This window comes from Watersipora subatra, chromosome 1, assembly GCF_963576615.1.
Source record: "Watersipora subatra chromosome 1, tzWatSuba1.1, whole genome shotgun sequence".
NCBI lineage: Eukaryota > Metazoa > Bryozoa > Gymnolaemata > Cheilostomatida > Watersiporidae > Watersipora > Watersipora subatra.
Window position 1 is genome coordinate 74,661,457 of NC_088708.1, and position 130,929 is coordinate 74,792,385.

General features: G+C 37.4%; 5 protein-coding genes and 1 pseudogene across 7 annotated transcripts in view; 3 read left to right on the forward strand and 3 right to left on the reverse strand.

Moving 5' to 3' along the window:
* The window catches only part of LOC137385970 (phosphoribosyl pyrophosphate synthase-associated protein 1-like), a 7,412-nt gene extending 2,357 nt beyond the window's left edge, over positions 1-5,055 (reverse strand). Inside the window, exons 1-6 of the mRNA XM_068072604.1 lie at positions 4,934-5,055; positions 4,604-4,656; positions 2,790-2,856; positions 2,275-2,447; positions 1,206-1,321; positions 1-214 (exon numbers count right to left, since the gene is read on the reverse strand). The exon at positions 1-214 is cut by the window's left edge and continues 24 nt beyond it. Coding sequence (XP_067928705.1) covers positions 1-214; positions 1,206-1,321; positions 2,275-2,447; positions 2,790-2,856; positions 4,604-4,656; positions 4,934-5,010 — 700 coding nt within the window. The 5' untranslated portion in view covers positions 5,011-5,055. The remainder of the gene's footprint in view (positions 215-1,205; positions 1,322-2,274; positions 2,448-2,789; positions 2,857-4,603; positions 4,657-4,933) is intronic.
* A 5,723-nt stretch (positions 5,056-10,778) lies between these two features.
* LOC137391495 (uncharacterized) lies at positions 10,779-12,861 on the forward strand (annotated as a pseudogene).
* Positions 12,862-17,808: 4,947 nt separating this feature from the next.
* Positions 17,809-30,484, forward strand: LOC137409782 (dual specificity mitogen-activated protein kinase kinase 4-like). The gene is made up of 12 exons (XM_068095590.1): positions 17,809-18,031; positions 19,240-19,450; positions 19,998-20,064; positions 20,856-20,969; positions 21,127-21,246; positions 21,727-21,846; positions 23,290-23,341; positions 25,014-25,141; positions 25,406-25,483; positions 28,900-29,045; positions 29,355-29,400; positions 29,951-30,484. Exons 1-12 carry the CDS (start codon positions 18,016-18,018, stop codon positions 30,053-30,055), a joined length of 1,203 nt encoding a protein of 400 aa, XP_067951691.1. The 5' UTR covers positions 17,809-18,015; the 3' UTR covers positions 30,056-30,484.
* Positions 30,485-30,566: 82 nt separating this feature from the next.
* LOC137409751 (bone morphogenetic protein 1-like) lies at positions 30,567-70,845 on the reverse strand. Of its 3 annotated transcripts, XM_068095588.1 has the most exons (18): positions 70,794-70,845; positions 45,429-45,483; positions 45,024-45,103; positions 44,669-44,759; positions 44,099-44,219; positions 42,960-43,227; positions 40,890-41,013; positions 40,408-40,521; positions 39,679-39,906; positions 38,270-38,335; positions 37,227-37,346; positions 36,841-36,991; positions 35,103-35,230; positions 32,915-33,052; positions 32,468-32,649; positions 32,208-32,355; positions 30,983-31,243; positions 30,567-30,695 (listed from the first exon to the last, which is right to left on the reverse strand). In XM_068095588.1, the coding sequence occupies exons 2-18, from the start codon at positions 45,472-45,474 to the stop codon at positions 30,601-30,603; spliced, it is 2,361 nt and encodes a 786-aa protein (XP_067951689.1). In that variant the 5' UTR covers positions 45,475-45,483; positions 70,794-70,845; the 3' UTR covers positions 30,567-30,600. The 3 variants fall into 3 exon arrangements, 2 of the variants coding, with proteins under 2 accessions (XP_067951689.1, XP_067951690.1); XR_010980942.1 differs by lacking the exon at positions 30,567-30,695 and having other exon boundaries at positions 31,103-31,243; positions 32,617-32,649; XM_068095589.1 differs by lacking the exons at positions 44,669-44,759; positions 70,794-70,845 and having other exon boundaries at positions 45,429-45,465.
* A 198-nt stretch (positions 70,846-71,043) lies between these two features.
* On the forward strand, positions 71,044-106,712 carry LOC137387502 (E3 ubiquitin-protein ligase MARCHF8-like). The gene is made up of 7 exons (XM_068073979.1): positions 71,044-71,180; positions 88,188-88,294; positions 97,456-97,639; positions 102,969-103,197; positions 103,347-103,540; positions 104,758-104,893; positions 105,270-106,712. Exons 3-7 carry the CDS (start codon positions 97,496-97,498, stop codon positions 105,527-105,529), a joined length of 963 nt encoding a protein of 320 aa, XP_067930080.1. The 5' UTR covers positions 71,044-71,180; positions 88,188-88,294; positions 97,456-97,495; the 3' UTR covers positions 105,530-106,712.
* A 16,702-nt stretch (positions 106,713-123,414) lies between these two features.
* Positions 123,415-124,762, reverse strand: LOC137385521 (uncharacterized). The gene is made up of 3 exons (XM_068071995.1): positions 124,723-124,762; positions 124,215-124,335; positions 123,415-124,038 (listed from the first exon to the last, which is right to left on the reverse strand). Exons 1-3 carry the CDS (start codon positions 124,747-124,749, stop codon positions 123,629-123,631), a joined length of 558 nt encoding a protein of 185 aa, XP_067928096.1. The 5' UTR covers positions 124,750-124,762; the 3' UTR covers positions 123,415-123,628.
* Positions 124,763-130,929: the final 6,167 nt, after the last annotated feature.

A 130,929-nucleotide genomic window follows, 5' to 3' on the forward strand; every position in this document is an offset into this window, starting at 1 on the left:
TTGTAATTCTTGAATCCTTGGTAGAATGGGATCCTTCAGTTTGTGATTCGACGAGTGGAGGGCTAGTGCGACCATCATCCGTGTCTTGCTCGGCAAGCTTTTCCTCGCCGTGTACGACAGCCAGGGGCAGCTGAAGACGCTCCGAATAAGATGATGCACGTTTCATCGAGTTTGGATTTTTGGCAACAATTACTGAATTTCTGTAGTCTGGAATCTACAGAAAGCCAGCAAGCATATGCACTGGATGTTAAACTGATAGTTTACTGAACGGAATTGATAAAAAATATCAGAAGTAATACCAGAAGGATGAATGACAAAGGATAAAGATAATGATTATTCGTACCATCAGAAGAAGAGGAGAAATAAAAAACCAATAAGCCCAGATGTTTACAAGGAATAAAATTGACAATAATATTTGTGTCTTGAATTACCTACATATATATTGTAGGACTAGATAAATGCTCGGCGTTGCACGGGTAGTAAAAAGGTTTTAGCACAGAAAATTTATTTTTTATACACATAAACAACTTTTAACAATCTAACTTTTAAATTAAGGAGTTTGTTTATTTCTGTGTGCTATAAGTTTAATTAAATTTATGCTATATATATATATACATATTTATAGCATTTGAGGAAGTCTGGGCACATAATTTTTCTTTAGTACGCTGGCAGTCATGTGCGCTACTGAAGATTGGTAAGTGCAATAAGTATGTTCACAATTATTCCATAGTATGGCTGCGTGACGTAATGGTTAGCGCGCCTGTCTTCGAAACTGTTGTTTCCGAGTTCAATTCCAGTGTGAAGTAGTTTTTGTCATTCCTAACGAAATGTTCCAAACCGACTACCAAATGCTTAGATTAATATTTATATGTATAAATCTAAATATTTGTTGGTCTGTTGTGTGTCCAGTCATAGCGATAACATACGCGCGTCGCCAGTGTTAGGAACGAAAAAACAAGCTTCCCGCTGAAATTAATCTTGAAAACACAAGTTTTGCAAACAGGCGCGCTACTACGCCACGCGACCATCTTGCCATACTATGGAATAATCACGGACATACTTATTACACCTGCTAATCTTTAATGGCGTATGGGACTGCCAGTGCGCTAGACAAAAATACATGCCCAGACTTCCCCAAAAGCTATAAATATATAGCATAAACTTTACCCTTTCAGGAGATAAAGAAGTGAAAGAGTGCTGCGTACCGAGTCCCTTATGTATTGGATAAGGTAAGACGAGGCTCTGAGGTTATCTACTGGGAAACTGTAAAATCCTTGAATCTCCTTGTGGCGCAGGTCCATGGTGATCATCTGGGTAAAGCCTATGATAGTATGAAAAGTCGCTACAGCCTGTGAAAAGCAAGAGCTTACGCTAAATTAGTGCTGATGACATCCTTTTTGGACTGAGCTGGATACAAGACTCGGTGTGCATGACCAGATAAGTGCATGACCAGATAAGAGAGTAATAGAAATGAGACAAACAGCTGATTCATCTGACTTTGCTGAAGCTAAGCATGTTGTTGGATAGATGTTTGGCTAAGAAACAACAAGGAAATCCCTAGACCTTGTGACCATTTGGGGCCTCTAGTCAGAGTAGTTCCGTAAACAAATAAATTAATGGTCCAAAAAGGTGATGACTGTAAATAAATTCCAGCAATCGGTAATTCTGAGGAAGCGTTGCACATATACACACAACATATCATATATGTTTTCATGATGCTCATGATGCAGATTTGGAGTTGCGCACACGTTGAGTTATCGTATGATATGGGTTTCAATGGAAATTAGCATGATGCGGATTAACGCTGGCGCTTTGTTAAAAAACGTGAGAAATTCTACGCATAGATCAATAATTAGTGACGCAGTCTTGTCACGCTTAGCAATATTCGAAACATGAGCATTCTATTAACAAATTGAAATAGCTACAAAGTGTGAAGGTGCACATCACTCGCAAGCATGAAACATTCAATAAAGATTGGTGAGTAACACAACTCGCTTGACTTTCTGATTTTTGCTTTTTCCATCTTGCGGAGGACTAACTTGCGTATCAGAGTATCGGAAGCAGAGTATCGGAAGCAGAGTATCGGAAGCAGAGTATCGGAAGCAGAGTATCGGAAGCAGAGTATCGGAAGCAGAGTATCGGAAGCAGAGTATCGGAAGCAGAGTATCGGAAGCAGAGTATCGGAAGCAGAGTATCGGAAGCAGAGTATCGGAAGCAGAGTATCGGAAGCAGAGTAATTAAAAGACTGCATCCCAAAATGTCTGCCATACTCACCAGCCTTGATAATCATATCTGCGAGCAACCTGGACACAACAGAACCTCTTTTTCTCATTTTGCTTTGCTTGCAGTAGGGGAGGTAAGGAACAACCCCGACAATGTTTCTAGCACAAGACGTCTTGCATGCATAGCCCAAAATCAATAACTCCATTATATCATCATTCACATTCCTAAAATGTACAAGAAAACTGAAGGCAACTGTCACCTCAACCAGACCTCCACCACCTATTATAACGGAGTGGAATACAATTTAGCGAACACCAGTCATAGAGCCTACTGCATCACATTAACTCATTACAGAGTTGCTGTCGTTTGACGACAGCAACTCATAATAATACGGAAAATTATTTGACAGATAATTTAACGATGGTGAAAAACTCGTAGCATACTAATGAATAATATACAGTATGTACAGTTGGGCAGTGTTAAAAAGGCAGCTGCATGATTTGATTGTCAAGCCCTTCCTTGTCATGAAATAAGCTAATTATATAAAAATATAAGTTAGAGCGTACTTGGTACCAGTCTGTATGATATATACATCACGAGCTCGTACTGTCTGCTTTATCTCCACTTGTGTCTCTGCAACAGAAATGACTCCATATTGTGTATAAACATACTCTTTGTGAATGAACGGTGCTCCAAAACTGTCTGTGTGCGGTTGAATGTTAGATATTACCAAAATTCACATTAGGCCTACAGTTATTTGGTATCGAAAGGTTCACCATTTCTTACTCTGCTGTGTTATAGGTGAAAAATATGTGGAAATGTGGTTACAAGCTCTTAAAATCTCAAAAATGAACAGTTAATCGCAGCCATCACGAAAACGCTGTAGTTTGGAATCTCTTTATTTCGATGACGTACGCAACAGTGTGGTTCTTGTTTTGACACGTGATGTTATCATGTGAAATTAAATGCCAATAAAAGGCTCAATATAAAACGTCTCGTAGCACTAGTTTATGACAAACACTTTGGGTTCTACTGGAAAGCCTGTAGCAAATATAGATGCTAGCTACTTTACAATTTCGTTTCAGTTTGGTCTAATCATCTAGTCGTAATCTGATCATGTGACCCATACTTCCTACCAAATGGTGCGAACAATTTCTGCAGCATTTTTCCACTATTACAGGTGACCAACACGCTCGTCATGTTTATCAGAAGATGATATGCACTCCTTCGAGCTAAGGTTAACGAATTAAATGAATTTTTATGGTAGGTTTTGAGACATCAGTGCTCAAAGTGACAGCATTACAATGGTGATTAAATAGACGTGTAAGGACAATAGACATGGTTTTATTGAACGCATGAAGTATATTTGTGAAAATATTTCGATGAATGAGGTTGCATGAAAGTGTAAACAGAAGCCATCGTGTTCAACTATGTCCCATTTGAGCCATTTTGGAATGGGATTCCAATCTACAGCGTTTTCGTTATGGCTGCGATTAACTGTTTTTTTTAGCTTTTAAGAGCTTGTAATCACATTTCCACATATTTTGCACCTACAACACAGCAGAGTAAGACATGGTGAATCTTATGATACTAAATAACACTTACATACAAAATGCTAACCTAATAAAACGGTAAATAATGAAGAAGCTGGATATGGACAGGAATGGTTGGCAAGAGCTAAGAATAGAGATGGTTGGAGATGTTTGATCAAACCAAAATGAGGACAGTCATTATCGCATCCACAGACTGCTATGATGATGAAAACGGCAAATATTTGCTAGTTGAATTCAACATTTTATAGACTCCTGAAAGCTTAAACAAAACATATATTGAGATGTTTTTAATACAATTTGTTTGAAAAATAACAGACAAGACAGCAACAAACTTGCCTGCTGAACAAATGAGACTAAATTCTAGAGAGACCTGAATGATTATTTCAAGTTCAACTCCTTATAGAAACAGACAATCATGCTTATCAGGATTTAACAGGGGATTTAACAGGGGATTTAACAGGAGATTTAACAGGGGAGGGCCGAGTCTAACAGTATCCTTACTGCCAGAGACGGTCTTCTGTCCATGGAAAACCGGGAAGCAAAGAAAGAAAATATTTTTTCAATTGGGGCAACCGGTAGTGATATTTTACATTAAGGATTAACAAAGTAATACAGGTAAAAGAAAATCCTTGTAAGATGCTTATCAATGTGATCAAAGATTCAGCTAAACTCTGCAATAAATTTCATAAATATTGCACTGACTGGGTAGGTACAACTTGGCAAACCATTAGCTGTGATAACAAAGGGTACAACATGCTGCCTTTGGGAAACTAAAATTGAAGCGTTTAATCAGAACAAGAGATGAAAGCGAGACATGTTAAACTCACCCCTGCTCGTATTGTGAAGAACTGAACATTTTGCAGCTGGAATATCCAGACGACTAAAAATATTAACAAAGATCTATATGCTAGTAACCGGAAAAATCAACCTGTTTGCAGGAAACATCAAGCGAATGCCGTTAGCGAAACATAATATCATTTCATCATGCACTCGATTGTATGTGGCATGCTATCAACAATGCAGTAATATATCAATGTGATAACCATCTTAGCATAATGCTTTTGTCCGAGTTTTTTTAGATTTTGCATTGTCTGTCAAAACTTACAAAAAATACAGTTTTGATTGATAATAAGAGCCAGCTAAATCATGCTACCTACTCGCATATGAGTTTGTTTAGCTCAGGGTGAGAGTTCCCAAATAGGATTACCATGGGAGCTTTTCGACTGGAGTCCATGGCTGAGAAAGGAGACGACTCCCACAAAGATATAACTTGTATCGCCTACAAGACAAGTCATTTCAGCTACAGTCTAGATACGTAATGTAAATAACAGAGTAGGAATGGTAAACATAAATTCACAACTGAATAGTCATTAAAACTCCACCAAAAATAAGATAGTTGTTTGAAATATCCTGTAGATACTGCTTAAATTTTTAATACTGTAATTAAACGAGCTGAACTCTCATGACCCAATGAGAGATATCGTAAGGTGAGTGACCCTGAATGTACTGAGCTGGCATGTGCAGCCATACTCATAAGGTTCAATTTGGTAGTTGTTTGTTTTAGCCCGCTAGTTAAATAAGGCCTGGGAGAAAGATAATAGAGTGCAATAATAGAGCATAAAAACTCAGGCAGATTACCATACTTTTCGGACTATAAACCGCACCCCTATATAAGCCACATCTGCTTTATTTTCCAAAAAACGATAATAAAACAATACATAGGCCGCACCTTTGTATAGGCTGCAGAACTCAGGACGGCGCTTTTTAACACGGCACCAACTTTGCTGTTTAAAATGGAACAGTGCCTAACGGCACTGTTTCGTATTAACCGACGCTTTTTAACCTAGCGCCTAACGGAACAGTACCATTAGGCATTGTTTCGTATTTTCTTTCACCGCTAGAGGCGCACTAACCGGAGATTCTGGTTAATGCGCCCTAGCGGTGAACGAAAAAGCCACAGAATAGCCGCACCTTTACATAAGCCGCATGGCTCAAATCGTCAGAAAAAAATAGCGGCTAATAGTCCGAAAAGTATGGTACCTAATGCAGTGAATTAGGTATCTGCCCGAGGTATCTACCTGAGTTTAGTCTAATAAACAAGAATATGTCATTCTTATTACAACAACATTAACTCAAACAATGTCTTAGGTTGTGGATATCCCTAATAGTAGGCATATTTACAAGTTCAATTTCTTTTTCAGTCTCTTTCATTTGGGAAATATTTGTTTATTCGTTGTAATACTCAGTATTGCTGCGGGATCAAAAGGTGTTGACTCCATACACTGTTGGTTTTTAATTTCGTAACACCGGGCCTTTTTTGTAAACAATATGATAACACGAAGGTCAATAAGTAGTGAGAGTTTTGTCACAACTTATGTTCTATTTTATCTAGCCATTTAATACTTTCTAGACTTTAATAAATGGGAGTTGAAATCACATACCCAACAATTTAACATTTGAGTAATTCAAATTTTTGATATTATTTATATTCAAAATGGATGCAAAGCTGAAAACATGCTCACTCATAGAGACAAGAGCTGTTATAAGATTTTTGACAGCTAAATGTGTAAAAATAGGTATTATACACAGTAGAATGAAAGAACAACATGCGGCTGAACGGTATGGGTGGGTTGATGAACGCAAAAATGAGCAAGAAGATATTACCGATGAGCCAAATGGTAGACCATTGAATGGTTGAACTCAACACACATCAGGTGAGATGGAAAAGCTAATTAACTCTGATAGGTGACTCACTATAGATGATGCTGGTGAGACCATGACTCACTACAAGAACATGCAAGTGAGACCATGGACATTTCATACGGAATTACACACAACATTGTCTATGAAAAGAAAGCCTTCAACCAAGTCGGCGCACGGTGGGTACCCAATAGGCTGAGCGTTGACCACAAAGCGCATTGCGCTATGGCTGCCATAGAGTGCATGAAAACACTCCAACTAGAAAAAGATACTATTCTATCCAGAATTGTAGCGACAGATGAAACCTCGGTGTATCATTATGAACTGGAATCAAAACAACAATCACTAGAGTAAAAGCATACAACTTCTCCTGTCAAGAAGAAACTGAAGTTCCACGACATCATAAAAATTAATGCTCTCAGCATTCTGAAATGGAAAGGAACATGTAACTTTAGATTTCAAAAGCCAAAGTAACAATGTTAACCCTGAAAACTACTGTGAGCTCTCAGCTGTGGTGAAGCAAAATATAAGGAACAAGAGAAGAGGCCTCCAGGCTAAAAGTGTCGAGTTCCGCTAACACAATGCTAGTCCAAACACCGCTGCTGCAGAATGACCAGCATTAGAAAAACTAAGCTAGGCAGTGCCAGCACATCCTCCTCAGAGTCCAGATCTGGTACCAAGTGATTTGTAACTTTTCAGACCATCACAGAACCACATGCAAACATTTCATTTCTTATGCAGATGTCATTGAAGCTGCGTGTAAACGGTTAAGAACCCAGCTACCAGAATTTTATCTGCAGGTATTGAGAACCTTGTAGAAAAGTACAAGTGTATAAAAAAAGGGGAGCATGTTGAAATGTGAAAAAGATGTAAAGCTCCACTTTATTGTAACAAAATATTATGACAAAGATCCCTCTACTTATTGACTGACCCTCGTTATTCAGCTTTACTCTAATTAGCGCCAAAATTTGTAATAATCACTATGATTGAAGCTGCCAACAAATACTTTTTCGTTTTGCCTGCTGAACAAGATTATGAGTTTTGTAAATTAGACAATTTTGTAAGTCCATTTGCAATTCATATGTCAAATTGAGACAGAATATTTTGCAACAGAAAATTCCAAATTGCTTCTTTAATAATTGGTTACCCAAAATAGTACATTAGAGATGAAAATGATCATTGTAGAGACTTTTTGCGATAGCGTGTGGCTTTCTCATTACGCTTATTAATTTAAAATATATGACTTCTATACAGACTTTTATTACTTCTTATATATAAGATGTATTAATGCGAGTATTAACATTCTTAACAATTAAGACTTTGTTGAGAAGTCTTAATTGCTGAATTGTACTGATTTTTCGATTACTTTAACAATATGTAAGCAAGACGATACGATGAGAGGACTGGTATCAACCGGTTGATGATCCCTTAAATTGATATGCGGTAACAACGATAGCACCATTTTACATGATTGTGCAAACTAGTTGACCAACTCAGCCATTTAGAAAGTACACAGCATTAACTTTGCGCTGAAAGATTCTGTTGTGAGAATCTCACCGAAATTGTAAAGAAATTAATTGGTATCTAACAATTGGCAATGATTGTCAAAAATAATGCATGCTAAGTTGAGTACAACGTTTATTACCAGTTGTTAAAGCAATTGAATTAAAATATTTTTCAATGACTGTTCTTTCTTAATGCCAAAAGTGACATTCTTCAAACAACAGGCACCACTCAGTTCACTGAGTCTAGATATGTACATGTACATAGCTAAACTGTAGGCCTACATTTAAAATTATCAAAGCAATTTAATAATAAACCTAACATATATTTTTGGCGCTAATGCATTTCTTGACTGATTTCCAGCACATGCCTCAACAAAATTAGTAATTTTTACAACTATCAATTTCAAAACATCAATGAATTGGAAAAAGAAATCCTTAGAGTAGGCCTACAATTCCTTGTCAATCACTAAATATGAAAAGCCATTTCTGACTTTCGTCTCCGATGATCCATTGTTGCTCGTGAACTCTCATAACCTTTGTAAGCAATACAAGGCATGCGTATTAGGGTAATCTGTTCGGTGACTTCATCATCAACAAGATCACATGAATTGAACTTTTTAAAACTTTCATTAGGAAAACCAAGCACATATTTTTATGGATCTTCTGTTGCCATGGTAAAATACAATTTAGTTTAATTCTTGTGGCTCCTTTGAAGTGTAATAAGGAGGCTGCTCTTGACTCACTTGATTTTCACCAGGACCTGCAGCATCGACGACACGTACATATAAGAGTCCCTCACAACCGAGCAGCATTTTATGTGCACTCTCAGTATTACAGTGCTGTCAGAAATTATGAGACCACCCAATAATTCTCGCCTTTGTTCAACTTTGCACCTCTGCTGGCACCATATTAATTCATTCATTTGCCACATATTGTACATCATTAGATGCAGAAATTTCTCCTTGTTCTAGTAAAGTAAATCAGGAGTCTTTCATTCTTCTTTTACAGCATTGGTGATAGAATTAGTGTCATCAAGTTATTAATGTCACCAAATATTAATGGTAACCCCAGCAAATTGACAACCCCAACGGCCCTTTTCAGGGCCACCATCTATTTACAAGAGTTGTTCAAATTATATTTCAGGAATATCAAAAGCTGGACGAGCTGAAAATTCAATAGAAATAGATAAGCAAATTTTCGTTTTTTTATTTATATCAGTTGCATATGCCTTTCGATTGAGATAAAAAATAAGTATGGATTGTTATGTGATGGAAATTTGCTTCATATTAATCAGTAGAAAATTCCGCATCTAATGGTATATGGTTTATGATAGTTTTTTGTAAAACTAAGTCAGTAAATCATTGCTACCACCAATTGTCTCTTAAAATGTGAGGGGGTCTCATAATTTCTGACGGCACTGTAACACTCAAAACTTGCAATGTAAATGAAATATCTTTTGATTTCAATATTTTGCATATACTACTCCAAAATGAACTATCATTTTGTTTTGATACGAGCTTTCATATAGCCATTTGACAAACAGCATTCAACTTATAAGGGTTCCTCATCCGTTATAAATATTTACAACTTCTTTGCCCACTTGACCTTATGCAGCCTGCCCATTAAAAATATTCAGGTTACCTTAAGGTACAACTAATATTCTAATTTGTCTTAATAAATCAATTATTTAGGTTGAAATATCTTGTCTTTGTGTGCACTGTCTTTCTGTGGCGTTAATTTAACTATTTATTAGTCTGTGAGTAATGAACACCTTGACCAAACTACCGACACAGCGATGAGAACAAATTGTAATGCATAGATCTCAGACAAAAAAGGTCAACTGTAAGCAAATTATTTTCAGTTAGCAATGCATGATGCAAGCTATCTTAAGAATTCACAAAAAGTTAACTAGCGCCACCATAAATATTGGTTTGCAAAATAGAGTTAATCAAAGAATTCATACGCAATTGTTTGGGATCAATTTCTGTAAGTTCAGCAAAAAGTCAACAAAAAAGTTAAATTATTCTTAGGCTAGTTTTGGCTATTCTGCAGTCAGATAGATGCCTTTTAAATAAAATTTAAAGGCTAAAGAAAATTAAACACAACTTAGCTACTGAGCTTAACTGTTTGTGAAGATTTACATCAAGTTTTCTCTAATGAGCCTTTGCAAACAAACACCTAAAACATGACTATTACAATTACGAGTAGGAATTTTTTGTGTAAATGGTATTGGGATCAGAACATGAACAAATCGCAAAGCAAATTAATACATGAAGCAAACAAATATGTCAGGGGGAAATAAACAAAATTATATACTATATAGAGCATTAGCATGAAAAGTGTAAAACAATACATATGTGAAAAGTACCTGCAATATTAGAGTATGTCAAAATATCGAAATTTATGAACAAATGGACCCGGCACTCTGTTTTTATTGCATTCTTGTTTTCTTTAACCAATTTTGAAATTTTTTGTGTAGAGAAGAGCGACCTGTATGGTTGAAAATGACGGCTATTAAGAACATAGAAAAATATCTTTGTTATTATGAAAACAAAGATCAGGGTATTTACTTTTATTTTGGAGGAAGATATTGATTTTGCGGAGGCTGGTGTAAATCCTAGTAGGCCCAACGCGGCGAGAATGCTTGTGAGTGCATGTGCAGATGGGGTAGAAATCCGACTTACATCTCGGTTCCTCTTAAATTGCTGTGAATGGCACAGTCGATGCCGTATGGTGAAGCATCAGAGCTTGCACAGTTAAATCTTATTTTATTTCAAATCAAAAATTAATTAAATAAATGAGACAACGCCGAAATATCACTTCAACAAATACTTCAACAAAGTTCACCTTAGCTCATGTCCATGCAATCTTAGTGTGGATAAATTCATGAATAACTAACAATATGAATCCAAGGGTTATGACTCAAAACACCCAAAGGAGATTTTACTAATCAATGATATGCCAGAAGATCATGAGGACTTCCTTATGTTCACCAGAAAGCATTTCCTTATACTATCTCAATGATATTATCCAGATAAAAACACCACCAATCAAGTTTTGACCTGTCAAACCACTATGATGTCACTGAACTAAGCACTCTGTGCTATTGAAGAAAGTTATCACAAGAAATGAGATGACAAGTCAATTGTTGTCAAGGAAGGTAAGATCTACACATAAAGGTCAAAAGAAATAATCACTTGTCAACACCACGAGTCTGTTGCTGCAAATTGACATCCGGGATATAAGGAAGAATGGATCAGCAACTTACGACATGAATATAGCACAGAGCCGACTTTCATTCACCAGGGTGTACAATTCGGCAACAACCAGCAATCACTATATATCACAGTATTCGACACGGGTACTGTTTTCATACAAGGAAAACTAGCTATATCTTATTCTTTCGGAAACATGGCTAGACTCATATCACTCTTGCCCAAAAAGAAGAAAACGGATTCAAGGAAAAAACTCACAGCACTTGAAAATGCAATGAAGCTCTTCCCCAAAACAATATACCACAGGGAGGAGCCTGTAATGTGAGCACTGACATTTGAAACATACCAACATTCAAATAACAACATGATATGGAGCGAAGCTACACATGACGATACCATGACCCCCACAACCCTAGAAAAGGGGGATACGTCTAACCAACAGTTCCAAAGCCAGCCTATCACAATCGGTATAAACATGAACTTTCACGCAACATAGCACTGCTCTTGATTCAAAAGTTAAAACAAAAACTTCTCTCCATGGAATCTGTTCACCGGAAAAGTCAGAGAGAAATGGAAACGTGTATCGAAAAAATGGAAAAAGAAAACAAAGAGCTGCGACATACTGTTGGACCAAAGATAAGCTACCTGATACAAAAACCCCAGCAGATAACCGAAGACAGCCCAACACACAACTCAACCACTTCAACTCAGTCCACCAGTCAATAATGCTGTTGAACATCAGGATACACATGGTGATGAAAAAGAATGGACAACTGTAACACACGGCAAGCACCCAAAAATGAAAACCTCGCAATTCACTAAAGCTCAATTGAATGCAGGAAAATCAGGAAGCATCCAATTCCAGATAGAGAAAATTGTCATCATAGAGAACATCACCAACACTGATCAAGCCAACTCAGATGACAAAGTGAGGAGAGATATTGGTAAGCACATAGACAAAGTAATAATTGACAGGATAACACACTACCCCCACAAGAGAAATAAACTGATGGTTCAAGTAGCCACCGAAGGTATGAAGAAATTGATCATAGAACAATGGAGGTCAGGGGAAATATTTGGTTCTTCTAGCATCAGACTCCCACCAAACAAGTCAACAATACTGTAGGCGTAGCAAAGAGACTTCCACTAGATATGGATGATGATGATCTCAAGAATGATCTAGACATGTTGTTTTCAGACACAACACTCATCAGGATAACCAAAGGTCCCACCAAACAAAGGCTCAGAACAGCAAAGATATTCTTCCAAACTCCAGAAGATCTAACAAAAGCAATCGAGGAAGGTATCAAATTAGCCAGTCAGAGCCAATATGTCAGAGTTGAGGCCCGGGAATGGAGGCCCCATGTCAGATACTGTACAAATTGCTGGCGTTTTGGACACTCGTCAACCCAATGTGATAGAGAAAAAGCCTGTCCACACTGTGGAGAAGACAGCAATGTCAGCTCTCATTTAATTTGCACCGAACAACCCACTTGTAAAAACTGTAAAGGCAACCATAGCTCTGATCAGAAAAACAAACGCAAGAAGTTCAAAAGGAGACTGGCTAAAATCACTCAACGACACCAAGAGCTTCAAAATGGCGTTTGTTGTTTATCAACTCAACATCAATGGCATGTCAAACAATACTGTAATGGCTTTAGATAAGTATATCTGGAATAAAGATTTTGACATAGTTTGCCTTTCTGAAACAAAAATAGCTGAACTTCCACATCGTAGTCTACGAAACATGAAATGCATTCTTAGACCCAACCCAGTTAGCACTAAACAATGTGGAGTGGCATTGCTGGTGAAGAATGACATCCATGTCACTAGATACACAGAACTGGAGCCATTAAATGCAGACATGATAGTCACTATATGCCAGATTGTAGGCCTTTGCTACTTTATTTGGTCTGTGAATGCTCTGCCTGGTGGAACTGAGGAACTACAAGAAATTCTAGCAACCACCCAGAACATCATTAACCAGGTACTATACATGAAGATAAATGGTCCTATGTTACTTGGTGACTTAAATGCCCATCATGGATCATGGGGAGATCATAAACAGAACCGAATGGGAGTTACATTAATAGACTTCATCAAAAGATTAAACCTGGAGGTTGTTTACAAACACGACAAACCCACCTTCCTTTGCAACAATTGATCATGCTTCATTGACCTATTTGTTGCTACCGGAAACATTGCCAGACATTGCAGGAATGACGAGTTTACTGACGACACAGTTGAACTATTCACCGGCGCTCCCCAGAGAGGGCATGTCCCAGTAATCACCATACTTGATAGACAAAAACCTACAGCCATACCAACCAAATACTATAGATGGAATGAGGCAGACTGGTATTGGTTCAGCTGCACAGTGGAAACAATGTGCAAGAAAAGCATGTCAGACTTTTGTACATCATTTGATCCTGAGAACATCTGGAAGACCCTTAAGAGTATATTACTCACGTGTAAAGAGCCCTCTGTTCCAATGGCAGTATCTAACACCCATAATAAACCTTACTTGAACAAAAAACTTCCTGAGCTGTCAACGCAACTCAGGGAGGCAAGAAGACAGTTCAAATATAGATCTACATATGAAAATGGAGATAAACTAGAGCAAATCAAAACACAATTCAAAGCAACACTATCTGCAGCACAGCAAAGTTACCTTGAATCAAAATCTATGAAACTCAATGACCACAATGGAGAAAACTTCTGGAAGGAATTCAAGTCCTTGTTCTATAAACAGGGAGAGAAACTTGTAGGAGATATCATCAACACAAATGGAGAGATCAGTGAAGACGACGCAGGCAAGGCAGCACACGTGTATGTTCAACAAAATATTTGGAGGGTCAAGTAACTTTTCTTCTCAGACGCCACCAACATTGACCCAAAAATCTGCCATACCGTCATACAACAACCAGTTCCAACAGCTGAGTCAACCCATCACAATTCATGAGATAACACAAGCTCTTACCAAACTAAAAACTTCTGGAAAAGCTCTGACTTTGATGGAATTCATCCGGAAATGCTAAAACAGGGAAAGAACTTCTCTTTGATTGCCCTGCTCTGCTTATTTAACAAGGTTGTCTCCGCCCATCAATGGCCACGGAATTCATCAAATCTTGTTATTTTCTTAAGAAAACCTGGGAAGCCAGACTATGAGGATGTCAGCTAATACAGACCTATCACAATAGGTTCTCACATTGGGAAGATGCCAGAGGATAATGGAATGACGCCTCAGATTACTTGTTGAAATCTGGTCACTTATACCTAACTCCCAGTTTGGATTCAGGCAGGAAAGACGCACATTGATGTATTCACTCAACCTTCTGACTGAAACCACTCACTACACAAAGAACAAATTATGTACAGCTGCACTGTTCTTAGACCTTCAAAAGGCTTATGACACAGTTAATCCCCAACATATGTTTTACCGTCTGCAAAAATTAGGACTGAGAGGTAACTACTTCCATGTCATTGACTCCTTTTTCTCCAAACGAGAAATCAACCTCAAAATCAACAACTATATCCACCCAGCATCCAAATGTCAGATAGGCCTTCCACAAGGGAGTGTGCTATCCCCACTTCTCTTCATCATTTACATAAGAGACATGATGTCAAACATAGCTGGTACAGGGTTACAATATACTGATGATTGCACTGTCCTGATGACTGGAAGAGACTTGACAGAACTTCAGACGAAAATTGAGAACAACTGCCAACAGATACAAACTTGGATGGGTCGTTGGAATCTACTCATCAACTGCCAGAAAACAGATATTGTAGTATTCAAAAGAGATATCACATCCCCAATTATAAATACTAACATCATAAAAATTTCTAACTCCTCCTTGGTATAACCATAGATGAAAACCTGACCTTTGAGAAACAATACAGCATGAGTACCAAACGCCTCACTCAACGTATAGATATGCTGAAACCCTTCATCTATGCTGGACTGTACCCAGAAACCTCACGAAGAATCCTCGCACAAGTTTTCATGCCAAAAGCACTCTACGGTGCCTCTCTATGTGATCACAAGACTAAGATCTCCTTACATGGTCCTATTAAACTGCTCCTCAGAGCTCACTACAACCCTCCCAGCAAATCACTACATTGACTGGCGAACATCCAACCTATAAGCCTTCTATACACCAAAGAGCGATTACAACTTACCAGAGGACTGGTAAAAACTAATAACCTATCCATGCTCTCACACACCTCGTAGTACATTCACCCTTAAACTCACGTCCGACATAAGGAAACTGGTCCATTAAACAACTAAACTTACAGAATTGAAACCACAAAATCTTTCAAGAAGCAAGATCAACGACTGCATTCAGAATGAATGGATACGGCAATGGAATGCGCAGCTCAAGAATGGTATGTGCTCAAATGGCCTACTCCCTACGAGGACTCCAAAACATTTGTTCCATCACCCACTGCTATTGGATGGCTACAGAAAGGCTGTTGGGGCACTGTGTGACCTTCTAACTGGTCATAGCAGGCTTTTTTCCTTCCAATACAGGTTAAATCTAACATACACCCCAATATGCACCTTTTTAATAAAAGAACAAACAGCGAATCACTACCTGAACCTCTGTGCAGACTATGATGTCGCCAGAGCACATATTAACCCCTTGACAGTAAACTGGGAATCAGTCATCTCGTTCCTTAATCTCACGAAAAGACCGATGTTCTAACAATACTCAATCCAGATGACAGCCAAGGCCAGGCTATAACAAGGCTATACCTACACTGGGGAGTAGCTGGCAACGCTAAAGCCTATAGTTACAAACTGATGCTTGAGGTTCGGTTTTGCGGCGACTAGGGCCGACTGATGTTAATGGAATGGAAACCCGAGCCGCAGACAGATTTGTGAACTCTCCCGGATTTTGTTGGACCCTCCTGGAATTGAGATTACCTTCCCGCAAAAATATAATCTCCCGGATTTATGTTTTGTGCTCTAGAATAAAATACCAAGCCTTTTTTATCAGTCGCTATGGCATTAACGCGATGCGCATAATCTAATGATAACGGAAGACTCACTGTATCGCCAAAGACACATTCTTATGGCTTCGTGCATAGAATTATCATTCGGTAATTTTTTGCAAAGCAAAGTTTTGGGATGCTATGGCATTAGAGTGTTACCCCTTACTGACGACTTTAACGAGGGACATCCTCTGCATAGCTCACAGTAATGCAGCAACAAAACGCGTTTTTTCTATGCCTAAAAAATACATGTAGCGGCTAGGGCTGACCTAAATATATGTTCTGAAACAGCGAATGCTCTGACAGCCACCAAAATAAACTTTTCTACCTGCTGCTTTGAAACAGAGTTGAAAGCTGACCTACTCAATAGTCTTAAAAAGTCAGCCAAAACCTACAACTTGAAACATCAAGGAGCAGCAGCTACCTCATCTCAAACATCTCAAACCAGAGCAGACTCAAATGTAGAGATGATATAGCATCCCTGTATAATTACCAAATTTATTTACAGTAAAATTTTGAGAGTTTTGTGTTTACATTATGTTCATCCCTATGGATATAATACGTTTTTTGCAGAACTGAAAAATAGAACATTAAGTTCGTAAAGTTGCCCGTGATTTGTTTTTATATTTTTGTAATTCACTTAAGCATAATTTTAGAGCTGAAATACAATGTTAATCTGCCTAGGTTCCATTTAAAAACTTTTTCGCTAGCGCAAGGCTTTAGAGGCTAATTTCTCCCTCATTTGCATAGCACCAGGTTGACAGGTCTGGCTGCAGAGACCAAATCTCAGAGGACACAGCACAATCACTCATGGAATATAAACCTCAAAAATTGCCAATCTACTTTTAATCAATTTCAATCAACTCATACAATCTTTATTTCCAAGTATCATTCTATATATATTATTATATTATCGTCACAATATTATATCATTATAACACTGTAAAAATCTGTACAGGAACAATTACACTGGCTACACTGTAGATTGTATTTATACACTGTCAAATATTATCCTTTCATCTTGACCCGCAAAAAAGGGCATTTTTCTGTTTAGTTAATGTATTATTTTTAATCATTAAACAGTTTAATAATCAACAACAATCAATTAATCAATCAATTTATCATCAAAATATCTCATTTGGCTTTCGCTAATACTGAAATAATATACATCATTTTATTTCCAAATGATATGTTACTTATATAAAAAAAAATAGAAAGTGACTATTAAGTAACAATCTTAACTAATGAATTTTCTACTTTATACGTTTAACTATGTTGTAATAAATCTAAGTAGCATTGATAATTTCTGCCATTTAAAATAATTTATACACATTATTGTTACGAGCGCGGCAGGCTGTGCACGAAAACATGACATAGCGTGCAGTCCAATTTTATCTTTGTAAGGATCAGTACGCACTTTGCCGTCCGCAAACCAGCTAAAAAAGGATCAATACAACAATGGTCTGGCTCGTAGAGTCGTAGACTAATATCCGTAGACTAAGTCTGTGATGCGCGAGTTAATTTTACGACATTGAGAGTAACGCTCTCTTGAACTGTTACCGCACGAACCAATAGCGTGTGTTGTTTGGCTCGATTTTAAACGCACGATCATGTGACCTACATGACGTAGGGGATATTCCCAATGCAGAAATGCTGAAGCGAATGACTCACCGTTTACGCATTGCACTACTTGCACGCTGATCATTGCTCATCAATAGACGGTTACTTTTAAACACCAGCGGCTGCGCCATACATGAGTCATCAAATGGGCTTCTTATAACCCTGAGATACCTTGTAAGCGGCTTCAAAAAGAAATTCAAGATGGCGACAAGCCAGGGTGTGTCCTAGTTTCTTTGAACATTTTACCACTATATATCATTAATTTATTAATTAACATTATCGAAACAGCATTAATGTTAGGCTGATTGTTTTTTATTCATCAAGAAACCATTTTTAGTGTTGTGGTAGTTGTTGCTATGTATATTGTGTTAAGCCGTCACATGAAGAGTAGGAAAAGTAATCTTACCCCATGCTCATTGTCTTTGACAGCCATCATATACTCAGTTTGTTGTCGTGCACTTATGCAGACAGGAGTCGTACTTATGATTTTTACATACCGATATGCAAAAGTAACAATCTAATTTTACTGATGCCGAAGATGTTATGACACCCATATTTCTGGTAATCAAGTCTCTTCTCTGTCTGTTAAGAACTTTTGCTTTCTGATCAAATGTACGTTTTTAATAGTGTTAAAATACCTTTAACTGTAATTGAGTTATGCCTCAGTATAAATATGACAATATGTAATCAAAAGCATAATAATTAATATTTTCCTCAAGTCTGAATACCTCAGTTTTTTTGGTAAAAATAATAAATATAATCAACTAATTGCATATTCAATTTTTAGTTTATTTAAATGTTTTTAAGACCAAATTCCTTGTGCACATAAAAAATCAACGTTTGGTTGATATTAACATGGTTTGCAAGAAATCATGACCTAACTAGGTTTATTTCAGCTATTGGTTGTCAGCTATTATTTAGACATTGGTTGGCCTCCAAGGCTTTACTATCTATTTTTTATTAGTTTATAAAAGCTGGATCCTAGTTTATAAGTCGTTTTATTCACTATATAAGCAAATATGCTCATAGTTGTTTGATGCCACTAAAGTTGGGGGCTGAAGTATTCTAATATAATCAAACCAAAATGTAACAAATGTTGGCTGTGATTTTTTGTTGTTTCACCTTAGCTTGTTAATTGCTTTGTTTTGTCTCCATCTCGCCAAGTTTCATGAAACTAATAGCAGCTTCTGAATAGCGAGAAAATAAACTGGTTAAAATCAATGAACTGTTTGTTGGGCCAAGATTGTAGTTACACTAATTCTAGTTAACATATGTTTTTTTCTGCTGAATGGTTTTTCCACTTGCTCACAAAAACATCAGACTGTTAGTTTCACAGAAGTTTTGCGAGGAGCTCCATAGTACATCTTGTGATAATGAAATGCAATTAACTGTTTTTATGTGCTAGTTCGGTTTTGCTATTAACAGGAAAACGAAACCGTTTGAAGTTAAACTTTGGAAGCGGCTCTCCCGGAGCCAATGCTGATTCAGAGGGCAGACAACCCTTTCCTTTTAGGAGCCCCCTCAGTGCAGCCAGTAGAACAGCGAGTGGTGATAGTGCTGCCAGTAGCATCAGCAGTGTTCACGATGGTGTCACCCCTTCCTCCTTTTTTTCCGAAGTTGGATACCCTACTCAAATGTATGTATGCAGAAATTGAAATATGTTAAGTTGTTTGTTTAATAACCTCGTATCTCATGCTACATGCATGCAGTTGGCAAACTGTCAACTTGTATCTGCATGAAATTTATGGAAAATTCACTACCATGAATTTAAATGTGTGTATGATCTTCTCATCAAAACGTTATTGTACTCTAGCTATTATACCCGACATAACATTAATTACCTTCAGGCTATTTATGTTGATAATTGACAATTTTGCCAATCATCAAAATGAAATTGCAATCATGTGTATTCCATTTAAAAGTCGGACACTGCTTGAGAGCATATGACATTGACACAACGTATTTGTTAGCACTATTATAATTAATGTCTTTAATATACTTTTAGTCTACTTTTTAATCTTTAGTATTTTTGCTTTCTTGATCTTTACATGGCTATTAAAACCATTGTTCTAAATGATTATATTTAAAATAGTATTCAAGAACTGACTTCAGTATGAGTTACTCTTTAAACAGTGGATATGCGATGAAAGAGCTGAACGGTAGCCATTTTGTTTGTATTTTAGTGAGAAACTATATATGCGAACCAAGAGCATAGAAGCTACTGGCAAATTAAAAATCTCTCCAGATCAGGTAAATCTGTTGAATGTCAGTTTGTTTATAACATTTTGCATGCAAGTTTACAAGAAGTTTTCCCGATTTCCTGCAAAGCACAGCAGTTGAAATAGAGAATGCGAAGGTTTGATGTCTAATCGAGATGGGTCAAGCGTTTACTTATGATTGTACTGAACTCTGTGGGGTTTCATGTCTAACATCTGTGTTATCTAAAACAATGTAGAAAATTAATTCTTCTTGAAAACGTATTTTCACGTTAATACATTTCGTAATCTTACTGCGCTAGGGCACACAGACAGTTGATATTTATTTACCCATTGTGTTAAAGCAACGGAGCTTATAGTTTTCTTGCTATGTTTAATTTTGACAAGCAAATCAAAACCTTTGGTTTTCAAAACCTTTTCTTGGTAATGTAACCGTTTACAGAAAACCAGTGTATGTTTGACAGTGCAAAATCTTGGCTTGCAATACTTTCATTGAACTTCTGTTCATTTTAAACATGTCAGCGTAGTTTTTAAAATTAAGTTATCACTTCAGCATGTGGAAAATTTCAAGTAAAAATATTTTTAGTCCTTTGGCTTTGATTAAAATGCATGTTATGGCGTCCATTGTTTTATCTTTGTAAACATTTTGGTTTTTACTAACTTGTATGAGATTTATATGTGATCTCCGGACTGCATGCCGGAGATTATTGTCATGTTTTCATCAAATAATCTCACACACTTTTCCACTTACCGTTACACATACATGTATAATATTTGCATACTAATTGTACACATACACTTTTCAACTGGCCTCGTCTGTCCTAGATATACGATTTCACTGCGGAAGACCTTGAGGATATCGGAGAGATTGGCCGAGGAAACTTTGGCACTGTCAACAAAATGCTACATGACAAGAGCCATAAGGTCATGGCAGTGAAGGTGTGTTGAATTCTGCTTGTTTGGATGCTACGTGTTCGGATGGCAGCGCTTATCACATGTTCATTGGCCAGTTTAACTGCTGATTAGTCAACAAATGCTTTGGTTGTGACCGGACTTCCTGTCTGACGTTCTAGAGCTAACGTATTTTATTATTCAGAGAATTCGCTCTACAGTTGACGAGAAAGAACAAAAGCAGCTGCTCATGGACTTAGATGTGGTCATGAGGTCCAACGAGTGTCCGTACATTGTGAAGTTTTTTGGTGCTCTATTTAAAGAGGTAGGAAAATACGTTGATTGCTGCTGTGATCTTTTACGATGCTGATGTTTGTTTATATTGTGTGTCAAGACCACCCAGTAGGTCTGCGAGTGCCCAAGAGATTCTGTTCGAAAGGCTGGATACTGTCTCCTTTTCTGTGTAACTAATCATACTTCAAAGAGAGCTCTTTTTCTGGGTTTCATGGACCCAGCGGAATACCTGCGTTTATCAACTCTGTACAACATGTACAGAGTCCACAAGTCTGTACAGAGCCCAAAAGTCTGTACAGCACACGACTAGCTTTGCTACTACTGTGCCTATTCCATTGCTATAACCTGTTGAGGGCATACTATTACTGTCATGCAACCATTTTACATCCAATTTATGCATAATCCTTATGGGCTACTCGCAGTATAATTTCATCATTATTAGAGGAATGAAATTCATTTTCTCTGATGAGTAGCTGATAGCTAATTAATTCATCTTGTTTTTTTTGTGCAGGGAGACTGCTGGATTTGCATGGAGCTAATGGACATATCTTTAGACAAATTTTACAAGTTTGTATACAAAACCTTGAAGACCACAATCCCAGAGCCGATGCTTGGCAAAATCTCTGTGACAGTAAGTACTTTACTCTTCCAGCCTATTCTAAATACTCATTGTTTTTGTGTTGATTTCTCAGCCCCCTCTCAGTCCTGTTGGTAGGCCATGCACGTGAACTACATGTATGTTCCACACAGTTAAAGTTTATGTGTTTTCCGTACGAGTGAATGTTCTAAACTAGTTTACCATGTCAGTTTAGCTCTTTGATGTTGGTTATTTCCACCCAGTCAAGCCTCTAGTTATAATTGCCATGTTCCAATATGGGAAAGAAAATTCCTGCAAGCATCTGGCTCTGTGCCTGAGGTAATTTCTAACATGACTGTTGACATATCACAGTTTTGCAAGTGAAAGTGAAAAGGTTGTGGTGAAAATTGAAAGGGAGAACATGAAATATAAAAATGATATTAATCTATTATAGGCTAACCTATTTTAAACTGTGCTTGCTTTAAGTTGGAGTAAGTTACGAGGCAGATCTCTATCCTCACCTTCACTTTTGAGCTGCCACATTGCCGCACCTAGCCGCGCATCTGCTTGCATGTTTGTTTCTAAAATAAATAATGAAAATATATTTTTGATTTTTTATTATTACTTTATTACGTTATTTTTAATAATTTAATTATTTGCATTTAGTTTTTACGAAGCTATCTTAAGGTTTATGGAATTAATGATTACAGTGTATTCTTATAAAAACATTTTCTCCTACATATGATGGCTTCAACGTTTGAAGCTAATCTGAAAATGAACTTTGTATGTAGAGGTTCGACTTTATCAGCTTGTCATCATGGTTTGCACGTCATTGCCTTCTGTATTTTGATCATTGTATTTGGATTACTCTGAGCTGTATAAACAGTGATTTTCTTTTATTCCGTGTTACTGGTGATAGCAATAGTCATGAATAAATAGCTTTTACATTGTCTAGTCAGTGGGTCAAGTGAGACCTTACTCATGGGAAATATTTGAATTGAGAGAAATCTGGCTAAAAGCTCATGCCCTGCGTAAAGAACAATGGATGTTCACTATTATGCGTACACTGACTCTTGTATATGAGGTGAAAGTCTAGTTAAGCCTGGTTCGGAAAATTGTGATGACAAGCTACTTGAATGAGTGTACTTGTTATGTGGTAAATTGTAAGAGATTGTCTTCTCTTCCTGCTCATTTATAATTCGATGTGTAATTTGTTAATGTACAGGCATTAAATGTGGTTTTAAACATGCAAATTTTGCACTGTAGCTACCATTTATTCTTGTTGTAGACTGTGAATCCTGCACTGTAGCTACCATTTATTCTTGTAGACTGTGAATCCTGCACTGTAGCTACCATATATTCTTGTTGTAGACTGTGAATCCTGCACTGTAGCTACCATATATTCTTGTAGACTGTGAATCCTGCACTGTAGCTACCATATATTCTTGTTGTAGACTGTGAATCCTGCACTGTAGCTACCATATATTCTTGTTGTAGACTGTGAATGCGCTAGACTATTTAAAGGATCAGCTCAACATTATACACAGAGGTAACTAATATACATTTGCCTTTATATACTGCTGCCTTTTGCCATAGTAAATAGCCTCAGTCAACCTTGATTTCTGGAGTTAGGTACTTCACATTCAGATTGGATTCGGATGTGTTATGTTGGAAAAAGCTCCATTTTTTTATTCCAAAAACCTTTTGGAGAAATAATAGCAGTTTTACATGATACTAATTTCTAATGCACCAATAATGAATATAAATTCAGAATGTTAGTCTAATTATCATAACATATAACTGTTTTCAAAACTATATCAATTAATTATAATTCCCCCACAACATTTCTTCGCATCAAATATAAATTTTTTTTTAAATATCTGCATTTACCGGAGTCTATGAAAGTCTATTTAGGAAATGTAGATAACTGAGCAGTATGTATACTACGGTATGTATACTACAGTATGCATACTACAGCATGTATACTACAGTATGTATACTACAGTATGTATACTACAGTATGTATACTACAGTATGTATACTACAGTATGTATACTACAGTATGTATACTACAGTATGTATACTACAGTATGTATTCTACAGTATGTATACTACAGTATGTGTAGTACAGTATGTATACTACAGTATGTATACTACAGTATGTATATTACAGTATGTGTAGTACAGTATGTATACTACAGTATGTATACTACAGTATGTATACTACAGTATGTATTCTACAGTATGTGTAGTACAGTATGTATAGTACAGTATGTATACTACAGTATGATGCAGTGTTGAAGATGTGACAGAGACAGTCTACATTTTTTATGACAATTTTATTTTAATCCAGAGTAGTTTCTCATAAAACGATCTTTAGTTGTGTCTCATGCTTGCGGATGAGCAGTAGCGCAACTATGACAAACCTGAATGATTGTCTTCATTACTAGCTAGACAACCATCAATTCTGCTAGCAGAAAATTCTATGATTGACAATGTGTTTTTACAGCGTCATTTTTATACAAGTTGGTAGAAATTTGTGGAAAATGGATTTAAATTAGTTTAAAAAACAAATCTAACAAGTATAATTTTGAGTGCTTTTTGTAGTACAGTCAGTAGTATACCATCTACTGACTGTAGTATACCATCTACTGACTGTAGTATGTTATACTACTGACTGTAGTATGTTATACTACTGACTGTAGTATGTTATACTACCGACTGTAGTATGTTATACCTTCTACTGACTGTAGTATGTTATACTACTGACTGTAGTATGTTATACCATCTACTGACTGTAGTATGTTATACCATCTACCGACTGTAGTATGTTATACCATCTACTGACTAGTATGTTATACCATCTTCCGACTGTAGTATGTTATACCATCTACCGACTGTAGTATGTTATACCATCTACCGACTGTAGTATGTTATACCATCTACTGACTAGTATGTTATACCATCTTCCGACTGTAGTATGTTATACCATCTACCGACTGTAGTATGTTATACCATCTACCGACTGTAGTATGTTATACCATCTACTGACTAGTATGTTATACCATCTTCCGACTGTAGTATGTTATACCATCTACCGACTGTAGTATGTTATACCATCTACCGACTGTAGTATGTTATACCATCTACTGACTGTAGTATGTTATACCATCTACCGATTGTAGTGCATGGTTTGTAATGTGTTAAATTATTTTTTTCAGATGTTAAGCCATCCAACATATTATTAGATAAGAAAGGCCACATTAAATTATGTGACTTTGGTATCAGTGGCCAACTAGTAGACTCCATAGCCAAGACTCAGGATGCTGGCTGCCGACCATATATGGCTGTAAGTACTTTATAATCACAGGAAGACAGTGTTCATTCCCTGTCACAATACTGTGTAGTTGTTGCTGTTTTCAAAGAACTTGAGATCCTTTCATAGTGATGCATAGTTCTCTTGTTGGCAGTGGTTTAGTTTTTTAACCATGTTCAACTGATGTAGTGCCATGGCGCTTTGTACAAGGTCATCTTCTGTCTATAACTTGTGCTACCGCTGATTAAACCTGATAAATAGGAGTAACGCAAAGTTAATTTATCACTCTTATTGTAGCCTGAAAGAATAGATCCAAATCATTCTACAAAAGGATATGATGTGAGGTCTGATGTATGGAGCTTAGGCATAACGCTGGTGAGTTCTGATCCTACCCTGTAAAGAGTCGTACTGTTGTTCAATTCATAAGCTTGTCAGTCTCAAACTGAGGTTATAGCTTCTTTTTGCAGAAGATTGATATCAGCAAGTTGAACTGCTTGGTATGCCCTCTCCGTTATATTGTCAAACCTTGTCTTACGCCTTAACGAAAAGATTTTTTAAATCATGGTGTAAAATTTGCTGAAATATTTGTTTTAACATACCAAGTAATTTTTAAAAAACAATGTTTTGTAAATAAGTACATATGTACGCAGTGACCCTTCACTTAATTTGATTCAAAAGAATTAAACAATGCTTCATTCTTTATTTAGTTTTAAAGTTGTGGAACACAAGAAGGCTAGTACTAGTGGTAATAGTGATCAATGAAGAAAACGATTTTTTTCATTAAAACAATAAATAATAGCAAAAAAATAAGCGAATACCTGAAAACAATTCTTTAACTCTTGCGCTACCGTTAGCCGATGTATCGGCTTTTGCGGTAATATTATTACTGACTGTAAGCCGATGTATCGGCTAATAAATAGGGTTTCACTTTTCTTTTCATTACGAAGCCCACACATTAGCCAGACCAATCAAATTTTGTCTCTAATGAAGCAATCCATTGTTTATTTGACGTCGTCACCCTGTTTGCACATGTGCTCGTCCATGAAAGAGCCGCCATCGTTGTAGAAAACGATCGTCATTCTCTTGATTAATAGTATTTTTCGGTGTTGTTTTGATACTAAATAAAAAATTTGCAAACAAAAGCATTGTTTGCAATAATTAAATGCAGAAGCTTCGTGTTTTTAACGATAAAAGTTGTCCATAAAAATGGCAGACAACGATAGAATGACGTCATGAAAAAACAAAGGATAGCTTCATCGGCTTAGCAATTCCATCTCTAATTATTTTTCAAAACGGAAAAACCAGATCGTTATGAATTCCAAAAATAAGCGCTCAATGAACCCAAACAAAGCGTCAGACATTTTGCGCGAGTGGGATTCACTAAACAATTTTATATTTATCTTGTAGAGAATTTTGTTCTGAATCAGTTGTAAAACAGTACAAAAATTACAGTAAAACAGTATCTGTTTCAATTCTCGAAATATTGCTTGAATAATAGCGGTATATCAATTTTTCGAAAATCCGTTCGAGATAATTTGGGCAGAATAAGCGTTCGGTCAGAATTGAATGCGGTAGCAAGAGTTAAAAGAAGTTTTTAAAGCCCCCTAGGAGTTATTATGAGTAAGAAAGTAGCAGTGATGTGATGAAAAGAAAGACTGAAACTAGTAAACGTAGAAAGTTTGAATCCTTGATTTGAGTTTGTGATACTTGAAGATGGCAGTGTAAAAAAAGCAATAAAAAGACAAAAAGCATGTTAAGTTAGCTTTGTATTTTTATCAGCAGCCCCCTGAATGCCCTTTGCATCAGCAATGAAGAGCACCAAAAGGGTAAAAATAGACCTCATGTGTAGATTGCTACTTTGTTTAGTTTCTTATAATTCAGGTTTTTTACATTCAGTTTTCAATTATTTCTATGTAATGCACTTATTTTAATACTATATATAATTATTTAAAGTATTTATAATTGTTTTTGGAGCTATGGAACAAATAAAATATATCAGTACATTCAAAGCAAATATCGGAATAGGTTAACTTAATATGTCAAGGTTTGACTGTATAGAGCTAATGACTATGTTGTTGATGTGTACCCTAGGACACTTATATTTCGCTAGTATTTAGTTTCGTGAGTAGCTCGCAGACTAAAATTTCGGAGCAACTTAATTTCGCAGCTCTGATGAGTGCGAAAATATGGTGTTGTGAAAATAAATGCAGTGGAACAAACATAATTAGATTTCTCAGGTTCAGTTCACCGATAAAAGAAAATTCAATTTGCGACTAGTTTGTAATCGTGAACCGCAGGTAGAATGGTGTAGGCAAGGTCGATAATGCAATTTGATCGCTTGCTGCCATTTGTTTCTTGGACTATCAACAGGCCGTTTTTACTGGGGCAGCTAGCTGGCCGGCTGAGCCGCCCCAACTTTTTGGGAATTTTTTACGGTAAGTGCAGTCCAACTCGGATAACTCGCCCTCAGATAAAATGTAACATTTCATCTCAAACACAAGGTCAACTCAAACGGATTTGTTTGGTCAGTTCCAACGCAATGATAAATTCCTTCAGATAACTCGACCTCAACATCATTTATTCGAAAAGTTATTTGCCCAACGGCCATGGACGCGGTTTTTATCGCTGTGGAATATCACTTCATTCCAAGCCATATAGAGACAAACATCAATTTCTAGTAGTTCTTAGGCATCATTATTATCATCATCAGAGGCAAAATATTTTTTTAACGACTTTTATAAAGGTTTGCAAAAGATTAAGTTTTATGAAACACCCGATTGGCCATGTCCCATTAAAAACGTAAAAGCCTCCGAATGAACTTAAAATAAAATCCGCAAAATTGATCTTCGTTAAAACGCTCAAAAGAAAAAGATGTCTTTTTCTGAGCATTTAAACTGCAGTCATGTTTTGCCTATTTTAATTTAAAAACGTATCATCAGTCAGATCACTTAAAACAAAACAAATCTCAAAAAATGAAAAGTTATTGAAGAGGTGTCAGTGGTGAATCCAAACCTTTCCAGAGCCATGCTGCTTGTGTAGTACTGCGAGTGTCAGTGCATGTGTCTTATTTTCTTTCAACACACGGTGCTCACTGCATTGATTGATGTCCCCAGCAAACGATAATCTACTAATTCGTGTGCATTGACATCAAATTCCTATCATTATAAATCATTCTTAATGGAAAAATAATCATAATTAATTGCAAAATAATAACGTAATAAATTTTGATAGTCAAATTATTTTGTTGGTTTATATTTTAACGATGCTATAGTGGTCGTTAAAAACGTTAAAATAAATGTCGTTATAAAATTCCATTCTACAGTATCAATGAACAAAGCTATTTAGTTTCGCTTTTTCGCTCGTTTGTTATGATAGTTTAGTTTCGCACATGAAACTTTCGCGAGAGGATGACACCGCGAAAACGCGAAAGTTAGATGCCGCGAATACATAAGTGTCCTAGGGTAGATTTAGCATACATGTGTGGCTGGCTGTATTGTTATAAAGGGAATATCACACGAGTGGCTGGCTGTATTGTTATAAAGGGAATATCACACGAGTTCAAATTGTAAATCCGTCAGCATCCTTAAAATACCAAATCTATTTTTGGAAGCTTCAAGACCGCATATTATTGCATGACAAATGTGTCAAAAGGGGTGAATAAGCATTAAGAGTGTAGCGGGTATACAGTTGACATCAGAAATGCATTTGTGATAGCAATTCTTAATTACACCAGATACTCAGCAGTTGAACTTCTGGATCTGTCTTATGTCATGTATCTGTGGTATTTACAGTTTGAGGTGGCAACAGGACGATTTCCATACAGAAAATGGAATAGTGTGTTTGATCAGCTGACCCAGGTGGTCCAGGGTGATGCTCCCCAACTTGATATGGCTGACAGCACATTCTCTCCAGACTTGGTCACCTTTGTTAACAAATGGTGAGTCGTGGGGTGACAGTGGTATGCTTAAGATGTAACTTAGTTGGCACCATCTCCTTATAGTTTCCATTGTCTGTGTGTCAAACACAGTTCCATAGTTCAATTGCATTCCTGTCCTAACCCTGATAAAGTAATCATGACTACGTGTTTTTCTAAAGCCTGATAGTCAAAGTCTGCAAGGCAAATTAATTCATATCATAGACATTTTATAATCTTCTAGGCTATCTCCACAAGTGAGATCACAAGCTTTAACATGTATGCCTGAAATCACATCTATATAAGTGCTGGACACACATTCTCCTTTTGTAGTTTAACTAAAGATCAGGCTTTGAGACCCAAATACAAAGAACTGTTGGTAGGTGATTCACTTTACACCTTTATCTTGTACCATAAATAACCTGGTGTCTATATTGAGGTAATACAGCCGATGCAGATCGGTGCTCAATTAGTAGTATAATTTCTTGAGCTTGTAGCGCTCTTGTCAATTTGTCTCTCATTTTTTACCCATCTCAAGAAAATTTGCCATATAATTGATGCCATAACATGCTATGCGGTTGATTTACATATGGCAAGCTTATCTGCTAGGCTCGGATCTCAAGTAGCTTAGTCAAGTGGCAGGTAAAACCTACTGCAGTTTCTAGGACAGACGATGTTCAGTGAATATTTATAGTAGTAGCTGCTACTAATTGAAAGCCATTTAAAAAGTTAGGAAAGCAAGCAAGTCGAGAAAGCATACATAAAAGGAATGACAACAGTGCTTCACTATCAATCTTTAGACATGCTTCGGCGCTCTGTCATGGGAGTTGCGAACCTCTTGTGTTCAGGCCTTCAAAAAAAGCTATGAAGTATAACTCTTTATTTCTAATCACAAGAATTGTAGCTTCAGCGCTTTTCCCGTTTTGCAGGAGATGCCATTTATAAGCAAGCAAACAGAATGGGATGTGGCTGAGTATGTGAACAGCGTTATGAACCAGATACCGGAGGACTTTCTGAGTGAACCGACAACCTAGTTGGTACGCTTCTAAACCACCTCTTCATATCAGCAGTTTACCAGGCCTTCATGCTCGCACAGTGTGAGAAATATTGTGCACATCGCTACTGTCTGATACCGAACTGCAAGCGTTGCTTGATGGCTCCGACAGGCCCTTGGTGAGCGAGAGCACCCTTGCATTGCTCGCTCTCTCATTCTTAGATATTATGAGCATGTAATATGGACTCACCTGCGGGTGAAGTCATGCATAAGTGTGAAGAGCTAGCGTCTCTGTCTATAAAATATCTTGTGCCCTCTATGCACTATCTAATGCTTAGTAGGAACCCAAATAGAGATTTGTATATTTGATGGTCTTTTCTTTTGCTAAATTCTTTATTTTAATTTTAGATATTTATATTTTAAATTGAGCTAATGAAAATATTTTAGAAGAATAAAAAGTTTGCCTGTATTTGCAGCATTATTGCAACTGATTCATAGCGTTGCCAATCAGATATAAATACATTTATTTATAATCGGATACAACGCAAAAAGTGAGATTGCTAATTATGAATCTGGATAGAACATCTATAGGTCATTACTCCTGATCTCTTTTGAAATGAGCCTGAATCCACGACCAGCACCTGAGCCATCTGTGATAAACTCAACAGTCAGTTGATTACCTGCAAGTTTAGTGTAGTTTATGTATGAGATATCATCATAGTGACAGAGATGAGACAGAGATGCAATGCATGAGTTGCTTTATAAAAATATCTTACACATAATCTACATGTATGTAGAAACCTTCTGACTCTCTCAATAGTAACTCTCAGACATAACATACAGAGCTTTAACATACAGAATATGCAGGTTATGAAATATGTCCCAAATACCAAGAAGAGTTCCACTTTATTAGATGAACCATGATAAAAGCCAGATTGTACAGAAAACTGAGACATTGCTAACTCACTTGTGCTGGTGATAGTTGTCTTACTCGTGTCACAAGCCTTCAGTAGTACTGGATACTTCCTGTTTCTTCCATCAAAGATCGTTAGGCTATCAAATATACAGTTGTCTGTGTACTCGATGTCTAGGTCTACGATTGTAAGGTTGATTCTACTTTCCTTTTTCACAGAGAGTTTCCAAATGCAATTGATGTGAGAGTTATACAGGTTTGGGTAACTCGGGCTCATGACCTCTGAATCACCTTGCAGAATAAACTCACACGCCTCTGCAAAAAAGTGTATGAGTGCTACAAGATCAGCTAGAGCCATCTGAATTGAAACGAGCAATCAAGAAAAAATATCATAAAACTATTATCTCATAAACTCCTCAACTTCGGAAGAATTTGTGAAAACACCGTCATCTGAGGAAACTTTACAAAAGCGCTAATTATCTGAAATTCTGTGAAATTGCTGGAGATAACCTACTTAGTTCACAGTTGTCTGCGGATGCTGCTGCGGGAGAACTCCTAATGAGACAGGTTTTAAAATTTAAAACGAGCTCAACGAGTTTATAAAATCAAATGTCATATGTGAATGAATGTGGGGTAACAATAACACTTTTTTGAATTATGGTAGACACACTAACCAATAACCAGGATAAGACAAAAATATATTAATGATGATAATTAGAATATTTCATAATTTTATTCAATCCCTATTGTTTGTTATAAACATCAGGATTTTATTAAAATAGCTGAAACACTGTTTTTGTAGTTTCAGTAAATCCCTAATTATTTTAATCATTTTGTAAAAGTTACAAGTGATACAGTGATTTTGGCAATTGTTAAACTTTGAGAAAGTTTGTAGACTTCAGTTTCGTCGTTTCCCTAAAATGTTTATTTTCATGAAACATTTGTAAAATCCAAGAAAGAATTGAGAAAGAAATACAGAATTTAATGACATTTATTCTTAAAACACAAGATATAAGTAGTGATGCTCTAACAATGGTAAGCACACTTGACCAATCAAAACACGATCGCTATAATTATAAAATCTAACTGGTCAAACACGCTTGTCATTTTATATCACATAATTATCTGCAAACCAAGAGCATCCTATCAAGATATCACACAGAAAAATATTTTTTAGGTTTTTACTGCACGCCTTGACGGTACGAACAATTTTGGCATTTGATTTTTATGAATGGACAAAAAACGTGAATAATTAAAGGAGAGCAGTGTTGTGACATACCCGGTTGTTTTTTGGAAGAGCTATAGCTGGCAATAAAAAATGGAAGACGATTTCCAAGGGAGCTGTTAAAAGATTGCAGCAAGGTGATGGACTCTCCAGCAGTAAGCTCTAGTCGTGCTGAGCTGCTACACAGGTGTGCTAACAGATGCTGTAAACAAGTCATATAGAAAAAATTATATTGAACGTTTGGTAGAGAGAGTTTCACTACCAGTCTGTGTTAAGGTCATAAAGTTAGCTCCAAAGAGATGGCTGCAAATCACCTTATTAGATGTGATATTGAGAGAGTTAATTGAGCATTGGCCTTCATGAGGGAAGTAGAGACGGTTTATAACCAATGTTATCTTATGTCCAGGGCGTAGTATATCATAGGAACAAAGGCTATGCGGCTCTGTGCTGGATATAATCTTACCCATTGGCGCCGTCATTTGCTGGTGACATCTTCCTGAAATCATTATATAAAGCTGCAATGTTAACTAGTGTAAACTGAACATGGACAGAAAAAACTTGAGCAGAGAAAATGAAAGAACAAGATCTGAATGGAAAAACAAAATTTTTTTGCCATAAAAATCTACTGGACATACAATAAAGATTTGTCACGATGCAGCAGTTAATGTCAGAGTGAGCCATTAACACATCAATGTTTACCATACATATTACAAGTACAATAAAGAAAAGCTCTTATATATTCCGAGATGTTAAGAACCCACCAGTAATTTCCTGGACTTTTCTAACACAGGTGTGATTGTTGATCAACTGGAAACCATCATGACAGGAGCAACGATAGCCTTTTATAGTATCCTCACATATATGATCACAACGAGGAGAAATCTGACATTCATTAACATCTGCAATTAAACCTATTATTTTGTATTTGAATTGTGTTATAAGGTGCTTTACTAGTAAAAATATTACTGCTGTGAAGGCACAATGACGTGAAGCAAAATGAAACCACACCATTTGATGGCAGTTTCTAAACTTTGTAGAAAGGACTAGCTGTGCTACCCGGCGTTGCCCGGGTAATAAAAAAGTCATTGGACAGAAAATTTGATATGTATTTAACATAAATAACAGCATTTGCCATTCTAACTTTCAAACTACATATCATGAGAGAAGTGTTTTGTGTAGTCTAAATAAATTTATAGATTAATTAATTAATTTCAACCTTTGTCAAACAACCGTAACTTTAAAACTTTATATCATGAGAAAATGATTTTTTGCAGAACAGGTTCTTTTCTTCGGATGCATTAGACAATGCGTAACTTCTGAGAATACATGTATTTAACAGATTAATAAAAAATATGACAGAATATGGTAGTATTTTGTAGTTGAAATTTTATTAGAACAATCTCTGCCAAATATGGTTGAATGAAAAATTAATAATAAAGATTGGAAACTAAGTAATAGGATAGGCAAACAGTGATAAGAAAATGAATAATGTTTAAACTTCAAACACGACATTATGCTCTAATTATGTTTGAAAAATGCAAGTTGAAATAAAAAAAATATTACAACAAACTTTAAAGCCTTATATTATAAATTTCAAAAGTTATATGAAGTTTATATCTGTAATACGAGAATGTAAATCTATCTATCTATATATACATTTCTCAAAGTATGTAAATTTGTGTAAATATAAGAGAGTGAGGAATAACTGATACTTGTAATCTTACACGATAAGTTTTACAGCAAATCTCACAGATAATCTTACAGTAATCTTTCAAATATTTGTTGTAAAATGTGAAATTTATTACAAATTACTAATTGGTTAGGTTTAAAATGAAAGATGTAAAAGCTAATACACAAAGCGAGTGCTGATAGGAACATACGAAGATGTTTTAATTACAATAATTACAATTAATACAAACAAATATTTTTTTATTTGAACTAAAGGAAATAATGTAAAAAGATTGTTTAAACAAACAAAATATTTATTCCTAGAATCCAAAAAACATACTGTAGCTGGGAAAAAGTATTCAGAGCAGCTGGAATAAATAAGTAGAGAACTAAATGAAGATGTGAAATAAATAGCAAGTATGTAAACTACGAAACATATTATTTGTTAATGATACAATTAATACAAAGTGCGAAAACAAAAATCGTTATGACCAAATGAAAAGCACTAGAACAGTCGCCAAATATTTATTTCGAGAGAGAAATGTTTGTTGATACGGTTTGGCGAAAAGCATCGTGTTTTATTGGGGCGTAATGATCTGTGAGCGCATAGTATCAATAAAAACGTCATTTAGCTGAAATTTGATCATTAAATGATTTTATGTTTGCGAAACCGTTTTACTGTAACAAATAACGTTGAACTCGCCATTGCGAGCAACTGAATCTCTTAATAACGTATTTAATCAGTACATGATTCGCCAAATTTTAAGTTCGTAGATAAATTATTGTCGATATCGTGAGGCTGAACAAATTAGCCCTAACGAAATAAGGACGAAGAAGCATCGGGCTGCATATACATAAGTCCCAAAATATTTCTTTCTCGCAGCTTAGTAACGTGTGGTCGCTTTGCTAAAATAATTAGCGTGTGGTTATGATATATCAAATATGATAACGTCGTAGATCGAAATTTCCTAACCGGGTGTTTGTAACGTGTGGGGGCAATGCAAAAATATTTGCTATAGCCGGACAATCAAACCTAGAATACACATACGACATACTTTGAGAAATATATATATATATATATATATATATATATTGAGTAGATTCATCATGAGAATATATGAAGCACCATATCTATGTTATTGAACACAATGATTTACATTGTGCAATGCGGAACGCAGGTTAGTAAGATACCCTCAACTGAATACTTTGGGAGCTTGCAAAGGAGTTATTAATAAAGGAATGTAAACAAACGAGTGGCAACCAATATGAATTAATACACACCAATCCAATAGGTAAGATTGAGAGCCCTGTGGTGCGCTGATGACCATATGACAACAACAACCAACTTCTCCACAACTATTTCCACAACCTTTTCGCTGCCTCCGCATGAGTAGTGTACAGGTCTCCAACTGCAATAATAGTCGGTAATATTATTTTTCAAGCGGTATTCTACAAAGTGTTACAAAGACCAGGCTAGAGTAGGACACTACTAAGGCCTTTAAAACTAACCAATGTACTTTCTTATCTACTGTGTCTCTAAAGAATAGACAACTATAGCAGAAGCTATTAAACTACAAATCCCTGGACTAGGGGATGGTACACAAAATGATGAACATGTGAATGGAGCAGTGTTGGAGAGAACCTCTGGCTTGAGTGATGTTGTTGTAGTACAGTGGTCCCCAATCTCAGGGCTGTGGAGCCGTATCAGTCTGTAGATCAATCGGACCCGGGCAGCACAAGAATTAATTATTTCTGTTTGATTTATTATCTAAGTATAGGACGATAATAAAGGGGGGCTTAGTATTTTATTTACAGACTCTAGGAGAAAAAGAAAATATTAAGAATAAATGCAAATTACAAAAGATAAATGTGTGGGGTGGCCGTTAATGATTTTTGAATAGAAATTTTTAGTTGCCTCATCGGATTCCAAGGGAACAAGCTGCAATGCCTACTACATGTTCTCTGCACTCTTTTTTATTTGTTTTCATACTTAATATTTTATTTTTCCCCAACTGTAGTTAGACCCCCTCTATCATAGTCCCAGTCTAAGTTGAACAGCCTTTTATTTTGAAATGACCTTATTCTCACTTTCGTGCCAAAAGTTAACTCATCTAGCAAAATGAGCGAGAAACAGGCGTCCTATTTTTGTATTATTATTAAAATTAATAATTTTAACAATAAAAAATTAATAATAATAATTAATTTTATTAATATTTCAACTAGGGGTTGAAATAACAATGGGTGTTATTATTTCAATCACCCGATCCGTAGTAAAATTGTTGAGTTGACCGGTCCGCAGTTAGAAATATGTTGGGAACCACTGGTACAGTACAGCTTGGCTTACATGTTACTATACCACAGAATGAAGCTAGCTCTCCTACAAATCAGCTTTGTTGATATCATATATGAAAAAAGTCAACACTTGGGTAGTTAATAGTGCATAGTTGCCAACTAACAGGAGTGTGTAAATCTTATTATTCGCAAACCATTGTGATCTAATCCACTACACTATGATAGCCAATATTTTAATGACTGTTAGCACGGCGCATTCATTAAATCAATTAAAATAATTACACTCTCGCTTGAAGCTCTCGAGGCCATTAACTAATGTGGTTGACAGTTAGGCGTTATGTAACAATTATTAAGCTGTGTTTGATCTTCAAACACTGTAATTGTTAAGTGACAAGCCAGTAAAGGTAACCTTACCTTTACTGGTTTACCAGGTAAGTTGCTCAAATTCATTTGGTAATTGTTTCATTACCCGTGCAACGTCTGAAATTCGGCAAGTAGATACTATAAACAGAGCAGTGAAATAGTAACTAATGTATAATTCTTTAATATATAGAAGGAAGTAATAGTAGCAAGCTATAATCATATCTATATCACTCTGGTGTTAGTTTTGTGGTTTACTGCATGTGGTGCTACACATGGTGCCACGTGTAGCACCACCCGGCACTTACTAGGCTAGAAACTAGCGTACTAACTGACACTACGGATGTGACACATAGTTTGCCCTTACAGGAGTGGATCCAAGGTGATCTCATCCTTTGCTGACTCAAAGTTTCCAAAGTACGTTGAGTTGGAAGTAGGCACATATATGTGAGCAAGACAATCTCTTCCATACGCCCTTATTTGGGAAGTTACCAGTTCTAGCAGAATTCTCTGCGCTCCTGCAATACAAATGGATGCGCTATTACATTGGAAATTCGACAACAGATGCAAGCCTATTAAGGGACAGAGAACAAGAGCGTAACTCCAAACGGATGAATTCAGGCAGATATTGCTTTTCAACCAACATTCCAAATATTGAAGTAAAATTCGTCTATTCCCTGATAAAAACTCATAATATAACGGTGCACATAAGAAATAACTTGCTACAAGACCACTTGACATAGAGCTAGTTACCCGCAGACGTGGAACCATCTATGATGAAGGAGCAGACACCATCTGATGTAAACTGCCCGTTGCTGGGAATGTCTGCAGAATGATATACTCCATGGTGAGCTCTAGATACCTGGACACAATCTATAAGAATATACTAAACTGAAGCCTTTTATAATAAAAAGCAATAGCATGATATCATAGAAAATGTGTAACAAAACACTTCTAGCCAGTGAACAGTTCTGTAGGTATAATTCACCGTAATAACACTTACTGTATTTCTTCTAAACAGCAGAACTATGACAACTAGCAATAACTTCTTATACGCTATTTATTGTTTGGATGAAAGACTCTAGATTAAGAGCATATACAGTCAACCCTTGTTAAAATGAACTAACAGATGTGGTGGGTAGTCAGGTTTAACCAATTGTCCTTTTTAGCTGATGTACCTATATATACATGTAGGTTCGTATATACAGAAAAGGTTACATTACTGAGGCCTATGTGCATTGCACAATATACTGTATACTAAACTGTATACGTTGAAATGTTAAACCTGCAATAAAAAGATTTCTAAGCAATGAAATTTTTTAAAAATAGCAACTAAGGTTAGACAACTTCTGTAACAGCAAGTTATTTGCAGAAATTCCTGTTCACACAATGTATTATATCAGTTTTGTTTTGCTAAGTATTAAATAAATTACTCTTTCAAAAAATCTTTTGCGGTTTTTTAACATGTTCATAAATCATGTGAAACCATGTTTCATCATCATAAAAGTCGAAAAGCACACAAACAATATGAATGAAAAACGTGTTTCACTCTTGTGAGTGATGTATATAAATGACTCCAATAGACAAGCATTTCTTACATTAAATAAATTTCTAAATTTTACTAAAATCATTAAAAACTAATTATCCATAACTTGAATGTAGGTGCCCTTTGACTGTTTCGCTAAGTCCAAATTTGTACGTCTCATGATATTCAGACAAACAAGGTTCTTTTTAACAAGGGTTGACTGTACAGTATAGAGTTGGTACGATACAAAACGTGAGCGTAGAGGATGTACCTGAAGTCTTCCACACAGCCTCTTTAGGGTGCCTGCTTAGACCCAGCATGTCCACTGGCATGATGTCTACAATAACAAACAGAGATCAATGTTGTTCACCTATCCCATCTAAGAATGAGACTAGGACCAAGAGACCTAAAATTGCACACTGTACATGACCTACGGTAGGCTCGACTCCATTACTCACCAATCTAATCACATTGAAGTCTCATCACAATTAAAAAAAAAAACATGATAATTTTAAACCAAATAGTTTGCAAGTAATGGCTAGGACTATAGCTAGATAAATGTGATATAACCAAAACAATGTTGAATTTCTGATATCCTAATGCTGTATATAAAATACTAGGTTTACGATGAGATTTACAGCCTAGCTATGTAGCTATCTACAGCCTAGCTAGCTATTTACAGACTAGTTAGCTATTTACAGACTAGCTATGTAGCTATTTACAGCCTAGCTAGCTATTTACAGACTAGCTAGCTATTTACAGACTAGCTAACACAATTAAGTGCCAATTAGGTGTGAAGGAAGCATGAGGAATAACCAGAGGAAAGGTGTGTGATCAAAGCCTATTACAAGTATCTACCTACTTGAACACATAAACAGATGGCCGGTCAGTTGCAGACGTGTTAGTAAACTAATACTACTCTACTAAAACACCACATAAAATATAAAAAACGTACAACACAATTATAGTACAAAACCATACAATATCAGAAGGTAAAGCCAGTTACTGTATTTGTATTATGTATACTTCTAACCACATGATATTGTGAGCTCTTACTTTTCTTACCTCTGATCTAATATGATATAGTGAACTCTTGTTTTACTTACCTCTAATCTCATATGATATAGTCAACTCTTGTTTTACTTACCTCTAATCTCATATGATATAGTGAACTCTTGTTTTACTTACCTCTAATCTCATATGATACAGTGAACTCTTGTTTTACTTACCTCTAATCTCATATGATATAGTCAACTCTTGTTTTACTTACCTCTAATCTCATATGATATAGTCAACTCTTGTTTTACTTACCTCTAATCTCATATGATATAGTCAACTCTTGTTTTACTTACCTCTAATCTCATATGATATAGTGAGCCCTTGTTTTACTTACCTCTAATCTCATATGATATAGTCAACTCTTGTTTTACTTACCTCTAATCTCATATGATATAGTGAGCCCTTGTTTTACTTACCTCTAATCTCATATGATATAGTGAACCCTTGTTTTACTTACCTCTAATCTCATATGATATAGTAAACTCTTGTTTTACTTACCTCTAATCTCATATGATATAGTGAGCCCTTGTTTTACTTACCTCTAATCTCATATGATATAGTGAACTCTTGTTTTACTTACCTCTAATCTCATATGATATAGTGACCTCTTGTTTTACTTACCTCTAATCTCATATGATATATTGAACCCTCGTTTTTCTATTGCCCAGTTTGAATGAAGTCGAATCCAAAGAGAGACAGTAGAGACAATACGTGGAGGCAGTGCCGACCCGCAAAGAGTGCAGACTATTCGACCAGACTGTGAGAGCTCCCTTACAACGAGAGAGTCAGCGGAGCAGAGGTAGCTGTCTTGCAAATTCATCTCATTGAAAGTCAGCTGAATGTATTTACCTATGTATTATGGTGATGTTGATATATTTGGTCTCAGAATGACAATTTTGCTTGAAAATGCTGCTTATCAAATAAAATGTCTGTGATATTACAAACCTGTGATGTTACAATATCCGTAGTGTTACAATGTTTACTATGTAACAGTGTTTATGATATTTATGATCAAAATGCCTACGGTATCATAATGCCAATAACATTCTAATATTTATGATACAACAACATCTATGACAATACAATGCGAAGGGAAATAGAGTCAAGATATCTCGGTTTTAATATAACAATGTCTGTGATATTAAAATTGGCCATAGCAAACAAATGCTACATCAAACATTTTAGACTATATGTTGGAGTCTGATATAGCTAAACTCTACCACATACTAACAAATATTGAAAAGGACAAAACGTAAAGAATAACTAATATACAATGATGCCATTCAGGTGGCAGATCCTTTAGATTTGAACACGTCAACTAATTCTCAACACAGATTTTCTGCAACTCACTTTTGGGTACATGAATCGTCCACTGACAGTCAATATCAGGAATGTAATTATTAGGGTAATAGGGGCTGATTATCTCTCCTGAACTGCCTTCCAACTCAGTTTTGCACTCTTTTGCTGCAGACCGAGAAAAAGTGAGTGCTATGTGATCAATGGCAGTGAAAGCACTAACAGTGTTTAGCAAAGCCTCTTAAATATATTGATACCAGGCAATAGAAGTGCCATTCAGTGAGATAACACCAAACTATTGATGTCCTTAGCAACTGACATCTTTGTTTATTGACTTATATAATAGTACACAGACATTCATAGTATTATCAGCGCTTGAAAGCGACAAAGTGAATAATCTACTCTCTATGATCCCTTTAGTAAGTACAGTTCAGCCAGACTAGTCTTGTCTTTCCAGACGATAGCACATTAGTAGAGAATTCCATAGTAGAGAATTATACCTGAGCTTTACCCTGACTAATGATAATCAATTGTACCTGGACAGCTGTACAGGAGGTTGGCTTGCAGGATATCCTCAGAACTCAAGTTACTCGCCTGCTTCCCTATCTTCTCTCCATTCTTGCTCACCATCGTTGGCCCATTTCCATTGGAAAATGTGCCCTGAAATAACGTGTTGCAATAAGACAATTGTATGGATAAAAAACAATACTACAAGTAGACCACTAGATGGTATACTGTACAAGAGTTAAGTTATCTCATTGAATCTCAGCATCAATTGTCATGATTAGCAAACTAACAAAGAAGAGAGAATCAATCTTTATTTTACAAATTGTCCTCACATGCTCACGGCTAAGCTTCTCTCTGGTCTCATAAGACTACATAAACAAAGCGAGTGGCATAAATTTCTCTTGATAAACCAATATCATGTCTCTGATCGAACAACATACATTCTAAAAGCTTGATGCATTTCAATTACGGATGACACCAAATGTAAAATGAAAAGCACAAAAAAGCTGAAAATAAAATTAATTGGTAATAATCGATTTTTGAAGACATGACCAGGCATGGCAGGTCTCTATGTATACAAAGTTTTCTCAGTATGCCTATACGACAGGTTGCAGTTTGTCAACAAAGCATCTACAGTACAAAGACACAAACTTGTGTACATAAAAGTTTTGACTTCTGGTTTATGCAAGCATTTCTATTTTATATCTGAACACTAAATTTATCAGACCTTGACATTTCTTCTGAATGCTAGTGAGCACATCAGCAAGTTTCAATGACTAGTTGTACTTAGTACACTCCAACTCTCTACCAACACACTAGTTGTACTTAGTACACTCCAACTCTCTACCAACACACTAGTTGTACTCAGTTAGTACACTCCAACTCTCTACCAACACACTAGTTGTACTTAGTACACTCCAACTCTCTACCAACACACTAGTTGTACTTAGTACACTCCAACTCTCTACCAACACGCTAATTGCCTGATAAATCTAGTGAATAGATAAGAACTGAAGAAGGGGCCTACACAATTTTGATGGCTTGTTCGATCATTATGCTAAAACAAAAAAGCACTTTTTTACCGCAAAGACAAAAGTATAGCTTAGTTTTTAATGGCTAGAGTACTGCTTGATAAAATCAGCTCTAGGTTGAAGGTAGTGAAACCAAAGTACAACAGTAATGGCTGAGCTGTTGTTAAAAGAGGTGACTATAATGAATCTGATGTAATGTAAATTAGGCAATACCTGCATTGGCACATACATTTAGATTAGGAAATGATAGGTAAACTTAACCGAGCTTATCGTCATACATCAAGGCACTACTGGAAGCATATTAATCAGATAGGCCACATGAGTTGTTCACTTTACGATCTGCCCGTATGGCTCTGCTGCCATACCATATCAGCACTGCATACCTGAGAAAGTAAAAATCTGGTTCTTCCAGTATCCACCAGACAGTGGTTGCACATTTAACTCACATGTAGAGCTTAGCCATTTCCACAAATTTCTACCAAACAATTATCGTGAAGCTCTACTTACATGTGTTACCTAATAAGGCTTTTGCCAGATTAATCTTTAACATCCCACTGAATCACTGGCTTGTGGAACAGCCTTACCATTTCATTGGCAAGTTTAACTGGTGCATTATCAATATGAGAAGTTATATGCGTCATGATGCAGCAGTAACTGATGTGTTTGTACAATACTAATAAATTATTAACTTTTAAAAATGTCTTTTCAACTCACTCAATAATTCCTGATTTCTTTGTTTTCATTTTCTTTCAGCGTGTAACGACAAACAATATTTTGTTGATGATTGCCAATATCGATAAAAAGTAGTACATACACACATGTGTAATACACATGCACACATTCTACCTTGACCACAGTGTATCAACTTTCAGTAAACTCATATTACAATATTCATCATAACAATAAAAGGATTTTTGGAATAGTTTGGATACAGTTCCATAAATGGTTAATATTAGGCTGTCTTTACAACATTTCCTTGACTCATCAGATTAGTCACCAGTTACAATGTTTGTGTAAGCATAAACGAATGGGCAGGTCAGTAAAGAGCGATATGTAGCGACTACTAACCACGCCGTAGTGCATTATTGATGATAAGTCATACGGCCTTCCAAATGATTCTACCTCTACATACTTTCGCTTGGCATAGTTGTCGTGATGCTCAGGCCTTATGTTCTTCCAGAGCACTTTAATGGCTGAGTCTCTGTCAGGTCTGGCCTGTTCATGCCAAAATCCTAACAAATGGCCCAATTCGTGCATGGCAACCGCTGTTGTGGCGCAGTCTTCTTGTAGCGACAATTCTTGTCTGCCACCATTCCTACCCACTAAGGAGCAGCAACTGCAAAAATTGAGAACAAAGTAAAATGGCGGAACAGCTCGAGTGTGAGTGTAACACAAAAGAGTGAAGGGAGATAAAAGCGCTGACGCATCTAGACCAAGGCCATCGCATAGAACTATAACACGGTTAATCATATCCATCTGATCATAACCATTGCAGTACATATTATATCCACTCCACGTAACCAAAACCACGTCTATTGCAATCTAGATACATGTATATAGCATTTATATGCTGATGCATTTTATAGCTAAATAATAGCATTTTTAAGGTATGACTTTGAGAGATGTGACTTTAAAATTTACCTAATCTACACTGTAATACTTTCATGATAGTTTTTTCAAAAAGCAATTATGTATTTGCCTTCCTTGTCTGCGCTTTGTGTGACGAGCTGTTGAAATGTCAAAGATTACGCATATTAATTGCTGACTACGCGATACTTCAAATGTACGTATATAGCAAAAAATTGGTCTGTTTTCTTGTTTTAGTGTAGCAAAACGTGATATGTTAATGATGTGTTGCCTTTAACTCAAGCATTCTGGAGTTCAAATGAACAGTAAGTCAGCCTTTGTAATTCAACTGTATGTATAAAGTAAATACTAAGACAACGTCGAAACAAGATTTGTAAAGCAAAGCTATTATATTTTCTTCCAGCTGAACTAGACAGTCAACGATATTATTGAAATGGTTAAATAGAATTGCAATCAAACATCTTGCAGGCAGTTTAATACATGCAATTCAATCCTGAAACACAGACAATGCTGAGTGTTCGGGCAACAAGAATCGTTTGAAGAGATGCTTTTACAATATAAAATGGAATATTTTATAGAAAAACACAGTAAGATATTAATGCTCTGGCTATCACACTCACCCACACGATTTAGGAGTGAAGAACACAAAATCCTTGTCATATTCACTGGCCTCCCTAAATGTAATACACGTGTTATTTTGCCAATGTTCGATGCCTTCGAGAATCATCCTTTTTATGTAACCTGTAACATTATTTTATACCTATAGACCTCTGTCTATGATACAGGAATGCATTGGTACAGTCAGATTTGTACGGTTCCACCAAAAAACAATATTTCAAATTTATTTTACTAATGCTGCTTGAGGGAATACCTGTGAAATGTGACCAGCTCGCTATAATTGAAGACATAAAGACAATGGACATTATGAGCATCAGCCAAAAGAATTCCATGCATTTGGATATGAAAACAGCTGATTAAAATAGGGACTGTTTTGAAAACATTTGTCATTCCAGTTATTATTCTTTTAACAATGGTAAACTGTGGGGAGTCTGGCCAGAACATGCATACAGAGAACTACATGTACATGACTCAGTTAGTAACAGCGATAGGTCAATAGGGTAAGAAACTCTAGCATGCATAAGACACAACGGAACAATCGGGAGAATAAGGTTGGGGCACATCAGCCATACCCTGCAGTTTTCTCCCAAACTTATAAGGTATTGTGGCATTGGGCCAGAGCTTGGCGCTATCAGCCGTCGCTGCCCTTTTTACCCTCCACACCTGGCAATATTTATTTGGCTGGTGACACAACTAATTCTAAATGGAACATGACACCGTAGTGCTGGAAAACATACACACATGAAAAAATTCACCAAATATATTCTCACCATCAAACGATCCTATAACAAAAATTACTGTATATTATTATATTATGTTTCCAAAAAGCAAACATATAAACAGAAAAACGAATGGCGACTATGAAGTAAAACATAATTGTTTCAACAGATTAGTAGCACATAACTTAGTAATATCATCTCAACAGACCTCATCTGAGTTGACAGTCTTCTTTGTACTTGGCTGGAAAGATCCACTAGCTGATATAAATAAGGTGCAACTCAGCAACGCTACAAACACACATTGTTTACTCTAAACACTAGGTGATGCGTAACCAAGAAGCTGATAATAGAGAATCGAGTCACTGACATGTTCCAAGAAAAATTCTCTGGTTGCCAAAATCAACCAAGGTGAACCAGTCTAGAGTATTGGTTGGCCTACAATATGTAGACAATGATTAAGCCTACACAATTAAATGAACTTATTGGAGTTGAGCAATTTGCTGTCTCCTCTATTTGGCAATAGCATGTGATTTCATCTATGACACCAGCCAAGAAGCAAAGATTATGAAAATGTAATGAAGCGATGTGAAATTAATGTAGCGATAATACATACCTCCAACCGAAAGCTGAATTAATCTTTTGGAGATGAATTTCTTCATTATGCCTATCTACAGAAACAAAGTCAGTCAGTGATACTGAAAGGCATCAGACAACAGCTGAATGCAAGAAAATTCAAAAAACTTGAAATAAATAAAAAGTGTAAAGTTCTGATTAGAATTCATTATAACTGTTTGAAATGACAGCAAGATAATATCGAACCTATTACATAATGAGCACCTCAAAAAGTGACTCCCAAAATGAATATTGAGAATGTCTAGCAGATGCACGTACATGTATGTATCAATCAAGATCTGCAAGATGAGGAAGTGAACTGTATTATTTTAGTATTACTAAAATAGTTAAGATTATTAAAATTATTGAAGAGGATTATTATTAAAAAATACAGCTGAAAACTTTGGACAAGTTTATGGTACCACACAGGATGACAAATGACAGTGGTGAACACTGAAAGCGTTGATGAAGGGTACCGAAAACTAGAAAAAGGGTGACTAGCTGTGAAATCTTGTGCTTCAAAATTGCTATAATAAGGGTACAAATTGCATCATGCAACTTTGATGTTAAGTGATGACATAAAATATTGTCATAGAAGTTTGCTAAGTTTTGGTAACAGCCCAGTCCAGTGAAAAGTATGAATTACAAGTATGACTATAAGAATTTTCAATGGAAAATAACTGAATAGAACAACACCATAAATAACGGAATAGAACAACACCATAAATAACGGAATAGAACAACACTATAAATAACTGAATAGAACAACACCATAAATAACAGAATAGAACAACACCATAAATAACTGAATAGAACAACACCATAAATAACTGAATAGAACAACACCATAAATAACTGAATAGAACAACACCATAAATAACTGAATAGAACAACACCATAAATGACGGAATAGAAAAACACCATAAATAACGGAATAGAACAACACCATAAACTGAAAACAAGAACCTCAAGAATAGAGCCTTGGTTGAAACCCTGACGGGGACCCATAAACCTTGTTTGACATCTCATTGATGGGATTTTTAGAAAAGCCTTGGTCAAGGCATTTATAAACATTTGGTCTACATGTATGTATCTAACTTGGCCACGATAACAAAAATAATCCCAGAAACTGTGTCTAGAGTACTGCTTAGTAAAATCCGCTTTAGGCTGATGGTTGAGAAGCTACCAAAATGCAACAGCAATGGATGAGCTGTTGTTAAAAAGGGTGAATATAATGAATCTGATGCGATGTAAATTAGGTAATACCTGCATTGGCACATACATTTAGACTAGGAGGATGATAGGTAAACTTAACCGAGCTTATCGTCATACATCAAAGCACTGTTGGAAGCATATTAATCAGGTAGGCCACGTGACTCGTTCACTGTACAACCTATGTGTAAGGCTATGCTGCCATATCATATCAGCACTGAATAGTAGCAAATAGCATAAATAGTAAAAAGCTGGTTCCCTCAGTATCTAGCGGACAGTGGCTGCACACCCAACTTGCATACATGTATCACCTTGAAGAATTTTGTCAGGTTAGCCTTTGAGATCCTAATCAATCACTTGCTGGTAGATCAGCCTCACCATTTCATTAGCAACTCTAACTTGTTGATTGCATTAATAAAAGGTATGAATAAGCAAATGATATTTTAGTTAAGCTAACAAATGAGCACAGTAATTTTTGTCTATAGGCATACAGTAATTATGACTCCACCTAGTTCGAGTATATATACATAGACTTATAAACTATACATTAATAGTATAGTATATTTTAATACCTGTGTAGTTAATAGGTCTATGTATATATATTATTAATACAGGTTTGGATACATTCATATGGCATAAAAAAATTGGTGTTCAAGTTTTGAGCAGATTAATGCATTTACAAATAAAAAGTGTCTACCTACCAAGTTTTCCCCATACAAAATGCTTCTCAGAATTGTTTAATTTCGTAAGTAGAGGTACTGCTGTATCTGATGTTATTGGAGTACAAAGCTTCATAACTATACCCATTCAAAAACTACAAAATATTTGATCACTTGCATACGACAAAAGTTAGTGAAGTTTTGCGCAAGTGCAGACACTAGGAGACAAAAACAGTTTTATTTGCGCATCAAAACAGTAAAGAATGAGAAACACATAGAGATGACTGTGTCCTATAAAGTGTGGCAAAAGTCATTTTCAAGATTTTGTGAGAAATACCAATTTGGCTAGCACTCCTGATTGAAAGCTTACGAGCTTATGAGTAGCGTCAGTTAGCAGTTGGAAAAAAAACAGAAAAATGACTTACAACTGCTGTTAATCAATCATTGAGTAGGAGGTCCGACAATATCAGTATACAGAAAGTGATAATAAAAGCAACCACTAGCTCAGAATGCAGCAGCTAGTCTTTATCTAGTGCAAGCTGAATGGCCTTCAATAAAAAAATACCCTTACCGCTCGAAGCCATATATCACTCATACAGACCCTTTTGCAGTGGTTAAAAAGTTGCTGTTTTATGACAGCCAATTGTTTACTCCCAAAGCAGAGAGTGAGTAAATGACCTGAGAGATACATGCTGACCCTAAACACGAGAGTAAGTGACTTTCACATGCAAGCCAGTTTGTTGTGGTAGCAAAAATTGATAAAGGACGGTCGGAGGCTGTTCATGATTGTGGGATCTATGCTAAACGAAAAACAGCATCAACAAAAACTCATACATGTATTAGCATTCTTTTACTGACAAAACCTTGGCAGAATGTAGCTATGGATTTGTGTACCCATGAAAATAAAACCTACCAAATTAAATTTTTGTTTGTACATGATGGGCGCTTTTCTGAAAAGTATCGCAGCATGTGGGGGTGCTGAATAAATAATTTCAATTTCTTAGAACACCAAATACAGCTGCAGCTGACAATGGAATGCAATTCATGTTTGAATAACTCCACTATACCGTACAACCTCTATTTGACCGCCACCTCCATTTGATTGCCACTATAGAAGAGTTGAAAAACAGAGCGCCAACCTTTAATTGGATAGCCCCTCTATAACTCCAAAACTTTTCAACTTTGATAGCAACACCATAGATATAATTAATAATTGTATTGGGCTCATAGAAGTTTTATGTTTAACACGGTCTTAGTACTTCGGTGTATAAGAAAAACGGTTCAGCAATTATGATGGAATCTGTGCTACAATTTGAGACTCAGATAAGCACTGAAGAGACTGCAAACTTCCTGATGCTTGACCACAAATGCAGATTACCAGCAACTGATTTATGGTACCCATTCTCAACAGCTATCAACAAAGATTGAATATACTTTAGAACTCAAAAAACGTCTCGAGTCAGTCCAGTCTTTTACGGCGGTCCAGTATTTTATGGCGGCACCAGCAGCTGCCCATGAGATCTGTTGACTGTCAGGTAGAGTCTAGGTTCAAGCCTGGTGGCCTTGCTTTGATACAAAGTAAACATTTTGAGAAAGGGGTTAAATCCTAAACTTTAACCAAAATTTGAAGGGCTCTTTTCAGTCCAGGAGGTATTTAGGAATGGAACTAGTAGGGTGAATCGACACGAAACAGTTAATGCCTTTTGCTTAAAACTGTTTAGTCCATGTTCCACCTTGGCAGGTACCTACCCTACTTACTACCTACCTACCCTACTTTCCCAAAAAGTTGCAGTAGACAGAATCGGTCCACAAAATCCAGGTTTTCTGCCTCTCATGGTATAGATGTTTGGTCTGATGATGATAGCTCGTCTACTGGCGCCTCGTCGGACACCAAGAATGTCTCCATTACCCAGTGGTAGGATAGGGTGTGTTCGCACGAGGCCTGCAAGGCTTCATGACTATGTCTTATTTTAAACAATGAGATGAATATTAACCTTATCCTTGACATTATTAAATGTGAAGAGATACGAGAAATATCATCAGTTTAAGACTTACTACAAGTAGTTTCCTGTACCCCAATGGAAATCATAGATAGTCTTGCAAACTATAACAATGATATGCAACACAATTTAGCTTAGAGTGTAAGTAAAATTTAATTTTTGTGTGTATTGTATGTGATTGTTTTTTTTGTGTGTAAAAAACTATTTGTCAGGTTATCAAGGACATGGACATAGCTGAAGAGATCGAGCGGCTGCTAGACGAGTTGGACAATCAAGCTGTCATTGACACAAGCATGGTAACTGATAATGACCTTCTCAAGTACGGCTGGTCAGCAAAGGATGTACCAACCACAGCACCTCGTAAACCCGAAAAAGCGGATAAACTAACAATTAAGCAGTACATCATCAAATCCACACATTTCAAGATCCACGATGCTAAAAAGAACAATACTTGTTCCCTGTGCCAATATGAGGATCTGCAGAGCCACGCCATTGCCCATTTCATATGACATTTCTGCCTATGCGAATATTTTGACCCTTGGAAGGGCACTTCAAAACAGCATATCCGTAAGGAGGCAATTAAGGACCTATTGATCTAAGGACCTATATTATTGGATCCGCATATGGACTACCAGCATTGTTATTCTGTGAACAAGTCATACTCAAAAAGGACTTTGCTTAAAGCTTAAGTTCATCAACATTGGTCCGACCTGGAGCAGTCTCAGGGTAGTGTGTCCATGGCTAAAACCATAACCAAAATTGATTTAGACTAGCTTCCGAGATCCTTTATCTTTCGATGTTTCATTTTGTTCTGCTATGCAACATCTAGGGATGGAGGATGTTATGGATTTCCTGATTTAGCAAGTCAATGATATTTGGTATTGTAGCTTGCTGGCCGTGAACCCACAACCACTGGTTGATTACCCTGTCCCACAGTAGTCTGCTTTTGCACTAAGGCTAGCTTTCTTAAGAAAGTCTTGCAAAAGCTAAGACCGATTTGTTGTTATAGGGTTGGGTTATAATTTCGAAGAGCTTGGCAGTTGAGTAAATGTTTTCTTGTCGACAGAACGTGCCTATTTATTTTATACTGTGACTCGGTATCTTTTACAGAAACCTATTTCTGTACTGTATTTTAAACCATAACTGTCATGTACAACTTTTATCATATTTGCTAGGTAAATCAGACACGCTGATTCCGATTATGTAATCAAAATAAAGATTGATCCACTAACTTTCAGAGTAATGGAAGCTATTTTACAGCGCTTTTATATTGGTCTCAAAAACAACACGATCAGCACAACAAGCTCTGCCCATAAATGCGTGACGTAAAATGGCTTTTTAGGAACAGAAGTTAGGGATGTTTAGTCCGAAATAGAATGATAGAGATAGATGTCTTAAACCGCATTATTATCTAATTCAGCCTTCAAAATAATCTCTGAAAGGTAGATAAGCTATTTAACGATGCATATTTAAAAATGAGCTCAAAAAAGAGCGATAACAATGTTTGCTTGTGATAAAATTGCCTTTTTTTGAGCTCATTTTTCACGGTGTTCAGCCTATAAGGGTAACAATACTTTAACAAGTTACGAACAATTTTAAATAGTTTATCTACCTTTCATAAAAGAGTGAGGTTATTGTACAGGCTGAATTTAGATAATATGGGTTTTAAGACACCCATCTCTATCCTTCTAAATCGGACTAAACATCCCTATCTTCCGTTCCTAAAAATCTAAGCTATGTCACGTATTTATGGGTGGAGCTTGTTGTGCCGATTGTGTTGTTTTCGAGACGGATATTGAAACACTTTGAAAAAGCCTTCATGACTTTAAAGGCTAGTGGATCAATCTTTATTCTGAGTACACAATCGGAATCAGTGTCTGACTTACCTAAAAAATACGATAAAAGTTGTACGTGACAGTTATGGTTCAACAGATATTTGTCGTACTGTAATTACGACAACAGTGGTAAGATAACCTTTATATTTTTATGGTGTTTAATAAAAATTAAAACTGTCTTGATCATAATTGTGGTCTTTGCAGCGATTAACGATTCATATGGTTTGCTTTTATTACGGTCCCAGCAATCAATGTTGTATGTTCATGAGGTTATCATAAAATATGCTCTCATGCTACAATATGCCAGTTTTGACAAGAATATATATAGGCTACATGTGACGAAGTTTTCGTAGCGAGAAGTACCTATGAATAAACTACAGTTTGAGCCAAACAATAAATAAATAAATTTAATCTGTATTCATCGACACTACGACATGAGGATACTGATGACCAACTCTACAGACTAGCAGGGCTTATTTGCTGTTGTGGTTCAGTATTTTGTGTCACTTACTTTGTTCTGTTTTTTTTAGATGGAAAAGTGACCAGCCCGTTTTTGCCCTGACAGGAGTTTGAGGCTTTTGCCGATTCCAAGGCCCTCTTTAATCTTGAGGGGAAACAAGCAGCACACAGAACATGAAAGCTCAGAGGAAAGCTTTGTTACTATACCATGCTGGTGCTAGGGTTAGAGAAATAGCTAGATCTTTTGAGGCCACATATAGACATGCTTACAACAAGTTTGTTGAGCAGCTAAATGAACACTTTACTGTTGAAGTAAATACAACTTTTCAGTGACATTTGTTTAGAAGACTATAGCAAAACGAACAAAAATCAGTTAGCCATTACTGTGCACGCCTCAGAAAAGCAGCGCATAGTTGTAAATTTGGCAATACTGCAGCTGTGAACGATCGATAAAAGATCAGACAGTTGAATGCTGTAGGTCAATCGAGCTGCGCAGAAAATTGCTAAGAGGGCAATGTTTTAATGCTTGATGTTGCTTTGCAACGGGCAGCCACATTCGAAGCGGTAGAACTGCGACATAAGCATATTTGTCAGAAAATCCTCAGACTAGTAGAGTGCGTCAGAGCAATAACGGTTCGGTCCCCAGAAATATCAGGGAGCAAGTAAAGCCAAAGACAGCAGTACTGGCAGTAATAGTTGGCAAGTTGACAGATGCAGCAGATGTGGTATGGATAAGTCACACTTGAAATGTCCAGCGATTAGTAACGAATGCCGCAAAAAACCACTTCGAGCATGTGTGGTAGTACAGTCAATAATTTGAACACAGATGATAGGATACCACCACCACTGAATAATGGATATGATGTTAATGGCAGGTTTGCATTAACGATCCTGGTGAACCATGTGGGGTCTAGTAAATGCAGTGCACAGAAGTGACAGTAGGTGGAATACAAACGATGTTTATCATTGACTCTGGTGCTGACTGTAGAGTGGTAACCAGGCAGCTTTGGGAAAAGTTAAAGGCTGCCAGTATCAAAGTGAACAATTAAATGGTGGTCTACGTGTATTTTTTTACTCTACTGAAACCCCACTGGCAATAGTAGGTCAATTTTGGGCTGATATTCAAGGGGCCAATAAGAAAAGTTGCCAAGAAGCAAGGTTCTTAGTTGTTGATAGGTGGCCGAACCACTACTGGGGATTGAATCTGCGGAAAAACTTGGTCTAATTCACTTGGCTAATACTGCTGTAGTCCCTGATAACTTAGATCATGACAACCTTGAAGAGAAAAACTCAAAGTTATTTTTTGGAAAAATTGGTAAGGCAACAGGTGAGATAAAACTTAGTGTAGACATGTCTGTTACACCGGTAACTCAACATTTTCCGTGTGTCCCATTTCCATTGCAAGGTAAGTTGGAGGCACTAATGATGAGCTAATTGAAGCGGGCATTATTGAAAAGGTAAGTGAAGCTGTCACATGGGCCAGCCTTGTCCTGTTGTCATTGTATCAAAGCCAGATTCCTCTAAGGCTCTGTGTTGACATGCGCCAAGCTAAACAGGCAATTATCAAACATAATTAGGCTACCCTGTGCCTACTGTCGACGAATTGCTGTTAGATATGAATGGTTCAGTAGTAATCTCCACAATTGACCTCAAGTTTGTTTTTCACCAGTTTGCTCATTCTGGAGACTCCAGGGACATGACAACATTTAATACACATGTAGGGTTCTATCGTTGGAAGAGGCTCATATTTGGACTCTCGTCGGCTCCGGAAATCTACCAGAGTATGGTTGCCAAGATTATTCGTGGCATTCCTGGTATTGCCAACTTGGCGGATGATATTTTGGTGCATAGCAAGACCAAAGCTGAGCACGATGCTCGACTGGCAGCTGCCCTGGGGCATCTAGAGGATTCTGGAATGACCCTCAATAGGATGAAGTGTGTTTTAGAGCCGACCAGATAAACTTTGTGGAACATATGCTAGGCTCAGATGGTATCGACCCAGGTTTGAATAAGGTCAGGGCTATAACAGAAATTGCAGAGTCAAAGAGTGTAAGTGAGATGAAGAGCTTTTTGGGTTTAGTTGGTTACTGCTCAAAGTTTATTCCAGACTTCTTCAGCAAAACAGACCCTTTGAAAAAAATGACACTTAACTTGAAGCTGACTGATCAGATAATATTTGACAATGAACAGAGGAAGGCTTTCAGAGGCCTGAAAATGAGACTAGCAGACAAGAACACTTGTGCTTACTTTGACCTGAATGCTGAAACCGTTTTGTATACTGATGCAAGCCTTGTTGGAACATAACTTATCTTGGTATAAAAGCAGAATGGTGACAACAGAGTGATTTGCTATGCGTCTAGATTTCTTACCCAAGTTGAGAGAAGATACTGCCGGACAGAAAATGAGGTCTTAGCTATGGGCATGCGTGAGACTGCGCCATTACCTGTTTGGCATCAAGTTCACTTTAATGGCTGACCACAAAGCTTTGGATATGATCTATGGTAACCAGAAAAATTTTTCAGCAAGGCTCGAACTATGGGACCTGCATTTACAGAGTTATGATTTTTCAAAACAGTCACACCAAAGGCACCGTGCACATTGGGGACTCTTTGTCGAGGCTAGTGAAGGATGAGTCTGGTGTCTCAGGCACTGCTGCTGGGTGTGGTGAACAATAAACTGTTTGTGCGGGCCATTGTGTTGTCGGCCTTGGTAAATCTGGAAACTTTTATGGTTGCGGATATTGAACGAGCCTCGGATTTCGACCAGGAGTTTTCTGGTCTACGATGAGCCATAAAATCAGAATAATTTACAGATATTCTCCATGTCTTCAAAGACAACTTGGAAAACTAGTCCGTAGAAGTAGGATAATTGTTCAGGCTAGTACACGAAAGAAGCTGATAGCAATTGGTCATGACGGGCACATGGGTATTGTAGGTGTTGAGCATAATTTGAGGAGCCCTGTGTGATGGCTGGGGATAGATCTGGAGGTAGAGCAATAGGTACGCTCCTGCCATGGGTGCCAAGTAACAACAGAAACGAGTAATAAGGACCCAATTACGGTTACAGATCTACCTAATGGGCCTTGGGAGAACCTAGCTGTTGACATCTAGCTCCCTTTGCCAAACAATGAGAACATTTTTTTGGTCGTGGATTACTATAGATCAGAATTTTGACATCGACCAGAACAGAGAGAGTTCTTGATGCATTGCAAAATATATTTGACACACGGGTTACCACAGTCTCAAGTTACACAACGGGCCCCAGTTCCTTTCAGGTGAGTTTGAGGGATACCTTAGTTCGCTAGGTATACACCACCATCTAGTATACATCACCTCCCTGCTGGCCAGCTGCCAGAGGAAGTTGAGAGACAAAACAGGTCTACTATAAAGAGTCAGAATTGCTGATGCTGAGGGAAAAGACTATAAGGTCGAACTGAGGCAATATTTGGTGTCATACAGGAACACTTCACACTATATTACCGGTAAGTCTCCTCCCAAAATGCTATTTGGTCGCAAACTTAGCGGCAAGATTCCACAAACTAGGAATATAGTTGATGATATTGATGTTAGGGATCAGGACTGTGAGCACAAGCATAAGTCAGTTGAAAAGATCAATGCCAAACGTCACAGTCATGAATTAAAGGTAGGTGACTTGTCTAAGTGACTTGCTAAAAGTACCCGACAAAGTGACCCGACAAAAGTATAAACATCCCAGAGCCATCTACGGTAAAAAAGATTAGTCGTCCTATATTGACTATTGAGTCAGAGTGGAGCAGAATCTTTCGCAGATATGTTTTACACATGAGACGATATTTGCTGCTAAATGAATCTTTTGTTGCAGATGCTCAGAGTTAGCCACTACGTGTGCGAGTCCAGATAATACACCGAGATCTCTGAAAGCTAATAGCACACCTGCACAAAGTCACGATGCTGCAGAGGAGAGGGAATAGCTATAAATGATTCTGAGGACATGCGTCACAACCCGACCATAACTTCTTCCACTACAAACTCACTGCTGACACGGTTACCGTTGTTAGTCTGACCACCTGCACCCAGTTGCAATACTGAAGAGAGTGACACTCAATGAACAATACATTTAAACTGTTGCTTTGCTTGCTTATCAATTACAGTTTTATAGCTCAGTATAATATAGTAGCAGTTGCATTATTCGTCAGAGTAGAAGTTTGTGTTAGCCCCCACAGACTTAGCAAATAAAAACAAAAGAGATGTAGCGATTATTGATTCATTTTATTTTTTTATTATGATCCTGGCGATCAATATTACAGTATGTTTATAAGGTTGCCACAAAAAATGTTCTCATGTTGTTTTGTGGTTTTGATGGCAACATCTATACATGTGACGAAGTTGTTGTGAGGCTATATATATATATTTGAAAAATTATTGCGAAAAAAGTAAACTTTTAGTATTTGCGTTACAAATTTGTTTCGTGCGAAGCACTCCTCAGACGCAATTGTACTAAAATGAAAAGCTTTACCGAATGTATATATTCTTTGTACTAAAATTGTACTAAAATGAAAAGCTTTACCGTAAATATATATATATATATATATAGGCTACACCCTATGGTCAAGGTTGAATGACATGAGGAGCAACCGCCGAACATGACAGTGTAACAACCAGCTGATGATAAACCATCAAACTCAACTAAGGTGAGTTCAATATATGGTGTCAGGCAGGAGACGAGGATCCTACATATTGGACATTGCAGAGATGATATGGAGAGCTTTCTGGTACCTGAAGCACTTAAGGATGATGGGAATTCAGCTGAGATATGGAAGACATTCAAGAGACAGTTTCAGCAGTTTTTAGTGGCAATTCAAAAGGATGAAGTAGACACCAAAGTCAAGACTGCTATACTACTAAAAGTAATAGGCCCCCGAGACAATGATATATTTGAAAACTTCAAGTTGACCCGAATGATAACAGCCAATGGTATGATGAGGTGATCAATAAGTTGGATAAATTTTGCAAACCTAGGAATGAGAAGTTCATATCTAGACATAGACTGCTGAACATGAAGCAGGATGGATTGAAGATCGATCAGTTTGTGACTAGACTGAGAACACAGGCGAGACTCTGTGAATTTGGGGAGCTGACAGACAACTTGACATGCTATACCTTTGTTTAGGGAGTAAATGAGAGAGCATTACGAGATAAGCAGTTAGTGAAAGCAATGTGGCATTAGAGACAGCAGTGAAGATTGCTAGAGAGTATGAGTCCGTAAGAAAACACATACGTGAGATAGGCAAGAAGAAGAACGGAAAGGAAGTGAACCGAATGACAACGTACAAAAAAAACAAAAAACGCCAAAAGATCAAGCCAATCTGTGTAACAGCAGTAGGTGCAGATTCTATGGAAGAAAACATCCAAAAGGACCAAACAATTACCCAGCATATGAAAAAACATGTTCTCAAGTGCCAGAAAAGAAATAATTTTGTAACGGAATGTTTAGCCGATGATGAAAGGAAACTAGAGGTTAAAGTGGTAAGAGATACAGATGAGGACTATGTGATGATTATGAGTGGACCAGCCAAGGTCAACAGTAGGAAAGAAGTTTCTGGTAGACCTGACATGAAACGAGAATAACATGCCAGCTGGATACAGCAGCTTCAAGAAACATTGTGGAAGAGCAGGACTATATAAAATGAAGTAGACCAATGATGAAGCACAGTGACCTACACTTTGTAACTTAGGGATGAAGTCACAAAGAACGACACACATGAAGTTTGATGAATTTGAGAACCCCATACCTTTTTAGGTGATAAAAACGGCAATACATCAGAAACTGTAGATAGGCATAGATACATGTCTAGATATCAATCTAGTACAGCTATCTGAGCAGGGAAATGTAATGACTGGAAAAAATAATGATTAGGGAGATGGTAGAGATAGAATATCCAGAAATCTTTAAAGGGCTAAGAACCAGTGATGTAGTGCTACTCTAACTCTCCCTAACTAAGTTATGGTTAGAATTTTTTTTGTTTTGTTTTAAGTATAATTATAGTTTAGGTTAAAATTTTTTAGACTTTACCAATTCTCAAGGTATATTATAGCTCTACTTCATTGATTCAAGTACACTAATGTCTTTATAGTCGGTTATGTCAAAATAGTTGCTTTTCTTTTTCAGGGCTCTTGGCAACACCATATTCTCAAATTTTTATTATTTTCTCAACTTATTTACTACTACAGATGTGCTCATTTCTCATATCATTTACATGATTTTAAAGCCCTGTAGGCTTTGGTGGCCGGGGCTTTGTCCCGGACCCCACTGAGGGGCTTACAGCGACCCCCACGCCCCCAGCTGTTCCAACCGCCACTACGTGGCGGTGGAGTCGCGTTGCGACTCTTGGTCGCCTACATCCACTTACCTCAACTTAACAGTTATGGTTAAAAAAAGGTTAGCACTACATCACTGCTAAGAACTATTACAAGAGAATATATTAAGGTGGATCCAGAAGTGGCACTAGCGCAGCACAGACCAAGAAAAGTATCTGTAGCATTAAAAAATTTTTACTGCAGAAAACTTCTACTGCAATTTTCAAACTGCAGAGCCTAGAGAAACATGAGATAATTTCGCAAGTGGATGAGCCCACAGCCTGGATATCTTCATTGGTAGCCTTCAGAAAGCCAAATCGACAAATACGACCATGTATTATAGACCCCAAGGACCTGAACAGAGCTATCATAAAAAGCATTACCCTATCTCAACCATTGAAGATGTTCTACTGAGCTTACCAAGGCTAAGTGTTACTTGTTATTTGATGCTGAGAATGGTTTTCTGCAAGGTATCTGAGAAGAGCAAACGACTAACAACCTTCTGGACCCAATTAGGGAGGTTTTGCTGGAACAGACTGCCTTTTGGGCTAAGTTCAGGCCCTGAGGAGTGTCAGAGGAGATTACAACAGATACTTGATAGACTAAGTAATAGCAGATGATATACTGCTCTATGGGATTGGAGATACTGAAGAAGAGGCTAGATTGGACCATGATCACAAGCCAATCAAGTTGTTAGATAGAGTGAAAGACAATGGTGTTAACCTGAAGAAAGATAAATGAAACTTAACATGGGGCAGGTAAAATATATGGGACATCTGCTGACCCCGGAAGGAGTCTGGCCAAATCTTGACAAAGAGTATTAATGAGATGCCTTACCCAGAAAACAAAGGTGGAATGAAGAGGTTTCTAGGGACAGTAAACTACATAGCCAAGTTTATCTCCAATTTACTACGAGAAGTAGAACCTTTGAGAGAGCTAAAGAAGAGGTGGAGTATAGCGTTGACATGAAGATAAAATAAGCTATAGACCGGATAAAGAAACTGATAAGTGGGGATGAAGAGCCGCACTATTTTGATGTAACAAAGCCAGTGACTATTGAGTGTGATGCCAGCTACAGCGGACTGGGAGCAGTGTAGTTACAGGACGAAAAACCAGTGAGCTTTGCATTGAGAACATTGAATGATGCCGAGACAAGGTACCACCCTATGAACCTTGAGTGCCTGCCTGTACCCCTGGCTTGCTCCAAAATCGATCAATATATCTATGGAAAAAAGACATCACCATCCTGTCCGATCATCAACCACTACAGGCTATATTTAAGAAAGAGAGGGACAAATCATCCTTATGTTTGCAAAAGATGTTGCTAACAACATACAGTGATACGGGTTTGACCTTCAATATAAGCCAGGCAAAGACCAAGAATTAGCAGATACACTTTCCAGAGCAGCAATAGAAAGGGATGAAGAATCTGATGATTAGCGAACTGAAGTGGAGGTGTTTCACAGTGAGATTGATGAAGCTGTTCCAACATTGTATGTCAACATGAAAGGCCAAAGATTAGCTAGCCGGGCACAACACAACCAAGCTGATGACACAGCTAAACTATTAGCAGAAACCATAGCCGGAGGGTTGCCTAAACAGCGCAAAGATTGCCACCCATACTTGAAACACTACTGGACATTCAGAGATAAATTAGCAAGCAGGGATGGACTGATTTACAATAAAATGTGATTGGTTATACCTAAAAGCATGATCAAGGAAGTCTGTGAAGTACTTCATGAAGGGCATCAAGGTGCTGAAACAATGCTTAGGAAAGCTAGAGATATAGTATATTGGCCAGGTATGGCTAAGGACATAGAGAGGAAAGCAGCCATGTGTCACACATACCTTGAAGTAAGGCCAGCCAATCGAAGGGAGCTACTACAGGTATATCATTTCCCGTCTGAGCCGTTCCACAAAGTAGGAACAGACCTGTTCTACTTCAAAAGACGACACTATGTAGTAGTTGTAGATTATACGACATATTACATAGAGGTAGAAATGTTAGAAGACCAGATCGTAGAGTCAGTGGTACAAGCTTGTAAATATTTGCACAGCGTGGAAGGCCAGTGGTGGTTATGAGTGACAATGGACCCCAATGCACTTCATCGGAGTTCAGGAAATTTGCGCTGGAATGGTAATTTGAGCAGTCCACATCGTTCCCATACTTTTCAAGGAGCAACGGAAAAATTGAGTCAGATGTTAAAATCGTCAAGAAGATCTTCGAAACAGCTGATGACCCAATGAAGGCGCCGGTGGAATGACATGCTACTCCAAATAGAGATTTTGATAGCCTGAGCTGAAGGCTATTCTCAAGAAGAATAAGAACTATGATGCCGTTGACTAGTGACCATCTGCAACCCATGCAGTAGACTTGGCGGAGCTCAAGGAGTAAAGGGAAGCGAGGCAGCAGTGGATGCAGCAGCAGTATGACAAAACAGCTAAGAGATTGCCTGAGTTGAGACAGCTGGGACAGCTAGTGATGTTACAAACTGTAAATGACAGAGCTCAGAAGTGGAAGGCTGTGACCGTCATCGAGCCAGTCTCAGACAGGTCGTACTAAGTGAATGATGGTGACTCAGTGTTAAGAAGAAATAGAGAGATGATAAGAGAAGGGATATCAACACCTGAGACCATAGTCAATCATCCTAAAGAGGTGGAGCAAGGGGCAGAGACTAGTCGGCCCAATCCACAGCAAATAGTTCCAGAGGGAATCAGGACAAACGCAGGATGAACCTCTAAAAGACCAGCTTGGCTGAAGGACTACGGGAAGAGCTAAGAAGCAACCCGTTAGTGGCATGGCACAGTTGCATGGAAGTTTCATTTGACCTACATAGAGACTATTCAACATAACCATAATTACACTACAGATAATCTAAATGACATATCTCAAGAAAAAAGGAGGGATGTTGTGAGGCTATATATATACAGGCAAACTCGAATAACTCAAACTTCACGGAACCGAGCGAGAGTGTTCGAGTTAACAGACAGTTCAAGTTATCAGAGCACTGTCACAGGCCCATGTATATATTAGTAGATACATGTACATATACAAACTATATATAAATCAAAAGCATAAATGGCTCGTTGCAAATTAAAAAGCTTCTAATGTAAAGTTTAAAAAAACTTATCAGAAAGTATAGAGATTTATCTATCCCTTGAGATTTGTTTGTCGTTTTAGGTGTTGTGACTGCCAGGACGTTTTCAGATTAAAAACGGCAAAACTTGAACGCTGTTGAAATGCTCAGAAGATAAGACATCTTTTTTTTTGAGCGTGTTAACCAAAATCAATTTTGCCGATTTTTCTTCAAGTTTATCCAAAGGTTACCTCACTTTTCTTTGCGTTCGAAGGGCCATCGCTAAGCGTGTGTGTGGTAAAATTTGTTTTTTTGCAAATCTTTAGAAAAGTCTTTAAAGGAAAATATTTTATCAATGATGGTAATAACGACGCCTAAAAACTACTAAAAGTTGAGGTTTATCTCTATGGCTTGGAATAAAGTGATATTCTAAAGCGATAACAACTGTCTTGGTAGCCGTTGGGAAAAAACTGTTCGAGCTAACGAAGTTGAGGTCGAATTATCTAAAGCAAGTTATCATTGTGTGGGAATGGACAAAAAATCCGTTCGAGTTAACCATGTGTTCTATCTATCTGAGGGCGAGTTATCCGAGTGTGACTGTATATATATATCGAGGCTACGCCTGAAGGTCAATGTAAGACGACACGAGGAGCAACCGGCGAACACCAGCTGTAACAACTAGCTGATGAGAAACCATCCAACCCAACTAAGGTGAGTTCCATTTGAAGGTTTGGGTAGCAGGCAGATGTACCAATGAATAAACTACAGTTTGAGCCAACAAATAAATAAATTTAATTTACATCAATCGACACTGTCATAGATTTATATCTATACCCGGTTGAACTTTTATTATTAGCGACTCAGTTGTTCATCCAGTTTTACGTTCTAGCTAGCATGCTATATATATTGGCCGTAATTAGTAATTGTACAATGCCTGATATAAAGCCCCCGGAGAGTTGGATTTTCCAGTGCCCATTAATTATGGGCTGATTGGAAACGGCGTTTTGAGCGCTTTAAAAGTGACAGTGGTTTGTCTGAAAAACCGGCCCAAAGGCCGGCTGACACTTTGGTCTACGTTAGTGGAGAAAAAGTGGAAAAGATATTTGCCCAGCTGACTGCTCACGCTGTGAGTGATGAAAAGAGACGAACATTTCCAGCAGCGGCACAATGAACGGCATTATTGCGTAGTAGTTCATAACAGGAGCCAGTTGAGCAGTGAATCAAATGAGGAGTTTATACGTAATGTGCAAGAACTTTCCCTGAAATGTGGCTTTGCTGATGGTGATCGTCAAATTAAGATGAAATTGCTTGCGGGCTTGAGAGATAAACCATTATTTGAAGATGACATTACTCTGGATGCTGCGAAGGCTAAGATGCGAGCTAAGGAAATAATTAGCAGACTGCAGCGGGAGGAGATTGATGGTGGTAGTGCTAGTTCACAGAGTAGTGCATGGTACTGGAAGGCGTAAAACAAATGGTAGTGGCTAAAGTTCAACACCCCTTTCCAGTAACAGTGGGAGCCCGGCTGGGATAAAGTCCCATGTCATGGGGTAAAGTGAAACAAATACCAAGAAAGACAAAGGAAAGGACAGAAAGGCTGATATCAAAAACTGTAAATATTGTGGTAAATCTCATCCTCATGGACAGTGTCTTGCATATGGTAAACGGTGCAATAAGTGTAAGTAATTCAACCATTTCACGTCGATATGTAAGAACCAATCTAAATCCAACTCTCACTCTAATAAGATGAATACTGTGTGTGCTAAAGCTGACTCTGATACAGTTTCTGAAAAGGGTGATACATTCTATGTATATAGCGTTAACGATAGTGAATGTAGAAATGACATGTTTTTGAGTGGTACTCTGGTCACAGTTAAGATAGATACAGGTGCAGAAGTAAACGTTATTCCTAGATCTGTAGTTAAGAAGAGTAACCTGTAATCAATCTCCGTAGACAATAAGCTACTAAGTCTAAAGCCAGTCTGAAATGTTTTACAGGCTATCAAATACCAGTAGTAGGTAAAACTAGTTTAGTAGTCTCTACACAGGATAGAAAGCACACCACTGAATCTGTATTCTACATCGCAGATGATAGCAACTTAGCTACTAGTGTAACACTGCTAGGATTGAAAATTCTTCGCGAATTAGGGTTAGTGAGCGGCATTGTGGCACAAGTGTCAGACATGTCGAATACTGTCAATACACTCCTAGACGAGTACCAAGATGTGTTCACAGGTTTAGGTGCCTACAAAAAACCAGTTTCTCTAGAACTCAAGTCTGGTGCAATTCCTAAAGCAGTTCCGCCTAGAGTAATTTCACATCGTAAATGGGAGTTTGAAAACTGAGCTTGAAAGTTTGGTACGACAAGGTGTCATAGTTGATTGATGATTGTCTGTCTGAGTGGATAACTCCCATAGTTTTGGACAATAAGCCAGATGGCTCGACGAGGATTTGTTTTGACCCACAATACCTAAACACTCAGCTGATACGCGTTCAGTGCCACATTCCCACTATGCCTGTGGTTTTGTCTAGTGTAGGCAGTAGTAAATTCTTTTCCTGTTTGGATGCGAAACCAGGATTTTATCAGGCTGCACTTGAGCAGTCTAGTAAGCTGTTCAGTAACTCCGTTTGGACAGAACAGATATGTTCGTTTTTCCATGGGTACTTGTAACTCACCCGAAATTTTCCACCAGATCGTGATGGATATTTTGAAGGATATACCTGGTGTTTCAGTATATATTGATGATTTCTTGGTCCATGGTCGGATAGTAACTGAGCACAATGAGAGGCTAAAGTTGGTTCTTGATCACTTGAGGGTGGCTGGTATTACTATGAATAGAAAGAAGAGTGTTTTTCTGAGAGATTCTGTTGACTTTCTAGGTCACAGGTTGACTGGAGCAGGGGTGCAGCCACAGAAGTCGAAAGTAGAAGCTCTAAGGAACATGGCTGTTCCTCCTGATAAGGAGGCAGTTCAGAGATATTTGGGTTTTATAACCTACCTAGCTATGTTCATTCCTAGGCTTTCAGAGTTGACACACCCACTCCGAGAAGTTTGTAGGAAAGGTCGGCAATTCATCTAGGAGGCTCCTCAGATGAAGGCTTTTGAGGATATTAAGGAAATAGTCACAAAGTCGCCGGAGTGAGTATTGTTTAAGGGAAAGAGTCTTATTGTGTTGCAGAGTGATGTGAGTGCACAGTCTGGGTGCTGTTCTTATTCAGAATGGGAAGTATGGGAGTAGAGTTTGCAGCAAAGTCCTTATTAGACACTCAGCAGCATTACTAGCAAATTAAAAAAGAGTTTCTTGGAGTTGTTTTTGCTTGTCAGAGGTTCCAGTATTACCTGGCAAGTCATGGTGAGGTGGTAGTGGAGACCGACCACATGCACCTGATAAGGTTGATGAAAAAAGAAGTGTGTCAGTTATCTCTACGACTTGCTAAGATGCGTTTACAGATGTGGAGTTTTCCGAACATACGCGTGGAGTACAAACCAGTTAAAAGTCTGATATTAGCCGACACTCTGATAAGGTCTTGTTCGTCAGGAAATGATGTGGATAGCAGTTCTGATCCCATGCCCGCTGTCTGCAGCAATGTGTTTGCATCCTCGGTGGCACAGGAAAATTTTCAGTTAGATAGCAAGAATGATGAGGAGTTGTCTGTGGTCTCGATACGCACTTAATGGGTGGCCAACTGATAGAAAGCAGTACGCTGCCAGTGCTTTGCCATTCTGGAACTTATGTCATTTGTTGCTATGGTGATCTGGTGTTTTATGGTAGCCGTCTGGTCATTCCTAGTTGTCGCCGTTCTGATATTTTGGATAGTCTCCATGCCGGTCACCAGGGTGTCACCAAAACCATGCAGTGAGCCAAGTCTTCTGTGTTCTGGCCAGGTGTGAGGAAAATAATAGAAAAGAAATGTCTGTCACGCGTGGCATGCATGAGCCAAGAAAAATAAGGAAAGAAGCCGCCTCTATTGACAGTCCCAGTACCCGAGTTTCTTTTTGAGGTGTTTGGCCCAGATTGATATGTATTTGAGTTGAAAGGTTGTTCGTACTTGGCAGTGGTGGATTACCTGACAAAGTGGCCAATAGTTAAAAAATTGGACAGTGTTTGCTCGGAGTCTTTGGTGGAAGTTCTTGAGGAGATTGTGGCTGATTATGGAATTCCACGCAAGTAATTTTTTATGATGGACCCCAGTCGACTAGTGCTAAGTTCAATTCATGTCTGTCTCAACATGGAATTGAGCATAGAACCACCTCACCGCTTCACTCATCAGGCAATGGGCAAGTAGAACGCACCATTGGTACATTGAAAGCTATGACGCGTAAGTGCCTAAATAATAGAGGAAAGTGGTGGGAAGGTCTGATAGCCATTACAAACACTCCCGTAGGAGATGACATTCAGTCACCAGCACAGTTACTGCAAGGAAGGGTACTCTGTGACAACCTTCCGAGGTCAAATGAGGCATATTGTGTCACTGGTAATTATTTGTCTGTAGTGCGACAGAAGTTGGAGCAACGCAAATCAACTAAAAAGTTTTATCCTGGTAACCACAGTGGTTACGAGAAACCAGATTTGTCACCAGGGGAGTGGGTGCACTTTGAGACTGCTAAGGGAGCCTGGATCCTGGCAAGGTTAACCCAAGTTCTGATCAAACCAATCTAATCGGCTTTTCGGCCTGATTTTATTTTGACCGGGCCGATCAAATCGGCTGTTACAATATTTCTCTAATTTCTCTGATTAGCTCGTTTTTATTACTTCACCCAATATTATTGAGGGAAACAAAACGTAAAAGCGTTTTTAATTGGAGTGGTTGTGATAATTTCCGTTTTATATGTTTTGCACTTGAAAACTATTTTTATGAAAACGATCATTACTGCTAGTCGGAATATGGACGAGGAAGACGTTTTAAGCCATTTAGATTCTGATGGCAGTGATTTTGAAGTCGATCAGACTGATGATGATTACTCAGAAAGCTCTTCTGAATCAGACGATCAAGAATGTAAGTAAAATTATTTAGCTTTTTATTTGTTGGTGTTCGTAATTCATTAGCGTGTTAGTCGCTGTCACACTCGAAATTAGACAACAAACTGAAGTTTGAACCTGTAGTCAGCCACACGAAAGTTGATTTAGAGTTGATATTTCTGAGCAGAACAAAATTTCATTACTATGATTGGGTTAGATTAAATAAAAAATAAAATAGTAAAAATAAATTTGTTTTATTATATCATTATATTTATATTATTTATTATAATTTTACATGTCATTGTCACAACTAGTAATAATAGTGCTCGTATCCAGTATGGATGAATGAACAAATATTGAAGCAGTTGGTATATAGCCTCAATATTCTATTGTTCTTGTGATTGTTTTATCAACAAATTCCTAGTCCACCGGTTGTTTGAATCAATGTTGAAACGCTGGTCTTCTTTTTTCAGCTGTATGCCTGGTTGTTGGAAGTCCACAAAGCGCCAGGGAAGAAGCTCGAGGCCAGAGATCCGGCAGAAGGAGACGAGCTGTACGTTGCCGGCGGGCAGCTGTACAATCTGATCCTGATGCTGGCTAGAGTGAGGTTATTGCAGACGTGGTTGAGGGTGATAGCTATGAGCTTGCTGATGGTATGCCAGTATTCACAGTGCGGCAGCTTGGTTCCACAAACATACCTGATGATCGTGTTACCTCTCTCCAGTTCTTGGAACTATTTATTACAACCGCATTGATTTCAACTATGGTTAGAAAGACAAACAGGTACTGAACTATGATAAAATTGTTACAAATTTTATGCATCTTCAGTTACAAAATCTTTAGTCAATTTATTGATGACTTGAATAGCATGAGTTTTCGGAGTTGTCATTCAGCAAATTTCACTTCTGGCTCAATCATGACATGAATCGAATTTACTTTTATTTCTTTTTTGTTAGCAAACACTTGAGCTACATATTTTTCAACACATAGGTATGAAGCAGGGTATATAGCTTCACTAGGCTCACTAAAACCTGACTCTCGATTTCATCAATGGAAAGACTGCACTGCTGAGGACATGAGAAGGTACATTGCGCTCAGAATAAACATGGGAATAGTGAAAATAAAAAACCTCTGACTACTGGAGAAAAAAGTTCCCTAACATGGACACACCATTCTTTCGGTATGCAACCTCACATCAAATTTACTTTTGTATTTTGGTTACACTATGAAATTATGCAGATATTTATAAAAGTCGATATTTATAACACATGTGATGAATTGAATGTGACCAGGAGACTACAGGTAGTTGTAGTATTTACATGTATATCTGCACAGTGCTGTTCTTTTCAAATAGATGATCAATTTTGTGTAAAAGCTGAGTGAAATTTGACACAAAATTGCAAACAACAAACCTGTAAAATTTAGAAAACCGTGTGCTATCTGAAATGATATTAGACACATGGAGTTTTCAATAAAAACAAAATCATTATTGGTGCAGGTTAGGAAATTGCTTAAGTGCTCGTGTGAACATGGATTTAGTCCTTTAAGCAAGTGCATGTAATATTTCGAATTTTGAACGTCAACTTTGCACGAAGTTTACTGCCAACTTTGAATTAAAAATTCAAGTTCTATCTATAGCTGCATGCAAATGTACACAAAATGGCCCTGCATGCTCATGGTATGTCTTGCAGGGATACGACGAGCTATGACCGGTTTGTCCTAATTCATTGATTCTTTTATCTATGCAACATGAACGCTATCCTCGGCGAGGAAAGCAAGGCTTCGATCCCTGGTACAAGGTGCGAAATCTACTCGACCCACTAAATCGCTGGTTCAAGCAATATTTGCGTCCCTATCAGCTTGTTTCTATTGATGAAAGCATGGTAGGCATGCGCAACAAAAACATTTATATCTAGTATTTGCCAAATAAGCGCCACTCAAAATTGGGATAAAGAAATTCTAGCTGGGCGATAGTAAGACAGGCTATGTGATGCACGTGGTGCTTTATTCAGGCCGGGACTTTGACATTCAACCTGAAGAGGGGCAAGCAATCACAGTTGTGCAACACCTAATGTCTGGTTGTAACATTAACAGTTGAGCAAGGCACAAGTGTTTTTGAGAGCTCCTGAGGATTAAGCATTTGCCAGCAAAGAGCTTATATTTCTATATACGCAACACATAATACACATAATCGACTGCTGATATATACCCTACCAAGGCGTGTATAGAATACAGTATTTACCAACTACAGAACACAAAAGAAAGAATTCAAGCACAGGACTGCAATAGGGAGGGGGCGTAATTGGTGTTAACAGTGAAACCCTCCTGAAATCGGTAAGTCTCCTATTACATTTCTGATCAATATGGGACCAAAACGTAGAGAATCTGCTTCAGACTCTGGAGACCATATTACTCTTGCTTCTATTGATCTAAAACTAACTAAGCTGATATCTGATGTCACCAAAATAAACAGACGTTTAGACTTGATTGAGAACAAACAAGCTGATTATGAATTGTCGCTAGAGAATTTTCAAGTTCAAGAAGAGATCAACGATGTCAAATCTAAAGTTAGTACACTCGAATCAGCTAAAACAGTAACGCAACAATCAACTACACATAATAATTTGCTAACGCGTGTTGAAGCTAATGAACATCTCAACAGAGCTAAAGCCATAGAGCTGAACGGAATTCCATTTAAAAGTGGCGAGAACTTGATGGAAGGTTTTTCAAAACTTTTGAAGGTAGCAAAACTTAATGACATCAACCCTACTCGAGATATTGACAATATTTATAGGATTAGACAGACTTCCAGAATTCTTGTTAAATTCATCCAGACAACTAAACGAGACAATTTTTTTCAATTATACAGAAAAAATATTGTTGATACTTCACTCTTAGGATTTCAAGAGAAAAACAGAATCTACATCAAAGAAGTTTGAAGTAGAGAACAAAACGAACTATTCTGGAAAGCTCGAAAATTAAAAACAGATAAAAACTTTCGCTTTATTTGGGCTTTCAATCAAAGAATATACCTACGTAAAACTCCTGAATCAGATGCTGTTCAGATAAGGACCCAAAGTGACTTGGATGATTTGGAAGCTTCGCAGTAATTATGATTTGTTTTGCTTACTGGTGCTTATATGTATTTATGGCAGAGTTTTGTGTAGACTGTGTACCACAATCTGTATTTTCTTTCAACCAGCTTCGGTTACCCACTTATAGTTTTTATGTCTTGAACTTTAATTGCCAGAGTTTAAGGAATAAATTTACAGATTTTGAGTATTTTCTTTCAACAATGAACACTAGTTTTGATGTGATATGTGTTACTGAAACTTGGTTCTACGAAAATGAAGCTTCAAATTTTACATTGCAGAATTACTTTTTCTCAGGTACACAGCGACACTCCAGAGGCGGTGGTGCTGGGGCTTATGCGCGGTGTGACGTGGCTGTTGAGACGGTGGATATCACAGTGAAAGGGGCAAACATACACGCTTTCAGACTAATTGGTAGCGCTTCAGTTCATTCCCTCACGGTGATTATAACTTATCGTAGGCTTAGTTCCGACCTTGATTTATTTCTAAATGACATTGACCAGTTTCTTGCAACTACCTCAGATTCTAAGTACCTCATTTTAGGTGATATCAATATTGATAATCTAGATAACAAAGCAAGTGGAAACTATAAAAACATAATTTCTTTATATAATTTTGAAAACATTATTACAATTCCAACAAGACTATCAAAACAAAAGCATTCCTGTTTAGATCATATTTTAACAAACACAATGGAAAACAACATATTTTCAAGAACTATTAAATGTGATTTAATTGATCATCTACCTACCTTTTACATAAGTACAAAAAACTTTAATTTTAACGATCAAATCAGTAACTTTTCAACCACAAATAAACAATATATATTCATTACGAGAGATTAGCACAAAATATAATAAATACAAATTGGGACAATATCTTCATTTCTGAATGTCTCAACACACATTACGCTCTTTTTATTAGAACACTTCAAAATCTGATAGCAAAATGCACTCTTGAGAGGTCGGAATTCTTCGGAAACACGAGATTCAAATATACCAAACCTTGGCTGACCAATGCTTTGCTGAGTAAAAATAAAAAGAAATACAATATTTACCGCCACTTAGCTAAATCTTCTCTTAATACAAAATTAAAATACAACAAATTCAAGAATCAATTGTCAATTCAATTGAAGAATGCACAATTTTCTTATTTCAATGACAGTTTTAACAATTAATCCAATGCTTCAGAAACTTGGAAAGTAATTAACACACAAATATTGAACAAATCAATAACAAAAATTTGCGGAGTGCCAAACCAACTTGAAGCTATTTCCAACAATTCCAATTTAATACATGTATGTTCAGATATAGAAATAGCTAATGAATTAAATACATGTTCTACTAACGTTGGACCAATGATATACAGCCCCCAGGGGGCTGGGGGCTGTATATCATTGGTTGGACCCTCGCTAGCAAAAAAGCTTCCAACTAAAATTTTGAGCTACAGACTATCCGAGTACAATCAAAGCTTTGAATTACATCCAGTTATAAAACAATAAGATTAGATAATCACAGGAAAAGCACCCAATTACCGAAGTGTGAATTGTCCGCCCCTAACCACGGCGAATTCCATTTCAATACTGAAGCAAGCGCAAAGTTCGTGGGTAAACATACTACAAAAAACTCTTGCTACGCGCCAAAACAATAGATTTTTCATTCACTTTGTTAAATCCAACCAGTTAGAAAAATATTTAACTACTGCTATAGATTTTAGAATTACTGATTCGCATTTACCCAGCAACATTAACTGTTTACCGAAAAGGAATACTCGCATGGACGAAATTCGCTCAATGGTGAACAGTTAGCTGTGTGTAACTGGAGTTTAGATTTAGAACAGTTTGCGCGTACCCGGTTATCCCATAACAACTCTGACAAAACGTAGGCTACTAAAAGAGCCAATGTAACGTTTATCAGGGAAATATCCAACACGATTGGGTACACGGTTGTCTCACGCCCTTTAATTGGATAACCAACGTTTCCGGGCAATAGCGCATCGAGAAAACTATTATGTATCGTATAACAAAGGTTTATGGATTATTGCTAATAACCCAAACCCTCGAAAACCCTTTTATTTAGAAGGATTTGTGACAGAATTGGCAAAAGCCATGCATATATAGTAAAGTAAGTGTTTAAACTTTTTATTTATTAATGACCCTTATCTACTTCTGTTTTGTTTTTGTTGTCGGCTGAATCATTACAGCTATGTGTATTTCGGCTCAGATTGTGCCAATCTTCGCTATTAGCCGATGAACAGTACATAAGTTTTGCCATTAAGATGTCAACTGTGTTAGTTCTGTTCAGCAAATTTTGGACAATTTTTGCTATATTTCAGAATAGATCCTGTTGGTGTCACGTAGCCTACATGTTTTTTCTGTTTCGTCCAAAAATTCCAAAACCTAAGCTGTTTGCAAAGCTGCTCGATTGGGTTAAATAATATATATATATAAATATAATATATATATATATATATGTATATATATATATATACTATATATATACTATATATATGTATGTATATATATACATATATATACATTTATATATATAGTATATATATAGTATATATATAGTATATATATAGTATATATATAGTATATATAGTATATATATAGTATATATATACTATATATATATAGTATATATATACTATATATATACTATATATATACTATATATATATAGTACATATATACTATATATATATATATATAGTATATATACTGCTCTGTAAACATTTTTGTACGACGTTTGACTGAAATTGTTTTTCCCTTTTTCTTCAAGACCCTTTTTCTTCAATGATCTCACTGTGACAACTGTAAGGGAGGTAATGTATAAGTTGACTCAGTCCTCAGTGCTTTAGTAACTCTACTAACTCGCAGTAAGTGATTGTTTGCAAACTATTTTATCAGAAAATTTACTAGGTTTTGTAGTAACGCTTATACTTTTTGCACATCACAATTCTATTTCTTTCTGCAACTGTTCCCACAAGTCTTTCCAATAATTAATGTCATCTACTAGAGGTGTAACAGAGTCACATATATTTGTATCAGTTGTGTGAAAGTTTAAAATATTTGTAAAGTTTTTTATATTGACAGCCCATATTTACTTTTTTGCTGAATATAAAAGGATAATTTATTTTATAGTTTTCCTTAAACAGAACTAGTCCCATTATATGGGATATCTGACAGTCATAAAGCAGTGTTGTGGCTTTACTATTTTTATGGAAGTATTTGACACACAGGTCAGGTTTATTCTTATTGTACTTCAATGGCTAATATGTGCGACAGTCTTGAAATTTACATACATTTGTTTTTGCTATTATTTTGTCGCTCCAAATTTATCATACTGAAGGCGCTAGTGGACATATTATGTAACAGAAACAGGCATTATGCTAACATGTAGGCAGGGAAGTAGTCAACCCAGAGTACAAGGAAACTTAGCTGAAAGCTTTTCGAATTCAAAACTTGTTAGCTTTTGGTTAGGTGTCATAGGATGACTTTATAACTCTGAGCATCATATAAACTAAGACTTAACTTACTTCTGGTGTTTTAAGATGGTTTTTATCTGGTATATAATACTTAATGGGAATGTGTTCCATTCAGACAAAAACACCTTAATTTTTCTTTTATAGTGATTCAGTGATTTTAAAATAGTTTCTTTTGACAACATTACATTTTACTTCTGCATTCTAAACTTGCTCAAAACGTTTAAAAGCTATTTAAACTATCCCAATAGTACCCTACGTAATTTTTTCAGGCTGTTAAATGAACCATGACAATATTACTTTTGCTACAGTTATTATCCTGATGATAGAAACTTTTACTAACGAGTTACTACATTATAGCTCATGCTATTCAGGTTAGTTTAGTTATGCTAATGAAGCGCAGCTTGACTGTGGTACTGCAGTGTTTTGGCTAGGAATGCCGCAAGCAGTAATTTGATTTGGTAGGTATTCTGGCCAGCCATTCAATTATTGATTAGACATAATAACATTACTAGAGATAGACACAAGGGAAAGGCGCATTTCATTTACCATCATGAAGCATTACTATAATGACATTTATAAAAACAACTTGCATATTTCAATTTTTGGAGAAGTTGAATAGTAATCTTTGTGAGAAACAGCTGAGATAGAATGATATACACGGACAATTTTGTTAGGCTGATCTTGGTTCGATAGTCAAGGCTCACATGTTGTGCTGTTGGGTTTAATGTGTGCGAGGGCCTGTAGCATGTACTGCTACAGTTTTAGCCTTGGTTTTTAAACTGTTTTAGAATGAGTTTATTGGTGTGGCTGTGTCCATTCTTGTAGCATTTGGTTTCAAAAATATGGAAGCTCAAGAGCCCACATATGCTTCTTTCATTTGCAAATCTGATTCCACGATTACTCATAGTTGCTGTTGTTAAACTTCTGTCTTACTAGGATTCTTGCAATCTCTTTGAGTCCTATGTCGGTGTTTGCTCGCTATGTTATTTACAGCTTTACGCTTTTTTTGGAGGAATTTTTGGATGAGTTTGGCCAGCAGTCTCTACCAATGTTGCTGCTCTGACCATTTGGGCTAATTGCCAAGCTTTTATGAATCTCATTTAAATCATCTAGACTGAACTAGCCCCCCCCCCCCCCCCCCCCCCCGCTGTATGCACAGCCATGGCTGTCTAAACCAGCTATGGCCAAATAGCGGATCTAGATCCAGATTTGGATCTTTCTAGGCTTTTTAGTGGATCTTCAAGTTGGCCTGTCAAAAGATTTTTGGGAAGTATTCATTTTGAAATTTGGTTTAAAATTTTTTGTAAATGTTTCTGGTCATTTATTTGGTCACCACTTGTAAGCTAGGAAAAGTACCCAATAGCTACTAGGCTAGCTAGAAGACTACTTACTTGCTTTGCCTCAAATTAACTAAGTGTATCATAGTTTTCAGTAATGACTTTTGTGAAAAACAATCATAGAACACGACTTGAAAATACTCATCTTCATAAACTTGTCAGAGTTGCTGTAAGTAGCAGGAAACCGTGTTTTGATAGTATTGTGAAACCAAAGCCCATTCATCATTTTTTTTACTGATATCAGAGATATTTATTACAGCAAATTCATTCACTGATTTTTAGTCTAATGACGTAAATAAATGAAATCTTTTAAATTGTATTTGAAGCTTTGTTTTAGGATATACACAAATAATACATGCTTTTGTTTAGAAAAAATGCACATCTTCAGCTCGTTGTGAATCTTTAATTTGTTAATTTGGCTGTAGTGGATCATGGCCAAAATTATTTGGCCAACCCTGGGCTAAACCATTAACTGCTGCTATTGGGAACGGTTTCATAGCACTATGTAGTTGTAGAATGACAGTTTGTTTGACAAAAATGCTTTTTAGGAAGCGTTGTTTGAAGCATTGCTAACAAGGTATCCTTTATCTAAATGCATGGGAGTACGCAGATTGGCAAACTTGATTCTTTTCGCAAGGCATCACAGTTACTTATTTGAACTAATCGGCGGAGACACTATTGAAAGATTGTTCTACTAGGTTGATGTAGACCTGCTGATCACAGGATCATAGACAGCAAACCGCTAGAACAAATAAGACTTGAATGATTATTTTGGCTGTTGGCCTAATGGTGCGTTTACACTGGCCGACACCGACTCCGATTAGGTGCCAATACCCCGACTCAGACAGGTACCTCCGACATTTCACGTATGGGTGCCGACACCGACTCCCACTTTACATTGCAACGATCAAACGATTTTTGTCGGTACCAACAGCCAATCACAGCGTTTCGCCGTTCTGACCTTCACCCGACCACGCGAAGACGATTACACATAAAAATCAACGCGCTTGATGTGGAAAATTATATACTAGTACTACACTACTACTACTGCTCCTACTACTACTGCTAGAAGCAACTACTGAATGCCAAGCAATGAATGAATGATGAGGCAATGAAAATCCGAGCAAAGAACTGTACGTGCAGTTCTTTCGTCCGAGTAATTACAATAAATAAAATGAATAATGAAGAAGATTGAATGGTGAATGTATATTTGTGGTAGTAGTAGTGCGATGGACGCCGGGCCAACACTTTACACTTCTTGTAATTATTTGTTTGTATATATTTTATATGTCTGTAAATATTTTATTATATGAGTTGTCCTTTTTATTCTCTCTTTATTGCCTTTTTATTGTTGGCCTTGTTACTCGTTATGCTATCAATTGTCGTCGTTTATGTTGTCATATCAACGCACTAGCGGGCCTAATAATTGGCCATTTAAACATTGCTAGCCGGTGTTCTCACTCGGTCCCGTTAGCCGGAACGGGCAATTTTATTGTATATAAGGGAGCAACGCTCACTTAGTGGACAGAGCAAATGTCCGTACGCTCCTCAGCTAGTGAATCTCCTTCGCTAATAAAACATTGAATGAAATCACACGCAATTTATTTCTGTATGACATAATCTAAATCGTGCCAAGTAAGGGCCGGCAAATTTCTTGACAGTTGTATTTACAGTCGTACTAGTAGTAGAACTAGTAGTAGTCGTACAACTGGCTATTCACTTTTAATTAATTTAAATTAAAGAAAAAACCTGATTTTTTGGTACTCTCGCGTTCACATCGTTGCTAGCCATGCTGGTTCACTATAAAAAAGAGAACGAGGGAAAGTTTAATGACAGTCTTCTAGCCTCTCATTAAACCTAGCCCTTTCGTTTCATAAACTTAGCACTGTCATTAAAGCCTAGGCTCATTTAACCAGAGGCTCCTAGCTTCTGATTGGCTGATGAGCGTCCGACTTGTCGGTGCAACCGGGCACTGCTGGGTAGCTCCGACACCGACTTTCAGATCGGTGCCGACACCGATTTTTCTGTTCACACCTACCGACACCGACACCGACTCATCAAATTTGTCTGTGCACGACAAAATCGGTGACAAAATCGGCCAGTGTAAACGCACCATAATGACAGTGCTAAAACTTTGGCAATTGCACCCAAGCATAAGATTTATGACCCAGTTGTCTCGCATGGGTTGTGGCTAAACACACAGACACATGAAATTCATTGCCAATGAGTAGCTGATGAGTATTCTGAACATCTCCTCTGGCTACACATGCTGAGGTAACACAATAATGTATTGTGTTGACAAATAGATTTCAATTAATGAGACTTAGCCTTAGTCAGGTAAAGATCATCACACACTTGATGGTATTTTCTGGCATTTGAAGCATCGGCAACAGGTTATTTACTTTTTGTGAATATGCAAATCTTTTTGATGGCATTTACATGTATAACTTTAGTACATCTACTTGCGCTAGTTTTGCACTAGTTATACGAAGAAAAGAAGGCTACGAATTAATTGTAAAAATACCCTGCTGCGAAAGTAAAATTCGGGTTCATGAAGTGAAACACACAAAAAATTGTTTTGGTATAGATTTCCTGAGCTAAAGATTTTTTCTAGAAGGCTTAATGGGCATTTCTTTTTTACTCTAGAGGCAATAGCATGCTTGTTACGAGTAAGCACACCTTTGTCCTGCTATATAGATGGGTATGCAACTATTCGTGTGAAGCCCTATCTGTTGTCATTCGAATTATGAATCCCAAATAAAACTGGCCTTGAGCTCTGAAAGAGTAATTGTAATCGTCTTTATGTTAATTAGAAATCAACCTTTCAGCCAATAATAGATGTGTCATTTTTTTGGCCATTTAAGCTCAATGTTCTCATTTTGGCACATGATGTAGGCCCTATATGCAAATTACTCCTTTCATCTGAGTGTGTAGTCATGGCTTTACTGTCATCTCTCTACTCATCTCTGTCATCTGATCACTGTTATGTTTGTCATCTCTCTACTCATCTCATGTCATCTGATCACTGTTATGGTTGTCATCTCTCTACTCATCCCATGTCATGTGATCACTGTTATGGTCCAAACACACTAGGCGATTTTATCGTGTGCGTCATGACAAGCGCGGAGATATCGCTGGTGTGTGCCTAAACACATTTGAGCGATTCACCAGCAAACGATAACGTGGGCACGCTCACAAACTGCCAATAAAATTCTGTATCATTAGTTTCTTCGGAGTTGTTAATAAATTTAGGTAAGTCAAGATGGCGCCGTCTAGGCAACGACGTAAACAACTTTCGCTTTTGTTATTAGGCCTATCTCACTTTCACGAAATGTACACTACATGAAGATATAAGAAAAAACGATTAATATATTAAATATTCACCATTCTCAAGATGATCAACCTGCGCACCGATTGACTCCAAATGTTGGTTTTCAACTGTTTTTTGTTTGTAATTTTTGTGTTATGTCGTACAGGATTAGGAGTGCTTTTATTGGATGTATGAACAATTCAGTGTTCGTTCTGATGATGTTTTAATCGTAACAGCATAGCAAAAGGTTGCTGCTGTACATTGTTGAACATCGATAAGAAATAATTACTCGCCATAAAAATGCATTCTGGGAAAAACCAACCAATCGAAATGCATCTCGCTAGCGATAAAGTTGTGATAGAGAATGTCTAGCGCGATATCGCGGATTAGCACGATATCGTGATATCACGCTAAATATCACCTAGTGTGTTTTCACCTTCATGGTTGTCATCTATCTACTCATCCCTTGTCATCTGATCACTGCTGCGGTCTGCACCTTGTCGCGCTGTAAATAAATAATAGCAGTTGGCTCATCTTAGAAACTATAGGAAAATAAATGTTGTTGATCTTGAAAGGCTAAGCAAAACAGAATGATGAACTCGCAGAGGAATTATCACATTAAAAGTTCATTGCTGACGTTCATGCAACTATCTCGTTAGCTAGTTTATGAGATGCGTGGGTGATTCAAACTACACACACCCGCTACAATCTAACCTCGGCCTCTAGTCCGAGCCTTCCTTACCATATTTATTTGTGAGCATTTTAATACACACAGGTGAGCTTTGAAATCCATTCCATGAAAGTTAGTCATATAATATTGGCTTTCCAATCAAACATTTATTGTTGCTTAGCTACAATGAAAAGAAAGTCAATGCGGTTATTGTTTGCTTCTAATTCAAACGGGGAAATTCCATTATTCGTAAAGTTTTCACATTTCGATGACTGATCGTTGAATGGCGCAATGATGGTTGTGCTTGGTAAGTTTCATATTAGTGTTGGTTTTTACTCTGCAAGATTCTAAATATGTCGATTGCTAGCATAACTCCTACTGTTTAATCAGTATTGAAAGATCAGAGGTTGTCACATGGTGTTTTAGCATTAGTAGCTGATGTTTCTCTCAGTTCACGAGTAGAAGTGAGTCAGCGCCTAACAGACTGGTATGTTCTAATATGCACCAACATAGGACTTTTTTGTACATGTTCATGTATATGATCAGATAGCATTAGTGTTTCTTGGAATCTGAACTGTTTGTTACCCAATGAGGTTGAGGGTCTAGATATTCATTTCATTAATATCAATTTCTCACCCGTGACCAGCGGAGCTTCCCAACCCTAGGAGATCCCAGGCTTTGCTTAGATTTAAGTAGGTCTTACACGGCTTAGACCACCATGATAGTCTATGAGAGCAGTGTAAGTTATTCTTATCATAAATGTTAAGTATTGTGAGTGGGTTGATATCCTTAGCTCTTTTTATATGATTTTTATTATTTCTTTTAGCCAGGTCTAAACTAAAATCACAGCATTTACCAACAAAACAGCCTTATAAACTGCAGGGCAAAGAAATTTATCCATTGTTTGCTTATGTGGCGAGGCCCACAAGTTAGTCCATTAGCTGCCTTACTCCAAGAATGTTCTAAAACGCTTTTCTTTCTTCGTTCCTCAAATATGCCATGTAACAATGATATCACTGTTGAGCTGCTATAATTTTACATGAAATTATGCATTTTGTCACTGTACCATCGCTAACTTCTTTGGAAGTTTAACAGTCACGCAAGGCCTTCTCATCAAAATCTTTCCAAGAAGTAAAAATTTAAAGGCAATGTTTTAAATCAGATTGAATTATTAATCATATTAAATTCTTAATCGTTTAAAAAGCAGGAAAGTGTTTTATTGGCCGGTTATGCATTGCTGAACAATGCAGTTGTATCCTTTCTATTGTTTTTACAAGGAACATGTAAAGGCGCCAACTCGCAGATCTCTGGTTTAGCTATCAATTAGATGTTGCAAGCCACTATTAAATGTTAAGCGAGTTGTGTGATTAACATGCAGGTATAATTGTTACCATGAAAGTTAGGCATTATAGGTTAATACGCTTTGTCTTCGTTTTTATTGCAATCCCATAGTACTGTTACTCACACTCCATCAATCCCATAGTACTGTTACTCACACTCCATCAATCCCTTAGTACTGTTACTCACACTCCATTAATCCCATAGTACTGTTACTCACACTCTATCAATCCCGTACTACTGTTACTCACACTCCATCAATCCCATAGTACTGTTACTCACACTCCATCAATCCCATAGTACTGTTACTCACACTCCATCAATCCCATACTACTGTTACTCACACTCCTTCTATCCCATAGTGCTGTTACTCACACTCCATCAATCCCTTAGTACTGTTACTCACACTCCATTAATCCCATAGTACTGTTACTCACACTCTATCAATCCCATACTACTGTTACTCACACTCCATCAATCCCATAGTACTGTTACTCACACTCCATCAATCCCATAGTACTGTTACTCACACTCCATCAATCCCATAGTACTGTTACTCACACTCCATCAATCCCATAGTACTGTTACTCACACTCCATCAATCCCATAGTACTGTTACTCACACTCCATCAATCCCATACTACTGTTACTCACACTCCATCAATCCCATAGTACTGTTACTCACACTCCTTCTATCCCATAGTGCTGTTACTCACACTCCATCAATCCCTTAGTACTGTTACTCACACTCCATCAATCCCATAGTACTGTTACTCACACTCTATCAATCCCATACTACTGTTACTCACACTCCATCAATCCCATAGTACTGTTACTCACACTCCATCAATCCCATAGTACTGTTACTCACACTCCATCAATCCCATAGTACTGTTACTCACACTCCATCAATCCCATAGTACTGTTACTCACACTCCATCAATCCCATAGTACTGTTACTCACACTCCATCAATCCCATACTACTGTTACTCACACTCCATCAATTCCATAGTACTGTTACTCACACTCCTTCTATCCCATAGTGCTGTTACTCACACTCCATCAATCCCATAGTACTGTTACTCACACTCCATCAATCCTATAGTACTGTTACTCACACTCCATCAATCCCATAATACTGTTAGTCACACTCCATCAATCCCATAGTACTGCTACTCACACTCCATCAATCCCATAGTACTGTTACTCACACTCTATCAATCCCATACTACTGTTACTCACACTCCATCAATCCCATAGTACTGTTACTCACACTCCATCAATCCCATAGTACTGTTAGTCACACTCCATCAATCCCATAGTACTGTTACTCACACTCCATCAATCCCATAGTACTGTTAGTCACACTCCATCAATCCCATAGTACTGTTACTCACACTCCATCAATCCCATAGTACTGTTACTCACACTCTATCAATCCCATACTACTGTTACTCACACTCCATCAATCCCATAGTGCTGTTACTCACACTCCATCAATCCCATAGTACTGTTACTCACACTCCTTCAATCCCATAGTACTGTTACTCACACTCCATCAATCCCATAGTACTGTTAGTCACACTCCATCAATCCCATAGTACTGTTACTCACACTCCATCAATCCCATAGTACTGTTACTCACACTCCATCAATCCCATACTACTGTTACTCACACTCCATCAATCCCATAGCACTGTTGCTCACACTCCTTCAATCCCATAGTACTGTTAGTCACACTCCATCAATCCCATAGCACTCTTGCTCACACTCCTTCAATCCCATAGTACTGTTAGTCACACTCCATCAATCCCATACTACTGTTACTCACACTCCATCAATCCCATAGTACTGTTACTCACACTCCATCAATCCCATAGTACTGTTACTCACACTCCATCAATCCTATAGTATTGTTACTCACACTCCATCAATCCCATAGTACTGTTACTCACACTCTATCAATCCCATACTACTGTTACTCACACTCCTTCAATCCCATAGTACTGTTACTCACACTCCATCAATCCCATACTACTGTTACTCACACTCCATCAATCCCATAGCACTGTTGCTCACACTCCTTCAATCCCATAGTACTGTTACTCACACTCCATCAATCCCATAGTACTGTTACTCACACTCCATCAATCCCATAGTACTGTTACTCACACTCCATCAATCCCATACTACTGTTACTCACACTCCATCAATCCCATAGTACTGTTACTCACACTCCATCAATCCCATAGTACTGCTACTCACACTCCATCAATCCCATAGTACTGTTACTCACACTCCTTCAATCCCATAGTACTGTTACTCACACTCCATCAATCCCATACTACTGTTACTCACACTCCATCAATCCCATACTACTGTTACTCACACTCCATCAATCCCATAGCACTGTTGCTCACACTCCTTCAATCCCATAGTACTGTTACTCACACTCCTTCTATCCCATAGTGCTGTTACTCACACTCCATCAATCCCATAGTACTGTTAGTCACACTCCATCAATCCCATAGTACTGTTAGTCACACTCCATCAATCCCATAGTACTGTTACTCACACTCCATCAATCCCATAGTACTGTTACTCACACTCCATCAATCCCATACTACTGTTACTCACACTCCATCAATCCCATAGTACTGTTACTCACACTCCTTCTATCCCATAGTGCTGTTACTCACACTCCATCAATCCCATAGTACTGTTAGTCACACTCCATCAATCCCATAGTACTGTTACTCACACTCCATCAATCCCATAGTACTGTTACTCACACTCCATCAATCCCATACTACTGTTACTCACACTCATTCAATCATGATAATGAATAAACTATTGCATGTAATTTAAACTGTATTATAGCCTAATCTTTTTCACATTTGGCAACTACTTGAAGTTGACCGATTTAGTACGCGCCAGATAAATGGCATGCGCGTAAAAAGTGTTCCATAAATTCATCAAATAGCATTATATAATTGATAAGCAATCAAAATTAGCTCATTTTCACCTGATAATAATAATTTTTTTCCCATGCATTGACAGATACTATGAAAAACACAAGCTATTTCACACTGAAAACCTGGCTACACTCGCTGACGGAATGCATCGCCAGCGCATAATAGACATTTACTACACTCACTAACACCGCTAAAAGATGCATCACCTTAACAGATAGATTGACCAATTACAATTGATGGGAAGCCCTGTTGCCATCGTTAAACAGGGATAAAACTAGTATAGCTTGCATTGAAAATGAGTAGAATGAATTTGAGATTGTGTTCATTAGAATGGACTATTTTAGTCAATCACAGATGAGTCGGTTTTATCTCCACCAATATAGACCAATGTGTTCGTTTTGATATGACCCATCGAGAAGCTTTTACCGACTCATCACCAACATATTTACTACGCAAAAGTTGCATTTCGTCAGTGTGTGTCATCAAACTTAAATCTATCATTTAAACCCTATTAAACTTCTAGGGCTTGCTCAACAAGCCTCTTTAAAACCTTCATCCAGCTATAAAAAAATACCAGGTAAATGCGCGGTGTTGCTCGGGTAATAAAAAAGTCTTTGGACAGAAAACCTATTTTTATTTAGTATATATAAAACCTTTACCATTCTAACTTTTAAACTCCATATCATGGAAAAAGTGTTTTTTGTGCTGTTGAAATGAATTAATAGAAAAAAGAAAACAGCTGTTAAAGATTTCAAACTTTGTTAAACAACTAACTTTTAAATTTCATGTGAAAGAAGTGGTTTGTTGAAATAAATTAAGAGGAAAAATAAAGCTGTTAAGGTGTGTAAATGTAAATTTGAAATCATTAGCATGTAGTGGCTAAATATAGTCTGTTTTGCTATGATCACAATGAAAAATTATTTGGTATATGATTCTAGGATTTTAGTTCGTTTCAGTGTTGGCATCATAAAGCGAAAGTATTGCATAGACGTATAGAACTAGTATAGAAACCCATAGTAATTATTTGATTTAATCACTGCCTAGTAAAAATCATCATCATTAAAAATAGTAACAAAACAATATATTAAACTTATTAACTATAGCCACCTACAATAACTTAGGTGCATTTTGTGGTTATGATCTGCAAGAAAATGTAACATTACAATGTACGACGTGCAGAGTTCTTACCTTCGAGGCAGACGTGTAACATAAATGCTGAATATAACTTACCATAAAACCTCTAATTGAACGCCACCTCGATTTGAATGCCACCTCCAATTTATCGCCAGTCCGCCACCCTGAGAGAAGGGTTGAAAAACAGACTACCACTCTCCAATTGAACGCCACCTCCATTTGACCACCATTTTGGCATTATTTGATTTTTTTGAGCCCATGTTACCAACTGATCAGTAGAAAAGTGTCCACAAAATCGTATTAATAATGAATTGTTCATATCAATAACAGTTAATGCTCTCGTTGTCCAATTCTAAAGCTTTTCGTTTTTTCGTTAAAACTTTGAAAGCAACACCGTAGCAATAATCAATAACGGTCTCAGGCTAGTAGTATAGCTCTCTGTTTAACATGGTCTTTCTACTTCGAAGTACATGTAGGCCTACATATATAAAAAAGCAGCTTAAATTTACAATTCTAAATGGAACATGGAAAACAGTGCCATAGAAATATCTACTAACTGTCTCAGGCTAATAGTAATTCCTTATTTAACGCGGTCTTAATACTTCGAAGGACATGCATACAAAAACCGGTTCGCAAATTTTGGACCAAAGGTTATACGATTTTGCGACCAAACTTTTAGCACTGCATTATTGCTAAATGCAGCACGTGAAAGTTTTGCTCTGTCGAAAAATTGTTTGGACGCTAATATTAACTGGTTCAGCAGTGCAGAAGAAGAATTGAAACCAGAAGATATTTTACAACTAGAAGATGTTCATTGCATCAAAATCAACAATCAGAACGCAGCTATCCGAGCAAATGATGCAAATATTTTTGTTTTAAAAGTGTTAATTTTTGTTTCTGCATGTAATATAAGTATGGTTCATGTGTGTCGCTTGTTCATGAATATATATTTGTATCATTTAATAAATTATTGTTGTATAATTTATTTAAGTAAGCAGATTTATAGCATGTTATTTAATAGCATCCTTGCGGCTATCTTAACACAGCTTACAATGGATCGTCACTCATAACTCCACATCTATTGCACATAAAAAGCTAGTTTTGGCTGCAAGTTGTAGCAAACATATCGGTGAGTGCAATGAGCTTTTATTCAACAATGTCAAATATAGATATAAAATAAAAATATGTCGTCAACATTGGAATAAAATAAAAATTGAAAATGCCAACAAATTGCTAAGGACACATGCTATAATATCAACGTGTGTCAATTGCAAGCAATAGATATCAACTAGTGGAGATATTTTTCGGTTTTTTGATGCATATTTATTAACAGATCTTTGACAAGTTAGAGATAAGTTAGCAGATTTATTGCATTCAAAATGTTTAATATCGGTCTACCGGAAAAAGAAGGCAAAATATAGGAGACATTCGCTTCGTCTGTTAGTAATAGTGCTAAATTTATCTTCCGAAAATTCTGACGAGCTATTTGAAAAATAGACCCCCAGTCTCTATTTGAACGCTGCTTCCAATTGACTGCCACCATAGAGGAAGGGTTGAAAAATAGAGCGCCATGGCGTTCAATTAGAGGTTTTATGGTACATGAATTTAGCTTACTAAAAACATACTTGAAGGAGGTTTTGTATGCATTTTAGTGAACTTTTGACCAAAATTTTATTACTTATCTGTTTGCAAACCCATTTTTACCATAACGGATGATGTTGGACGGAGATACAATCACCGAATTTTATTTTCGAGAGAAATGTTTGTTGATATCGTTTGGCGTAAAACAAATTAGCCCTAGTATGGCGAGGGCGAAAAAACATCGTGTTTCATTAATACGTTTTCAATTAACCCTTTCGCGGGCGAATTTTCAAAACTAAATCAGACTCCCATGGGCGAATTAATTTTCCAAAAAATCAATTTCTTTTAAAAGGTTCATACACTTTTCTGTGTGTTATTATGTGCATATATCTATGTTTACAGGTGCATATCTATACATGTATATGTCCATAGGCATATATATATATATTATAAACAAATAAAAATGTATAACATAAAAAATATGCGTTTCATAATAATTGTCTATTTACGAGTGATATTTTCAAAAGCATTCTCCTTTACAAAGGCCCACATCACAGTCTTTGCACCATGTACTTATTCGTGTAAAAAAGAGCTCCCACAAAGATGTACTTCCTGGATTGACAGGCTAAAAAAACTTCAAAATACTCTACTGGTTGAGCATCTACTGGAGTAAATACTGGGCCTGTCACTGCTATAAACTGCTGAATTGTAGGAGATTTATCTCTGTTTATGTTGGTTATATTCTTCCAGGCACTGGCATCACTCCTACCAGCATTACTGCTACCAGCCTTTTCATCACTGTCACTTCCAGATGTAAAGTCATTCCAATCACAATCCAAACCTGATTCACTGTCATCTTTTGCTACTAAATCTAAAAAGTCACTGTCAGCTCTGAATCTCTTAGTAATTTCGGTACTAGTACTTGCTTTATTAGAATAATCTCGGGAGGTTCTTTTAGAAGTCGCCATGACGGTAAACTAAAGTCAAACTCTCGAAAAATCCGGTAAATAAAAGCTAAAACTGAACCAAGAAAACTAAAAGTTGATAAATTATTTAGAACAATTTTCTAATTTTTTTCGAAAGTTTATTTATACATCACTGCTAAAAACGATCGTTTTCTTTCAACCTTAAAGTCAATTTTTGAGGCTAACCGAAACTACTATATCGTAGCTTGCTATTGGTAAAAAAAGTAAACAAAAACGGCTTTCAGCTAACCAGAAACTGCAATGATAAAATACGTTACCGAAACGACAAAAACGTCGCACTGCCCATTAGCGGCCGTATCGCAAAGCGACAAAAACGTCGCTCTGCCCGCGAAAGGGTTAATACGTCATTTAGCGGGTGAAATCGGGAAAAGGGTGTATACAGTATATAGTAAGGGCCATGACTTCGTAAGGGCTTCCGTAGACTCGTGGTTAGACAGTCGGAGTACAAGTGGGCAAGTTGCAATCTTTGTGGGTTCAAATCCAGCACGATGTGGGATTTTAATTCCAAGATTTTAATAGCTATAGCCGGAAACGCAGACATCTGAACAGACGACAAACTTTGAGATATATATATATACATGTACATAGTGGAACCTCGGTTTTCGAACATAATTCGTTCCAGAAGGTTGTTCGAAAACCGAGTTGTTCGAGATCCGAAACAATTTTTCCCATTAGAATAAATACATGTAAATTTTAATCCATTCCAAGGCGAGAAAACAACTTCGGTAAAGTATTTTTTTAACATTTTACGTCATAAACTGTACTGTATACTGCATACTATAAATAGAAATGGGTAGATATAGATCGTTATCAATGTTAATAAAAGGGTTTCTATTTACGATGATGGAAAAAGAAAACAAAAGTAAACATTTCGTATGTTTTGCTTGAAACATCAAAAACATTAAAGGTTAAGATACAATACCAAAAACATGAAACAGCTAAATACTGCAACAGATCAGTTACATTAAAAATCGTAGAAAAAAGAAAATATAAACAGCAATGGCACGTTTGCTTCACATCTTTGAAGGAGCGTCCTCTTCCAAAACAATTTAGGTTAACTCGACTGGAGGGGTTATCTCCCTAGCAAATCTCTTCGTGGTAAAGGAGATGTCGTCCCAGATGGTTCCTCCCTTTTTGTAAAGAATTTATGAAGCAGAAATTGCTTCTCCGTTTGTTAATGAATGTCTCCATGCGGTTTTCGAAGCTCTTTCAATTCTAATGCGCATGCTCCGGTTTGGTCAAGAACCGAATTTATGTTCGAGATCCGAGACGAATAAATCTCAAATTCTTTGGTCGAAAACCGAGTTGGTCGAGAACTGAAGCGTTCGAGAACCGAGGTTCCACTGTACATGGAGATGTAGTTAATGCCTAATTCAAACCAATACTTTTGGAGAAATCGTGCGACCCGAGCAGGACAGTGGCGACCCGAGCAGGACAGTGGCGTGCTCTTGTGGAGTGATTCAGTTGTGTCATCCAGCAACTTCATAGCTGTTTGGTTCACATTAATAGCACACATGGATAAGCTTGCATAGCAAGGCACAGCACCTCGCATGCCATACAGACGACATTGGTCTGAATCAGGCATAACAAGTACGCAAACAGCTTGTTTTAAATGGAAGGAGTTAGGAGGTGTAGGCTCTGGATATATACTTCTTCTATTCAAATATCAGTTTTCAGCTTCATGGATTTTCACATTGCTTGTGCAACCTGCAATCGATATACACAACAAAGTACCATTGTACCAATATTCAATAGAGAGTAGCTGTATAAAGAATCTTGTTAAATTGACGGTACACATGCTTATGTAGTGCTTCGAGCTAGTCAACAATATGGAGTGACGAGCTTGTTAAATTGTTGAGACTCTTTTTTGCTGTGTTGTTAAATAATAGCATCCAAACAGGAAGAGCTGTAATGATAAGGCTTTTTTAGATGTTCTTTAAAAACTGCTGTGTCATACTAATTATTTTACAAAGATTTTAAGGCTCCTTTGAATATTACCTAAGTTGTATGTCGACATTAGTTTTGGTACATCAACATTGCTGAACGGTGTCATAGTGTTCAGACTGCGAAATGGCAGCATTACAACATTGTCTGGAATTTTCAAACTTCTCAAAACCGTTACAGTTTTTCTGCCATTTAGTTATTTATTATTGATAATACAGCTCTTGCAACTATATTTGGGACATTGTACAATGACTAACATTTATTTTTTGTATTATGGCGTATTATTGAGTTGTTCCCTGAAGTCAGCTAAGTTGGGCAAACTGTGGGAGCAGTTCATGGTGCTATATTGCATGCATTTTTTTCAGAGTCTGGTTTACATCTAAGAGTCATTTGAGGAACTTGCAGTTACATCTAATACAGCTCGCATGGCCTTGACAGGAATTCTTCTGCTTCTATAAATATTTGCTTGTTGGTAAGTCGATTGACCCATGTAATGTTTTAATTTTGAGTCAGCAACTATTTCAAACGGCTACATATCGACTTATTGCATTGTTAAAAAGAATATGAAATGCTAGTCAAGTCAGCCAAAAGAAATAACATGATTTGATGAATGAGCCTCTCTACAGTAATACTTCAACTTACGAGTGCTCCAACGTATGAGAAACTTGAGATACGAGCAAGGTTTTAAGCAAGTTTTAGCACTAACACACGAGCCATGTTTGAGATACGAGCACGTGATTCAGTTGCCAAGTATGCCAGAGGTGTTTTATGAGAACAGCATCACTCTGTATTGTTCAACTGCTTATACTTATGTACCATGTGTTTGTGCGCGATTTTCAGTGCAGAATTATGTGAATTAAAAGTACTGTGCATAGACCGAAAGTTTGCCAGTAAAATGAAAGATATTGCAAAAAAAAAGCAAATGATAACAATTGATATCAAACGGAAAATTATTGAAAAATAAGCGAAATGTATATGCGTGATTGAGCTAGCTCAGCAATATGACAGAAATACATCCACAATTATCAAACAGAAGGATTATATTCAGGGCATTTAGTTTGCAAATGGACTAACCATAGTTTCTAAACGGCGCAGCGATCTTCACGACCGCTGATGGAGAGACTGCTCAGACATCGGATAAAAGATAAACAATTGGTCGGTGACAACGTAACTGAAACGATGCTATGTGAAAAGGCCGGTTCTATCTATCAAAACTATAAAAATATGCATTCGGACAAGTTGGTTAGTGGTCGTGCATTAACACTTTGTGACAACATCTGTGTTCGTTCTAATCGCAATATGTTGAAAGGGCGACAAAGGCAAACGTCCTTAGATAAGTTTATCTTAAAACGGCTGGCTAGTCGTGAGAGCGAAACAAAGGAGAAATTGGCTAATCAGCGAGAAACTTCAAACTATGAACGCCGAAGAAATTTTAATTACGTTAAGTTGAAAATGAAAGTTTGCTTTTAGGTTTCCTTCTAAGTTTGTCTTGTAAGACTTTGATAAAATCCAAATTTATCAAAGTCAACTGTTGTAATAAAGGATAACTTATATCTCCCTCTCTGGCAAATGCTAGCGTTAGCTGCTATTGGATGTACGTAAGCCTATTTAATTTTACATACATTTTAATTAATCACATTTCCTTGCATTATTTTTTATTTGTTGCTTTTTGAAAGCATGTGGTAAGTATGGACAGTAAGCAACATGTTCTTTCTTTTACAATATCTTGTTTTGAGTGTTTTGTTTGCATTTTTTAGAGTATGGAAACCAATCAATATATATTTAATTGTTCTATATATAAATAAATTGTACAGTAAATTGACATACGAGCTCAGTCTCGGAACGCATTAAGCTCGTATGTCGAAGTATGGCTGTATTCCATGTGCTGAATATTTTCATGTAATTACCTTCGACCCTTTACACACAATATTAAATAATTCCAAGGTTTTCTTATTATGATAAAGTCAATAGGCTACACGTAGGAGCAAGTCTCATTGTAAGAATACACTGATCGATTCAATTTGCTCTACAGCCCAAAAACTCTGATGTAGGATAACTCCTTAACAAATACTGCAGTTAATTTTAACCCTTTCAGCCCTAATTATTTTCCAGTTGAGTGCCCCCCTGGCCTAATTAATTTTTCACACTCAATATTTAATAAAGTGAGGTGTGTTAGATTGAGCATAAATAAAGCTGCGTTCAAGATAAATGAAAATAGTTTTTTTGTAACTTGTTGGTAACATTCTTAGCTACATTTTGATACTAATATATACACATTAGGTTAATCTATATAGGATGTTATTGATAAGATTCAAATCGATACATTTTTTGGAAATCGAAAAGTCTAAGTTTGGCTGCTACTACCAGTCAGCTTTTTGGTTGATAACACTTCAGTAACATATTAGGATGACAAGAAAAGGTGTTATCATCAAGTTGCAAAAAAAAATTGGAGTTCTAACCAATAGAACTGAAATTATGAGCCTATACGCAATATTATGGCATAATGTAGTTTCCGTTCCATTGTTCAATCAATTGGTATATAAGGTCTATATATCATATTTACATTCTATAAGGACAACATTTATTGCAGTTATAATAATAAACACGAGATGCAAACAACTGGAGTACAAAACTATTATAATGTATCGTTTTTATCAACTAAAATTGTGAAAAGATTTGTCAAGTAAAATTTTTTTCTTCGAAAAATTTAAAAGTTATAACAATTTAGTAATTTTGACGTTGTGCAATTGAAACCCACTTTGTGCTACTAATAAACGGTCATAGTGTTGTTGTAGATCACTGTCACTGCTAAATTCTTCACCTGAACTAATTATTACGTTAGATTGTAAGATTTAGCCGTTGTCTTTCGGCAAACGCATTCAATATGGCGACCTCCAGAGTTGAAGTTTGAAATCTATCACAGGATTTGCCTAGTAAAATGCTTTTATCCAACTACATTTCTGGTATCAAAACATGCCTCAGACTGTTATCTTTCGAAATAAAGTTATAAAAAAACGATAAACACAAAAGGAGTATCAATAAAGTTACTCAGAAAGTGTCCCGAAAGTGTTGGCTTCAGGCCCAAGTGTGAACAACTTCTCCCGAAATAGTTGGCATCAGGGGTGAGAGGGTTAAATACCATTAAAGCGAAGGCTTCAGATAAAACTACGTAAGAAACTAAATGTGCAAAAACAAAATCATATATACAACTGAAGTAATCTATATATGTGTTTGTCAATTGTCAGTGTTTGTCTGTTTGTTGGCCTGCGTTTAGTGTGTCCAGTTATAGCGATCAAGTTTTGGAACGAAAAATGCATTTCGCGCTGGATTTGAACTCAGAATCTGTAGGTTTGCCGGCAGGCGTGGCGAACCACTTGATCAAGTGGCCACATTGCCATATAATGGAATACTTGTGCACATCATACTTTTATGCCTACCGCTCTTTACTGCCGATTGGCTAAAATACTCCCACTTCATTTAAGATCATGACTGAGTGAGAGATCATGGCGCAATATTTTTTCTAACGCTAGCTCGAGTTATAATAATGGCTCTTATTATAGTAAATATTTAGCAAATTTAGTAAATACTAGCTTAAGTTACTCAACTTCATTGGGTAAAGAAGCTTAGCCAATTAAAAAATAAACTTGCTATACAAAAACTTTTTTATCAACTGTGCAACACCGGACATTCACCTAGTAGTTCATAACAGAAGGTTTTATTGTTGCTTTACCTTACTGACATACATGCATACAGAAATGTAGGCTTGGTGATGCACAGCTTCAGAGGTACATGAGATAAGTGGCGTACTTCACTCTTACATAAGCTGGTAAAGTTTAAAGTGACTGGAATTTAACTTTTTATTTGTATTGTTCACACACACTTTGTTTTTAATTTTCCTGTGCCCTGTCACTTCTATTTATGTAACTGTAATGTTTTCAGAAACTTGGAACCTTTTATGATGAGGGTTGTTTCCTGGTACAGATTTAAATATTTGCTCCAATTCTATGCCCTACAGTAGGCTATACTAGACACTTTGTATGTTGAGGTGATCTATGTTAGACACTTTGTATGTTGAGGTGATCATAAGTCGAGGTTTGTCTGTTTTGTTTGAAAATTGGTTAGAGACTAAAGAAGATGAAAGAATTGATAGCCAAAGATTTGGGTCTAGGCCTGGCAGTACAGTGAAGTTTGACTTGCTGTTGAAATTATTATTATTTGTGGTTATTACATAAACAACTAAATATTCGCCATTTATGTCTGAATAGCTAACTAACGTGAGAATATATATCAAAAAGGAAGTCCACTGATAAAGACATTGGAAACGTCACAAACTGTCATTTCAGTATAGACCTTAGTACCTTTCATAACAGTTTTGTCTTTTTACAAACGTGCAAAGCGCTAATGGTTATTTTTCAAAAATTGTAGTTGCGTACATGTACAGACGGTCCCCTACTTACGAACATTCGAGTTACGAGCAACGGTACATACGAACAGGTCTGCGCGTATGTCCGCCGCTAATACCGACGGTATTACCAACGTGTTAGCGGCAGAAAGAGGCACTACTCAGAAGCACCACCCAGCATCCACCATCCTCTGCCCAGTTCGTTGCAGTGCATAAGTGCGTGAACGTATCTCCAGTGTGCAAAGAACTTTTTTATTTTTACTGTAGGTATTGTAAAGGAATTTGCCGGCCTTTACTTGGCACGATCTAGACTAATAAATAAAGAGAAGAGAGTGCGTGTAGTTTCATTCAGCTTTTTATTAGCGAAGGAAATGTCATTAGCCGAGGAGCATACGGCTATCTGCTCTGCTCAACTAATTGAGCGCGCTCCTTTATGTACAATAATATCAACCGTTGCGGCTAACGGTAAGAACACTGGCTAACAAGGTGAATAAATAGGACCGCTAGTGGCTGGTATGACAACAATATAAGTGATGATAAGTGATAGTGTTATGATGGGATATCAGATATAACAATAGCATAATGAGTGAAACAACGATATAATAAAAGGACAACACATACAAAAAAGACAACAACGATAAGTGATAGGATACCGATTAAAACAACGATATAATAAAAAAGGACAACACATACAATAAATAAAAAATGCAGTGTCATGGCCCGGCGTCCACCACAGTATTCTCTCCATTTTATTAAATATTTTTTTCAGTACAAACCAATACAGGTTACTTATACAAGCCTTAAACCATAACTGCCACGAACAACTTTTATCGTATTTACTAGGTAAATCAGACATGCTGATTCCGATTTTGTAATCAAAATAAAGATTAGGCCACTAACTTTCAGAGTAATAAAGGATTTTTTATAGCGTTTTAATATCGGTTTCGAAAACAACACGATCGGCCTAACAAGCTCCGCCCATAAATACTTGACGTAACCTAGCTCTTTAGGAACAGAAGTTACGTAGAGATGTTTAGACCGATTTAGAATAATAGAGACGGGTGTTTTAAAATTTATTAATATCTAAATCCAGCTTTAAAAATAATATCAGTCTTTTCTGAAAGGTAGATAAGCTATTTAGCATTGCATATTTAAAAAGCGCGATAACTACGCTAGCTCGTGATAAAACCGCGCTTTTTGAGCTCATTTTTCTCGGCGTCCAGCCCATTTAAACGTCATGTAACAAGCTGCGAGCAATTTTAAATAGTTTATATCCCTTACATAAAAAACTGAAATTATTTTACAGGCTGGATTTAGATAATAATGGGTTTTAAGACACCCATCTCTATTATTCTAAATCGGACTAAACTTTCCTAACTTCCGTTTCTGAAAAAGCTAGGTTTCGTCACATATTTATGGGCGGAGCTTGTAATGCCGATTGTGTTGTTTTCGAAACGGATATTGAAACGCTTTAAAAAAGCCTAAATGACTTTGAAGGTTAGTGGACTAATCTTTATTTGGAGTACAAAATCGGAATCAGCGTGTCTGATTTACCTAGTAAATACAATAAAAGTTGTTCGTGACAGTTATGGTTTAAACATACTTATATAAACCTTCAATATACTTATATAGGCCTCAAACATAAATTATAATACAAAATATAGCACTGAAGCAACTTACGAACAAATTCACCTTACGAACAATCGTTCGGAACGTAACTTGTTCGTAAGTAGGGGGCCGTCTGTAATGATCACCCATTCCCACAAGGTTTTGCCGATATTCATAACATGTCAAGAAGTACCAGCAATTGTTGAAAGCAAAAACAAGCATTTAAATGCTCTTGCTGTATTTCATCATTATTTTTGTTTTACGAATGTACTGAAGTTAGGTTTAGTTTACTTCCGAACATCCGTACTACGAACAACGGGAGATACGAACGGTGTTGTGAATATGTCAAAAATTGTTCGTAAAGAAAAATGGTAGATGTGTGTACGTCAAAACTTTAATATTTTAATATTAATATTAAAATATTTTATTATTGAATATTGCACAATTTAATTTTAACATTCAAAGGTTTGCAACAAAGTTCATATTACAGTTATTTGGTCTCAAAATGTTCACCATGTCTTACTCTGCTATTATGTAGAAATGTGATTACAAGCTCTTAAAAGCTAAAAAGCGAACAGTTAATCGCAGCTATCACAAAAACGCCGTAGTTTGGAATCGCTTTATTTCGATGACGTACTCAAATATTGTGGTTATTGTTTTGACATGTGATGTTATCATGTGAAATTAAAGGCCCATAAAACTGCTCAATATAAAACGCCTCGTCTCTTAGTGGTAGTTTATGACAAACACTTCAGGTTTTACAGGAAAGCCTGTACCAAATATAGATGCTCGCTAATTCACAGTTTCGTTTCAGCCTGGTCTAATCATCTAGTCTTAATCTGATCGTGTGACCCATACTTTCTGCCAAATGGTGCAAACAATTTCTGCAGTATTTTTTGACTATCACAAATGACCGACAGGCTTGTCATGTTTGTCAGAGGATGATATGCACTCCTTCGAGCTAAAGTTAAAAAATTAAACAAATTTTTTCTGTAGGTTTTGAGATATCAGTGCTCAAAGTGACAGCACTACAATGATGATAAAATAAACGCATAAGGACAATAGACATGGGTTTTTGAATGCGTGAAGCAGCCTATATTTATGAAAATATTTCGACGAATGAGGTTGCATGAAAGTGTAAACACAAGCCATCTTGTTCAACTACGTCCCATTTGTGCTGTTTTGGAAAGGAATTCCAATTTACGGTGTTTCATGATGGGTGCGATTACCTGTTCGTTATTGAGTTCTTAGCAGCTTGTAATCACCTTTCCATATATTTTGCACTTAAAACAACAGAGTAAGACATGGTGAATCTTTTGATACTTAATAACTGTAATGTGAATTTCGTTGCAAGTCAACCTTTAATAATTCATTCATTCATTATTCAATATGGTAAATTGATGAAAAATGAAAGGCTTCTAGGGATAGTGGAAGTGTAAAAAAGAGGCAAGACATTTCATTTGAAACGAAAGTGGCAATAATAAAGAAACTTGTACATATCTCTAAAGAGCATATTGTTTTATTATTATTTAGTGTTCTTTAAATGCAATACAAACTGATATAGGTTACTTATTCAAGCCTTAAACATACTTATATAATACTGAAACATACTCTCCGTACAAAATAACGAACTGACACAGCTTACGAACAAATTCGCTTAAAGATTGACTTGCAACAAAATTCACATTACCGTTATTTGATATGAAAAGATTCACCATGTCTTACTCTGTTGTGTTGTAGGTGCAAAATATGTGGAAAGGTGATTACAAGCTCTTAAAAGCTCAAAATCGAACAAAAAAAGGCAGCCACACGAGACTGCTGTAGTTTGGACTCCCTTTCCAAAACGGCTCAAATGTGATGTAGTTGTGAGAGATGGTTTCTGTTTACACTTTCTTGCAACCTTATTCATCGAAAATTTTTCACAAATATACTTCACGCATTCAATAAAACTATGTCTATTGTTCTTACGCGTCTGTTTTATCGTCTTTGTAATGCTGTCACTTTTAGCAGTGGTATCTTATAACTTACCGTAAAAAATCGCTAAACTTTTTAACCTTAGCTCGAAGGAGTACATATCATTGTTTGATAATCATGACGAGCCTGTTGGTCACCTGTGATAATCGAAAAGTGCTGCAAAAATTATTTGCGAAGTATTGGGTCATATGATCAGATTACGACTTGACGATTGAATAATGCCGAAACAAAACTGTAAAGTAGCGAGCATCTATATTTGATACGGGGTCTTCGGTAAAACCCGAAGTGTTTGTCATAAACTAGTACTACGATAAGTTTTATATTGAGCTTTTTATTGGCCTTTCAATTCACGTGAGAGCATCACGTGACAAGACGATAACCAAATTTCGTGGTTACGTCATCGAAATAAAGAGATTCTAATCTACGGCGGCTTTTCGTTTTCGAGCTTATAAGAGCTTGTAATCACATTTCCACATATTTGGCACTTACAACACAACAGAGTAAGACATGGTGAATCTTTTGATACCAAATAACTGTAATGTGAATTTTGTTGCAAGTCAACCTTTAACGAACAGCCATTTGGAACATATTTTGTTTGTAAGTTCGGGAGTGTTTGTACAGACAAGCTGTAAACTCTAATGTGCTGGTGGCTACAGTACAGTACTCGGCAACGATGGAAGCATGTTGTATGCAATATAATTGTCTCGATGCGCTCAAGTCTATATTCTGTGAATATGAAGGTAATTATGCATTCTGTGGCTGAGTTTAGGCCAAATCCCAACTTTATATTGCTCTAAATATTTGTTTTCTTTTGGAAAGGTTTCATTTTATCTTCATTGCTAAATGTTTTACGACTGCTAAATTATAATTTTTTTTTGCATCAAACAGCAATTACAAGGATAATTCTATAAACAAATGAAAAACTAGTGAAGGCTTGCAAGCACTCATGTTAGTGGCATTCTTTGCCACGAGTAAACAACTCCCCTGTTGGATTCACTCTCTTATTATCATTCTATCCTCACCCGTGCTACTGATGGATTCCTATATTCAGCACCTCTGCAAGTCTGTAGCAGACCATTCTATTACGTAGGCTACATTGTTGTGTTGGTGAGATGGGCTAAATACTCTTTCGCGACTTCATTCATTTTTCGCCGCATTTCTGCCTGCCAATTAATTATATAGCCTTTTGAGTTGATGGGAGAGAGTCGATGGGAGAGAGTCGATGGGGGAGAGTCGATGGGAGAGAGTCGATGGGAGAGAGTCGATGGGAGAGAGTCGATGGGAGAGAGTTGATGGGAGAGGCGTAAGAAGTTAAGCTGGTAGCCTGCCATTAATATCATATTTACGTACTCTCATAGTGACTGCAGCCAGTAGTATTGATGATTTGTGAACTCGTGTGTTTCTGCTGGGTCTCAGTTTTGTGAGCGCTTAATAAAAAATTGCTTCATCTGACAGAACTTTACTTTCTAACCCTCTGGTTGGGTTTTCTGTTCAATATTTTCCAGTCTGTTAAATGACCATAATTCGACATTCAAAAGGCTCAACTGAGCACAAAATATTCATGCGGAAAAAATTTACTTGGACAGAATTGGTTTCTAGTTCGATAAAACAAATGTAGTTGTAGTTAAGGCTAGAATGCATTTTTGTAGGAACTCTAATGCTACCAAGAGGAACCTGAATGCTGGAGGGATGGACAACAAAGATAGCGGCTCTGCTGACAACATAACAGAATTCTCAAATCTTATTGACCCATCTATGAGCAGTGACTCTAGTCTCACTACGAGATCAACGATAACGGAACCCTTAGACATGGTGCACAGCACCACCAGTGAGGTAGGGACGGGCAGTCTTCACTATTTAGTTTGGGTTGACTTGATGCTATAAAGATTATTTTTGATGCGAAGTTGAAATGAGGAGCAGTTAGTCATAGACTGAAGTTTCATCTAGGCAGCCAAGAGTTGCATCAGCCTTTTAGAGATGTGATCATGTTTTATAGCCCTTGTCTTTCGTGTTGGTCTATCTTCAGAGAGGTTGCTCTCTGTGCTAGCGCGTCGATGTTTTGTGCAAAATATTTTTGTCTTGAGTTATCTTCTCAATATTTATTCTCGGCATTATTTTAATACAATTGTAGTTCGAGATTAGGAAAAACTTACTGCGAAAGTTTCTTAATATAAATAGTCATGAAAGATGGGTCAGTATCATGTATGACAAAAATAGTTTAAATTTACGATGGTATATGAACGACCATTTTCCGGTGAAAAGTTGTGCTTAGCGAGCCAAACTTTTACACGTTGCATTTGTGCGAAATTCAACGTGTAAAAGTTTTGCTATGCTAAAAAGTTGTTTGGATGCTAATATTGACTAGTTCAGCAGTGCAGATGAATAGCTGAGATCCAAAGACATTGCGGAAGGTATTGGGCAGTCAGAAAAAATGTTTGTTTCATCGAAAGCAACAATCAGATTGCAACTGGCCAAGCAAACGATATGAATATTTTTGTTTCACAGATGCTAAGTTTAATCTCCGTATGTATTATAAGTATGATTCATTTATGTCACTTGCTCTTGAATATATATATATATATATATACATATATATATATATATATATATATATATATATATATATATATTTGTAGCATTTGATAGATTATTATTGTATAACTTATAAATTTTCAGTTTTATAGCATATTGTTTTATAGCATCCTTGCGGTTATCTTAATTCGGTTTACATTGGATCGACGCTCGTAACTCCTGTTCTATTACACTTAAAAACCAGTTTTGGCTGCAAACTGTAGCAAACATATCGATGAGTGCAATGAGCTTTTATGCAACCTTGTTAGAGAATAGAGAAAGCATAATATTATTATGCTTCATTATTCATCTTGAGGTGTTGACTGATGTTCTAAAAAAAGAATCAAGGAGATTGACCAACCAGAAGCTGAGATATCGCCAGCCAAACACAGGTCTGCCAAAAGACATAAGTTTTTTGGTAATCCTCATATTAGCATCAATATATGACTTATGAAATCGACTTGTGTGCCATTGGTCAATTGAGCCAACTAATGCGCTCTCCTATAACAATCACGGCGTTTTAATTGGTTTATTCCCTGGAAGTATAGACCAATCAAATTGGGCCTAACAATCATTGCTCTGAGAATTCCGAACCAGTCCCTCTGACGTGTAAATTAGTTTTAGCATGAAATAATTACACGCATCTATTATTTTGCAATATTTCGCTATCTTGCTAGTTCAGCTCAGTTTTGTTTTTTTTCCCACTTAGCTTCCTTATTCAGACTCATCTTTAGCGCTCTTCAGATTTTTTTATTTATAGCTAATAAATGCAATCAATGAAATAAATCATCAATCTCGGTTATCATTTGGAATTTTCTACAAATTATATTAGTTACATCATTTATTCTATACACAGTTATATTATTATTTTGTATAATATGCATTATGATTATTATATTAATCATAAAAAATAATTTTTTAATTTAGTCATAAAAAATAATCATAGATAGGATAATAGACAAATAGAAGAATCAAATCAAAAGTTATCGTTTTCTTTTCTTACTGCAAGAGCAGCCCAGTCAAATTATTCTTTTTAAAATTATGGCTGTAGTGAACTTACAGTCTGTTAATAGTGACGATAATCATGCAAATCAACTGAATGCTGCAGTAGGTACACAGTAGAAAAATGATGAATGAACAAAAATTCACATTCCCATTTCTTATTCTAAACAAACTGCAAATCGCGGATGTCGCATATAGACTATACACACGCCGTTCGTTGAACAGAGAATCTTCGGAGCATATCCGTGAAGATCGAGTTAAAATTTGAGGCACAATAGTCAAAATCTGCTCTTACGTTTTGAAAAATCATGGCAAGGGGTTGTGGGCAACTGCCTTTACCGCACAATGTTTGCTTGGTTTTCCTGAGAAACCAGAGCTAGTCTGTAAATTATTTACTATCGCAAAAAGCGTTTCACATCTCGTAGCCTAAAACAATCAGTAAACATAATGGCGGTAAGGGTGCGCAACTCCCGCATATGTCCAATAAGTCGATTTCATACGTCACAATTCTCGGGATTTTCGAAAGGTTTTTCCTCTGATTTGTTATTAGGTAGACCTGTGTTTGGCTGGCTATATCTCAGCTTCTGGTGGGTCAATCTCCTTGATTCTTTTTTTAGAACATCAGTTAACACCTCAAGATAAATAATAAAGCATAATAATATTATGCTTTCTCTATTCTTTAAATATAGTTTTAAAATGAAAATATGCCTTCAAATTTAAAGAACTATTTTAAAGAACTTGGAAGCTCCAACAACTTGCAAGACAGGCTATAAGATCATCGTAGGTTAATTGCTAACTAATTGCTAGCCAACTAATCATAGGATAGTTGGAGGTAAGTTAGCAAGTTTCTTGCATTATAAAGGATTAATGTCGTACCACCTGAACGAGAGTGCAAAATATAGACGAAATACGATTCGTCCGTAAAAGGGTTAAATGTATTTTCTCAACATTATGACCAGGTGTTTGAAAAATACAACGCCACTGTTTATTTGAATGTCACCTCTAATAACGCGCCACTCTAAGAGAAGGCTTGAAAAATACAGCGCCATGGCGTTGAAATGGAAGGTTTTACGATATATAGGTTGTGAGGTACCTGTCGCTTGCCATCCGCTTGGTTGGATAGCAAGTCACTCAAACCCAAGTGGAACATTAGTTAACAAATTTACGGCAAGTATTAGCTTCATTGTACATACATGTTAGGCCATGTCTCCCCTCCCATGCACAATATAGTCAGTTTGTTTATAAGTTGTTGGTAACATCAGACAGGTCTGTTAGTAAAGCAGCTCTTGTTTGATTTGATGGCTGTGAAAAGCTCCTGGCAAGTGAGGTGGAAGTGGTAAAGGATGTGAAAGAGAGGAGCAGGCCAGAGAGATATTGGTGCAGTGAAAGGAAGGGGAAAGGTTGAAAACTTTGATTGAAGTGTCATTGAACTTTCCTTTGAAAAAAGTGCAGTCTTGCTAGCATATCTACTAAGAGAACTTCTGTAATTTGCTGAAGTGTTAAAAAGAGAACAGAAATGGGGAGGAGAAACAAGGAAATGAACTTTTTCAATTTCAACGAAAAATATGTAAATGAATGAGTTGAAATGCATATTACTAATTGAATGCTCAAATGGAATGCTTTATGGCTGCAGATTTTAGTTCTCTTGGGGGCAACAAGAGAGTTGCTCATTTCATCCATGTGTGAAATGAGTAAGATTTCAGTTGACAGACTGTCAGCAGTTACGGTAGTTGTGAACTCAAGGTCTATTTCTTAATCTTGTCGGCTATTGACCGTTATTGGCAGTTATTCACCATTTTTGGCTGTGCCCGTGGATTCTTATTATACTAAAATCTATGCTTTGGAATCTCTTGTCAGCCTTACAGCTGTCTAATATGCCACAATATTCTAAGAGTGGTTGTACTGATCAAAAAAAGATAAAGCCTGGTAGCAAAATTAGCAATGACTTCATCAAGTCATTGAAAGGGTATGTTTCAAGTAATTCCATATCACGAACATTTCTTTTCATTATTCCAAATATCAGTGGCTGGAGTTCTTGAATATTGTACATATTCTTTCTCACATGTCCCGACGACTATTTGCAAGAGGATGGTCATTTTGTTTCACATTTCAGGAAATTTCTTGCAAACTATGCTCATAAATTGTTGTATATTCGAGATAATAGAATAGGCGGTTAGAATAGGTTAGTAGGGCACTTGAGAACTATTCAAATAAAAAAGTGATTAGATATATTATTTTGGCATATACAATTATCACAATGATCTCATATGCTCTAGTAGAGCACCTAAATATGCATAGTTACAGCCCTCGATGTTGCTGTACCTTGATAACACGCATTGTTTGTGATGAACTTGGCTCTCGATACATATAATAGCTTTAAACATTTTGGAGTATTGTGCTGTAGCCCAACTAAAAACAGCGGGCGAGGATTCTTCTAGTCTTTGATTGGAGAGACTGTTATAATAGCTCCAGCTACCTCGTCTAGTGGAACTACCTAGAATCATTGGTTTACATTTCCATTAATTACTTTTTTTTTTAGAAATGATATTCGCCATTTACAGAAAGTTCAGTTAATCTCAGCGAGTAAGATAGCACTACAATATTAAAACTTGCGCACTCAGGGTTCTCTTCTTGTGGTTTTTTGAGAATGATTGTGCCTTAAACATATGATTGCCAAAAAAGCCAAAAGTTACACGGCAAGTATTCATTGTAAATATGTACACTTTTTGTTATTTGCAAATGAATCAAAAAGTAGCTTTATTTTTATTTGAATGGCATTTGTCAAGCAGTGATGAACTTCAATATCTGCATATCTTATTCTTACGATCATCATTTGAGTTGTCAGCTATTTTCCAAGTTGACGTCTTGTTAGTAACAGCCTATAATGCTAATACTGTTGCAGAAAGTGTCCGCATTAAACCTTGTAACATGTTTGCTTATGCTTATGGCTCATACTTTGGAAGCTTTGTTAGATTTTGGATTTTTGCTATAAAGAGACTCGTGAATTGCCGAGCTCTAAGAGACAAGCTTGACAGGCAATTATAGTAGAGATAGCAACCCCATAGCACAGATGCAATCAATAATGTATGCAACTGTACCTTCAGTAACGTCTTGAAAGCTATTAGAAATCATCAGACATCTTTTGTTGGTTGGTGGGGTTTCTTCATCTGTAATGGTAGGAATTTGATTCTCATCTCATGTGTGAGGCAAATTGATTTTGAAAACTGGCTTGATAACATCAAAGTTAGATTGTTGTAGTTTTGGTTCAATATTTTATTCAATATTTTTGTAACTCACAAAAATTTGAAGGTGAAATTATAATAAATTAGAAAGTATCTTTAGTTATTGCCAGTACTTGATGCCTGCGCCTGATTTACCAGTTATATTTATTGCTTGAATTGCTAGTTAGTCATTTCTTAAATTGCTAGTTATAGTCATTGTTCAAGAATTGCTAGTTATAGTCGGTGCTTGAATTGCCAGTTATAGTCGTTTCTTAAATTGCTAGTTATAACCGTGTCTGAACTGTTAGTTATAGCTAGTGCCTGAAATTTGAAAAAGTACTCTTCATGCATGTGATTGGCTGCTTTAGGTGGACCCTCCCAGCAAATCACTCGGTCACTCACTACCCAGCATTTGTGCCAACATCCCTTCTTTGGTAACAGATGACACAATTTCTCAAAAGGTGATTGTGGAAAAAGATTTGGTCGCTGAGGGAGCATGCACAGAGAGCGCGACTGAAACATTTGGAGATAGTCATACAGTGAGCATACGCTTGGAGGCGGATGAGGATGCTGTCTCAAGGGTGTCATCCTTGCCAGGTATGCGTCAGCTCGCTATGGTTTCTCATGGGAGTAGATTTGGAAGTACTACATTTCATTCACATGATTCCAGCTCATGTTGTGTAGTGGTGCTTTGACCAATTGTATTCTAGTGATGTCTTAGTCGTCAGTATGGTTTATTACCATAGGGGTAATGTGCAGGATATGCCACTGTGCATCTGATGAAGCGGAGATAATGATAAGCCCGTGTGACTGTCGTGGCAGCGTGAAATGGGTACATCAGAAGTGCCTCCAAAGATGGGTCAAATCTCGGGATGCCAAGAAGTGTGAATTATGTGGCTATTCTTTTAATATGACATCCAATGTCAAGCCATTCCGAAAGGTAGCGTTTATCTGGACTATATTTTGTTTACAAAAAACGCTCAGAGTTGTCCCGATTAGCAGTCCGTAGATGTGCCGCCAACTAGAAAAATCTTGCATAATGTTGGCCGATATTAAATTTATGCCTTGTGAATGACTGAGTTGTTTTATTGTGAGTGTAGGTGTTGTGGGTTGATGTACCTTAGCTTATTTTCTTTCATATTATGTTGTTGTTATTTTCCCTATTTCTTCCAGTTACTGGAGAGTAGGTAGTTCAATAAAGATTGCTATGTTAAAGAGCAATGGAACCTTGCACCACTTTGCTTTCCTCACATGCGCAAGAACCTGATGGCCAATTCCCTCCAGGAATGTTTCAAAAAATTTTCTCAGATAGAGCTCATCCAGTTGATCCCTGAATAGACCATGTCACATATCAATCTTAACAACTATAGTTACTAAGAATAATATACTATTTTGTTACTAATTTTTAATATATACAGTATGCGTATGAAATTTTGATGTTTTTTACCAGGGATGTTTGCATTCAATAATTACTATGGGTTCCTTTCCCACTCTATGCGACCCTTTCACCTTACGATCTCAACACCAGAACGAATTAATGTCGTATGGCAGGGCTCCCCTGTACATAGTCTAAAGATCTCAGTCTCTCAGGAGTCTTCCTGTTTCAATTTATAAACTTATAAATTATTGGTTTGATAACAAGTGTGCCTATTTTAATACCTCCACTTGAGAAGCACATCAGTTATGGTCTTACAGTGTATGTAATGTGCCTACTTTTTCACATAAGATGTAAAACTGTCTCATCTCATCATGATTGTGTCAGTTGTGAAATTGCATGTTATTAGTGTCTATGGTAGTTGGAGACCTTTGTTACCACTAGTCAAGCTCTACCCAAAAGCCTGAAAAGTTTAGTTTCGAGAATGGCTGTATAGAGCGTTTCTTATGTCTTAATCAGTTTCACGCCATTGCCATTTGGCATAAAATGAGATTATGTATCACTGTCTGCATCATTAATCACTGCTAAGGCTAATCCATCTTCTAAATTTCAAAGGCTATTTTTTGTAATCGATTGAGATTAAGGGATCATAGCCTGACTAGCAAGTCTTTTGAAAACGATTATTAGATGCGCTGCCATAGAATGTTTTTCTGTTCAGTGATTGATGGCTTTGACACAAATGCAAACTGCTTTGGATCTGACACTGATTGTTGTTGTTTCAGTGGAAGAAGTTGAATATGTCATCAGTGGAAACACGGAAAATCTTATGCTCTGTAACCTTTCACATTGTTGCCATCACATGCGTAATTTGGTCTCTCTATGTGCTTATTGATCGAACTACAGAGGAGATAAAGAATGGTATGTTTGCGTCATCCACATAGCTGCATGCATAGCTAGTTAGAGTCATCGCAGAAATCATTCAGATATATCTATCTAGCCTATTTACCTGTTTGGAAATTGATGTCAAAAGTGTGCCAGGTATGGGTACAAGTTTGAATAATGAATGCCTTGAGAATATTTAAATTTTTAATAGTAAAAGCACTTATATTTGGTCGTTTCCCTGTAATTTAGTCTATTTCTGCAATATCTTTGGTGCAGCAAAGGTCACTTAGTTAACATACAGACAGATCTGTCAAAAACTTGTTGTATAAACTCAACAGCTGGTTTTATAAGATTAGTCAACTTCTAATTTGCTCAAACTGCTCATGTACTAAGCTTATGTTTGTTCTTCCAGGTGAGCTCGATTGGCCATTTTGGACAAAGCTGGTTGTGGTCGCGATTGGCTTTACTGGAGGGTTAGTTTTTATGTATGTGCAGTGCAAAACTTATGTGAAGCTTTTCCGAAGGTGGAAGCAGTTCAACAGAGTGATATATATAAACAATATACAGCTACCTGATGATGAGTGTCCCACTGTTTCGACGAACTTAAGCTCCTCAGTGTCAGATGACAGCTCTGAGAACTCTACTTCGGGGCATACATCAACATTGGAATAACCCTGGCTTCTTTATCTCAGTGCTCTCAATAATATTGCAGATGCATCATTGACTGCTCATACAGTTCTTTGGTAACAAAATGTTTGTATTTTTGTCGGTTTTGTTTTTAAGATTTAGCCTCTTCTTTATGTGATATTGCAACTAAGCATCATAAGCGAATGTTGAGATCAAGGCTCAGTCTGTCGTATCAGTTCGTCTAAAGCCCCAGGATGAGGTAGAGCTTGTGGTGTTGGTATGATTACAGAGTATATATACATGTAGATAGAAACAAAGATTTAAAAACCTGGATAGAAGAAAACTTTCCTGGCTATAAATGCTTAACAAAGTAGCGTCCTTGAAGTTACCATAATATTCACAGCCATTGCGCTCTCAATTATTTATTCAATAAGTTAGTTAATGTTAAAGAAATGCCAGATTCTTCAAATTAGCAAATGGCATATATTAGGTGAGAGAGCAAGTTCATTTGCATTTAGTCATGTGAATGCGAAGCAGGCCTATTATAATAGACGTCATACGCTTGCATGCATAATTTAATGTTGGGAAAATCAATTGCTTTTAGACATCTTGTTTCAAAACAGTTTGCTATTATTATTAATGCCTTATGCGAACTAGTTGCTTCGAGTTACTTTCAGCGCTGGGGCTCAATTCAACTGACTAAGGCTAACTGACCAACCTTCATATATGCTCATGTGTATCCCTAAGTTAAATATTGTATTATGTACATTATGCTTAATCCTAGGCTAAATATTACGCCGAATGTCTCATTTGCCTATATAGTAGAAATCAATATAAACAGTTATCTTTGTATTATGTAAAAGATCTGCGTTGCGTTCTATGTGTAAATTAATTTTCATTTTGTTGGGAGTGGGCCATTTAATTTTGTTTGTATTTCCTGAAAAGTGCTGCCCTATTATTCTAGGATATTTACAGTTTGTGTTTTAATTGGTCATTGAGGCGTGGATCATAGATTTGTTGTTTTTAAGATATTCCCATATGGATTGATATATGTTTACACTATGAGGTCATAATGTTAATTACTATAACTCATTTGTGCATATTTCAACTTATTGGTGGAGAGTAAAGTTTACATGAATCGTTGTGATTTACGACAGTTTGGTATAGTACTTTTTGCATCATTTTGTGGCTTCATTCACGATATAAATAAAGGGGTTGCTAAAGTTAATTCTTTGCTAATCTGTTGCAGTCAGGTTTTTCATAGCTCGTATGTACGAGTTTGGTTTACTTTTTGGACAAATACAAGACGAACATAGGCAGGGGTCTCAACCTGTCCAGAAAAAAAATCCCAGCAAATACTTCACATTTCATTGGTAAGGAACTTCTTACCTGAGTTCAAAAGCTTTATTGGTATGAGGGCTTTCAACTTGATGAAGAACAGAAAGTGAGTGGGATGTAGCACTTAATGTCGTATAAACAATAAGAACAATCGCTATACAGGCAAAGAAATTTAGGAACTGTGCAATCTGTTATAGTCCATTGTAACTTTGCAATGTTTCAACAATTCATCTTTATTGTCAATTTTCGTGGCTGGAGATCGTTTGTTGACCTTCATTTGTAGGATCGCATTTATTGTCTCTATAGCAAGACTATTGCGTACTGGTGTGTGTACAGCCTACAGTAAAAGGCTTAAGCTTCAGCTCTGCAATGACCTGAGTATTATAATCATTTCCAATGCACTTTGCGATTTGTGCCACTTTAGTAGCTCCACACATCATTGACTTGGCTATCTTGCTGTCAGAGCATACAGATTTTACTCCCCTAAAATGTATAACAATGTACAGTATGTAGTCTATTATTGTTAGAATAATATTCCATCAATACTACAAGTGAAAAAGAAAATATATTATGAAAAATAATAAGCTACCTAAACTATATACAACTCGTGAGGAAAGAATCACTGTCATGTAAGAGTGCTTACTAACTACTCTCAGTTAAACTATGTTGTACCTACCTAGCAACCTCAGCACAAGCAACAAAGCTGACATTCTTCATGGTGAAGAAAACTCGCAAGAGTGGGGTGGGGACAACTCCTAGCTGTAGATCTCTGCGCTTTAACCAACGCTACAACCTGCTGAACCCAACAGGAGGGAGCTGAAACCAACTCATTTATGTTCTGCTGAACCCAACAGAGTGCGCTGAACCCAACGCTGCTGACTGTACAACCTGCTGAAAGCAACAGGAGGGAGCTGAACCCAACTCGATTCTGTTCGGCTGAAACCAACAGAGTGCGCTGAAACCAACGCTGCCAACTGTACAACCTGCTGAAACCAACAGGAGGGAGCTGAACCCAACTCGCTTCTGTTCTGCTGAAACCAACAGATTGCGCTGAAACCTACGCTGTAACCTGCTGAAACCAACAGGAAAGAACACAACTCTTGTAAGGATAATTATTTAATTATCCAACTTATTTGTAGTAATTTTGTGTGAGCTTGCTGTTAGTGACGATTATAAACGGTATTTCTCCAGTAACGACTTTATTATAGTTCTTCGAATGTTCTAGTTTATAGTTCTTCCCCTCTTCGAATGTTAATAACTGATCGGCATTCCAAATGTCAGGGTTTGAAGCAATAGATGACCAAAAGTCAAAAGAAATGATAAATTGTGGGATCACCTAATACCACAACTGCTGCAAAACATTGCACCAAACACTGTGATGCATCAATAAGCAGACATGAAATATATGGCAATTGCTATGCTGCTAGAAATATCAATCATGGGAGTTGTCCAACCATCACAGCTGATGCAATGTGAATATATGGGACATCAGTTCGATTGGGAGTTGTCTGATCATTATAATGAAAAGCTTAATGAATGAAAAACAGCATAAAATTGTTACTAAATCACGATTATTATTGATCAAAACCACTTAATATGAAAGAGACTAACTGGTTACAACAATTATTAATGGATATTCAGCGAAGCAAACAACTCTACAGAGTATCAGGCAAGAATGGAGGTATATCGCCATTATTACATGAGCCAGCCAAATTTATGACTTGTTGGAGCGAAGAAGCAGCCGGCGTGCACCAGATCAGCAACCAGCCATCAGTGAAAGAATCATTCACAACACTTTATTTAGTATATTTAGTTATAGCTTATAACATCATTATAGTCTAGAAAATGTTGTATTGTAGAGCAGTAGAAAAATATAGCATAATTATTCATTAACTCAGATATTGTATTTTATGAGAAAATATTGACGAAATGGTTGTAAAAAAAAGGCATAATATGATAATAGTGTCTCTTGCTTCATATAAATTAGCTAGCTAGTAGCGTCTTAGGACGAGGATTACTGTAAAATTAATTTTATAATGCTGCCACTGTTAGTTTTTGAGTTATGGCCAGTTTTGTACAATTTGTTACCGGACTTAAAATATTTTTCACTTCTCATTCGCTTGTCGTCATGGAATCCCAACCACAGTAAGGAATTTTAGCTCACCGCAAGGAATCTGAAATATAAATTAAACAAAAGCTTATGCAAAGACCGCAAGTAAAACACAACCAACCAATGACATTCGACAATGGCTCAAGGACAAGTATAAAAGAGGGGCAAAATCAAGGGAAGAGCAGGAGAAGCTGGCAGCGAGCCAGACGGCAAAGGGGAGCCGCAAAGGAGAAGCTGGCAGCGAGCCAGACGGCAAAGGGGAGCCGCAAAGGAAAAGCTGGCAGCGAGCCAGACGGCAAAGGGGAGCCGCAAAGAAGAGCCAAGATAGGAGGATTAACATAAGCCCAAGATAGCCAAGGAGCCAGCAGCAATCAGCTCGCCGAGGATAGACTCAACAAACACGATTCACCCAAAAAGAGGTGGCAAGCCAGGAAGCCATAAAGCCCTGAGAGAAGAGAGCTAACTCAGCCGCCCTGTTTACAGTAAGAGCTACTGCTACACGCCTAACAGATACGTACTCGTTTAACCTAGTAAGGCCATAACAAATAGGGCTAAGCATATTGTTATTTTTGCTTGAGCTAGTAAGCCTTGACAGAATAATTGTTATTTTGACCTTTGGAGGAAAATAGAGTTCGCAGACACTTAGAAACAAACCACTGGCGTGTTATTGTCAATTATAAGATAATTACCTGCAGAGAGTTGCCTACAAGAGATAGTAGGCCTCATAATCTCAATAATACTTGATACTTGGGCTCATCGATACAGCAACGCCTTATTGTCAAAACAATTTGCAAGGATAACTATAGTAGTGCCCATCTCCATTGATTGAGTTGCTATTTCAATTTTGCTTTATAGCAACGGTCTGATTTTTGTGGGGCAGAAGCATTGAACTTAAAAGGGGTTTTGAGTTCAATGGGCAGAAGTGCCACTTTGTCTGCGGTCAAAATTTGTCTTGGGAAAAATTGAACTCAAGGTCCAGAGGCTAACCATTACACATAGAACCATTGTAGTATTTCACTCAAAGGAAACTCACAAAGACAGTACATTTCATATTATGATTTAAATATCAAAATATTATTATTAGCCTACTTTTTATATTTATTATTATAATAAATTTAAAATAAATATAATAAATTAAATAACAAATTTCTCCCTTGACACAAACAACACAGTTTATATTCAGAGTGCTTTTCAAACGTGTTTGGACAACTTTCATTGAGCTCAGCAAGTAAATTGGCAGATGCTTTGCTGCCAGCAAGCTTCTTAGGTTTTTTAGATGGTGGGGCAGCCTCAACAACAACCCCTTTTTCACTATCGCTGCTGACCGCTAAGGGAGAAGCAGCAGCCATTTTTCTGCACACTAAGTTGCTTTGTAGATAACATGCATGTTACGCATGATAAATTTCATCTTACGTTGAGCATTAACTCTGCTGCATGTATTTCTCAGACTAGCTTTAGCTTGCGATCATAAAAAATGAGCATTTAGCGTATGCCAAAGACGTAAGATTTCATTTGAAATGTGTGATTATTACTATATATAACTATCGATTCAACAACGAGTTACCCACATTCGTATCATACGGGCAGAGCCATCGAGTGTAAGAGTTGCGCCATGCTAGTAACACAAAAAATTGATCACGTGACCATATGGTCGCCATCTTAGTTCCATTTATCGTACTGTACTCGAAGTGATATACGATATTTATTATAATTATCACTTTGATTGTACTGTTCTATTAGGATTTCAGTTGTTATTGTGGAAATTAATGGCTGTTATGTCACTCAGCCTCATCTAAACCTAGATTTTTTGTGATGATTGGAAGGCTAAGTCATTACTATATTTTAAAGGGCTGTTAGTTCATTCAGCCTCATCTAAACCTAATGTTTTATGATTGAAATGCTAAGTCAGTACCATAGTTTAAACGCGGAGCTAAGTGGCAATTTTGAGCATTATTTGACAGAGAACTACACCTATTCATACATTGATCATGCTGATTTGTTAATATTTTATATCTCAGTGTAATCGGTGTGTGTATGTATGTGTTGAACTCAAAGTGCAACAAAGAGGTTACTAGAGGTTGGCAGTTTAGTAGTAGCAGCAGTCAACTTTCCTTCAATCAACTTGCTTTTGGCATTAGATTAGATCAAGGAGTTTCACTCCATTAATAGATAAAAATGGTTAACTGCTGGGCAGTAGGATGCACAAACAGATCTGAGCACAGCTACACAATGCATTGCTTCCCAAGAGATGCCACATTGCAAGTTAAGTGGATACAAATGGTGAGACGAGAGGGTACCATCACTTCTTCCTCCCGACTTTGTCATGTAAGTATTATATTTACAGAATTCATTAATAGTGAACATAGCTTCCGCATGATTTGACTGTTTATTGAAGTTAACTATAAATACCAGCATAGACATGATATAGGCCTAACTAATATACAGATATTACTTTTCAGGCACACTTTGAAGATCAGATGTATGAGCCTAACCGCAAAGATGGCTTGAAGAAACTTCGGCATCTTGCTTATCCCACTCTGTTTCCACATCGTTCGGCTCCCAAAAAATGAAAACCACCTTTAATACGAGGTGCGGATCACTCAGGGCCATCGTTTGCTTATTCCTCTGACTACGACTATGCAAGCAGTAAGCCATGCCCAACACCTGAAGAAGAACCTTATGTTTCAGTTCCGGAGGCACCATCTTCTTCTGGTTTGCAAATTTGTTTTGTTCATGTTTGCTTTGACATACAATTACATTTATTTTGAATAATATGTGTTTATAGCATTTTCTATTAGTAGGCTTGCGATGATCATGCAAGTATAGTCAGTGGAAATGTGTGTAAGGAGTGCTGGGATTTAATTTATTCTTCTGGACTTAACCATTGCCTCTATGCATTACTAATTCTTCTGTGTGTCTTCTTTCACATCTAACTTGCACACTTTGCTAATCCTAACATGCACAACTTAAACCATAACTGTCACGAACAACTTTTATCGTTGTTCCTAGGTTAATCAGACACGCTAATTCCGATTTTGTACTCAAAATGAAGATTAGTCCATTAACCTTCAAAGTCATTTAGGCTTTTTTAAAGCGTTTCAACATCCGTTTTGAAAACAACACAATCGGCATTACAAGCTCCGCCCATAAATATGTGACGAAACCTAGCTTTTTCAGGAACGGAAGTTAGGAATGTTTAGTCCGATTTAGAATAATAGAGATGGGTGTCTTAAAACCCATTATTATCTAAATCCAGCCTGTCAAATAATTTCAGATTTTTATGAAAGGTAAATAAACTATTTAAAATTGCTCGTAGCTTGTTACATGACGTTTAAATGGGCTGGACGCCGAGGAAAATGAGCTCAAAAAGCGCGGTTTTATCACAAGCTAGCGTTGTTATCGCGCTTTTTAAATATGCAATGTTAAATAGCTCATCTACCTTTCAGAAAAGACTGATATTATTTTTAAGGCTGAATTTAGATATTAATGGATTTTAAAACACCCATATCTATTATTCTAAATCAGTCTAAACATCCCTACGTAACTTCTGTTACTAAAAAGCTAGGTTACGTCACGTATTTATGGGCGGAGCTTGTTATGCCGATCGTGTTGTTTTCAAGACCGATATTAAAACGCTGTAAAAAAGCCTTCATTACTCTGAAAGTTAGTAGACTAATCTTTATTTTGAGTACAAAATTGGAATCAGCGTGTCTGATTCACCTAGTAAATACGATAAAAGTTGTTCGTGACAGTTATGGTTTAACAGAATTCATAATTTGTATAACCACCTTGTGATTATATGTTCCTCTATCTTCCACTTATGAAAACTTAACTAAAGCACTTAGGTATACTGAGCTTGCATTGACAAAATTATTTCATTTTATGCTTTACCATTGCAGTTTACACGGCTCTATGCCGTGTTGCTAAACCCTGTTGCTAAACCCGTATATAATGCTATGCTGAAATGGGAAAAGATTTTCAGGGCTAATGTAGAACAAGCATCCCATAGAAACATCCGGAGAGCTCTGATCGATGGCTGTGGTAGGGTTGCCAGCATAGAGGACATTGTGCTCAAGTTTCATGACCTATCATCTAGGTTGCTTAGCACTTTTATAGACACTAGGCTTAGGTTTTTTTGTAAAGACCAAACAAAAAACTAGGTCAAAGTCAAACTGTAGGATCTACCAAGAGGAGCTGCTCTACATTCATAAGGTCATTGTCCAAAAAGGCAAAGTAATCATCCATACGTTTACTTCGGTTCATGTTTCCTAACCTAGTGTCTGTAGCAGCTCTACTAGTAGGTAATAATTGCTATAAATTTATATATGTATGTGACATTACTGTGTTTCTAGGATGAAGGTTTCTAGGAGCCCCGCTACTAGGTGCTAATTGGCAACAAACCCGTATTAACAATAATTATATATGTATGTTTCTAGCAACTTCATTAAATCGACCGTATATATTATATACTTGATATATTTGGTTTATTTGAATATATATAATTATGTTGTTTGCAAACCCTTGCCCAACCACATGTCATATGTAATTTGTCTGTTTAATTTTACTGCATTTAAATATGCATGTGTACGTATGCATTGTATTTGCAAATATATGTGTATGTGTAGAAACCTCAACTCAGTTTTTATGGATTTGTGCTCTCTTTTTTGCTTGATTAGAGGCAATAAGGCAGTCAAAGATACTATATCATTTTAACTAGAGTATCATATGTTAGCAAGTGTTGCCTGGCATGCAAACCTATTGGCCAATATTCACTTACGTGACTTTTTATTAGCTAGCAAAGACCATTGCCTATAACAACGATATGAAACCATTCCGCAAAGTGGAACTAAGATGGCGCCCGTAAATTGTTGGTGGCATAACTCTTACACTCGATGGCTCTGCATACGGGTATATTATTCATTGAACTTAAAACCCCTGGAATGGCAAGAGGTCACTCGCGAGTACGGAAATCCGGTCGACGCCATTATCAGTTAATGTTCAAGTTAATTTCATTGCGTTCAATGTGAGAAAGAAATCTAATTTCAGATTTAACAGCTATGGAAGGTCACGAATACACCGCTCAATCAAAGGAACATATTACTGAGATTGCTGCTAATAATTTATGTACGAGAGATAAGGGTGTAGGTGCACAGTGCTATTGCTATTCCATGAACTGCAAAAACCGCAAGAATGGACTTTTAAAGGAAAAGGCATGACATTTCACAAGTGAGTCACTTCTACTACTAGTTCTATTACTATTGCTCAAGTCTACGACTACTAATAGTTGTGCTACTACTAGTTAGTACTGCTACTAGATAGTGAAATGGAATTGGTTATATATCTCAAATAAATATCATTCCAAATCAAAAACACGGGTCCTTTGTCTAGTGAGTATTTACTTTATTACAAATGAATACTATCTGGGTTGTACAACAAGTTGTAGAATCAACCCAGATTCAAAACATACAATACAACGATACAATACAATACAATTTACAATTACAATTACAAATACGACAAGGAAAATTAACAATTCCGATGGAATTCTATTTACCTCTAACACACTCTTCTTAAAACACGTCCGAATTGACTGAATGATCATCAAAAAGAGAGTGAGTTAAACGCAAAACAAAAAGCTATCTCATTTAAAAGTAAAGCTAGCCATCTGATCACAAAAGAAAAATCACACAATACAAAAAAATAATTCTAGGAACATAAGCTATAAAAATTAGTATCATTGGACTCGCCAAAATGTAATTTCATAACATTCTCCGCCCCTAGATGCGACACAGTATCAACATGATCTTAGCATCGATTGCCAACAAAAAGAAATTACATATAAGTTTGTTCTTCGACAATTCGTCGAAACTTATTAATAGGAGAAGTTGTTAAGTTTTACCCCAATTCAACATTGGAAACTCGTACAACTTTAATTCCCTATAAATTTGTGAATCAAATCTCTAGCCATTCCCAGGTGTCTCCCAATTTGCTGGATTTGGGAAAGGTGCTCTTGTACAGTTCCAATCGTCTGTCGAGCGCCTTGGTTTTCCACTCGCAGAGCAATGTTCTCTTCGCGGAGGCGATCACGTTCTGCAGTAACCCTCTTTAACTCCTCTCGAAGTACCAAAACTTCAGCATTGCAGTGTACATTGGTAGTAGCCGTATTTAGCGTAGTTGGTCGGGGAACCGCTGTGAAAGGAGTCGAGGGTCTAACAACACTACCGCTCATTGTTCGTTTCAGGGCAGGTCGGAGGGCAGCAACACATGCCGAGGATGGTTTATGGGATTGTTGTTGCTTTTGTTCCCGACCAGCACGAATGCTTGCTGCGGCAGCAGTCGACTCCTCTTCATTCATAAGTAGCCGAACATCCCGATTCCGTTTGTTGAAAGTCACACTGAGGGATGACGCATCATTAGAAGTGGTGGCTGGGGCAGTTACTGTTTCCACTTTGATGCTGCGAGCACCATCCTTCCTGTGCACCAGTTCTCCAAACGCTGTAGAATCTGGTAACCCCACAAACTGTAGGAAATTCTGGAAAAGCGTTCGGTCCACTTCATAACAACTCGTTATGTCCTGGTGATCGGCGGCCAAGTTCCTCTTCTGCTGTTGAATATGCATGCCGATCAACGATTTGATATTTTCCGACACACCACAGGAGCAGAAAAACCTTGTGAAGTGGGTGCGGATATGCTCCGTAAGTTTGTCAGGGATAGATATGGTAAACGAACACAGTTTGCATCCATTAGGGTGAAGGCGGGCATTCTTGACTTCCACGGATGTTTGTTCATCGACAAACTTTACAGTGCGCAGTCGCTTTCTGACGGGGCCCGTGGTCGTAAGCTGAGTTTCGGGCTCCTCTACATTGACCACCGGTTCTTCAGGTTCCGGTGATACCGTTAAATTTTCGTCTTCATTATTATCCAGCACAATCTGTTCCTCCTCTACGTCTACTTCAATTTGGAGTGGGACCGATTCCGCCATCTGTAGTAAGAGACGTAACCAACTTCAGAATTGGAAGCAAGGAAGAGTTGCTGGTGCCATAAGTAGTTGTAGGTGCAGCATGCTGGTGTGTGCAATGATAGACAGAAAGTCCTTCACCTCGTGCATAGGGAAATAAACCAAACAGTCTATGTTAACAATTACATATGAAAAGAGAATTAGATCTACATGCTCATAATTATCACAACTGACACTACCAAAGAAGTCAATCTACTTAGTTTAGTTTTGCACCGCTACTCAAAACTAATACAATGTGTAATCAAATAAATGCCTCGGTCGGCGTCGAGTCCTTCCTAACCTTCCCGTAGGCAACACAGGTTCTGGAACAACAGGATCACCAGCCAAGTCTGAGTGAACAGACCTGTTGTCAGGTTCATCTGTGTACTCTAGAATAGACTGATGGGTGGTTTGTCCTAAATGAGGAGTTTGTCGACCGTCCGCGTCAGCACAAGGAACAAATAATTTCAATCGACATTCGTTGACTACTCCTCGGCCGTCTATTTTATAGGTGCCATTATTAAATGACTTGCGAATAAAAAAAGGACCCTCGAACTTTGGCAGAAGCTTAGGGTTAACTCCTTTTTTCTTTCGCTTGCGTTGTACCAAAACCAACTCGCCGGGTTTAAATAAGGGTTCCTCGTCAGAGTCAGGCCATCTCATGAGTAAACTCTGTTGGGACCTCAACAGATCATGAGCTGACTCTAGACGCTCCTTTAGTCTTTGGGCATACTCTAGCCTTGTGTTCAGCTCACATGAATACGTACCACCAATCAACTGATCTGGCAGGCGACATTCCCGTCCAAACATGAGAAAGTTGCTAGTTTCCTCAGTTTTTGAATGCGGAGTAGCTCGCAGAGCTCGCATAATTTGAGGTAGCAAACAATCCCAGTTATTCTGTTCTTGTCCGGAACTGAGGAGCATGGATCGAAGTGAGTCACCAAGAGTTCGATTACCCCGTTCCACCACTCCATTAGACTGAGGGTGGTACGGTGTAGTACGTGTTTTAGTTATTCGCCAAAAACGACATAGTTCGGTCATAAGTTCACCTTCAAACTGCGAACCACGATCGCTATGAAGTTCTTCAGGGAGACCAAAATAACAAAAAACTCGACTATCTAAAGCTTCGGCAACAACGGGTGCGGTTGCATCCGAAAGAGGCAACGCATCTTGCCACCGAGTAAAGTGATCGGTAAGAACTAAGACCCACTTATTTCCTCTCAAGGTTTCTGGCAACGGTCCCACTAAATCAATAGCAACTTTTTGCCATGGTCGACCAACCCAGAGTGGCCCAGCCCTGGAAGAGGGAAGAAGGCCCCCGGACTTAGCACGTTGACAAATTTCACAAGTACGTAACAGCCTACGTACATCAGCGGTCATGCCCGGCCAATACCAGGTTAGCCTCAACCTTTTTAAGGTCTTTGTCCGACCGGAATGAGAGAGGGTATGGGTGGACCATATTAAATCCTTTCGCAATGTCTTAGGACAGACAATGACCTCTTTAGTTCTTTGGCCATTGAGAATTCGAACAACCAGGACACCATCGTCTCGAATTCTCATTAATGACATCATTGAATTGAGTTTTCGTAGTTCCCAACTTCCCAAATTGACGATAGATGCATCAATAGCTACCTGGTCATCAACAGCCTTATATACCGTTGAAACTTCTCCTTGTTCCTTCTGAGCGCCACTCAGTACAAGGTTGGTTTCGGTAGAATCAGGCGTTGGTAGCGGTAGAGATACTTGTTCTTCCCCGCTGTCTTGCAGATTGTCTCCATTAACCGGACACACAAGAGAACCATCTCTGGCTTTTTCCTGCAAGACACTATGGCACTCATTAGAGGGATTATCATAGTGACTAACAAAGTCAGAAGCACCATACAGTTGCTCGCCAATAATATCGGTGACAACCGTATCTTCCTGGGTTCTCATGTCTGAGAGTTCTTTACGAATATCAGGTAAACTAGGGCCCCCACCAGTGCGATCCATTCTGTCACACTGTGAACAGTCGCGGCATGGGCGGCGTGACAGGCCATCTGCATTACTGTGGACTCCGCCGGGCCTATGCTCTATACCAAAATTGAATTCACTTAGAATTTCTAGCCATCTAGCCACTTGTGCTGAAGGAGTTGTCTTCCGGCACAGCCAGAGCAGAGAAGCATGATCGGTGCGAATTCTAAATCTTCGACCGTATAGATAAGGTCTGAAATGGATTACCGCCTTCACAATAGCTAGGAGCTCACGACGTGTGACACAGTAATTGCGTTCTGCCGATGAAAGAGCTTTGCTGTAATACGATATCACTTTTTCCTCACCCTTTTGAATTTGGGATAACACTGCGCCCACACCATTTAGAGAGGCATCCGTGTCTAAGATATACTCCAACTGAGGATTAGGATAAGACAGGACAGGTGCGGTCATCAAAGATTGTCGAAGAAAATCAAACGCTTTTTGGCATTCCTCTGACCACTGGAAACGTGTATTTTTCCCAGTTAATTTAGTTAAAGGGCGGGCTTTACATGCAAAGTTGTCGACAAAACGACGATAGTACCCCACGAACCCGAGGAACGATTGCAGCTCTGTCAAGTTCTCTGGAACTGGCCACTCCTGCACAGCGGCTATCTTATCCGGGTCGGTAGACACTCCTGCATCACTAACCACATGACCCAAATATTTCACTTTTTGTTGAAAAATGTGACATTTCGATGGTTTGAGCTTTAACCCGGCAGCGCGAAGACGTGATAGGACCTCTTCTAGATGCAAACATTGTTGCTCAAAGGTTTTACCAATGACAATGATATCGTCTAGATAGAGTAACACTGACTTCCAATGAAGACCGTGGAGAACCCGCTCCATCATACGTTGGAAAGTGGCCGGGGCGGCGGTCAAACCAAATGGTAAGACTTTCCATCGCCATAACCCTCCCCGAGTACAAAAAGCAGATTTGTTCTTCGCGTCTTCATCTAAAGGAACCTGCCAATATCCACTCATTAAATCAAGAGTAGAAAAATATTGACTATCAGCTAAAGCTTCTAAACTTTCGTCGATTCTGGGAAGTGGGTAAGCATCATGTACCGTGACGGCATTAAGTCGTCGATAATCGATACAAAATCTCCAGCTTCCGTCTTTCTTTTTAACCAGCACCACTGGAGAACTCCACGCCCCCTGTGCTGGTTCAATAAGATCTTGCTCGATCAACTTCTTAACCTGCTTATCGACCTCCACCTCTTTCTCCGCCCCTAGACGACGAGGTGCCTGTTTAATGGGTCTAGTTCCCGGTTCGATAGGAATCGAATGTTGAACCAGAGTTGTGCACCCCATATCGTGATCTCCGGCAGAGAAAACATCTCCAAACCGGTCTAGTAGGCCGGCAATCACTTTCTGTTGTGATGTCAGTGTACAAATGCTACTGGCTTCTCTGTATAAATTTTCCAAGTGTTCTGGTACAGGTTTATCAGATAGCAATTCCCCTTGCTTTGAATTCTGACCTGTGTCACACTCGACTGGCGTTTCGACAAGCTGGTCACTTTCCACACTAAAACATTGACCAATAATTGACCCAGACGGAATGAATACCGTCTTATTTTGTGGATTCAAACATCTGACCACAAACCTATCTCCCTTGGTGCATGCTACAACACAAGAAGCCAAAGCTAAACCTCTGGAAACTGTCGCTCTACTCATTTCTACCATTCCAACAGAAGAATTGATAACTCTTGATAATTGGCAATCCAACAGTTTTTCAGATTGCGGAGGAACATCTACGTCAGACACTACCTGCACAGAGCTAGTGTAGTCCACTCCATGGCGGTCAGAACATCGTAGAGTTTTACCATTCATTACTAATGTGAAATTACTACAGAAAAGTTGACAATTATTACCTAGCAGAAAAGGCATACCTAAAATGGCGTCAGGTTCAATGTTGGCTACTACCCAAGACACATTGATCATTTCTGATCTAAGTCTACTATCCAACTCTACCTGACCCTCAATTGGCAACCCTGACCCATCTGCCAAGGTTCCAGTATTGCAATGAAAAGGCTTCATACTCTTCTTAGTAACCTGAGGAAGTTTATTAAATATTCTTTTGGAGAGAATGTTGAGGGTACATCCGCTATCCAATAGATAGCGAACTGCTATACGCCCAACTCTTCCAGGCAAATATAACGCAGGTGTGCATGATGCCATGTTCACGGAAAAGTTTTCCGATATTGTGCAAGCAGTGGTTTGGTTCGAAGTAGTCGTAACTGAAGAACCGTACGTTGACGCAGGTAACCTGTTGGTGAGTAGGTGATCAGGCACCTCAACTGGCTCTTTTACCACGTCTCGGCTATCAATGTTAACTACTGTTTCCTCCCCACCACTGTTTATGCGGAAATATGATTCCGGTCTACCACCAGCCTCCGCAGTGTTCTGTGCAGACCTACTTAGTTTTCCGAATTGCTAGAATTTTTAGATTTAGCACTGGTTAATTGTGGACACTCTCGCTTAAAATGCGATGTACTGCCACACTGGTAACAGGCCCGACTATTCTTTTCTGCATTAACACGATTTGAAGAAGAATTAGGCCTCAACAAATTGTCAGTCTGACGTCGGTTACCTTGCTCGTAGAGAGCAAGACGACGTGACTGTTCCTCAATTTGCTTAGTCTGTGCATCCAACTTCTGGGAGAATGAAGCTAACAGTGTTTCAAATTTGTCGGGTTTCGGGCAACCGGCTTTGAATCTTGAAGTTTCGTCAGGTGTGGAGTCCACTACAGCCACTCTAGCACTTCGCTCCAGTCGTGGAGCAGGTTTAGGAGGTACTTGTGCAAGCATTACATAGCGCTCTGCAGCTTTAACAGCTCCATCCAATGTATTGACTTTGGCTAGGGATATATATTGCCTTAATGCTGGGTCGTCTAGCGCTCGATCAAACGCTTCCACAGCAAGAGTACTTTCCACCTCTGAACCAAGACCCCCATAACTAAGACGAGCCAGTCTTCCTACCCGGTTTCCCAAGTTCATATAGCTTTCACCAGGCTCACGTCGGGTTTGATGAAGTTTCTCACGTGCTTCCTCTGGTAAAAGACCAAACATGTATAACAACCGTCGAAACACCTCTTTAACACTATCAGCTCTGCCGGCTTCTTTTGCTCCTTTATCGAGAGCACCTCTCAGCTGTGCTAAAGCCACCCTTTCCTCCCAACCACTCAATGCGCATACATCATTATACTGTTGTATAAACAGATGTACATCTCCTGTACCATCAAAGCGAGGGGTTTTCAATGTTGATTTGACTACATTTGAAGTTGACCTTTCCTCTATAGCGTGGGTGAACTCGTTGACCAAAGTCCGCAACATATCTTCGGTATTACTATTAATTTGAGCTGAGGTTGAAGAATGCAACGGCTTTGGAGCCGACTCAGCAGCACTGGGTTTATGTAACACAGGCAGCCCTGTACTTGCGTAGGCGTCGGAAACACAAGGAGTCGTTTCAAACTTATTTACAGTTTGGTTAGGCCTACTCAATCTCTTCCCTAAAGAATCAGGATATTGATTTATCCTCACTAATTTTGACCTAGCAGTGGGCACCGGAGAAATGTTTAGGCCTATCTGTGGCTCTGAGCTGGGAAAGCACCTATTATAGGCATCATCTATCACAGTCTCAGCAGATAACGTTTCTCTGGGGGTGACAGAAGGATAAGATGACCCAACTACCACGGTAGATCTAGGCCTAGGTGTAGGAGGAATAGTTCTCTGTGGAATAAATGAAGGTATAGTAGGTAAACCTACAGTGGTAGATTGGAAAGTGTCTTCCCTACTGTCATAAAATATGTCATCTCCATCAATATACCCAGCCTCAACAGAGTCATCATGGTTTGACATAATTGCAATTAGCTACTGCTAACACAGACTGACAAATTCACTAGACAAATAAACTCAAAGTTAAGAATCTTAAATCCCAACTCTAAATTTAAAGATCCCGGACAAGCCCCCAATGAAATGGAATTGGTTATATATCTCAAATAAATATCATTCCAAATCAAAAACACGGGTCCTTTGTCTAGTGAGTATTTACTTTATTACAAATGAATACTATCTGGGTTGTACAACAAGTTGTAGAATCAACCCAGATTCAAAACATACAATACAACAATACAATACAATTTACAATTACAATTACAAATACGACAAGGAAAATTAACAATTCCGATGGAATTCTATTTACCTCTAACACACTCTTCTTAAAACACGTCCGAATTGACTGAATGATCATCAAAAAGAGAGTGAGTTAAACGCAAAACAAAAAGCTATCTCATTTAAAAGTAAAGCTAGCCATCTGATCACAAAAGAAAAATCACACAATACAAAAAAATAATTCTAGGAACATAAGCTATAAAAATTAGTATCATTGGACTCGCCAAAATGTAATTTCATAACAATAGTTCTACTACACTAGTCACTGGGTGAGTGAGAGTCGATCAGTGTCACTACTGAGTGTACGAGTTTGACTGTATTTTGTCGGTGGCTAGATAAATTTATAAGCTAGTGAGTGAAATGTTCTTTTTTCAGAACGAAGGTTTTTTATTATTTAAATTTTGATTTTTTTTATATTAATATTTTGGAACTACAACCCATTAGGTTATTTCTAAATATTTATATTTGAAGGAAGTGTTTGTCGTGCTTATAATATTATTTATTGTTGTACCTGGATCTAGCTAGCAGTAAGGAGATAAGAGTAATAATACTATTGTTATTACTACTGTTGCTAACTAACTACAGTTTCATTTCAATTTTTAGATTTCCAAACAAAGCAACTGAGAACTCTCGTTATTTACAATGGTATCGCAACCGCAGAAGAGTGAATAAGCCTGATCCTTGAGCACTTATCTGCAACGAACATTTCAATGATCTATGTTTTGACAGCAGGTTAAAACGTTCGACCGAAGCCATTTAAAGGTAATATTTTTCAATGTTGAATGATACTTTTCAATGATTGAATCAGAGCTGCTTTCAAATCACCTTTTTATGACTCAAATCAAATCATATCAGGCGAACTACAAATCAAATCCCCCATCCTTGTTAGCAGATTCGAAGCAAATCAAATCAAATTGAATCAGCCCAATAACGAATTCAAATCCTGAATCATTTGAGAATGATTTGAAATACTCTTTCAAATTGTTCGCTCAATTGTTGCATAGTATGATCAATCCACAGTATAGCTGTAGCGGCGTAGCCTGTTCTCCTATCCATAGGACCTGAACTAGGGGGAAAAGGGTAGGGGTTGCCCCCCTGCCCATTCTGGGTTTTATGGATAGGAATAGTATAGCTGTATCTCTGTACCACTATATATATTATGTATGCTAAATTCATCACTAGATACGGCTTTGTTCTTTGTTCTACGAGGTAGGTTAAAACATCATTGCAGAGTACATCCTACCATTGGCTCGATACATCAATGAATAATTGGAGGGTTATGTAACATTTTATGGTCATGGCTGTGACTGCTTTTATTTAAGCTTTTAAGCAAGAATGTACAAATGTAAAAAAAAGAAACTTTAGATACTTGTTTAAAGTTACAAAATATAAGATACAAATATAAGATAAAACCTGACAATATTGGCAAGTGAAACACAGTTACTGAGGCTTGAACTTGAAAGAAATGAAACTAAGCATTGAGCCTATAATTAACAGTTACAAAAAATTAACACATTTACTTAAATACACTTGTTGCATTTTAGAAAAACTAGCTTGCGCAAGTTTTCAGATGTCAAGGAGCTCCTGTGTGGCCTCATGATGAAGCCACTTTTACTAAAAACCCGTTCTATGGGAGCTGATGAAGCTGGTACTGAAAGGACCTTCAGCGCCAGCTTGCTAAGCCTCAGTAACTGTGTCTCACCTTGCCAATAGCTTAGAGTGTTACAAGATGATCTGCTTTTCGCCATATACTTTTCAATCTCCTGATTGACTGAATCCAGGTTGCTTGTACTAGCTAAAGGTGCTCTATTCAAAAAATCAGCGAACATATCTTCAGTATCAGATATTTGTATTTGCTGAGTGCATGTGACTTCCTCATTCTGTATATCGTCCTGACCATCCAGCGAAGTCAATTCAGATGTGAGAATTCCTGAAAGAACAAAGATGAATAGCTATATGATACATTAAGACTCATATTCTAAGATGCCTAAACAGTCTTATCAGCTAGAACCAATTTGGCGGCGAGCGTCATATCATGATTTGGGCATGGTGATGCTACACGTAGGGTTTATGTATACATGTGAAACGTAGATCAGTCTACATTACCTCTCAACTTTTCTTTCACGGCAACTACTTCATCAGGTTCGCAGTAATGTTCGATAACCTCCCAGCTCCAGTTCCTATCAAGAACCGCTGCTAATAAATATACAGACTTGCCAAAGAGTTCCTGTAATACAAAACATTGAGAACACATACAAATATAATAGGTGATTATGTGGTCTAGAGGTCTAAGTCATCAAATTGAATTTTGAATTCTTGGCTATAGGCAGCTTCTCAACCTGAGTAGCTGAGTCTAAAAGGAAGTGTTTTGGGCGCACCATGTGCTTTTATATGCTTAGCCGTGAGGTTAACATCTGGAATGCTTGTACCCAGTGACCATGTGGTGAAAATAGAGCCACCACTTAAGAGGGATCTGAATGAATATAATCAAACTATGTATTATCATAATAGCACCTATGGCAAAGAGCAAATCATAAAAACAACATTCTCGATACATCATTTTCAATTATCCCAAATGTTGAATTACTGTGTACTATGATACGGTTTCACTTACCCTTTCATCTACAGGTGATGGGCTCATTAGTGAAAACACTCCGACAAATCGCTTCTTCAAAGACTCACTCAGTATTGTAGCTAAGGAGCGTAAAGCACCAACAGCTACCCTCTGTAAATGTCTGTGTAGCTGCATTACACATGGTAGTACATAAGAGAGAGTCACCACCTGTAAGGTTATAGATTATAGATATAGGGTTAGATGGTCAAAGATATAACAAAATGACAATATACTACCCTCACATGAAATATCAGTAGTTAATGTATTTTTAAGAGTATTTCTCAATGAGAGCCAGAGACTGATTTATTCAATTCATAAAACACTGGATGCCCAATAAGACACTTGTCTTAATTGGTGAAGTTGACTTATTCAGTCAGTCGGATAGACAATTAACCACACAAACCTTTTCTCCTTGGGTTACTTGGGTTGCTTGGTAAAACGGCTTCAGGATCTTCACAAAATCCAGCAACATGATATTTTCCCTAAATGTAAGGATGATGTGCTTGTTCTGAGTCTCTTCAAGACAAGCTGACAGGTCGTCTGCGGATAAATCTGCGATCCTAGAAATTTGAAGGTACAAGGAATTCCATCTTGTTGTATTCACTTGTGGGATACTCTTCTGTGGAAACCTGGCTTCAAAAGCTTCCTGCATAAAATAATCCAACCACACATGTGTTAGCCACAACCATATACTTACTGAGAAGGGAAAAATTAAAACAAACACAAACAATACAATAGCTCCATTCTGTAAATCAAACATTTGAACAGAAATCAATGTTCTTTTTTTATATTATTGTGCAATTGATAAATCAAACGGATTTTAATAAAAAAAATATCTGTGTTTAAATGTGTGATTTGCAGGATGTTATGTGATTAAACCTAAACCTGGCAGAATATGTTTTGGTATCTCACATATTCAATTTCATTGACTTTCTACCGCGGTATGGGACCTTAAGGCATAACTTGTGGTAAAAGGAATGAATGTATAGTCCAGCTTCATCAATTAAACTTCCTACCTTGAATTTTGAAGATTGATGGAGCTTTGATGATATTTTGCAGCATTTACCAATGAGTGCTGTCAGTCCTTTTTGTTTAGAATGCATCAATCCATCCTTGACCACAAGCTGGAGGCTGTGTGCAAAGCACCTCAGATGTGTATTTTCAGCGATCTCAAGTTCATCAAGGCTGCCATCCCCTTCCCATTCCTCATCTGAGTCCTCCTCTTCCTCCTCTTCCTCCTTCCCTGCAGTATCATCGGGCACTGGAATCCGAACTGTAAAAGCCTTGAGCATGTTGGCTGCGTTGTCCGATATGATAAAACTGATTTTATCCAGTATGTCAAATTCAGTTAAGACATCAGTGATATTCGTGTTGATGTTGGATCCAGTGTGTGGCCCTGTAACAATACAATAATAGAAATCATACACCCATAATGTGGTTGAGGGCATTTACAAAACTCAAAAATAATCCTGGTAGATCAGGATTATGACACATAACATATCAATAGCTCAGAAACTTTTCAAACACTTTTATGTATGACTCAAGACTTGCAGTAGAGCTTTGTTAATTGCCAGGGATGTTGTTAGATTATTAGTGTAGGTAATATTTAAGAGTTTAATTCAGTTATACATCAAACATTGCTTTACATAATATTCAGAATTAGAAGCTGTGTGTGATACACTCCTCATCAGATGTTCTGGGATAAGCTTTGCCATTAATTTAGGGTACATATCAGCTTGTGTGCCAATGGCGGAAATGCTATTTGGGTTACACCTTTAATTTTTACAAATGAAACCCTATCTGCACAAGACACAGAGCCACTTGATAATATCCATCCAAATGAAATCTAACCTGTGAACCGCTGACAGCATAGCAGAGATGATTTGAGCTCACTGTCCATAATGTAATGTGCAGTAATGCCCAAGAACGATCGTAGTTTTCTATCTGTCCAGATGTCAACAGTCACTGATAGGCTACTGATCTTTTGCAGGTCTTGTGTCAGTTTTCCCAGAACTTGTCGATATTGCTTGTTAATGCCTTCCATGGTTCCATTTCTATGATAACAGCAGAAAAGTTCAATGTTATGTCATACAATCACTGCAGCATAAAGACGAGTGAATTTCTTCTAGCAACCTGGAACACGTTTTGCCGCAAAATTAGGGGACAAGGATGAAATAGTTAAGCCGGCTTTAGCCTATAACACAAGATCTAAATACTTTGCCCATGCATTGATATTATGCCAGGCAAGTACTGATGATCAGTGATCAAAGTGTTTGTATTGTTTATCCTAAACAGTGACAATGGTCCTATTCGCAACCAGATTCCATATTTTTTATTAATGTGTGAATGAATTTGTTTTCAAAGAGTGTCATGACTAGAGGTCGTGAATACTGACTGTATATGCAAATCTTAGGCAAGTATTTAGGGGGTATGAACCTTTGAAAATGATTTAGGTGAATTCGATGTCCAGGACCTAGTCACAAATAGTGCTTATGAACTAACCTGCTTCCGTGTGAATATTTAGAGCCACAGCAGACATCAATTAGTTTTCGGAATGAAACCTCCTCAACGAGGGATATTGGCAAGGAACAGTCAATGATTAGCGATGTAATGGCCTTCCTTATTGCCTGCTGTTCTGGATCATTTGCCTTATACTTATTAACAGGGGCGAAGAAAGATGTGAGTTTAGGCGTTGGTGTGGAAGATGAAGCTGTTTTCTTATTTAAATATTCATCATACTTTGCTTTCCTGAAATAGAATTTTCAATTACCTAGCGATTGTTGAGCCAATACATTTACTAATCTGTTTGGGGTACCCATACATGTATATGAAAATGAGTGACATTGCATGGTGAAGTTGTCAGTTTAATTTCCTAAGTTTCAAGTTTCCAATTTGAAAGTTTTAGGCAGCTTTTCAAGTTCTAGGCAGCTTTTTTGAGTAGCAGAATCTGGTAGGGGGTTATGGGGGGACCATGTGCTTTCATGTGGTTAGCTGCAAGGCTAACACCTGGAGTGGTTTTACTCATAGACCAGGGGGTAAAAATTATAGAGACACAGTATATAAGCAAGCTATTTATTATTATTTATCATTGTAGATTTAAAGTGTCTCTAATTTATCATTTTATGTAAGCTTACGATTTACTATGATTAGAGCGATTAATATGACGGGACCAGTTTCCTGTTCCAGTAGGTCCATCCTTCACAACACCATCACATTGCAAGCAGGTGGCCTCCCTTCCAGTTTTTGTAACTTTATAATTCTTGAAACACGCTTGTATTATCTACAACCCAACATGGCAGGGCGTAAGTTTTTCTTATGCCAAGGTGTCACAATCTAACATCTCACAATCAGCGTGCCTGAAGTTTCCTTGTTTAATGTCTTGAATACAAACACTGAGTGGAGCTGATTTGATTCAAAGGGCCATGGCATGGTGACAAGCTGGATCTAAGTATCCAAGAAAACAAACAACATATCAGATTAACTTCAGATATTCACAGTTACATTATATGACTAGGATTGAAATAAAACAAATCATAGACATAGACACAAAAACCCGAACAGAGCATATCTTACATCTGGTATCTTCTGTTCTCTATTTGGCTTTTTGGGAATTCCTGTGACTGTTGAGAATGAATCTTGAGAATGAGATCCTGAGGCCTGGATAGGTGACCTTGATCGTGATCGAGAGAGTTGACTAGATTCTAAAAAGAATAATGAAGCTATGCAATTGTTGTGCAGTAACACACATGGGATGAGAGTATTGTATATATGATTAACATACATAAATTTTTTATCACTATCAGAAGTGGCTTGAGACAGACATACCAGGTAGATCTAGATCATATGAATCTATGTTGGCATCGTCAGTAACTATGAATGAGTCTGTCACGAGATCCTCGAACAATTCTTCAATAGAAAATATACTCAAATATACTACATAATGTGCAGGTACACTTCATTCAAGTGTAAAGTGTGCTCTTAAGGGAAATCCCGTTTTAAGTACAGTAATACTTCAACTTACGAGTGCTCCAACGTACGAGAAACTTGAGATACGAGCCAGCTTTTAAGCAAGTGTTAGCACTAACATACGAGCCATGTTTGAGATACAAGCACGTGAGTCAGTTGTCAAGTATGCCGGAGGTGTTTTATGAGAACAGCATCACGCTGTATTTTTCAACTGCTCAGGTTATACTTTTGTTCCGTGTTTTTTGTGCGCGATTTTCAGTGCAGAATTATGCGAATTAAAAGTACCGTGCGTTGACCGAAAGTTTGCCGGTAAAATGTAAGATGATGCAAAGAAAAAGCGAATGATAACAGTTGATATTAAACGGAAAAATATTGATAAATATGCGAAATGTGTATGCGTGATTGAGCTAGCTCAGCAATTTGACAGAAATACATCAACAATTATCAAACAGAAGGATTATATTCGGGGCGTTTAGTTCGCAAAAGGACTAACCATTGTTTATAAACGACACAGCGATCTTCACGATTGCTGATAGAGAGACTGCTCAGGCATTGGATAAAAGATAAACAATTGGCCGGTGACAGCGTACTGAAACGATGTTATGTGAAAAGGCCCGTGCTAACAACCAGTTAATCTTTGCTGCAGCACACATGAACCTGTGCAATGACTTTATATGCAAAATTTTTACATAAATCTATAGTCTCAAGAAATGCATAAAAACTCAGAGTAAAACATCGTAACTGCATATATATATATGTCTAGCTGCAAAGTTTTTGCAAGCTGTGTGGAGGAAAAAATCTCATTCTGCAGGAAAATATCTCAGCTTCCAAATGCATATTTATTTGCAGTTTTGTGCCAATTTGCACGAAAGTTGAAGCAACCTTGCCGGGTGACTGTCTTGCGCTGCTTATGGACACGGCGTCTTGAGCATTTCAAGTGGCGCTCCCGCTATACATCGGAGCTCATAACTCCGCTTTCAATGCTCTTGGACGACTAATTCTTTTTGTAAACTTTTGTGAACATATGAATCCATGCAAGAATTATTTATACAACATTGCCAATTGCTTTTAGTAAATATAAAATACAATTGAAAATGACGTACAAAAATAAAAAAAAACTCGTAGCTTCAACGAATTGAGACTTTTTGCAAGAAAACAAATGCAAGCTAGCCACATAAAAAAGGTATCAGCTTGTAGAGAAATTTCTCAGCATTCCTATGCATGTTAATTTATGTATCTACCTTAATTTTGATAAAAGTTGATGCAGTTTTTACGCAGTGGTATCGAAGGCTAAAATCGCCGTAGTAAATGCTCTGGTGCGCTGGGGAATTTCCAGCCGTAAGCCTGCAGTCGCTAAAGGGTTAATATTATTCTAATGAATTTGATATAACAAATAAAATTTTAATTTATTTTATTAATTAAATTTTACCCAGTTATAATACAATGCATATTTATAATCATGAACATTGTCATTACTGTGAATATTTAATGTGTTCGCGGCATGGAATAGTATTGTATAGAATATTATATATTATAATACTCTATTCATTCATTCATGCCGTAAGCACAGCACAAGTAATTTTTATTTTGATTAGTGACTGTGAGGTTAGAATGGGATAGTCACAACCAATTTCTAGCAATCAAGTAATTGACATCAAAGTATTCAATGCCATCACCACAACTACAAACATGCTTTTTCCACAACTTACCAGAGCTGCTCATGTTGATTTCTTCTACACACACTACACGCGGTCCTTTTCTTTTTTCTGCAAAGGGACACGCGGGCGATTGCTTGGCCTCGGTATCGATGGTGCGCATTTCTTGCCAAAGTTCGGGCTAACTCCGCAAACGTCGTAAAAATGTTTTGATCGGTTGCAGAAGACAAGGCTATCGATAGCGATGTGATTTGACTTATTTTTCAAATCAGGTCTTCAAATCAGCCCGAAACTTCAAATCGAATCAAGTTACTTCCAAAATTTTTCAAGTCGAATCAAATCAAATCACCATTTGTGTCAAATCAGTACAATATGATTTGTTTCAAATATTCGAATATTCGAATCACCATGATTTGAGAGCAGCTCTGGATTGAATTTAAAACCATATTGTCAAGCACAGTGCTGCAAGGTTGCTCAACTTAAAGTAGCCATACATATTTGAAAGAAATTTAGAAACCTCAAACAGCACCCAAAACAGTGACAGCTGCCACAGCAATTGCCTATGAATATGTCTGCAGCTTAGCAG

Coding starts and splice junctions, on each gene's coding strand:
- LOC137409782 (XM_068095590.1), top strand. Junction 25,484..28,899: donor GGAGCTTAGGCATAACGCTG/GTGAGTTCTGAT, acceptor TGGTATTTACAG/TTTGAGGTGGCAACAGGACG. Junction 29,401..29,950: donor CCAAATACAAAGAACTGTTG/GTAGGTGATTCA, acceptor CCCGTTTTGCAG/GAGATGCCATTTATAAGCAA.
- LOC137409751 (XM_068095588.1), bottom strand. CDS start 45,474: ATGAAGAAATTCATCTCCAAAAGATTAATTCAGCTTTCGGTTGGAG. Junction 45,104..45,428: donor AATTCAGCTTTCGGTTGGAG/GTATGTATTATC, acceptor GTGTGTTTGTAG/CGTTGCTGAGTTGCACCTTA. Junction 33,053..35,102: donor CAATCTTACCTATTGGATTG/GTGTGTATTAAT, acceptor GTTTAATTGCAG/ATGTTAATGAATGTCAGATT.
- LOC137387502 (XM_068073979.1), top strand. CDS start 97,496: ATGGACAACAAAGATAGCGGCTCTGCTGACAACATAACAGAATTCTCA. Junction 103,198..103,346: donor AAGGGTGTCATCCTTGCCAG/GTATGCGTCAGC, acceptor TTATTACCATAG/GGGTAATGTGCAGGATATGC. Junction 103,541..104,757: donor ATGTCAAGCCATTCCGAAAG/GTAGCGTTTATC, acceptor TTGTTGTTTCAG/TGGAAGAAGTTGAATATGTC.
- LOC137385521 (XM_068071995.1), bottom strand. CDS start 124,749: ATGAGCCCATCACCTGTAGATGAAAGG. Junction 124,336..124,722: donor CATCACCTGTAGATGAAAGG/GTAAGTGAAACC, acceptor TTTGTATTACAG/GAACTCTTTGGCAAGTCTGT. Junction 124,039..124,214: donor CGTGAAAGAAAAGTTGAGAG/GTAATGTAGACT, acceptor TTGTTCTTTCAG/GAATTCTCACATCTGAATTG.